Source organism: Pan paniscus, chromosome 1 (assembly GCF_029289425.2).
Source record: "Pan paniscus chromosome 1, NHGRI_mPanPan1-v2.0_pri, whole genome shotgun sequence".
Classification (NCBI taxonomy): Eukaryota; Metazoa; Chordata; class Mammalia; order Primates; family Hominidae; genus Pan; species Pan paniscus.
Genome location: NC_073249.2, coordinates 122,903,683 through 123,047,861, shown reverse-complemented (window position 1 = coordinate 123,047,861; position 144,179 = coordinate 122,903,683). Strand labels below are relative to the sequence as shown.

The 144,179-nt window shown below is 35.2% G+C and overlaps 2 pseudogenes; one reads left to right on the top strand and one right to left on the bottom strand.

Annotated features, from left to right (window-relative positions):
• Nucleotides 1-34,747: 34,747 nt before the first annotated feature.
• Nucleotides 34,748-138,725, top strand: LOC100981237 (THAP domain-containing protein 3-like; annotated as a pseudogene).
• Nucleotides 102,946-104,749, bottom strand: LOC100982239 (ferritin light chain-like; annotated as a pseudogene).
• Nucleotides 138,726-144,179: the final 5,454 nt, after the last annotated feature.

Here is a 144,179-nt window from a genome sequence, read left to right as displayed (position 1 = left end):
TTTGACACATCAGATTTTTACAGAACAAGTTATTTTCTGGATATAAGATATTTGAGGGACAGGTCATTGACTTTTTCAGGTCAAATGGACTGAGATTTTAAATTAGCCATTCTTGGGGTTATTTATGAGAGCTATTCTGGGACAGAGACAATTTACTGTAATTCTGGCCACCTCCTGGTTTTGCAATGAAGTATTTTTTTTTCACCTGTTTGTTGGACTTTTCATCACACTGGGGTTTGGGCACAGTCAAACTTGTAGGCACATTTGAAAAATAAGTAAAGTTTTTGTAAGTTGATTCTACTCTTCCTTTAATGTCATTGTTCTTCCATTCCACCAGGCTCCCCTTCTCTCCTTTCTCCTACTGTATGTCCAATACTCAAGAGATTTGTGATTTCTTCATTCAGAATGCTTGGACTCTCTATCCTTTTCAGTACATATATTTCTGTCTTCAGATTTCTTTCCTTCTCATCCATTTCTGAGTCCTTCTTCTTAGAACTCAATATTTTCCTTTCTTATATAGAATTATAATGTAATTAGTATGTCTTTGGAATACATAGCATAGTAATACTTTGGAGCCGGATGTCTGGATTTCATTTCTGAGTTAGTTTGCTAGAGCTGTAATAACAAAGTATTACAAACCAGAAGATTTAAAGAACAGAAGTATATTGTCTTACTGTTCTTTGTGCTAGAAGTCTGAAACCAAAGTGTTGGTAGGATGGGTTACTTCTGAGAGCTGTGATGGAGCATCTGTTTCATGCCTTGCTCCTAGCCTTTTGTGATTTCCTGGCAATCTTTGGTATCTAGGTATTAATTTGAAATTCTCATTGAAATACTATGACACCTATAATAGTATTATTTTAATTTTACCAGATGCAGAAACATTGTCTCAGGGTAGTTAATGTAAGGGATAGGGATTGTTATGAGTTGAATTGTTTTCCTTGACTTCTACTGTAACACCTCATCTCTGCCTTCATCTTCACATTCTCCCTGTGTGTGTGTCTGTATCCAAATTTCCCTTTTTATAAGGGTAGCAGTCACGTAGGATTAGGGGCCTATTCTATTCCAGTATGATCTCATCTTAACTAATTAACTCTGCAAGGGTCTGATTTACAAATAAGTTCACATTATAAGGCACAGGAGGTTAGGACTTCATCATATAAATTGGAGTATAGGAAACACAAAAATAACTCATCAACAGCTCTTACATTAGCCTCCGTGAGCCAAAGGTTATGTTTCTGTTAAAATTAGAATAGTACTATTACTTACCTCGTAGTATTTTTATAAGGATTGAGGGAATTAATACCTAGATAGCACTTAGAATGATAGAGAACATATAATAAGCACTGCTAATAATGAATACATGTGATATTTCTGATACGAATACATTTTAATGAAGATATTCAAAGAAAATGTTTATAACTCAAATCAGTCAGATTTGAGAGCTTTATTTATTGTCTAGATAGGGGGTTTGATTCCTTATTTTTAGATGCCAAGTGAAAAGACTTTTAGAAGAGAATTATAACATTCACTGCTAGGTACTGCTTATAGCTCTACTATATCATGGTCACCTAGTATTAAAAACTCATACTGATTGGTGCCTAATCACCAGAAAAGTTTTTGGTAGTGTGTTTCAGTATCTCTCAGCTATCTGGCCACATATTTCAGAAGAATCATGTGACTTACATTCTTTATAGTTTGAGGAAATTGCTATTGTAGTTTGCTTTATGTGCAGTATTTTTAGATTTAACATATCTTAAATGTACATTTTCATACATTACTCTGATGTGGGAAAAAAGGAAATAATACCAGAAAATTCTCCCAGACTGCTTAAGCTAAAAAATAAACATATTCAATACTGTTAAGATGTAAATGAACAACATATTGCATTCTGATACAGCTGCACAAATGTTTGTACTTCTATAATTTTTATAACAATAAAGCTTTGAGGTTATTTTCATACATGGATTTTCTAAAATCTCATTAACACCTTTGCTACCTGCTTACATTTTGTGTTTTATGTTGTGATATTGACAAAATGATAAAGTTCTTGCTGTAATTTGGTTTGCACATTATTTTTAAGTGTGCTGCAAACTCATATGAATATGGAGATTGTAAGGAACATTTTAGGCAATTAAAAAATGAGCAAGAACCCAAGATTCCAAAGTGATGGAAAGAACTTAAATGATATAATAAAAAGTTCAGACCTTCGGAAGAATTTTCTATTTACTAGTTTAACAACTTAGACTTTTTAACTCTTTGGTTTGGTTTTCATCAACTTTATTGAGATGTAATTGCTATATAGTAAACTACACATAAACTTTATTATTTGACAAATTTTGATTTATGTATATATTTGTCAATTGCCGTGTTTAATATTACAAATCTATTACCCTAAAAGTTTCTTTGTTACCTTTTATCATCACTCTCTTGGTATATCTTTGCCTTACCCACTGTCCTCAGGAAATCACTGCTCTGCTTTCTACTAGTGTAGTTTAGTTTCCATTTTTAAAAATAATATATAAATGAAATCATACACTATGCACATGCACTTTTTTGTCTTTTAAGTCATGCAGCATAATTTTGTGACATCTATCCATGTTGCTGTTGATATCAATAGTTTATTCAGTCTTATTGCTGAGCAATATTGCATTGTTTGGCTATATCACAGCTTGTTCACAGTTATAATGAGTAAATTATTGGGCAGTTGGATCCTTTCCAGCTTTTGGCTACTACAAATGTAAGTGCTATGAACATTAATGCATAAGCCTTTGTATGGACATAAATTTTTAGTTTCTTTGGGCAAATATGTAGGAGTGAGATGGCTGGATCATATGGTAAGTATGAGTTTCACTTTGTAAGAAACTGAAAAATGTTTCCAAAGTGATTTTACCATTTTGTATTCCATCAGTGGATTTGAGAGTTTCTGTCATAAATAATCTCAAGGATATACACCTTGCCAAACAGTTTAACTTGATCTGTAGGCAAAGGAAGTGATGTGAGATAAATCAATTTAAAGAGTGTTAGATAATTCTAGTTTTTTAAAAAATACAACATATTCTCATTTTATATGATAGTCTATGGAAAATCAGATTCCACTTCTTTTTCTATTCTTTGAGGGTCAAGGTTTATAGAAAGTGTTGACATATCAATAAGAAGAAGGTGTCGACCTACTAGATTGCGAAAAACAAAAGTGCAGTGATGATGTTACCTGCTTTGTCTAAAATTTTCATTTTTGAATTGACATATATCACTTCTGCTATTTACACTTGTCAAAACAAGTTATCTGGGCAAATTTTTTAAAAGCTGTGGAAATTATACATAAAGCAAACATAAGAAGACTCTGAAAAGTGGCAGAAAGAAAGAAATGAGAATGGCTGAGAATCTCAGGACATGAAGAATGACATGGTGGTGAGTTCCCTGGTTTTATTTTTGCAACTTATATACTGGATGAGGTGTCAGAGAAGATAGCAACCCAGAAGTGCCAATAAGTGCATACTGAAAATAAAAAATAAAATAAAAAATAAAAACTCATCAAAATGCTGCCATTTCCAGCTTTTTTTTAGTAGAGACGGGGTTTCACCATGTTAGCCAGGATGGTCTCGATCTCCTGACCCTGTGATCTGCCCGCTTAGCCTCCCAAAGTGTTGGAATTACAGGCGTGAGCCACTGCACCTGGCTTTTTTTTTCTAAATATGCTAACATTCATGAATTTCAGAAATTTTACCTGGATATCTCTGTGGGCCAGTTTTCCAGCCTACTACCACATTTATGGGCAATATTGATTCATCAATTTTATTTTTGTACTGCTTTTGTCAGATTTTATTGTTAGAGTAATATTAGCTTTATAAGATAATTTGGGAATGATTTAGATCACTTTGGGTATATATATTCCAAGTAATGGGATTTCTGGGTCAAATGTTAGCTCTAAGGTTTTCGGGAAATTTTCCCACTGCTTTCCACAATGGCTGAACTAATTTTCATTCCCAACTGCAGGGTTTAAGCTTCTCTTTTCTCTGCAGGCTCACCAGCATCTGTTAATTTTTACTTTTTAATAATAGCTCTTCTGACTGTTGTGAGATGATATCTCATTGTGGTTTTTATTTGCATTTCTCCAGTGATTAGTGTTGTTGAACACTTTTTCATATGCTTATTGGCTATGTGTATGTCTTCTTTGGAAAGTGCATTTTTATGTCTTTTGCCCATTTTTTTAATAGGGTTGTTTGGTTTTTGCTTGTAATTCTTTTTTTAAGTTCCTTATAGATTCTAGATATTAGACCTTTGTCGGATGCATAGTTTGCAAATATTTTCTTTCGTTTTGTGGGGTATCTATTTACTCTATTCATAGTTTCTGTTGCTGTGCAGAAGCTCTTTAGTTTAATTAGGTCCCATGTGTCAATTTTTGTTTTTGTCATGATTGATTTTGGCATCCTCATCAAGAAATCTTTGTCAGGACCTATGTCCAGAATGTTATTTTCTTGGTTTTTGTCTATGGTTTTTATTGTTTTAGATTTTATTTGAGTCATTAATCTATCTCAAGCTGATTTTTGTATATTGTGTAAGAAAGAGTTCCAGCTTTAATCTTCTGCATATAGCTAGCCAGTTGTTATCCCAGAATCACTTATTGAATAGAAAGTTCTTTCCTCATTGCTTGTTTTTGTCTACTTTACTGAAGATCAGAAGATGGTTGTAGGCATGCAGCTTATTTCTTACTTTCTATTCTGTTCTATTTGTTGATGTGTCTGTTTTTGTGCAAGTGCCATGCCATTTTGATTATTGTAACCTTGTAGTATATGTTTTTAAATCTACAGTCATTGGGGATATTGGCCTGTAGTTTTCTTCTGGGAAGCAGACATGATTTGCAGAAGAGTAATTGACCAGTGAGGGCCATCAACTCCATTCTTATCTATGTGTACCCTGGGAATGCCCATGGCTGCATGAAGTGCACCCACCTCCTCCCCAAGTGGGTGCAGCCCTAAGTTTGCCCTTCTTAAGATATAGGCATGATCTGTATGGAGATCTCCCTGGACTATTGTCCCGAGCTGTGTCAGAGACAGACATGGTTCCCTTCCCAGGACTGGAGCTTTTTCTCAGCGACATCTTGTAGGCACAGATGTGAAGACTGGTATCTGTAGTATAGTTTGAAGTTGAGTAACACAATGAGTTACTCAACATGAAATTGAGTAACAGCTTTTTTTTTTTTTTTTGCTTGGAATTGCTTTGGTTATTTGGTATATTTTTCATTTCATATGAATTTAAGAATGATTTTTTTTTCTAGTTCTCTGAAGAATGTCATTGGTAGTCTGATAGGAATAGCATTGAATCTGTAAATTTCTCTGGGCAGTCTGGCCATTTTTACAGTACTGATTCTTCCTCTCCATGGACATGGAATGTTTTTCCATTTGTTTTTCTCATCTTTGACTTTTTTGAGTAGTGTTTTCTCAACTCACTGTACTTTTCATTGTAGAGATATTTCAGCTGTCTGGTTAGTTGCATTTGGGAGTATTTTACTTTATTTTTTGTGGCTATTGTGAATGGGATTGTGCTCTTGAGTGGGCTCTCAGCTTGGATGCTGTTGGTATTTAGAAGTGCTACTAATTTTTCTACATTGATTTTGTATCCCTAAGCACTGATGACATTGTTTATCAGCTCAATGAGCTTTTTGGCAAAGCTTTTAAGTTTTCCAGGTTTAAAATCATATTGTCTGCAAAGAGAGAGAGTTTGACTTTCTGTCTTTCTATCTTGGTGCCTTTTATTTCTTTTGTTTTCCTGATTATTCTGGCTAGAACTTGCAGTGCTATGTTAAATAGTAGTGGTGAGAGTAGGTGTCCCTGTCTTTTACTGGTCCTGAAGGGCAATGCTTCCAGCTTTTGCCCATTTGGTATGGTACTGGCTTTGGTTTTGTCACAGACAGCTCTTCTTTTCAGATGTGTTTCTTCATCACCTAGTGTGTTGAGAGTTTTTAACATGAAGGGATGTTAGATTTTATCAAAAGCCTTTTCTGCATCTGTTGACATGATCGTATGTATTTTGTTTTTAGTTCTATTTTTGTGATGAATCACATTTATTGATTTGCATATGTTGAATTAACTTGCATTCCAAGAATAAAGCCTACTTGATTCTGGTGGATTAGCTTTTTGATGTGCTGCTGGATTCAGTTTGCTGGTGTTGTGTTTTCTACATCTGTGTTTATCAGGTGTATTGGCCTGTAGTTTTTTTTTTAATTGTGTCTTTGCCAGATTTTTATATCAGGGTGATGCTAGCTGAGTTAGGGAGGAGTCCCTCCTCCTTGAGTTTTTGGAATAGTTTCAGTAGAATTGGTTTCAGCTCTTTGACTGTTTGTCTGTCTGGTAGAACTCTGCTTCGAATTCATCTGGTCCAGAGTTTTTTTTGTTTGATAGGATTTTATTGCTGATCCAATTTTGAACTCAGTATTTGTCTCTTCAGGGTTTCAAGTTCTTCCTGTTTCAATCTTGGTAGGTTGTGTGTTTCCAAGAATTTATCTATTTCTTCTAGGTTTTCTAGTTTGTGTGCAGAGAGGTGTTCAAAATAGTCTCTGAGGGTCTTTTGTTTTTATGTGGGATCAGCCATAACATCACTTTTGTTTTTGTTGATTGTGATTATTTGTATCTTCTCTCATTTTGTTTCTTTAGCTAGCAGTCTATAAATCTTTTCTATCAGGTGAAATTCACTTCTGATATTTCACGTAGGTTCTTTTCTGTATTCCTTAAGTGTCAGCTGGTCTGAGAAATAAAGGGACAGAGTACAAAAGAGAGAAATTTTAAAGCTGGGTGTCCGGGGGAGACATCACATGTCGGCAGGTTCCATGATGCCCTTTGAGCTGTGAAACCAGCAAGTTTTTATTAGTGATTTTCAAAAGGGGAGGGTGTGTACGAATAGGGTGTGGGTCACAGAGATCACAGGCTTCACGAGATAATAAGATATCACAAGGCAAATGGAGGCAGGTTAAGATCACAGGACCATGGGACCGGGGCGAAATTAAAATTGCTAATGAAATTTCGGGCACACATTGTCATCGATAACATCTTATCAGGAGACAGGATTTGAGAGCAGACAACCAGTCTGACCAAAATTTATTAGGCAGGAATTTCCTCATCCTAACAAGCCTGGGAGCACTACAGGAGACTGGGGCTTATTTCATCCCTCAGTTATGACCGTAAAAGATAGCCATCCCCAAAGCGGCCATTTCAGAGGCCTCCCCTCAGGGACGCATTCTCCTTCTCAGGGATGTTCCTTGCTGAGAAAAAGAATTCAGTGATATTTCTCCCATTTGCTTTTGAAAGAAGAGAAATATGGCTCTGTTCCGCCTGGTTCACCAGCAGTCAGAGTTTAAGGTTATCTCCTTTGTTCCCTGAACATTGCTGTTATCCTGTTCTTTTTTCATGGTGCCCAGATTTCATATTGTTCAAACACACATGCTCTACAATTTGCTCAGTTAATGCAATCATCACAGGGTCCTGAGGTGACATACATCCTCCTCAGCTTACGAAGATGGCAGGATTAAGAGATTAAAGTAAAGACAGATATAAGAAATCACAATGATATTAATTGGGGAAGTGTCCATGAAATCTTCACAATTTATGTTCAGAGATTGCAGTAAAGACAGGCGTTAAGAAATTATAAAAGTATTAATTTGAGGAACTAATAAATGTCCATGAAATCTTCACAATTTATGTTCTTCTGCCATGGCTTCAGCTGGTCCCTCCATTTGGGGTCCCTGACTTCCCGCAATACTTTTCTAGCTTTTCCAAAAACCATGTTTGGTTCTTTTGATTCCTTTTTAAAATTTTTTAGTCTGTACCTTATGCAATTAATTTTAATTATTTCTTTTCTTCAGCAAGCTTTGGGGTTAGTTTTTTTTCTTTTTTCCCTACTTCCTTTAAGTGTAATATTAGATTGTTAATTTAAGATTTTTCTAACTTCTTAATGTAGGTGTTTAGTTCTATAAACTTTCCTCTTAACACTGCTTTTGCTGCATCTCAGAGATTTTTGGTTTGTATCTTTGTTTTCATTTATTTCAATTTTTTTTGTGATTTCTGCGTTAATTTCATTGTTTAACCAAAAGTCATTCAGGAACAACTTGTTTAATTTCCATATAATTATGTGGTTTTTAGACATCTTCTTGGTATTGATTTCTATTTTTATTTTCATTTCACTGTGGTCTGAGAGTGTGGTTGGTATGATTTCTATTTTTCAAAATTTATCGATACTTCCTTGTGGCCAAGCATGTAGTCAATCTTAGAGTATGTTTCATGTGTGAATGAGAAGAATATAAACTCTGGTTACTGGGTGAAATATTTTGTAGATATCTATTAGAACAAATTAGTCAATTGTGAGATTTCCATCTAGAATTTTTGTGTTAGTTTTCAGCCTCAATGATCTGTCTGTCACTGTCAGCTGGATGTCATAGTCTCCCACTATTGTTGTGTGGATAAGTTTTTTTGTCGGTCTAGAAGTACTTGTTTTATGAATCTGGTTGGTCCAATGTTGAATCTGTATATATTTAGCATAGTTAAGTCTTCTTGTGCAATTGAACCCTTTATCATTATGTAATGCCCTTCTTTGTCTTTTTTAACTGTTATCAGTTTTAAAGTTGGTTTTATCTGATATAAGAATAGAGACCCATGTTCTTTTCTGCTCTCCATTTGTGTGATACATCATTCTCTACCACATTACATTGAGCCTATGAGCGTCATTATGTGTGGGATAGGTATGCTGAAGACAGCAGATGGATGGATCTTGTTTTTTTGTTTGTTTTGTTTTGTTTTTATCAAATTCACTTCTCTGTTCCCTATATGTGGAGTGGTCAGACAATTTACATTCAAGATTAATATTGATATGTGAAATTTTTGATCCTATCTTGAAGTTGTTAGCCTGTTGCTTTACAGTTTCTATTGTGTAGCTGCTTTATTGAATCTGTGGGCTACGTACATAAGTGTGTTTTTGTGGTAGCAGGTATCATTCTATTATTTCCATGTTTAGAACTCCCTTAAGGATCTCTTGTAAGACTGGTCTAGTGGTAATGAATTCTGTTAATGATTGCTTGTCTGCAAACTATTTTGTTTCTTTTTAGCTTATGAAGCTTAGTTTGGCAGAATATATATTTCTTGTTGGAATTTTTTTTTTTTTTTTGGATAATGCAAACATAGGCCCCCAATCTCTTCTGGCTTATAAGATTTCTGCTGAGAAATCTGTTGTTAGCCTGATGGGGTTCCCCTTGTTTATAATCTCACCTTTTTCTCTAGCTGCCTTTAAGATGTTTTTAGTGTTGACCCTGTACAGTGATGTTCATTGTGTATAGTATCTTGCAGGTGCATTCTGGATTTCTTATATCTGGATGTTTACTTCTTTGGCAAAATTAGGGATTTTTTTTGAATTATTCTCTCAGATATGTTTTACAGGTTATTTACTTTGTCTCCTACCTCAAGGATGCCAATAATTCATAGCTTTGGTAACTTGACATAATCCGATATTTCTCAAACACTTTGTTCATTTTTAAAAATTCATTTTTCTTTATTTTTGTCTGCATGTATTAGTTTGAAAGACCAGTCTTCATGCTATAAAAGTGTTTCTTCTGCTTGGTCTAATCTACTGATAAAGCTTTCAATTGTATTTTGAAGTTTCTTAAGTGAATTTTTCAATTACAAAAGTCCTAATTGATTTCCTTATAAGATGTTTATTTCTTCCTTCATTTTCTGCATTGCTTTAGAAGTTTCTTTGTGTTTATTTTCAATTGTGTCTAGGGTCTCATTGAGCTTTCTTACAATCCATGCTTTGAATTCTTTATCTGTCATTTCTGAGTTTTCATTTTGGTTAGAGACCATTACTGGAGAGCTAGTATGACCCTTTGGTGGTGTCAAAACATCGAGATTTTTCATGGTGCCAGAACTCTTGCCCTGGTTCCCTCTTATCTGGAAACACTTCAAATTTTTGTATTTATTTTCATGTGGATAGAATTTTTTTCTTTCCTTCCACCTAAGTCATACTTAGAGGATATGACTGTAGAGTTGGGTAGGGTTCTTTGGCTTTGATTCCAGAGCATTGTGGACTTTGGTCAGCATGTTTTATACTGAGCTGTGAGGTTCAACTTAAAAGTCAGTAGATGTTGCTTATGGGTAAGAACTGACTGCCACCAAGGCAGATGGGTATATACTTAATTCTTACTTACTGAAAGAAGCTTTCTGTTGCCTTGGGCAATGGGCTGAACCATGGAACTCACAGTAGTCTGAGTTCAGGAGTTGGGGATGAAGATGAACAGGGCTGGTCCAGGCAGACCCACGTACACGTTCCCCAATGGCAAGCACAAGCACCAGTGCCAAGGGGGGTCCAGTGGGCAGCCAACAAGCACCCATAGGTATATATTGTCATGGAGCTGTGAAATCTCAGCCCAAGATTCTCTGCATTGGGTTGGGGGGTGGCCTAAACTACTCATGGGGAGTGGGTATTCCTGATGCCTGGAGATCTGCCTAGGTGTGAAGTGTAGAAGACCCTGCTGAACCACAATCTCTTCATGAGATCGGTGGGGCAGCTTAGGCTTCTGATCCAGAAGAGTGGGTGCTCTAAATCCCTGGAGGTATGCCAGGATGAGAAGCTGAGAGGACCCTGCTTTACCATGGTCTCTACACAGGAAGTGCAGCCTGTTGATCCAGGAGAACAAGTGTTTCAAATACCTGGGGATCTGCCTGAGCATAGAGCATAGAGGGTCCTGTTGCATCATGATCTTTCCACAGGAAGGTAGGGCAGCTTAGGCTCCTGAACCAGATGAACAGGAACACAATTCTTAACAAAATATTACCAAATGCAATTCAGTAAATGTTTAAAAATTTATATCATGATCAAATAGATTTTATACCAAGAATGAAAAACTATTTAAATATTCAAAAACCAATCAGGGTAAACCAATTCACAGGCTAAAAAAAGAAAAAAAAATACATAAAAAGATAAATTGATGTAGAAAAAGCATGTGATAAAATTTAAAACCTACTTATGATAAATATTCCCAGAGAACTAGGAATAGATTGGCTCTTACTTAACTTGATAAGCAACATTTTCAAAAATCCTACAGCTAACATTATATTTGATGTGGAAAGCCCAAATGATTTTGTTTTATGTTCAGGAATAAGGCAAGGAAGTCCGTTCTCATCACTTTTTTTCAATATAGTGCTGTAAATTTCAGCCAATGTAATAAGCAAAAACTAAAATAAAATGAAAAACAACAGAGGTTTCTGTGGCCTTCTGCAAAGTCAGAGTGGGGATACCTTGCCAACATAAAAGTTGCTTCTCATACCTAAACTTTTTCTCTCAATCAACCTCTCTCTCTCTCTCTCACACACACACACACACACACACACGAGGATATGAAATGTTTTACTACTTGTGTAGTTGACGTGCCTGGGAAGAACAGCACAGTCCTTCAAGCAGGTCCAAAATTGGCTTCAGAGAACAAAGAAAGGGGACTTTCTGGCATATTATTGTGGTTAGGAGTTGGGGCCAACATGAGTTTTCTTTCATTAGCAGGGGCCCATGTTGTCTAAACCTTCCACAGGATCCAAAAGAAAAAACACTTAAGTTTTCTTATGTACTTATTCATATATGGGGCACAAAAGAAAATGGAAGAGGTGAGGCTTCATAGTTTTCAGCAGTCAGGCCAGGTGCATGGCTCATGCCTGTAATCCCAGCACTTTGGGACGCCGAGGCAGGTGGATCACGAGGTCAGGAGATTGAGACCATCCTGGCCAACATGGTCAAACCCCGTCTCTACTAAAAATACAAAAAAAAATTAGCTGGGTGTGGTGAAGATTTGTATGCTGAAACCTATAAAACAGAAAAAAAATCAAATATATAAATAGAGAATCATTATCATGTTCACTGTTTGAAAGACCATCATAGTAAATATATAAATTATTTGCATAGTGATATACAGATTTAACTCAATTTCTATTAAAATTTAGGTCTCATTTTTTGTAGGTATGTAAAAGATTATTCTAAAATATATGTGGACAAGGAAAGACACTATAATAAATAACACTAATTTGGAAAAGAAGAATAAAGTGGGCAGAATCAGTCTATCAGATTGTATTATATAGATGCAGATATCAAGATTGTGATATTGAAGGTGGATTGGCACACAGATTGATAAAACAAAATAAAAAAAAACCCACACAAAGTAGACACATTCAAATATCCTCAAATTACTTTTTACAAGTATTCAAAATAATTCAATAGAAAAGAGATAGCCTTATATAGAGGAATGATGTTGGAGCAATTGTGTATATATAGGCCAAAAAATACACAAAGACACAAAACAAAACAAATCCTTGATGTAATCATCACATCTTCTAAAAATATTAGCTCCAGATGGATTAAAGAGTTAAATATATAATATGAAACTTTTAGAAAAGTGAATAGAAAGAAATAGTCATGACCTTGGGTAGGCAAAAATTTCTTAGACATGACAGCAAAAACACAGTACATAAAAGAAAAATTTATAAATTGGGCTTAATCCAAACCAAAAAACGGTTTTCTCTGTGACTCCCTTAAGAGGATGAAAATACAAATTACTGAGTGGGAGAAAATATTTACAAATCACATACAAAACAAGAGTAGTACCTAGAATACATGAAGAATGTTCAAAACTCAACAGTGAGTAAACAAATAATTTGATTAGAAAATTGACAAAAAACATGAAGAAACATTTCACCTATTTTACCAGAGAGAATGTACAAATGGCAGATAAGCAAATAAGAAGAAACATTTCACACATTTTACCAGAGAGAATGTACAAATGGCAAATAAGCAGATTAAAAAGTTTCAACATCATTATCCATTAGGAAAACTCGAATTAAAACTACAATGGGAAATCATTATATATCTACCAGAATGAAAAAAAAATGAAATGTATTTACAACACCAAATGTTTATGAGAATGCAGAGAAACTGGGTCACGCATTGCTGGTGGAATGTAAAATGGTACAGTCCCTATGAAAAACAGTTGGGCAGATTCTTAAACAAACAGGCAAACCAGAGAAACAAAAACAAAAACAAAAAAACTAAATATCCAGTCACTACGCCAGTCATCAATTATTCTCCCAGGTATTTACCCCAGAGAAAGATAAACTTATGTTTACACAAAAAGTAGTACCCAAATGTTTTATTTGTATGGAAAAAACTAGAAACAATTTGGTGTCATTCAACAGGTGAATGTTTAAGCAAATTGTGGCCTATCCCTAATATTGAATGCTGCTTATCAATAAAAAAGAACAATATGTTTGATATCATTTAGATATTTGTCCCCATAAAAATCTCAAGTTGATCATGATACTTATTCACTATCATGAGAACTGCATGGAAAAACCTTGCCCCAATGATTTAATTACCTTCCATGGGGTCCCTCCCAGGACATGTGATGATTATGAGAGCTACAATTCAAGATGAGATTTTGGGTGGGGACACACAGTCAAACAATATCACTTAACTTCAATCACATAAAAAATCTTGGCTTTTTTAACAGCTTAATTCCCACCTCTTTTATTTTTAATGTCACACATTACACATTTATACATTTATTTGTCCAGACACACACACTAAATAGTGTGTAATGCATTAGTCTCCTGAGTTATGTAAAAAAAAAAAATGTGGAGTTTCAAACCAAAATTATAATACCAGCTATTAAACTAATAATTTTTAATGTAATTGTCTCTTAAATCATGTAGAAAACAAATATTACAGCTTGTCTTAGTCAGTTCTCACCCTGCTAACACATACAAGAGAATTGATAATTTATAAGAAAAGGAGGTTTAATTGGCTCACAGTTCCATATGTCTGGGGAGGCTTCATAATCATGGCAGAAGATGAAGGAAGACCAAAAGGATGTCTTACATGGTGGCCAGCAAAGAGAGAATAAGAGTCAAGCAAAAGGGAAAACCCCTTATATAACCATCAGATCTCATGAGACTTATTCACCACCATGAGAATAGTATGGGGGAAACTCCACCAGTGACTCAATTATCTCTCAACAGGTCCCTCCCACAACACATGAGAATTATGAGAGCTACAATTCGACATGAGATTTGGGTGGGGACACAGCTAAAACATATCATTCCACCCCTGTCCCCCCAAATATCATGTCCTCACATTTCAAAACCAATCATGCCTTCCCAACAGTCCCCAAAGTCTTAACTCATTTCAGCATTAACTCAAAAGTCCCCAGTCCAAAGTCTTATCTGAGACAAGGCAAGTCCTTTTCACCTATGAACCTCTAAAATTAAAAGCAAGTTAGTTACTTCCTAGATACAATGGGGGTGCAGGCATTCTGTAAACATACCCATTGCAAATGGGAAAAATTAGCCAAAACGAAGGGGCTACAGGTCCCATGCAAGTCTGAAATCTAATAGGGCAGCCATTAAATCCCACATTTTCCTTCCACACTGCCCTAAAGGAGGTTCTCCATGAGGGCCCCGTTGCTGAAGCTAACTTCTGCTTGGACAACCAGGCATTTCCATACATCCTCTGAAATCTAGGCAGAGGTTCCCAAACCTCAATTCTTGACTTCTGAGCACCTGCAGGCTCAACACCAGGTGGAAACTGCCAAGCCTTGGTGCTTGAACCCTCTGAATCCATGGCCTGAACTGTATCTTTGTCCCTTTTTGGCACAGCTGGAGCGGCTGGGACACAAGGCTGCACAGAGCAGGCAGGCCCTGGGCCTGGCTCACAAAACCATTTTTCCCTCCTAGGCCTATGATGGGAGGCTTCGCTACAAAGGTCTCTGACATGCCTTGAAGACATTTTCCCCATTGTCTTGGTGATTAACACTTGGCTAAGTGACTTATGCAAATTTTTGCAGCTGGCTTGAATTTCTCCTCAGAATATATATATATATATATTTTATTGCAGCATCAGGCTGAAAATTTTCCAAATCTTTATTCTCTGCTTCCTCTTGAATGCTTTGCTGCTAAGAAATTTCTTCCCCTAGATACCCTAAATCATCTATCTCAAGTTCAAAGTTTCACGTATCTCTAGGGCAGGGGCAAAATTCTGCCAGTCTCTTTTCTAAAGCACAGCAAGAGTGACTTTTACTCCAGTTCCCAAAAAGTTTCTCATGTCCATCTGAGACCATGTCAGCCTGGACTTTATTGTCCATATCACTATCAGCATTTTAGTCAAAGCTATTTAACAAGTCTCTAGGAAATTCCAAACTTTCCCACATTTTCCTATCTTCTTCTGAGCCCTCCAAACTGTTTCAACCTCTACCTGTTACCTAGTTCCAATGTCACTTCCACATTTTTTGGGTATCTCTAGAGTAGCATCATTCTCTCACTACCAATTTATCGTATTAGTCCATTCTCATGCTGCTAATAAAGGCATACTCAAACTGAGTAATTTATAAAAGAAAGAGGTTTAATGGACTCACAGTTCCACATGGCTGGGGAGGCCTCACAATCATGGTGGAAGATGAAGGGAAAGCAAAGGGACATTTTACATGGCAGCCAGCAAAAAGAGAATGAGAGCCAAGTGAAAGGGGAAACCTTTTATATAACCATCAGATCTCGTGAGACTTATTCACTACCACAAGAACAGTATGGGGAAACTGCCCCCGTGCAATGCAAGATGAGATTTGCATGGGGACACAGACAAATCACATCACTTAACTTTAATAACATACAAAATATAGGCTTTTCTAACAGCTTGATTCCCACCTCTTTTAGTTTTAGTGTCACAAAATTACATTTTTATAAATTTATTTGTCCAAACACATACACTAATAAGTGTTTTAATATATTAGTCTTTTGGGTTATATAAAAAAACAAAATGTGGAGTTACAAACCAAAATCATAATACTAGATATTAGACTAATAATTTTTAATGTAATTATCTCTTAAATAATGTAGAAAACAAAAATTGAAACTATACGTTATTGTTAGAATAATAATAGATTTTATCATTGGTCATGTACTTAGCCTTGCTGAGATCTTTATTGGTTTTTACATCTTTGATTTACTGTCTAGTATCCTCCATTTTAACCTACATGACTCTCTTTACCATTTATTATAGGTGAGATCTAATGGTATCAAAGTGCCTCAACTTTTATTTATCTAGGAATGTCTTCCTTTGTCCCTCACTTTTTAAGGACAGTTTTGCCAGGAGAGATTTTTTTCTATCATTTGATCTTTTTTTTTTTTCTGCCTATTCTGGGTTGACAGTGGTTTTTTTGTTTTTGTTTTCGTTTTTGCAGTTTGAATATATCAGCCCACTGCCTCAGACTACAAAAGTTTCTGATGAGAAATTTGCTAATAATTTTAATTGAAAATCTCTTGTGCATGACAAGTTACTTTTCTCTTTCTACTTTTAAGAGTCTGTCTTTGGCTTTTGATGATTTTATTACAATGTGTCTTTTCGCAGGTCTCTCAGTTCAGTAAAACTTGAAGTTTATTAAACCCCTTGAATGTTTATATTCATGTCATTCATCAAATATGGACATTTTTCAGATATTACTACTTCAAACTGGCTTTATTCCCTCTTTTTCCTCTCATTTATTTCTCTGACAAATGCTCATTTGTTCCACTCCATCGGGTACCTTAGGTTCTGTTCACTTTTCTGTTCCTAAGACTCAATGATTTCCATTGTCCTCTCTTGAAGTTTACTGATGCTTTCTTATGCCTGTGGTGACTATGGAAATCAGATTCTTCCCCTTCCCCAGGGTTTTCCATTTTTCAATTTTGTTCTTTGCATGTTTTCCATTGTTGTAGATAACTTCTGTGCCGAGTATCAGCCTCAAATGTAAACTTAAGGTTTTCTCAAGTCATTTCTGAGCCTGTACATTTGTCTGGGATGTGTGGTGACTTTCTAATTTCCACCTATATGCAGTTTAGTCTTTTGAATGGTTTAGTCTTCCATGTCTGATTTCCAAAAGATAAAATGGAGAAAAGAGAAGGGAGTGAAGTTAAAGGCTCTTTATTTCCTCCGGAAGCCACTACAGCCAGTGAAAGAGTGGCTTGCAACAATGGAGAAAAGTGCAACAATAATGTCAGCTACTTCTTTTTCTATGATTAGAAATAGCAGTCAGCAATCAGAGCACAGATACTTGATTTTTGGAAGGCAGGATCCTTTTTGTCCACCTGGCTCCTGGAGACTGTGAGGAAGCTGCTCCAGGGATATGTGCATGGTGCTAAGGAGTCAGGGATGGGTAGCTGCTACTGTGCTAAGTTATGAAATGGATCAACATTAAACATAATTTATACTTCAAGCCTTCCTGTGGAAGTTTCAAGCCTACAACAGACTCCAGAATTTAAAAACACTTACATCAAATTTCTGGTGCAATTGTTACCTAAGTAGGGAACAGATTTCTGGTGCTTCTTACTTTGCCATCTTTCCAGACCCTCTCTCCTGTGCCAGACTGTTGCTTTTTTAGGAAATAGACAATGAGCCATCTAGGAGAAGATATATGTCTGGCAGAGAGCCAAGTCAAAATCTCATGGACACAGAGAATCGAAACTTTATTGATTCCCTTTCCTTGTAATATATATATATATATATATATATATATATATAAAATTATCATTTTAATGTCATTGAAGAGAAGTGAGCCCCTGAGAGCCCTGAGAGCACTAATAAGTATGTAGATTTATAATGAATTTCATGAATTCTGGTGGAAGTATGGAACACTGCTTCTTCATAATTTCTTTTTTTTGATTCAACATGAATACTATAGTGACAGTCCCCAAAACGGTGAACTAGGCCCTTATGACAAGGCTAAATCAGTAAGAGAAATACCCACAATGCATTGTGAATAAGGACACTAAAAATAATAATGTTTACTGAAGAGGGGAAATAGGGTAATCACGTGATAAAAATCTACAGAATGAGATTATTATAGTCCAAAGTACTAAACATCTAATCATGCTTGCATTTCATCCCTTGGGGGGTGTGTGTGTGTGAGAGAGAGAGAGCGAGAGAGAGAGAGAGATGATACACTTTTACTCTCTATAATTTCTGTCCATACATCTTCCTTGCTCCCTAATATGGAATTCCTATATATCCTTCCAAACTTGACTCAACTATCAGTTTTTCTATTAAGCCTGTCAAGATCTACCTGATCCCCATATCTGACTGACCACCTCCAGGATTCATCATTATCTCTCTCGTCTTCATCTAGAACTTTTATACATAATCTAGCTGGATTTATGAACAGGCTGACTTTCAGTATTGACAAATTGCATATCTGCTTGTCCTCCTTAAAACATAATGGATATATTACTTCAGTGCAGATGTATAATTTATCTTTGAATTCTTAGCACTTCACAGATACATTCAATAACTCATTTGTCAGTCGTATTTCATTTTATATTTGCTGATTTTCATTTGTCACTTATAATTAATCTGACGTTTACTGAATTTCTACTAGGAAGCAAGCTGAGTGCTACGTATTTATTGTTAAAAATAAAATCAAGTTATTTTCTGGCACACAGTGGTGAGAACAGTGATACAGAAAACTGAAATAATTTAAAGTACAGTGTGAGTGGCAATATAGATGTAAGAGTGTACAAGGTAAAGTAAGGAAAGACACATAATTTAAGCTGATTTATTTTTGTCAAGAGCCCCCATATACTTTTTGGCTTGTGTATTTTGATATTTGGTATAAGAATACTCATTGTCATGGAGTAAGGGCCAGATTGTTAACAGTCAAGGAATTCTCTGGTTTCTTTATGTGAGCATTGTAGAATTTCTACAAAAACTAAAAAATGCACATACTAGAAAGTAAATTTTGGAATTTTTGTTCAGCAATTTATTTCCTCACTCTCTGCTACCCTTGTAAAATACCTGCATATTTCCCTTGTGAGCTCTACTGATCACTTTAAGAAGTGCTTAATTCGGGGTTCAGGATAAAGATGGCTGAATAGGAACAGCTCGAGTCTGCAGCTCCCAGTGAGATCGACACAGAAGGCGAGTGATTTCTGCATTTCCAACTGAGGTACCCGGTTCATCTCATTGGTTGCACAGTGGGTGCAACATGGAAGAAGAGCAGGAGCAGGGTGGGGCGTTACTTCACTGGGGAAGTGCAAGGGGTCGGGGAATTTTCTCCCCTACCCAAGGGAAACTGTGAGGGACTGAGCCTGAGGAACCGGGCACTCCGGCCCAGATACTGCTCTTGTTCCATGGTCTTTGCAACTCACAGACCAGGAGAGTCCCTCTGGTGCCTACCCAACCAGGGCCCTGGGTTTCAAGCACAAAACTCGGTGGCCATTTGGGTAGACACTGAACTAGCTGCAGTAGTTTTTGTTGTTGTCATTTTCTATACCCCAGTGGTGCCTGGAACGCCAAAGAGACAGAACCATTCGCTCCCCTAAAAAAGGGTGCTGAAGCCAGGGAGACAAGTGGTCTGGCTCAGCAGGTCTCCCCCAACAGAGCCCAGCAAGCTAAGATCCACTGGCTTGAAATTTTTGCTGCCAGCACAGCAGCAGTGTGAGATCGACCTGGGACACTTGAGCTTGGTGGGGGGAGGGGCGTCCACCATTGCTGAGGCTTTAGTAGGTGGTTTTACACTCACAGTGTAAACAAAGCCACCAGGAAGTTCAAACTGGGTGGAGCCCTCTGCAGCTCAGCAAGGCTACTGTGGCCAGACTGCCAGATCTCTTCTCTTTAGGGAGGGCATCTCTGAAAAAAAGGCAGCAGCCCCAGTCACCAACTTACAGATAAAACCCCCATCTACCTGGGGGAAGGGGTGGCTGTGGGCGCAGCTTCAGCAGGCTTAAACGTCCCTGCTTGGTGGCTCTGAAGAGAGCAGTGGACCTCCCAGCACAGCGTTTAAGCTCTGCTAAGGGTCAGACTGCCTACTCAAGTGGGTTCTTGACCCCCATGTATCCTGACTGGGCGACACCTCCCAGCAGGGGCCAACAGACACTTCATACAGGAGAGCTCTGGCTGGCATCTGGCAGGGGCCCCTCTGGGATGAAGCTTCTAGAGGAAAGAACAGGCAGCAATCTTAGCTGTTCTGCAGTCTCTGCTAGTGATACCGAGGCAAGCAGGGTAGGGAGAGGACCTCCAGCAAACACCAGCTGACCTGCAGCAGAGGGGCCTGACTGTTAGAAAGGAAACTAACAAACAGAAAGTAATAGCATGTCCACTCAAATACCCCATCCAAAGGTCACCAACATCAAAGACCAAAGGTAGATAAATCCACAGAGCTGGGGAGAAATCAGCACAAAAAGGCTGAAAATTCCAAAAACTAGAATGCCTCCTCTCCTCCAAAGGATCACAACTCCTTGTCAGCAAGGGAACAAAACTGGACAGAGAATGAGTTTGACGAATTGACAGAAGTAGGCTTCAGAGGTGGGTAATAACAAACTCCTCCAAGCTAAAGAAGCGTGTTCTAACCCAATGAAAGGAAGCTAAGAACCTTGAAAAAAGGTTAGATGAATTGCTAACTAGAATAACCAGTTTAGAGAAGAACAAAAATGACCTGATAGAGCTGAAAAACACAGCATGAGAACTTTGTTAAGCATACACAAGTATCAATAGCCGAATCGATCAAGCAGGAGAGAAATGATATCAGTGACTGAAGATCAACTTAATGAAATAAAGCGAGAAGACAAGATTAGAGAAAAATAATAAAAAGGAACAAACAAAGCCTCCAAGAAATATGGGACTATGTGAAAAGACCAAATCTACGTTTGATTGGTGTACCTAAAAGTAATGGGGAGAATGGAACCAAGTTGGAAAATACTCTTCAAGATATTATCCAGGAAAACTTCCCCAATCTAGCAAGACAGGCCAACATTCAAATACAGGAAATACAGAGAACACCCCAAAGATACTCTTCAAGAAGAGCAACTCCAAGACACATACTTGCAAGTAAAGTTCTCCAGTAAAAAAGACCTCCCTATAAAAGTAGTTTAAGTTGCTCAGGTTTTAAATAAAAAAAGATCTATGCATTGAAGTTGATTCCAAACAGTCTGGCTTACAACTATTTTTGCTTGCATTTAGTTGTGAAATGGTGAATTACATAAGGCCAGAAGTGAAATGCAGATGTTTCTTTGCCAGCTTGAACCATAAAATAAAAAATTTAAAAGGAGTTTAGTGACCTGGTGAGAAATAGAAGGACTTTGTGCATTAAAAATTGTGTTTAGATTAATTCAATGATAAATATTCAATGGAAGTTTATCACCTATAAAACTAATTCCTCAAAATGAGTTTTTGCTCTGATAATTAGTACATACTATGTGGTTACTGCTATTAGAAAGACAACACAAAAATAATATTCAGGTCACCAGCAGCTGGTCTGATAAAGGCCATATGTAAGATTCATTCGCTGCCTGAAAAGCACTCTTCTCTTATTTCTCAACTGTATTGAAAATCCGTTTTGCCTGGTCATTGACTGATGTTTTAGATGAGTGGTTCTCAACTTTGGCTACACATTGGAATTGCCAAGACGATTTTTAAAATGTTAGGTCTCACTTCTGCAGACTCTTATTTAATCAATCTGGGATAAGACCTGAGGATGAGAATGTTTTAATATTGCTCATGTGATATTTATATCCCATAATCAATAAACTAGATGTTAGCATCCTGAGGCTACCCTTTCAACACAACCTTAGAAACATAGAGTGTTCACATTTTATCTGCCTGTCTTAGCAACTTTAATTTTGAGCACATAGGGAATTTTTCCCCCTAATATCAATTTTTTTTCTGGGAAAAAAATATAGATCACTCTACAATTAAGAGAATAAGTATATTCATAGGCCTAGGGAGTACTAACTCTATTTTCTATATGTCTGAGATGGAATAGAACATTGTGAAATATTCCTTGGATACAGAATAGCATTGTTTCTCAAAGTGTGATCCAAGTACTGCCTGCATTAATCATTGCTTATGAATAAATAAAGGAACAAATAAATAAATCAAATTCCTCAAAATTTCTCCAGAATTACGGAAACAGGAATTTCAAATGTGGAACCTAGAAATATGTATTTTTAAGAAGCTCCCCAGGTGATTCTAGTGTATGTACTAAAGTTGAAATAGATGGGTATAAGGACTCCACCTTAGCTAAGCATTCAAATTGTTCTCTTCTAAATTGAATTTTTAATATTTTGTTATATGAATAAAAGAAAAGCATGAATATGAATCTGAGAAGGAAGAAAATACTGGAGAAAATGGCTAAATTAGTTTAGTATTATACATTGGTTTCCTCTGAGAACATCCAGTGTAAAACACTTGGAAAAAATAAAGTCAGGGCCTTCTTTATCTCCATTAATATGGATTTTTTGGGACAATTTAAAAATGTACCCAGAGATTGTTGTTGGAACTCTTGACATTTTTATGAGGTAAGTTTGTTCCTAAAGATTTCTATGTGTAGATAATTTTTATATATGGAACCATTTTCTTTTATCCAATGTCTTATAAACTAACTTCAAAATATCAGAAAGTTAAAAAATATTTAAAAGTGGAGGTAACTTCAGAGACAGTATAGCTAAAGTGAGAGAGGAAAATGACACATACAAAATAAACTCCAAATTAGATCCTTTCAATTTTTTTTCTACATTGGTAATTTATTCTTCTCCTCTCCTAGCCCTTAAAAATCAACCTCCAAATTATTTTTAATATAATTTTTAAATAGTTTGTTTCAGACAATTCTGGTCAAAGTCACCATTTCTCTCACTCAGACTACTTAAGGTCTTCAATTTGCCATAGACTCTCCCCCTGATTCATTCTGCAGATGGTAGACCAGTTATATTTTCTAAAATACAAATGCCATTACTTATTCTTTGGCTCAAATTATTTCAATGGTTTTCTGTGATCCTAAAGGTAAACCTCAAATCCTTCATGTACGTATTACAAGCACTCTATAATATGACACCTGCCCTCATGTTCATTGTTAAAGATGTGGTTTTCAGTGTGGACCTATAGAAAAATATTAAAATTTGTGTAGGGTAATATTCTTTATCACAAAAGCTGTGGAAAAGTGGGCACTATTACCATGTTTGGATAATAACTGGAATGCTTGGCATCCTTCATGACATAGAAAGTGTCACATAATGAAAAGTTCCTAATAGTTCTTGTATTTCTCACTAGATATCTTGTAGATTAAAAAAAAACTGTTTAAATTATATGAGCTTAGGATATAAATCAGTTTTGCACATGAAAACGAATTATTCTTGGCATGCTATTAAGATTTGACAATTTTTCCAGGTAGGGAACTGTGGTATAAATCGGTAGAATCATGCTCTTTCCTAAGGTAAAGATAAACAAGTATACTAAGCATTGTTTACCATTTTGGAAAGTGACAGCTATTGCAAGAAACCATAGAAACTCATGAAGTTAATTGTCATTCAGCTTAGGGCACTAATCTCATCTGGGATCTGGCATACTGGGTAGGAAGATTGATTTTTATGATTAACTCCAACACCTGGGCACAGTTTGGGGAAAAATTTAGGCTGAAATTCAGGGAGCATGTATGCACTTACCAATAATTTAGTCCAAGTAAAATATATACTAGATGTATGACAATGTCCAGATGCCCAAGATATTGACCGGTAATCCACTTACTACCCTGGAATTAAAATTCTCTGTGATAAAAACTCAACTCTAGGGTTCAGAAGCATCAGGTAATATTAACATTATACAAAATTACCAGGCTGGGTATGGTGGCTCACTCCTGTAATTCTAGCACTTTGAGAGGCTGAGGTGGGTGGATCACCTGAGGTCAGGCGTTGGAGACCAGCCTGGCCAAGATGGCAAAACCCTGTCTCTACTAAAAATACAAAAATTAGCTGGGCAGGGTGATGTGTGACTGTAATCTCAGCTACTTGGGAGGCTGAGGTAGGAGAATCGCTTGAACCCTGGAGGTGGAGGTTGCAGTGAGCCGTGATCATGTCACTTCACCCCAGCCTGGATGACAGAGTGACACTCTGTCTCAAAAAATAAATAAATAAATAAATAAATAAATAAATAATCAGAGTCAGCTTCATGAAGAAATTGACTTGAGCTGGCACTAGATTTTCTAGGATTTGGTTCGGCAGAGTAGATGCAAAAACAAAGATATAAAGGAGGAAGGAAGAAATTAAAAAAAAAAATAACAATAACAACAAAAACACAACCTGGAAAGTAAGTATCGAGTAAAGTTTAGATTCCTTTTTGTAATTTGGAATCATGAAAACATATTCCCAGCCAGGAAAGTGGAAACAACTAAAGAAATATTTTAAATATAATCATTTATTTCAAGGCTTAATCATTTGAAACTTTACAATTGATTGAAAATGGAGGTCAGAGTAGAGGGAAGATATATCTTTACCTGTAGAATGCTAATATATTTTATTGAATACGTGAAGAATTGCACATATTTTGAGTTGCATTTAAAGAGGAGGATAATGTAATGTTCCTTTACTTAAATATGCTGCAAATGCAGACATTTACCTTCAAATGTATTTATATTAATTTACTGAGAGTAAACATGTTCATCTCTTTTGGGTGCGGTTGGGGTTATGGGATATGGAGTTAAATAGTGCCAAGAAGTTCAGTAAAGGTAGAACAGATCCTGGTTATAGCATTCCTGAGCCATGTTTGCCTGTTTTTCTGAGTAGGGGAACTTCATACAAGAGTATGTCTGTCCTTTCATAGTGCTTCTCAGAGCCATTTAGGACTCTGTATTGCAGATGCAAATCTATTTTTCTAGACCTCTGAGAGCAGCTTCTACAGTTTAAATTTCCTTAATGCTCCTCTAAATTATGGAGCTTGTTGGAAATAAAGTTTATTGATAAGTTCTACTTCCTCTTAATTTCTACGCTGAGAGTCAGCTCTGCATTGCGTTTACAGCATAAAAATTGTACTAAAATTTGAATTAAATAAAAGTTAACAGTTATGCTTTACTTGTGTTTTTTAATTGGTTGTAAATCATTGGTGGTAATCTTCTAAGTTCCTATCAAGTTTACAGATTTAGGCAACATTATGAGTTCAAATTATAATAGTGGATTCCTATCATCTCTTTATGTCAGTCCTAGTGAAACAAATTACACTAATTATATTTCTCAATGAAAGTTTTATGTGGTATTTTATTCTTTCTTGAGTTATACAATTAAGATGTGTTTTTTCCCTTTCCAAGTCATAATATCACTTTATTTTGTCCACGAGTTGGTCTGCCAGCCTTATACTCTTTATGCTTTCCTCTTCCCTCTCAGCTTCCACTATGTCCTCATTATGCTGTGTAATAAAACATAGTGAAAAATAACACAGGTTTTTCCCAATCCCAAATAACACATAGATTGATTACTAGCTATATGGTCTTTATAAAATATTTTAGTACCTAAGTGTTCTCATCCATAAAATGAGAGTGAAAACATGATTGATTTTGTCCATATATTATAATGATTCACAGAGGTAATGCATTTATGAAGCTTAACATGTTACCTAATAAGTAAGACAGACACAAGAGATATTGTTGTTGTTTTTGTTATTGTTGTTAATGATGATGTTATGTATTTCACGTAATTTCAATAAATTAATTTAGTCTTAAATTTTTCAACTGAAAATTTTTTCACAAATCATAATCACATGCATTTACATATACTCTAATATTCAAATAAACACAACTTTTAGCCTGTGCCTTCTTCTTAATATTTTTTTCTGGTATCATGACAAAGTATCTTGTATTAAATAGACATGTTTTGCTATGTTTGTTTTTATGTAAAACACACAGACAAGTGGCCAGCTAGCCTTTACAAGGGCTTACAGAATTACAACAGTGAGAATATTTACTCACCAGTGCATCTAATGATTTACACCTGTAATATTGTTGCATGTTAAAATATCAGGCTGTGGCTGTACGACAAGAATAGATCATTTATGTCAGAAATTCTTACCTTTTAGATTTTAAGAAGTCATTTCAAAGGAAAAATAAGCATAATGAATCCCTACCTGATAATAATTTTACTTTTAGCACTTCTTAATATAAAAAGTCATTTCAAAAGGTACTGTAAATTTATTAATTATTTTAATATAATTCATTATAATCTCATGACACAGCAGTGTTTAAACAGTTGTGGTAAGAATATGTTTGGCTATACATGTATTCAGGCTTAAGGAATATTTCACCAGCCAAATCTTGCAATGGTTATAGACTCCCAATAGTTATAGACTACTGACTTTGCGACCAGGAATATTCTGTCTAAACCATCAGTAGATGCCCTTTACTAACTTACAGTATCATAGTCTTTTTCAAAAACTTAACTCCCCTCTAACCATGGGTTATTCAAGCAGAAACAAACAAACAAAAATAAATAAATTTAAAAAGTAAGTAATAAGGAACATAAAATTTTGCCTCATTTTCAAGTAACTGCTTTAGGAAACAGAAAAAAACTTTTATCATTTTGTATTTTAAAAAAATTCTGTCCCAACAGAATGCTTAAACTTTTACTCTTTAAACCAATAGGAGCCAGTAAGAAGAGTCAATGATTTGCATTAAAAGACATGAATAAATATAAATATGTGCTCTATTTATGCAAAAGGAAGAGGGGAAGGCTTTTTACTAGCCCATATTTATTTATGTAATTACTTAAGACAGGGTCTTGCTCTGTCACTCAGGTTGGAGTGCAGTTACACAATCATGGCTCATTGCAACCTCAAACTCTGGGGCTCAAGCAGTCCTCCTGTGTCACCTCCCGAGTAGCTGGAACTAAAGGCATATGCCACCATGACAATAAACAAAATAATTCTATAAATACTCTTAGGCCAAGTGTAAGACTCTCTCATCATAATGAAATTATTTATATTTGAATATGACTCATAAATGTTTCACATAGCACACTTCTTGACTGAGGCTATTTATCCAGTTACACAAGTAAGAGTTAAATTATAATTATATTTATTATATAATTATATCATATATATTATATATATTTATATATATATAATTATATATATTATTATAATTAAATTATAATTTAAGTCTTTCTAATAGATATTTGATACACAACAAATTTTTCATATGTTATCTTTTAAACTATACATAGACTATATTCAGTCCACTTTTAACTCTACATAGAACAATTGCTGGGCATAAATTAAACCTCCATAGATTTCAAAATATCAAAATCCTAGAGATTGAGCACAGAAATAAATCGTATTTTGATGGCATGAATAAATAAATAAATCAAAATTTAATAACATAACAAATACAGTCATTCATATTTGTTCATTAAGTGTCATCCAGGTATTGATATGCATCCTCAGATACCAAACTAGGTGGATGCTCAATTCCCTGATATAAAATGCTGTAGTATTTCCATAAAACTATGCACATTCTCCCATTTACTTTAAATTATTTCTAGATTACTTATAACAGCAAATACAACGTAAATGCTATGTAAAGAGTTGTTACACTATATTATTTCTATTTATATTTTTATTGTTGCATTGGCATTGGTTATTATTTATTTTAAATTTTTAAATATTTAATTTTTGTGGGCACACCTAGGTGTATGTATTTATAGGGTACATGAGATATTCTGGCACAGGCATGCAATGCATAAGAATCACATCATGGAAAATGGGGTATCTACCTCCTAAAGCATTTATCCCTCGTGTTACAAACAATCCAATTATACTCTTTTTGTTATTTTAAAATGTCCAATTGAATTATTATTGACTATACCCATCTTGTTGTGCTATCAAATACTTGGTCTTATTCATCATTTCTAACTATATTTTCCGTACCCATTAACCATCTCCAACTTCCTTCCCACCCACTAACTACCCTTCTCAGCCTCTGGTAACCATCCTTCTACTCTATGTCAAGAGTTCAATTGTTTTGATTTTTAGATCCCACAAATAAGTGAGAACATGCAATGTTTGTCTTTCTGTGCCTTGCTTATTTTACTTAACATAATGACCTCCAGTTCCATCCATGTTGTTACAAATGACAGCATCTCATTATTTTTTATGGCTGAGTAGTACTACTTTGTGTGTATGTACCACATTTTCTTAATCCATTCATTTGTGGATGGACACATAGACTGCTTCCAAATCTTGGCTATTTTGAACAGTGCTGCAAAAACATATGCATGCAGATATCTCTTAGATACTGATTTCCTTTTTTAGGGATATATACCCTGCAGTGGGATTGCTGGACCATATGGTAGCTCTATTTTTAGTTTTTTGAGGAACCTCCAATCTTTTCTCAATAGTGGTTGTACCAGTTTACATTCCCACCAACAGTGTATGAGAGTTTCCTTTTCTCCACATCCTTACCAGCCTTTGTTACTGCCTACTGTTGGATAAAAGCTATTTTAGCTGGGGTGAGATGATATCTCACTGTAGTTTTGACTTACATCTCTCTTGGATGATCAATGATGTTGAGGACCTTTTCATATGTATGTTTGCCATTTGTATGTCTTCTTTTGAGAAATGTCTATTTAAATATTTTGCCCATTTTTAAAAATAAGATTATTAGATTTTTTTCTAAAAATATGTTTGAGCTACTTATATATTCTGGCTTTTAATCCCTTGTCAGATGGGCAGTTTGCAACTATTTTCTCCGATTCTATAGGTTATATCTTCACTTTGTTGATTGTTTCCTTTGCTGTGCAGCTTTTTACTTAATGTGATCCCATTTGCCCATTTTTGCTTTGGTTGCCTAGGATTGTCGGGCACTCAAGAAATTTTTGCTCAGACCAATGTCCTGGAGAGTTTCTCCAATGTTTTCTCATAATAGTTTCATAGTTTGAGGACATAGATTTAAGTCTTTAATCCATTACTATTTTATTTTTGTGTATGCTGAGAGATAGGGATGTGGTTTAATTCTTCAGCATATAGATATCCAGTTTTCCCAGCACCATTTATTGAGGTGACTATCTTTTCTCCAGTGCATGTTCTTGGCAACTTTGTCAAAAATGAGTTCAGTCACTTTTCGTTGGATTTGTTTCAGAGTTTCTTATTCTGTTCCATTGGCCTATGTGTCTGTTTTTATGCCAGTACTATGCTGTTTTGGCTACAGTAGCTCTGTACTATAATTTGAAGTCAGGTAATGTGATTCCCCCAGGTTTGTGCTTTTTGATCATGATAGTTTTGACTATTCTGAGTCTTTTGAAATTTCATATAAATTTCAAATTTTTTCTATTTCTATGAAGAATGTCATTGGTATTTTCATAGGGATTGCATTTAAGCTGGAGATTTCTTTGGGTTGTATGGATATTTTAACAATATTGATTCTTCTAATCCATTAATGTGGAAGACATTTCCATTTCTCGTGTGTATGCTTTTCAATTTCTTTCATCAGTGTTTTATAGTTTTTATTGTAGAGATTTTTCACTTCTTTGATTAATTCCTAGGTATTTAATTTTATTTGTGGCTATTGTAAATGGGATCACTTTGATTTCTTTTTTCAGACTGTTCACTGTCAGCATATGAAAACGCTACTGATTTTTGTGTGTTAATTTTGTATCCTGCAACTTTACTGAATTTGTTTATCAGTTCTATTGGTTTTATTTGTAGTGTTTTTAGATTTTTTCAAATATAAGGTTATATAATCTCAAAACAATGATCATTTTCTGCCTTTAGTTAGATGGCCTTTATTTCTCTTGCCTGATTGCTCTAGCTAGGACTTCCAGTACTATGTTAAATAACAGTGTGAAAGTGAGCATTCTTGTCATATTCCAGACCTAACTGGAAAGGCTTTCAGGTTTTCCCAATTTAGTGTAATAGCTGTGTGTGTCCTATATGGGTTTTATCATGTTAAGGTATGTTTCTTCTGTACTCAGTTTTCTGAGGGTTTTTATCATGAAAATAATGTCAAATTTTATCAAATCATTTTTCGGCATCAATTGAAATAATCATATGACTTTTGTCCTTCATTCTGTTGATATGATGTATTACACTGATTTATTTGCATATGTTGAGCCATTCTTGCATCCCAGAGATAAATCCTGCTTGGTCATGATGAATGATCTTTTTAATGCACTGTTGAACTTGGTTTGCTAGTATTTTGTTGAGGATATTTGCATCAATATTGATCAGAGTTAACTGGCCTGTAGTTTCCTTATTTTGATGTTTCTTTGTATGATTTTAATATCAGGGTAATACTGGCCTCATAGAATGAATTTGGAAGCATTCCTTTCTCTTCTATTGTTTTTGAATAGTTTGAGTAGGATTGGTATTAGTTATTCCTAAGTGTTTGGTAGAATTCAGCAGTAAAGCCGTCAGGTCTTGGGCTTCTTTTTTTTTTAACTGGGAGACATTATTATGGCTTTGATCTTGTTACTTGTTATTGATCTGTACAGGTTTTGGATTTCTTCCTAGTTCTGTTTTGGTAGGTTGTATGTGTCTTGGAATTTGTCCATTTCTTCTAGATTTTTCAATTTATTGGTTCATAGTACCAACTAATGATCCTTTGAATGTCTGCAGTATCCATTGTAGTGTCTCTTTTTTATCTCTGATATCATTTATTTGAGTCTTGCCCAAGACCCTTCCCTTTAGGGTGGCAAGTTCTCCCAGGCCTTGGGCATGTTCACAGATGCTGTCTGGGAGCCAGGGATTAGAGTTAGCAGTTTACCTAATGTTCTATCTTAGCAGTTTACCTAATGCTTTATTCTACTGTGGCTAAGCTGGCACTCACACCTTAATACAAAATCCTTCCTGCTCTTCCCCCAACTCTTCCCACAGCAGAAGAGCCTCTCCCTGTGGCTACCACCACCACCAGAACACAGAGATGCTACCAAGGCACCAACAATGCTCACTTAAAGCCCAAGCATTCCTCAGTCAAATTGTGGTGAATACTGCCAGGCCTGAGACTCACCCTTTAGGACAGTGGGCTTCTTCTGTCCCAGAGCAAGTTCAAAGTGCTTTCCAAGAGTGCAGGCCTGGACTCAGGAACCCAAAGAGCTTGCTTGTTGCTCTAATCTTCTGTGGCCAAGTTGGTACCTGAGGTACAAGGAAAAGCTCCTTTGCTTTTCCCTGTGTTTTGCTCAAACAGAAGGAGTCTTTCACCATAGCCACCACAGCTTGTAATGTGCTGTATCTCCCCTATAGATGGAAAGTCTCAGGACTCAATGTCCATGGCATACTACCTGAGTATTGCTGCTGGTTATTCAGAGCCCAAGAGTTCTTTAGTCAGCAGGTGATGAATCCTGCCACAACTGGGTTCTTCCCTTCAAGGCAGAGGGTTCTATTTGGCCTAGAGTGTGTCTAGAAATGTCACAGAAGAGGTAGGGCCTGGAATGGGGGCCTCAAAACTTTGCCCAATGTGCTGTCTTATTATGGGTGAGCTGGTATCCACAATGCAAGACAAAGTCCCCTTACTCTCCACTATCCTCTCCTGAAGCAGAAGGAAAGAGTTACTTTTGTTGCTGCCAGTTTTACTACCTGGGATTGGGGAAGGGATGGTACAAACACTCCCTTAGCTGGACTAGCTGGTGTCTCCCTAGGTAACATGTCACCATAGTCCACTGGCTCTAAGCCCAGCCTAGCACTAAAAGTTGCCTAGGATTACAGACCATGTTTCCGAGACTGTCTTTCAAGTTTACCTAGGACCCCAGAACCCTTCAGCCTGCAGTGGTGAGGCTTGTCAAAAACTCAAGTTCCAAATGTTGGGATGGTTGATTTTCCTCTGGTTAGGGCTGGACCCAATGCTCCCTCCATGGGTGGGCACTGGCTATTCCCAGTATGGCAGTATGGCTTCATTCTCCAATATGGCAGGGCAGTAATGAGTTCAATATAAAGTCCCCCAGTCACTGCACTCTCTCTTCCCAAAGTGCACAGATTCTATCTCCTTTCCGTGCTGCATGGTCACTGATGGGGGATGGGGTGAGGGATGGCATCTGCAATTCAGGACTCTCTCTTCTGTCCTCCTTGATGCCTCTTTCAGCAACATGCAGTTAAAACCAAGTACTATCATTGCTCAGCTGTTTTTTCTGTTGTTTGTTTCTTGTGATGGTGTTTTTTTTTTTTTTATGTGTTTAGATAGTTATTAAAATTTGGTGTTCCAGATGGGGCAGGTAGTAGGTGGGAGTAGAGGATGGGGACAAATGGTGCAGGCTTCTATTCTTCTTACTCTGTCCCTCACATTGGTATTATTTATTTCTTTAATATTTAGGAATATTTTTCATCTGCAGTTTAATCCGTGGATTCAACCTGTAGGTGGAACCTGTAGATATGGAGGGTTGAGTGTATTAACACAGTATAATTTTAAAGTCTCCAAATACTTTTTCCTTGCTAAGGTATTTGGCATTTGAGTAAAATTTTTTGAACCCTCCATATAAGCCCAGCCATAAGGTGAAAATAATAAATGACTTTAGTAAGTCAATGGCATGTTGAGTAGAAAAATTGCCCAACCAATTTCTGACTCATAAAATAATGAAACATAATAAAATCAGTGTTTTAAGCCATTCAGACAATCTCCTGTGTTTGCTGAAGCTGCTAGAACTGTCATCCAGAAAATACAATTGTATTCTTAGACTAAATCCCAAGTTCAACCATGATTTTCAAGGTGTTTCAGCACAGGAGAAATTTTAGAACTCATCCACTCCAGCTCCTGCTCATGCCAAGGGATTTTTATGGGAATTTTGAAAATAAGATACTGGAAGGCCAAAGTATACATGCAGTTTCAGAAGTCTGGGGATGAGAGAATAAAGACAGAGACAAGAACAGTATGTAATCTTGGGCTAATGATCAATTAGGCCTGAGTCTTAGTAAGTAGAAAGTCACTGGGATTGAGAAATTTTCCAGGATCCTCGACATTTCCACTGGACACCTGAAAAACTCCTACTCATGTTTCACTTGCTGAGTGTACATGCTCTGGAAAGGAGGGGAAAAGTACGTGAATTTCAGCAGAGGCTTAGATGCAGAGGAAAACTGGTCTATCTGAAGAGTCTCAGTGAGGAAGTCACACATGTGAAGACTTCACCAACAAAGAAAGATACTAGATGTGGGTGTCTCAGTGGACTCTAAAGAGTTAGATGCTGACACTTTGAAAGCAGTAAAAATGGTATATATTTAAAAGATAATTATGGTGATGATTAAGGACTATAAGCCCCATTATCACTACTACCATCACTACCATAGCTCCATGGAGGTTTTTTAACCCTTCAGATCTTAAATAAAACACCAAAACTCAATGAAGAAAACAAAAACAAACTGACTACAACTGAAAAAAAATTAGATTGGTTGACTTTCCCCTAACATGAATTATGTTACATTTCAACCTCCAGTTTAAATAAGGACTATAGATAGAATTTGTTTATTTTTAAAAAATGAAGTACATAAATTTTTAGAGGTTTCCTTTATTGTTGGAATTTTAGTAAGTGTATCACTATTAGTAGGTTTTAACACAAGATTTAATAAACATGTTCTTTTTAAAGCCTTATTTGACCACAGTTCAACTGTTAACTATTTCAGAGTCAAATATAAAAGGCCTATTTTAGAATTAGCCAGCTCTCTAAGGATGTGGTTGATTTTCATAATTTTAAATGTTATAATAAAACATATTTGTCATCTGTTTCTTGAGATATGAATATAAACTATTCTTTTACATTCGCTTATTTTCATGCAAAAAGGCTCTTCTTAATCATCTTTCCCCAAGTCCTGCTGTCACAGAGATGGAAAATGACATAAAACATTTTTAGTCTCCACAGGTCACTTAAAATTATCAGATGACCTAGAGGTAAATCAGTGTTGTATCACTAAACCCAAGGAGTCACTAATTTTTGTTTTAACATAATGAAATAATATAATGTACTTTCCTTGCTTAGAGTACAATAAAATTCACTTATCTGACATATTGGGAAATGTCTCATTTATATTTTTACTTTCTTTGTTTTATGAGTACACAATTGAGTTCCAGAAGACAATAAATGGCCGAAAATAATTGTTTTCAAACTATTCATAATGATCCTTTAAGAAGTCAGAATAATGTACAAGAAAAAGATTAACCCCAGACTGCATAATGCAGCAGGCCACTGTCTTTCTGTTTGCCTTTACCCTCTATGTACTTCCTCTCTCATCCTTGTCTACCAGTTTTATAATTTTTTTTATTTTTATATTTATTTATTTATTTATTTATTTAGATGGAGTCTTGCTCTGTTGCCCAGGCTGGAGTGCAATGGGGCAATCTCAGCTCATTGCAACCTCCATCTCCCAGGTTCAAGTGATTCTTCTGCCTCAGCCTCCCGAGTAGTTGGGATTACAAGCGCCCACCACAATACCTGGCTAATTTTTGTATTTTTTAGTAAGGATAGGGTTTCACCATGTTGGTCAGGCTGGTCTCGACCTCCTGACCTCAGGTGATCCACCCACTTTGGCCTCCCAAAGTGTTAGGATTACAGGTGTGAGCCACTGCGCCCAGCCCCAGTTTTCTAGATTTTAAAAGTACTTCCAGACTTTCCACTATAGCAGATCCTGAGGAATATGCCAAGGTTTTGATCTTCCCCTTTCTCGATTTATATAACTTAGTATGTCTTCAGGATCTGCTCGGAAACAGATCGCTTTTCCTAAGATCCCAATGGGTAAGAAAATGCTGCCTTTCTTTGCTGAGATAATGTTTGCAATTCAAGTGTTACCTTAAAGGAATGAATTTTACAGGGACCTGTGGCAAAATACTGCAGGACAAACTTTATAAATACAGACCTGCTTTTTCATTTTGTTTCCATTTTCAATTAAAGGATCAAAAAGTAGTATGTGGAATACTAGCAAATAATAGTAAAAGAATATATAGCTTGTACTTTTACCATGACATTATTTATTGCAGACTTTTTCTTTCCCAGTGAATTTATGTACCAAATATCCTCAAACCTAGATTTATTGCTTCTTTAAACATTTAGAGAACAACTTTGAATACTTATGTCAAACTATATACTTTTACAAAACGATCCCACAAGTTGTACATATATTATGAATTAGACTAAGTAAAATGTCACAAGATTGAGAAGTTCTATTTTAAATATAAGTGTTAGTGTCTTAAAATAGTATTTGTTAGTATTTACCAGTTGTTTGAGAAAGGCAGGCCTTCATAAATTAATTTACTCATGTCTTACTTTTTTTACAGGCTTTATTTTTTAGCTACCTAGCCTTAGAAAGATAATGCTGTATTTAAAGAAAAAAAAAAACACTATCTGTGATAAACCTATATATTTATATCAAAAAACTATTTTCTGTGGCTTAGAAGATAACAAAATAAATACATCCGGCCCCGCTGCCGCCATCTTTGTTACGGGCAGCTAGGCCTGGCTGGAGATGCCGAAGTCGTGCGCGGCCTGGCAGTGCTGCAACCGCTACAGCAGCCGCAGGAAGCAGCTCTCCTTCCACCGCAGGTGAGGGAGAACACACACACTGCCAGTGAGAGAGGAAATGCCAGCTCTTTTCAGAAAGAAAAGGTCCTCCCTGAGGCGGGGGCCGGAGAGGACAGCCTTGGGAGAAACATGGACACTGCGCTTGAAGAGCTTCAGTTGCCCCCAGATGCCAAAGGCCCCGTAAAACAGATCTCGCCACGGAGGCCGCAAGCAGCAGAGACTGTTGGCCGGCCGGCCGGCCCTGCAGGCTTGAGAAGGCCCCCCGACAAGCAGCCATCTGATCATAGCTATGCCCTTTTGGACTTAGATTCCCTGAAGAAAAAAACTCTTCCTCACTCTGAAGGAAAATGAAAAGCTCCAGAAGCGCTTGCAGGCCCAGAGGCTGGTGAAGTGAAGGATGTCCAGCTGCCTCCGTGCCTGCAAAGGGCACCGGGCACTCCAGGCCAGACTTGGGCCAGAGCAGCAGAGCTGAGCCCCACAGGCTCCGGACGCAGAGGCGGCAGTGGCACCAGGGCCGGCAGGGCTTTGGAGCTCTGGCTGTGGACATTTTTGTCTGCTGTGGACACTGAGAAAGTTGGCCGTGAGGCCTGCCGGGCGGGGGATTGAAACAGTAACCAAGCTCCCTGGCGAGAGCCCCGACGCCGTCTGAGGGACGTTTAGAGGCATGGCACTAGGAGTGAGCATGACAAGCTTATCCTCCCATAGTAACAGAAGTCCAGGCTGAGGCTGATTCTGAACTCTGTCCTTTCAGCACGCGCAGAGCGAAGGTCGTTGGAAGCCCCAGTATGGGAGATACTCCTCAGGGAGGAAGCCATGTGAGGGGGCCGGCTCTGTGGCAGGTGAGTGGGTCCCCTCCTCCATCAGCCTGGACAGCCCCTCGGGGTTCTAAAGAGTGACTCCTGTCCTGGCCTGGTGTGAGTGGGCAGTGTAATAAAGTGCCTTTCTATTTAAAAAAAAAAAATACATTGGGGATATATAGAAATGCGGATACAACACCCTCCTATCAAAAGTGAAACACAAATTTTAAAAACCCACAAAAATCTACATTAAGCTCAGTAACTAAAGGTTACCAGAAAAACAGAAAAAAAAATTAACTCTTTAGATAAAATGTTACTAGTTTTAACATTTAAACTTTATCTCAAACTTAACATGTCTAAAAAGAAATTTTATTTACCTCTTGCACACCCACCCACATCTGTTCCTTCTTGCCTTGCCCATCTTGGAAAATGACATTAGGTTTTCCATTGTTATTTAAACTTAAATCCTATAAACCATTTTTGAAAATGTTCAGTTATACTGTATATTCAATTTCTCAGCAAGTCGTTTGTTTCATCTTCAAAATATTTCCCGAAACTGTGTTTTCTCATTACCATGATTGATTCTGCCCTTTTCCAAATGACCGTCATCTTTCCTAAACCAGGTAATGTCTTCTTAATGACACAGTTTCAACTCCTTTCCACCTACTGACACTTTTCCACTCAGCAGCCGGACTGATCATTCATAATTGTACATCAGATTACACCACTCCTCCACTCAGATCTCCTAAGCCTTCTTATCTACTCACACAAAAGGCAAATTTTTCCACACCAAGGAAGCTCTGCATGACCCAACACATGCCTGCCCTTCCAGCCTTGTCTCTCATATGGTTCTAGGTTATTCACTTCATTTGCCACACCTATTTCTGACTTAACTTTTGATAAGCTAAGATTGTTCTGATTTCAGATTTTGCACTTTATTTCTTCTTTGCCAGGAATGTTCATTCCCCATAAAGCTCATTTTCTTACTGTATTCAGAGTTCTATTCAACTATCCTCTGTGGATCATCCCATGAAAAATTCTCTAGCCTTTGCTCTGCTTTGTTTTCTATAAACAATTTATTGTCCTATTATCATATTTTTCTATATTTGTTTAGTTGATTATTATTTGCTCCCTTGGCAAGGACATAAACTGAGATATTTGGCTAGTGGGTCCTTCTTTGTTTCCTCAGAAACAAGGAATTACACATAGTAGGTGCTCATTAAACATTTGTTAAGTAAGTACACTAACAAACAATTGCAGTAGACATTCCCACTCTAATGCAACAGAAAGTTTCCAGGCCTACAGACTTTAATTTCAGTACTTCATAGAAAAGTTAATTTGGATGAGAGTAAATATTTTATTATATTTTAATCTAAATGTTTTATCTTTAATTTCAGGTGTAGAGAAAACATACTAGTATTTATTTCAAAAAATGTATTTTGTATCATCACTTCAATACAAATAATGGTCAGTAAGAGTGATTCATTTTGTTAGAGGAGAGGATAGATAACATGACTCTAGAGATGACAATGCTGGGTATAATATTTATAAATTAGGTTCATTATCTGATAAATATAAAATCTTAGGATATAAATTTGAAAAATTCTGCAGTATATGGAGGAACTTTAATATCAGCAGGCAAAGAAAAGTCAACTTCTTGTTAGTATTTGGGGGAGATACATGTCAGTGTTCCTTAATAACCAAAGTATGAAATTTAACTCCAAATGATGTAAAGTTTAAAAACACAACCAACACCACAGATCGATTTTCTCAGTAGGGGATCATTTTGCCCACCAGGGAATCTTCAACAGTGTCTGGAGACATTTTAGGTTGTTGCAACTTGGAGAAGCGTGCCACTTGGCATTTAAAGGGGAGAGGCCAGGGGTATTAGTCCATTTTCACACTCCCATAAAGAAATACACAACACTGGGTAATTTATAAAGGAAAGAGGTTTAATCGACTCACAGTTTTGCATGGATAGGGAGGCCTCAAGAAACTTACAATCACGGTGGAAGGCGAAGGAGAAGCAAATGCATCCTTCTTCATAAAGCACCAGGAAAGACTGGAGAGCAGGGAAAACCACAACTTATAAAATCATCAGATCTTGTGAGAACTTCCTCAGGATCACAAGAACAGGATGGAGGAAACCATCCCCATGATCCAAACACTTTCCACCAGGTCCCTCCGTCAATATGTGGGAATTACAGTTCAAGATGAGATTTGGGTGGGGATGCAGAGCCAAACCATATCATTCTACCTCTGGCCTCTCCCAAATTTCATGCCATTTTCACATTTCAAAACCAAGCATGCCTTCCCAACAGTCCACCAAAGTCTTAACTCATTCCAGCCTTAACCCAAAAGTCCAAGTCCAAAGTCTCATCTGAGACAAGGCAGGTCCCTTACGCCTATGGGCCTGTAAAATCAAAAACAAGTTATTTACTTCCAAGAATCAATGGGGGTACAGGCATTGAGTAAATATTCTCATTCCAAATGGGGTAAATTGGCCAAAACAAAGGGGCTTTGCTCAGGGATAAGTTATAGTACTCTTGGCCATGAGTTCAATGTTAATGAATCAACAATATATATTAAATAATGTTTCATTAAACAGAAATACACATAAAATCAAGTTTATTGATCATTTGATGAAAATTTTACAAACGAGGCTTGAAGAAACCTAACCATGTATTTTCCCTAAGGCTAATGATTCAGCATTTTCTACTTCAGTGCTCATGGGGACATTATAGTAGACCATAACTTAACTAACGTAGTGACTTGGTAGACCATAATTACCAAGCATAACAAGAATCAACTGTATATGCTTTATTTGTATTATTTTCCACGTAATACACTTTTAAATATTATTTTGTCTTGCTTTAATGTTCAAATCAGATTGTAATAGCATAAAATATGTAATAAAAATAGGCTGGGCACGTTGGCTCAGGCCTGTGATCCCAGCACTTTGGGAGGCCGAGGAGGGCAGATCACAAGGTCAAGAGATCAAGACCATCCTGGCCAACATGGTGAAACTCCATCTCTACTAAAAGTACAAAAATTAGCTGGGCGTGGTGGCATGTGCCTAGTCCCAGGTACTCAGGATGCTGAGGCAGGAGAGGATCACTTGAGGCCAGTGGGCGGAGGTTACAGTGAGTCAAGATTGCATCACTTCAGCCTGGCAACAGAGCAAGACTGTGTCTCAAAAACAAACAACCAAAGGGAAAAAAAAAAAAAAAAAAAAATATATATATATATATATATATATATGTATACACACACACACACACACACACACACGGCCATTTGTTTTCTTTACTCAGTCTTTTATAAAAACTATGATAAGTAGGATTAACCATATGTATTAATCAAGACTTTTCTGTGAAACCTCGTCTCTATTAAAAATACAAAAAATTAGCCGGGCATGGCAGCGGGCACCTGTAATCCCACCTACTTGGGAGGCTAAGGTGGGAGAATGGTGTGAACCCGGGAGGCAGAGCTTGCAGCGAGCCAAGATCACACCACTGCACTCCAGCCTGGGCGACAGAGCAAGACTCTGTCTCAAAAAAAAAAAAAAAATCAAGTATATATATACATATATCTATATAAAGAGTTCCATTGTCCAAGGGCTGGAGAAGATGGATGTCTTAGCACAAGAAAGAAGATAAAACTCATGCTTTCTCTTCTTTGTTCTTCTGTCAAGGCCCCCAGTGGGCTGGATGATGCTTGCTCATATTTGTAAGTGTGAATCTTCTTTACTCAGTCTATGATTTAAAAGATCATCTCTTCCGGAAACACTCTCCTAGAAACACCCAGAAATAACATGTTACAAGGTATCTGAGTGTCCCTTAACCTAGTCAAGTTGACACATAAAATTAACTATTATGGCCAGGCGTGATGGCTCACGCCTGTAATCCCAGCACTTTTCGAGGCCAAGGCAGGCGGATCACGAGGTCAGCAGATGGAGACCATCCTGGCCAACACTGTGAAATCTCGTCTCTACTAAAAATACAAAAATTAGCTGGGCGTGGTGGCACGTGCCTGTAATCCCAGCTACTCAGGAGGCTGAGGCAGGAGAACAGCTTGAACCACTGAGTCAGAGGTTGTAGTGAGCCGAGATCACACCACTGCACTCCAGCCTGGTGACACAGTGAGACTCTGTCTCAAAAAAAAAGAAAAAAAAAATTAACTATTACACCATATATAATATTACTTACATGCAGTCATCTAGAAGACGTAAAATGGGGAATGCTTAAAATTATATTGTCTTAAATTACTTGATTAAAGGAACATTTCCCCCCATAAATGGTACTTATATCATCATGTGATATTTTGTAATCATTTTAAGTAATGTACAATTCATAGACTAACAAAATGGAACATATCTGTTATAGAATTTTAAAAGAATTTTCTAAAAGTTCTAGTCTAATTTTGACTTTGACAACAAATAACAAGTTTTAAACTAATTTCCATTTTTACTTGTTAAATGTGCTTTTAGCTTCTGAGCTGGCATTAATAAAATAGAAAACATAAATATGTATATAATGTAAAATTTATATATAAATAAGTACATGTATAAATTAAAGATTCAAGAAAGAGGTTTAAAAACATAAAAAATAAAATTTGAAATATGTTTCATTTGCCATATGGGTCACTCCATTTTATTTAGGCTTAAATAACCTGAGTTCTAAACTACCAAAATGGTTGATATTATTTTGATAACTGAGTATATTACTGAAATTTCTAAATAAATGAAAATGTTCAGGCCTTTTTTTGATAAACAAATTTCAAACAAAATTGATTTCTGAATTAATATTAAGCAAATAAGGCTGATTGGTGATACTTGATAAATACAGTGTTTTACTTGTTCCTATTTGTCATGAGCCATATGTTGCCATCAGGTAAAAATGCAAAAAATAAAAATAGTAATAAAAGGTAGGCTTTTTATCACGGAGAAAAGAGATTCTAGAATATTAGCTCCCTATCACAGTGAGTTGCACAAAATAGGCACTCAATAAATATATGCTGGATGAATTGATGCATGCATGAATAAATGAATTTTCTTGAAATATAAATTATTTTGACCATAATTTACACCACTTTGATATAACGATAAAGGATGAGCATCTTAAGATAATCTGGCAATTTTAAGAAATTTCAAATTTGTAAATGTGGTGTGGATATCTACTATTTGTATGTTTATCTGTTTTCTTACAGGTGTGTTAATAAATGTGTATTCCAACTCTTCTATTTCTAAAATTTCTTTCCATGTCTTTTAAGGAACCCTACCAAAAAGAACAAATGAAATCTATACAATTCTTTCTCATATTGACTTGTTTCCCAGCTCACACTTTTTCACCTGTTTCACACATAAAAGCAATATTTGCCTATGAATCTTTGGATGGTTTGGTTATTTCTAAGCCAGTTAAGTTCTCACAGTTAAAAAAATTGTATAATATATTTCTCTTCTTGAAATTTGGATTGGATCCAGCTCAGACCTTGGAATATGGAATTACAACAAAACAAATCTCACCATCTGGAGGTTTTCTAGTCATAATTTCTTTACCTTTATTGTCACTGCTGTCTTTACAAATTCATAAGTACATGAGGATAAACAAACACTATTCTCAGATGAATTAGTCTGTATAATAGACATTTATGGGAAGTAAATTGCCAAGAAAACATTTACAGTGAACATGAGTTTGATGATAAGTTGTACCTTTAAAATAGAAATCAAAAATGTCAGGGCATCTAATTTTTATATTACAGACTTGGGAAGAGACATTTCTCATTTGAATAATTAAGTGTGTTGTCAATTGCAGAGCAACTAAAAACTTACCAGTTACAATTGACAACACTGTTGGAAAGATCAACCCTAGAGAAAGTCTTGCTTTTTTTCCTTAGTTGCTAAAAAGCTTCTCTAGTAGCTAAAAACTGACTTACTCTACAAATAATACCTCATAAAGACAAATCTATACAAAAGCTTTGTATGATCATGTTCAGATACTGCAAACTTTCAGGCTAATGAAAAAGTCAAATGTAAGCTCTGTGAAGCTCAAAATCAGTGACATTTTGAAACACAAATGTTGACAATTATTCAAGGATTTGTAAATATGAGACAAAAGTTTACATTTGGAATTTTCTAATTGACTCAACATTATTTTCCTGATAATTGTTTTGGTTAAAAACTGAGGAAGGATAGAGTTGACAGGCAAATCTACTTCAAGAAGAAGAATCATTCTGAGGTTTAACTAGGGGCTTACTGAAACTGTTTAAATTATATAGAAGACAATATATTTCTCATTCCCTCTGTTTCTCTCAGTATTAATCAGGAGTCATGGTGATTTTTCAGTTGTTCTGTACTTGTATTTTGTTAAAACAAGCAATCTGTGAAGATGCTAAAGGAAATTTAGGACTTTTCAAACTGAGATAGCAAAAAAAGAAGGCATAATATGGCATTTATGTACTCCCATAGGATTGATACTTTGCCTTTTAAGCAGTAAGAAACATGTTAGATTCTCCTCTGTCAATTTCTGACAAAGCCTAATTGTACATTCACCATTTAAAAATAATTGTGGATCACTAATAAGTTCTTGACACTGTGCAAGATGCTGATAAAACAGAAAAGAATAAGAAAGGATCCACATTTTCATAGGGATCATAATCTCATATAGATTCCAAGTTAGTAAATCATATTTGCATGATGATGTGATAGATACAGTAATAAATATAATGCAAGTAGAATCAACACAATGAAGAAAATCTGATCAATCCCACTTGAGAATGAGTTGTTGGGAACACAGAAAGTTTCACACAAAAAGAAGGTGACATTTGAGCTGAATTTTGAAGAACCAAAAAGATTTTGCAAGATGTAATAGAAAGAGACAGGAATTTTAGAATGAAGAAATGCAAGCAGTACCTATTATACTACAGGGGCTTATAATTGAATTGAATATATTGAGGACACAGAGTAAAATACAGTAAAAGCTTATTGGTGGTAGGGGAAGGAAATGACTGATAAGTGGAACCCACAATAATAAAAATGTAAGTTAAAAAAAGCTAAGGTTTCCTTTGACTGTAATGTTTCTATAGGGGCAATAATATGAAGCCTAATTTGAAATACATTATCCCCTAATTTTAAGTGTGAAGACTGTAGAAGCATTTTCACCACCTTTACCAGGAGCCTATTAAATATTAAACAAACAAAAATATAATCACATAACGTACAACACTTTACTGCTGATTTCTGTGTGACTTCTTAGTAAAGAATTTTCTTTATGCACTGGTGTTAATAGTCTGATCACGTATTTTAAGAACAGAGAATTGCATTTCTAATATGTCATTGAAAGCAATTGTGAGGTAGTTTCAGACTGTTATCTTCTGAAATATTATAGGATTTCTTTGCATTAACCTGTGCACAATTGAGCTAATACATTTTGTTACCTAGAATTTCATAGATCAAATGCACATGGTATTTTATATTATCTCCCAGATTTACTAATATAATAAATGACTAGTTTGTCTTCAATCATAACACATATATATAACAAATTTTGCGGGTACACAATGTACTGTCTCCAAGTATAATACTGAGGTCAACTTCCAGGTTTAACAAGTTAGTTTATGCTCTTTCTCCAACCTCTAAACTCTTCTCTGTATGTCCAGTTTTGGGTTTGTGGGGACGGGTGCCAGTCTTAAAGGTACGATGATGATGGTAAACTAAAAAAGCAGGTGTTTTAACCCTCATAGCAGGTTGTTTGTTGCTATTGCATGCTCAAAAGATGGAGATCTAAGATCACTATTGAAATATAATTGTCTAAAGAGCGCCTCCATTTTGTTGTTTACCTTAAACTATGAATGTCCTGCTCTTGTTTTTCTAAAAATATGAATGGAAATTTGCATTTATGAATGAAGGATTGTTAATGTTGATAATCTAGCAGATGATCCTTTGCTACTTTGTTGTTTTATTATTTCTTCGGAAGGCCTACTCACGTATAAAAGAAGGACTGAGAACTCTTCACGTGTCTGCAGAGCACAACACAGGGAGGGTTTCATCTTAGGCTGAGAGCAGAACTGCTGACCTTAGCCATGACTCAGACAGACCAATAAGGAAAGTTTTGAGGGTTGTCAACATTCATACTTGAAGCAGCAGATTTTTCCCAGGAAGATATTTTAATTTGTTAAATGTATCTGATAGAAGATAATCCATTGCACTATAGGAGCTTATCATTGAGTTGAAAGCATCGAAGGACACAGTGAAATGTAGTAAAAACATATCATGGGAGGGGAAAGGAATAGCTGGCAAGTGGAACACAGTAAGTAGCAAGTAGGCAAGATAATCTGTACATGGACTTTATGTTTTTGAAGCACTGCTTTAAATGCTGTCTCAGAAATACGGCATAATGGGTGCTGTCTGTGGGCTCCCAAACTCCCTTCCACAGGATCAGTGCACCTTTCCCTGTCTGTTGGCTCATAATCCCCCCTCTGCCAGAGCATTACCCTCACCTGAAATGAAACTGTCTCTTTGAGGAGTTTGTATAGTAACCACAGCCCAGTAACAGACTGACTCGGGGATGTACACAGCCTGTTTCCCACTCCTCTTGCCTCAAGGTGGAACCCTAACTCTCATTCTGAGAGCACTTCTTCAATATATCACTTTTAAAACAATGACCATCTATGGCTCTGCTTTGGGATCCTGAATTGAGATGGTGCCAAAAGTGATCCTCAGAAGCAGATTTTCAAGATGGGGTTCTAAAAGTAGATCACTTGCTGTCAGGATGACAATGAAGACCTCAATAAAATAGATGAAATATCAATAGCACCTGGAATGCTGTAGCAGTGTGATTAACTAGAACAGGCTGCTTATGGAAGGGGATTCTGTAGGTCAGGCAATGTCTGTAAAGTTTCAGAGGTGTGATATAAATAATAATTATAAGGACTGTGGAATTAGATGTTTGTTGCTAAGTGCCATTGATGTATTGAAGAGAATAAATTAGAGACACATCTATGATCATCCTTGTGGGAGGGGCAGAAAGCCTCCTTAGAGTTTCTATAAGAGATTCCTGTTGCCCATAGCCAGAGGACAAACAGTGCTGAAGACCAAAGACAATACCTAATTGTAAGAATGGAAGATCTGTAAAGAAGGTTGAATTTTAAGGTAAGCAAGCGTCTGAGGCCAAAAACAGAGCCTTAATAAGGAAGGGGAGGGATCCTGAGACTTCAGATTGACAAAACTAGGTAGATGCATTTAAAAACCTGGAATTATCGGATCTAATTCTTAGCCTTAATATGCAGCCTATGCTACCTCCCTGCTATAAAGAGGCCTCATATGAAGCAGGTACCTCACAAAACAATGCTTACCCTCCTTGGGATCTGCCCTTCACCCAACATAATCATTCATAGAGAAATAATGTTTAAATTTTTCAAGCAATTTTGTTTCTAAATTAGATTTTGGGGCAAAAGTTATTTGAGTAAACAGAATTAATGTTTAAAATGCAAGAATCACTATGGGAAAGCTGATCTTTGTTTATTATACTTAGCATGAACCATGTTAAGCATGCCAGTATTAAGGAAAACCTTACTGTGAAAGTGCTTGGACTTCTGAGTGAGGAGATGGACTATATGCTAGAGGAACTGTAAGATCTGGCTAATATGTATCAGTAGGTAAAAGGAAAATATGACCAGGAATGTATTCTGAGAGTGCTGGATCAAAGGAGACAGACCATCAGCTGAAAAAAATGGGTTTTCTGTTATGGAAGCATCCTCTCATGACAGGATTTAATACCCTGGCAAGGAGCTTGGAAAGGAGTGCTAATATACCATTTATCTGGCTCTTTTAATCTTGGAAAACCAAATAGCCCATACTAACTAAAGTAGAAATGCCAGAAATCTGTGACAGATTGGTGTAAAGAATAAAAAAGCTCCAAGAATTGGGTATACTATACTATATTATACTGTGCTTTACTATACTATACTGTACTTTACTGTACTGTACTGTACTGTACTATACTATACTACACTACACTATACTATACTGGGTCCACCATGAAAAAAAAACCCTGGAAATCCACAGATGATTATTTCTCAAGATGAAAAGAAATATGTTTGCAAGGAGGGCACCAGAATCTCTAAGATGAACAGTGGTTGTCCTCTCTAAGACAGGGTCGATTGGAGGAGATGTCATAACACGCCCATGAACCCATGTATTAATAGAATGTCAGGATCCAATAATAGCAAATGGTGATAAGGTCAGAATGGTAGTCAAGACAACCTGGCTCACTGTGATCTGTGGAGATACTAGTAGAACATGATAGTTCCAATTCAAGATAGATAGGCAGCCAACAAAAGTATACATACACACACAGTGAATAAGCAGAATGCTGAAATCAGGGAAGAGTCAACATCCTGCTTTCTTGACCTGAACTAATGCTCAGAAATAGAACTTACTGACTGAAAGAGACATGGGATCTCCAAGGGGAAAGACCTTGCAACAGAGAGTAGATGACAGTTTATGCTGTTGGTGCTCTTTCCAGATCCCTTTCATTGGGCCTTTCTCCAGGTGTTGGGAATGGTGATTGCTAAGGGTACGCTGCTGTCCCTTGTACAGAGCACTGGCTTTGGAAGAAAGAGAGCTGCCTTGCTCAGGAGATTATGAACCCCTGATCCTGGGGCTGTCAGGGTTACTGATTGCCTGATTTAGGGTACAAAGGACTGGCCCTCTTGTGCTAAGGTGGAGCCAACCTTGTGATGCAAATGATGCTCCAGAATTGAGCTAGTCTCCAGCTGAGTCCACAGCCTTGCTTAGCTTTCTTTCCTTCCCCTATCCTGTTTTTCTCTTCCCCTTCTCCCAGAAGTTTACTGTCTCCGAATTACTTTCACAAGTTATTTCACAAAACTCACTATTTCAACTTCTGCTTCTAGAGGACTCACTTTGAACCATGTTCAAAGTGAAAACCCTATATGCATCTAGGAGGCAGGAGAGGACTGATGGAAGATTTTTGCATCCTAAGTCCTCCTCTCAGTGCTTGGCATAAAGTTGAGGAAGAGTAAAAACAGTCCTGGATCTTCAGGTTGCTAGAGTGACAAGAAATTAGAGCTTCTTTGCTCCATTGTTTGTAAAACTGAGAAAATATTATGGGGTATATGACATAGTACATCCATGTATTATTAAAGTATTCATTATAGGGCCTGGCTCAGAATAAGTATTTAACACATGGAAGCTATTTTTACTGTTTATTTTTTAATAGCTGCTAGGTATTTTCTCTTCATGAGACACATAAGATTTAATCTTACTGAATTATTGTTTAGTAATTATTATTGCTAACATTAAATGAATGCATATCTATATAATAGGTACTGTCTTAGAGCATTTTTTGTACATCCCTGTGATCTTTTCAGTTACTCTGTGAGATTAGTATTATTCATATTTGTATTTTGCACATGAGGAAACTGAGGAATGAATGGATACATGGCTTGCCCAATTTCTCAGAACTGGTAAAGAGTGGAGATGGAAAGATAATCCCAAATTCTGATTCCAGAATTCACACTCAATGACCACACTATGCTGCCTCATTGCCATTAATCCTAAAGACAACACAAACAACATTTAATAAGTAACTAATTTCAATACTTGCTATAACAGCATTTCAAGAGAAAATATAAAGATTTTGCCTGCCTTAATACCATCATTGTTCTTTCAACACTTTTTTTGCGAGTATTTAATCATTCGGATAGACTATATTTGGAAAAAAACTCCCAGTAGATACCTTTCATTTTTACTCTTTGGTTCCTATTGTAATGCAGAAGTGGTTTGGATAGAAAATGTGTGACTATTCTGTTTTATCAGAGGTAATTTGAAAACAGCTTGGTGCAAAATCTGCTTATAAAAGAAGTCCTACTTTTTTCTCTATAGAATTTGAACCTTTACACACTGATTCTTATTGTGAAGATTAGCTTTTAAGAATTATTGTATATTTTGATTTGTAGGGAATTCTTTAAATAATACAGAAAATAAATGCCTTCTTTGAGTTGTGTCTTTTTAAAAATTTATTTTGATTTTAGAAGCCTCAAAACCTATAGTTTAAATGATGTAATTCAGAATACATTTGTGGTCAATTTCATATAATCAACATATTTTCCTAGTTCTAAGTAAAGTATATTATTGGAGGCATAAGTGTAATAATAGCTTACTATATGTAACTTCTATTATGCTAAGCAGCTAACCTCCACAGCAATGCTGGGAAGAATTACTATGACCCCCCGCTCTACAAATAATGAAGCCAGGAGCCCGAAGGTGTGAAACCAGCCACATTCACACAGCTGCTTAAGGGGCAGAACTGAAACTGGAACACAGGAACTGTAGCTATCAAAGCCCATTTTTATTTTAATCAATATGTTATACCATTTCCCTGGAGAAGAAAGTCAGAATCACTTGATTTTTGGAAAATGCAAGACATGCAGTAGACATATGGAGAAGTAGTGAGTAGGAGAAAAAATAAATCTGTTCTCTGATAATTATGCTGATTGACAGGACTAAAAGTTCAGATAAACGCTTGTGATGATTGGGCAAGCTTCTTTCCCTTGATTTGTTTTAGAATATAACTTTGAATGTGCAAACATCCAGTCATTTCAATTAATAAAAATCAGCCAAATTGTTTTCATTATTATTATATAGTTTTTAAAGAAGGGACAAGGGCAGTATGAAAAGAATATTGTGTGGGAGTCAGACAGACATAGATTTGAACTACAGTTTTGTACCTTAGGATAATTCTTAATCTACTGCTTTATTTTCCTTTCCTATAAAATGAGGATAGTATTGCCTATGATCTATGGTTGTGGAGGAGATGAAAGATTATGCACCTGGTATATGATAACCATTGTTAACATCATTATTAGCCATATTTTTATATAGTCTTTATGACAACAAAATTACAGGGGTTTGGTATTTTTTTTCTTATGCTAATAACATTATGCCATATAGCAATCAATCTTTATGATCTTAAAGGTAAGTTGATTAAAGGATCTAATTAAAATAGTCTTCATGTTACTTTAGTACCTGGAAGGGTATACTTAGTATCATAGGGCTGTTGTACAAAGGACCACAACCTAGGTAACCTAAAACAACAGAAATTTATTCTCTCACAGTTCCGAAGGATGGAAGACTGAAATTAAGGTGTTGACAGGACCATGCTACCTCTAAGCCTCTATCGGAGGCTCCTTTCTTGGCTTTCCTAGTTTCTGACAGTTCCAGGCATTCTTTGGCATGTAAATACATCATTTTAATTGCTGTCTCCAATGGTCATGTGGCTGTCTTCCCCGTGCTATGTCTAAATTTCCCTCTTCTTATAAGGACACCAGTTATACTGGATTGGACTCCCACCTTACTCCAGTATGGCCTCATCTTAACTGATCACATCTGCACCTACCTTATTTCTAAATGAGATCACATTCACAGATAATAGGGTCGGGGGGTGTCTTCAACATATCTTTTTGAAGAACACCATTTGGTATTATAAAAGTACTTAAGTAAGTCATTTTTAAAAATTCTTGTCAAAGTAATGATTCTATTTCAATGAATCTGGTATTTTTCCTAGTAACAGCAGTCTTGGAATCAAACCAACATGGAATCAATCCTTCCATTTTCATTTCTGCCTCATCACCAGACTCCTCCGGGTGTTATTGTGGCTGCAGGCTTCCCCCAGACCACATAGTCTTCTGATTACTACCTTGCATCACACCTTCCATGGACAATTCCTTCATTTGGCATGGACAAGAATATTTTTGCCCTAATTATTCACTTGTTTCTGAGAATTAGAAACAGTTGTGATATTGTGACATATTCCAGTGTCTAGAAAAAAGATTACTTATGAAGAGATATTTATTCGTCTTCAAAATGATAATTTATAGATGCTCAAATGATCCAAAAATTGACCAGTTTTCTGAAACATACAAAATGCTCCAACATACTGATATTAATTAGGTTTGGAATATATTATGCATCTGCATGCATACTGTAGGGTATAATATTGTTAAATATAGAGCTCAGAAATTTTGTTATGAAGCAGTGTCTGTGTCCATAAAGTTTCCTGCTATCCTTGTTTGATATCATTTTCTTATTTACTGTTTGTACATGGTGTGACGTAACTGCATATCTATTTATAGCTCCTATAAATTTGCCATATTGTTATAACTTTAGTACAGACTACTAAGCAGTGGCTCAGATAATTTTTATACTAAAAATAATTTCAAAACTAATTCTGGAGTAACTGAAGATTATTTCTTATGAAAATAAACCAGAGAAAACTTTTTTTTGGCTTATGTTCAAATTATATTTTTGTCCCGTCAAGCATTTTTAGTGCCAAAGTGCCAAGTGGACCATTTTTTTTTTTTAAATAAATTCATCCAACAGATATTTAGTGGCACCATGGCAAGCATTTTGGAGTTAAATAGATGCATACATGGGGGGCCTGGCCTCAGGGGATAAGATTCTAGGAGAGGGAGAATATGATGAGCCAAACTACAAACAGCTATCCACCACAAGACAGGGTGAAACCAGTGTTATATAGAGATACGATGTGCTAGAAAGGATTGTCTGACTTTGCAGATGAATGAAATTTCTAGAGAGGTGAACACTAGGAGGTGGCAACAGCTTGGACCCAAGTATTCATTGAATTCATCAAATAGCTATGAAATGGATTTTATGGGCAATCATCTTTGTTTAGTGCTGAGGTAAACACAGAGATTAATTGGAAGAACTTACTCTTAATAAGTATACAGTTTATACAAATATGGAATTCAGCTGAAATAATTATAATTGAAGAAAGAATCTTTTGGAGACTAGATTCATATCTAGTTTGGCCAAAAAGATTTAATTCACCAAATGCTAAGTGCAATTTCCCATTTCATTTGCCTATTGTATTGTAGCCTAGATTTGATATCATATAATTAAAGTTAGATGGTTTCAGTTTATCATACAACTCTAGAATAATATATATTACCCAAAAATAGACTGTTTGCTTTATCTTTATTTACAGTTCAATTTGTCTTCTTAAATGTATTTCACTGTGGCAGATTTCCTTGATTTCTATGTTCTTTATTTTTCTCTCATTTTCCAATAATATCTAAGCCATCATACTCCAATACCACTGTACAGAGTTAATTTATTTCTGTAAAAACTTTGCTGACAAATCTGTATTATTTGGCATTTCTCACTGTAATTATTTATGGTGATTCCTTGTGGGATATATATTTAGTCACATATGCTAAAATATTTTCCAAAATGTAAAATTATGATTCACAAATAATAAAATAAACATGTATTGAATATTTTTATTTAACTCATCAATTAATGAGAGGCCAGTAAATGTTAACAGTAGTTCAAAGGAGACTCCAAAGAACAGACATAATATAGGCCATAGAAATACAAAAATGAATTTGCTAATAGGTGCAAAACTAGTCAATATCCACAAAGTGGAAATTGATTTTAATCTCAATGGGTGAAATATTTTCTCTATGGACAAGAGTTATTTGTTTTACCGTTAGTTTTTTATAACTTACAAAATTTTAAGACTGCATCCAAGAGAAAGCTCGGACCTTTATAGAATTAGATATCCTTACAAGGATCTGCTAGAAAATTCTTGCATTTCCATTGACATTAATCTTTTTGACCAGTTCAAATGTTTTAGAGGTTTTCACAAGGACCCATTTGTCTTTAATACCTTTTGAGTTAGCCAATTAAAAACTCCATTTATCCCCTTTCCTAATCATGTAATTAGGATTCTACCTAAAGTGGGTGTAGTATAGCAAAAAAGAGCCTTTGAGGTGGGACAAAAATTTGGGTTGGAGTCCCAGCTCTGTCATTAAATGGTTATGTAAAATTGGGCAAGTCTTACTTTCTTTGAGCTGTATTCTTTTTTGGCTGTAAAGTCAGGATGATAATATGTAGCTTAAGAATGCAAGATTAAAAACGGAAAATGATTTGTAAATTATAAAGTGGTATCTAAAAGTGAATTGCTGTTTTTATGATATTTACTGCCAGGTTTTCTCCACAGATGTACATTGCCTCAATTTTTGTCCACTACTCTACCATTAACTAGATTGCTGTGAGAATGATACCTTTCTGGAAAGAAATACAAATAGCAAATACTTCTGCATTTAACCTTATTTTTAAAACATAATAATCAGAGAATAACTATTTGCTGTCTTGGAAGTTTATCCAGCCTAAAAACCTGCATTAAATCTTTAGATATTTCTTTCTTTGTAGAAGAGTTCATGCAACAAGCTATACTTTTAAAGAAGTCTAGTTATCTAGCTGAATGTGTGCACTAAATAAGGAGCACTGGCATAAGAATTTCATTCTGATCTACTTTTGGAAATATTTCAGTGACGAGACTTGTTTTTATATTATTTTTCTTTCTGTCAAGTTTAATAAAGCTCTGCACAGCTCTACTTTATTTAAAGAAGGAAATATATTTATAATCTATTGTATATATGCTAATTTCTATAAGATGCACTGTTTCAATACTGTATTTTTTTATTTCTTGGACAGGTACTAATGTGAGAGATGTAGAATTGATAATATTTTACAATTTTTAATTAAAAATGTAAAGGCTCCTGGAGCAGAAGACCCATGTCGTATCTAGATGAAATAGTTTTGCAGGCTTTCACCTACATTAATCTTTTCAGTATAGTGATGAGTTGGAAAAGAAGATTTGATGTGAGAATCATTCAAAAGCAAATAAAATAGGAAAAAGCTGATGAATAGCAAACAGTAAGTCACTGTTTGATTAGTTTGAAAGCTTCCTTTTTGTCATAATATTTTAATGTTATGAATTGCATTATGTTCTTTTATTATTCTCCTTTCTCTCCTGCATACCACATCTATGCTATGTTTTTCATTATTGAAAAAAAAAAGGGTAAGAAAGACCCAGGAAGTGGAAATTTTTTAATTTGACTGATGAGGGAAAGGCATCTTAAATATTATTCAGCGAAATAGTAACAGAGAAGTGGTAAGAAAGAAGTTAGTGAGAAACTAAGTCAATCACTGCTCTTTCTTCAGTGGATCCTAAGTGCTTGTACTACAGAAATAAGGCCCAAATTTCCCCCACATTAGCTTCGCTCTCCTGGACAACTGCCTCAACTGTGTTATATTAGTAAAGTGGAGGAGGGCAAAAAAAAAAAAAAAAAAAAGATTGTGATAACATGTAACACAAATTTTCATTTTTGCCTCAGATTTTTAGCAGATGCTTCAAAAGTCAATTTAGTAATTGCAAAACATCCTTATATACTTCAGTGAAATGCCAGATGACCTATGAATGATATTCAAATACATTTTGAAGGCAGTTTTACAAGCTGAGACTCATCACTCACCACCTGTAATAAAGATGATGGCATGGAATATATTGGAGGTTTGATGAGGCTGTTGAGAATCTGTTTAGAAAGAATAGTCAGTGTGCAGTGTGCTTTTATGTTCCTTTGGGAAAGGAAATCTGGTTGGAGTGGGAAAATCAGGGAAGTTTTGGCATAAGCTACACTCAGAAAATTTCAACATCCCATGCCACACACACAAATTACATGTGAGCTAAAACACAACATTGGGAGTTAATTTGTTATTTCATTGTTATGTCTAGGTTTTTTGCTAAAAGGTAATTAAGTAAATTCTTCTTCAGGCTTCTGTTTCTAACAGCCACATAAGACAATACTTTTTTATCATACAAAAATCCATACATAAATTATTATGAGTATTCAAAGACTTATTTGAAATGTCTAGAAAATGATAGGGATTCAATAAATATTTATTGAATTTGTAAATTGATGTCAGATTTTAGATAGAACTGGAAAACTTATAGCAGGGGATTCAGGAGCATCTCACTAAGGAACTTGTCCTAAGGAAGGAAGAGCCAGGGATGATGGTGTTAACCTTATAATAAAATACAAAACCTCAGGCAAGAATCTTGAGAGTGTTGACTGCTTTCAGAGTCCATACTAGCTATCCTGGATCTATATCTGGGTCCCGGGAATAAAGGGGACTGAAAGAAAAGTCTTATTTAGCTCTAAAATGCATTGCGGGGGTGAGGGGTCCTCTAAAAGAGTACAGTACCAAAGAGAAACCTACTCTCCCTGACCGCATCCTTTTCTCTCTTGATCTAGGGTGACATAGACCTATATGAAGCTTTGGCAGTTCAAAGGGTCAGAGAGACCCCTCAAAGAAAGATACTGACCTTGTTGAACAGCTGGACTGACAGGCCCAAGTGAATGAACACCCATGCCCCTGGAAACTGCATCAGAGGAGAAAACAGAGAAACTTCCTTTGAGCCTGACTGGGTATTCAGTGACCATCAGATCATTTCATTTGGTAAGTGTAATGTTGAGTATAAGCATGGCTTGAAGAATTACTGGGGAGTTGGCAGCAGGCTGAAGTCAGCAGATTTTTGAAGGAACTGGCATAATATGCATACCTTGTTTAAAGTAGAGTTATACCCTACAGAAGGGTGAGAAATGAAGGAATGCTATTAACAGAGAATAAGCTCATTTATTTAAGGTTAGATTGAATTTTCCAAATCTCTTGAAGAAGTAGGGAGATCAGTGCAGCTGAGTTGACTATATGAGGATTTATTTTAACAGCATGGTAGTGAATAAATTAGTCATTTGTAAGTGCCATCCTTCTATAATATTAGCGTGGTCAGAATCTATTCTGTTGCAATTTCTAGTTCCACAAAAAAAGATTTATATGGCAATGAAACCCTGAAAACACAGCCTGTCTGTATCTGATATGCTACTAGGTAGTTTAAAAAAAAAAAAAAAGGAAGAAAGAGCTAAAACAAAACAAGCACCTATGGCTCAATGCCCAATCATTTTATTTCCTTGGATAAAGCTGTTGGATATGAACACCTGCATGTTTTCCAACATGATCTCATTTTATAATGAGCCTTTGGTGAGTATATTGTGGTTCCAGGTGTCATTGTCTTTTCATTCTTTGGCATCCAGAAATGTAGCATTTGCATGACAAATGATTGCATTGGTTTTGGCAGTAAAGGGCCATTCTGCTGTGGGAAGATATGCAGAAAGGAACCTGCAGTGAGGCTAGTTTAAGGTAACTCTTATTTGGTTGGCTAGCTTCTTTTGGACTTCGCTGTTCTATCTGTGAGGTAAAGTCCCTGGATGTGTCAGTTCACATTGCAGCTGTGGCAATAAATGGTAAGCAAAGTAGTTGCTGCTACTCTTTGAGTTAATCTGCTTTTTTGTTAGTCATCTAGCAGATGCTTCTGCTATATAAATGGAACAGACTCTCTATTTGTGAAAAATGTAAAGTGGATAAGTGATGACACATCTTAACATTCCTCCAGTTCATTTCAAGTATTTATGAAAATTGAAATATTACTCCCCATAAAACTGATTAAGTTTTACAAATATGTAATCCACCCCTAATACTTGTTTTTTTTTTCCCAAAAGTCTGAACTGTAAGTTGAGGAATAAAATATGTAGTTAAGATAAATGGTATTTATAAATCAGGTAGACAAGCAGACTCTTCTCCATCTCCTACTTCTGAACTATTACTTTGCTTTGTAAACCAAAAAGTATCTGAGACAAGTCTCAATCAATTGGTTAAGGACATGCCTGCAAAACATCCTCAGGAGGTTCTGACAACATGTGCCCAAGGTGGTCAAGTTACAGTTTGGTTTCATACATTTGAGGGAGACATAAGACACCAATCAATACATGTAAGATGTACTTTGGTTTGATATGGGAATGCAGGACAACTTGAAGCCAGGAGTTGGTGGGGGTAGGTGGAGTCAACGATTTTTCTGATTGGCAATTGGTTGAAAGAGTTTATTTAAAGGAATGGAATCAATAGAAGTGAGTGTCTGGGTTATGATAAGAGGTGGTAGAGACTAAGGTTCTCATTACGCAGATGAAGCCCTCATGTAGCAGGCTTCAGAGAGAATAGATTGTGTTTCTTATCAGACTTAGAATCTGTTCTATCAGGTTTAAGATCTCTGTTTTAACATTAATACTGATCAGCTGTGTCTGAATTTCAATGAGAGGAAGGTATAATGAGTCCTGTCTGACCACCTATTCCCATCATGGCCTGCACTAGTGTTTCAAGTTTACTTTAGAATGCTCTTGGCCAAAAGGAGGGGTCCATTAAGTTGGTTGGTAAACTTAGAATTTTATTTTTGTTTCACAGCTTCAAAATAGTCACATGGAACAAAAATTGTGTGGAAAAGATATATTTAAAAACCTTCTTTTGGTCTTTCATTAGGTGTCTAGGAAGGTACGTGTGACTAGATGAACAAGAAAAAGGCAAAGCAAAATAGATTGAGACATGGGTGAGAGTTGGAATAAAGAAACTTTAAAAGCCACATTTAAAATCACAGGAAAATAAAAAATACTCAAGCTGAAATCCTGGTTAGATGATACTGTTTAATACTCATACAGTTGTTGACAAAAAGAGTCAAACTCTGTAAAACATTTGAGGAGATATATTCTGAGCCAAATATGTGTAACCAATGGCCTATTACACAGCCCCAGGAGATCATAAGAACATGTGCCCAAGGTGGCCAGTCTACAGCTTGGTTTTACACATTTTAGGGAGACATAAGACTTCAATCAATACATGTAAGATGTATATTGGTTCCATCTGGAAAGGCAGGACAGCTCGAAGCAGGGACTTCCAGGTCATAGGCATTTCAAAGATTTTCTAATTGGCAATTGGTTAAAAGAGTTATCATCTAAATACTTATTATCAGACAAAAATAATCTGTTATATCAGCCTGAAGGTCTTTGTGTTGATGTTAATGCTGGTCAGTTGTGCCCAAATTTCAAAAGGATAGTGGGTATAATGAGGCATGTCTGACTCCCCCTTCCCATTATGGCTTGAACTAGTTTTCCAGGTTAATAACTTTGGAATGTCCTTGGACCACAGGAGGGGTCCATTCACATGGGTGAGGGGCTTAGACTTTTATTTTTGGTTTACGTACTCATGAAATAAATCTTACTAAATTCTCACGAAGTGCAAGCATGATGTTAGATGCTGGAAGTAAATTTCCTGTCCTCTAGGAGTGTACAAACTTGTTGAGGAGAGAGAAGTTTAAAACATATGATATAGCTGCCAACTCTAATTTTTTTATTATCTAAAGAGAGATTCTAAAATGCTCACAAAGCAGGTTAAGTGCCTTTGAGAATTTATTTATGTACGAACTTAGGTAAAGTCTCACAGATTTATATTTCCAACTTCTTTTTTAAAGTTTCAAGTATTCAACTGTATACTCAATACTTCCACTTTCATGTTTCAAGGGCACATACTATTTAACATGTTTAAAAACTAACTCATTATCTTCTAACAAAAAAATAGCTCCTGTTTCAATGTTTTCTATCTTATTAACTGATCCTACTATAAATCCTGTTACAAGAAAACACAAGTCCTGTGTTCCTTTGAATCTTTCTTCCTCACCCATATATCCAATTTACACGAATTCTTGTCTCATTTAACTGCTAAGTATCTTAAATCTGAGCATATCTCCTTCCCAAGTGCTGCCACTCTATTCAAAGCTAAAATTTCTACGATTTGGATTCTGCATTGGCCTAGCAACTTTGGCTCTGCCTCATTCTTTCTCTATCCTGCTGGCAGAATAACTTTTTCAAAATGCAGTTTATATGTTATCTCTCTAAAGAAAAAGCTTTCCCATGTCTGCTATGCTCTTAGGATAAAGGTCAAATTCCTTAATAAAGCAGATAGGTTCTTTTAGGAACATGTGACAGAAAAGGTAGCCCAAACTAGCTTAAGCTACAAGAGGATGTATTAGTTCACACAATACAAATCTAGGAAAGTGGCTCATTTCAGGCACAACTTGAAGCAACTCTTCCCCTTTCTCCTTCATCCAGTAGAGCCGAGATGAGCCTGAGTCTCCCACTAACCCTCATTCAACGTTAATAAGAAATAATTACTTGTTGTTTTAAACCACAAATATTTTTAGTACCCCTCTTCCAGTTTAACCTAGAGAAACCTGAATATAGAATTTGGTATCCAAGCAATAGGGTGCTGCTAAAACAAAACATCAATGTATGTGGCATTTGCTACAGACTGGAGGAAGGCAGTGAGGACACTAAAATAGTATGCTGGAAAAAGAGAGACCACGGGATGCTGTAGTGAAATACTTGGTAAAATGATCACTTACAAGGGAGAAGATGTACTTAATAAACTTTGAGGTTTAGAGGTAAAGTTTTGGAGCAAAATGTTGGCAGTTTGAGTTGGCCGTTACTTGTTCTACTTGAAAAGGTAAATCAAGTAAGAAATAAGCTCAGGAAAAAAATGGTTAGTTTTGAAGTAGGGAAAGAAGGGAACATATTTAGAGATTTTTCAGGGCTGATAAATACATTTATCCTTCATCTCCAGTTGGTAAAATATTCTCAAATCAAGGTTAAAGCTAAAGATAAAATCCAAATCAAGGTGTGCCCACAGACACATAACCTGGAGACAAAGACTAAATAAAAAGCACAAGTTTCAAAACTTTTCTTAAGTCTGATTGTATTAAGTAACCCTGAAAAATAATTTCCTTTGGACAAAGTTTCTTACAGATGGAAGTGCACCTTTGTGGTTTTGTGGAAGCTTGATGTATTAGTCAGCTCAGGCTGCCATAACAAATTACCGAACTGGGTGGTTTAAAAAGAGATTATTTCTCACAGTTTTGGAAGCTGGAAGTCCAAGATTAGGTGCCATCAGAGCCAGGTTCTGGTGAGGTTCTTGCTTGCATGCAGATGACCACCTTCTCATTGTTTCCTCACATAACAAAGAGAGTGACCTTAAGAGAAGAGGGTTTCTTTTCTTAAAAATACTGATCTCATCATGAGAGCCCTACCCTCATGGCCTCATCTAAACCTAATCAGCTTCAGAAGCCACAACTCCAAATACCATCACATTGGAGTTTCAACATAGAAGTGTTTGGGAATGGGGCACAATTTAGTCTATAGCATCCGATAAACAGAAATAATTTATAATTATGTCTAAAAAGAGTGTGAGAAAGCCCCTGTCTCAGAAAGAATTGCAGATGTGGGCATTGGCACATAAAGCTGACTGGAATCAAAGAAATAAATGCTAGCAAAATTTTTGAGCATTGCATTGTCAAAAGTGCTGTGTATCTTGATGAAAATGACTAAATATTTTTGACATAAAATGTCCCTTAGTCTCTCAGCCCTCTATGGGTAGAAAAAGACTGAGAAATTTATTCAGTAATAAGGTAGGTACATCCTCAATGCCTTTTGAAGCTATGACCAAAGAGAATATCCTCAAAGAAAAAGCCAAGTTCCCTGGAGAACAAAGAATAGAATAGTCAATTCTAGGGAACAGAACTGGAGCTTGATCAGGAAGCATTACCTATACAAGGTTAGGGGCAATCTCCTATTTGTCCAGTGTGATTTCAGAATTTCACAAAAACTGGTGATTACTGTAAATATTTATTTTCCTTGCTTCTATATGAATATTCATTGTAATTATCTTGTCCCTGTTCCCTCACTGTACTTTGGATATATAGGGGATCAGATAGCTTTTCTTTTTAATTAGAAGTTCTTTGATTCAAGAAAAACCGTAACAGCATCTAACTTGGATTAAAAGTCTTGTTTTTTAAGCCTTTTCAAAGTTTTAGATGAGGCATTAAGTGGCTTGGGATGGAATAAGTATATATTTTGCCTGAAGTATGGAAGTTAATGTTATGTTAGATTGTATTATTAGTTTAAAATTATACATTTCCTCTTCATACTTGTCATGCTTCCTGGTACCACTGAATTTGGGATTGGCCATGTGGCATACATTTGCCAATTCAATATGAACACTTGGGACTTTTGACAAATCTGATCTGAAGGTTTAATTGTAACTGAAATGGCTTTACTGGGGTCCTCTTGCTCTAGCACTCCCTCATCAGCACTTTTCTGAGATAGAAGCACCTGCTTCAGCCTAGATTCTGGATTGGGAATGTATATAAAGCCAAGTCTAGGTCAACCAAAGCAAAGCCCAACACAACCACATTCACCTGAAATCCTTATGTAACATATATGACAAATAAATCATTTTAAATACTGAGATTTATAAAAATTATTTAAATGTATAGCCCAGGAAATTCAGATTGCAGAGATTTTTAATTTTAATGAGATAATAAAATGGTTATAATATAACGTTGAGTGATAATAGCAGTGTTGGAAGTGTTGTCTATAGAATAATCCTGATTATATAGAAGAAAATTTTTAGAGCTGTATGTGTTCATTATATGAGAAAAAAATAGTGCAGCATCAACAATTGTTATTTTTGGACAGCAGACTGAAGAGAGATTTAGGGCTTTGTATTCAGAAGATCTAGATTCAATTTGCTGTTCAGCCACTCACTAGCCATGTGATTTTGAGGGGAGCAGTTCAACTTCTCTGCTTCAGATTCTTCATTTTTAACAGTATCTTTGTGTGCCTTGGTGGGTTATTGTGAGATTAGGGAAGACATGAGTATATAGGTATTTATATGTGTAAATGAATTAGTAAAATATGTCAGAGTAATCTCTAGATAAATTCTAGTTATTATGATTATTTCAATATTATTATACAATTTTTCTGTATTTCCAATTTTTTTTCCAATGGCAATGTTACTTTTTTTAGTCAAACAAAAAAATCAAAATCAATAAGGTAGAAAACTTAAATTGCCAAGTTCTAATATAAAAAATAGCACTTTAAATGGCTTACTGATGAGAGGTAATGGTACCTAGTCAAAAGACATAGTGGGGAGACAGCAGACAGCTACAAAGCAGAAGCATGCTGGAGCCATTCTGATTAACGGCGCACGGTTGTCAGAGAAGCTGGCTGATTATTCACCATGTATTGTAAGGAATATGTTGAAAGTGACCCAGAAATGAGAAAAAGGACAGAGGAGTCATTGGAAAAGATAGTTCGCTCTGGAAACTTTAGAACGTTCTTTGCACCCAGTGGGATGTAGTTTGATGAAGTCCTGGCTTATGTGCCAGGAAAAACACCTAATGAAGGCTTGATGCTTGCAGAGAGAAAACAGGCTGATATCTCAGCTTTCACACCTCTTTAATGGGAAATAACCAGTAGACGGTGACTTTTCAGCAGAGTTAGAGGATCTCTTAACTATTGGTACTTACAAGGTCTCCCGTAAAATCAAAAGGATTTTCTGACGTCAAAGCTGTTGTAAAGTTGCTGTGTCAGCAGTGAATTAAAAAAAAAAAAAAGAAAAAAAGAAAAAAAGGCCATTATCCTTAGCAAACAGCGCACGAACAGAAAACCAAAAACCGCATGTTCTCACTTATGAGTAGGAGCTAAATGATGAGAACACATGGACACACAGAGGGGAACAACAGGTACTGGGGTCTATTGGACGTTTGAAAGTGGGAGGAGGGAGAAGATTAGGAAAAATAACTAATGGGTACTAGGCTTAATACCTGGGTGATGAGATGGTCTGTACAACAAACTCCCATAACACACCTTTACCTATGTAACAAACCTGCATGTGTACCACTGTACTTAAAATAAAAGTTAAAAAAAAAAAAAAACCAAAAGCCCAGGCTGTTTCTGCAAGAACTGGAAGCATAAATATTAATTATAAGTATGTTCAGAACCAATATATACTATGGGTAACACAACAACCTAAGTCTACTCCTAAATTACTCCATGACTTTGTAATAATGGTTAGCATCTTGAGATATCAAAATATTCATTTATATAAAATTGATTGTTTGTTATATGATCTTTTAGATCCTTTTTCTTCCTAATCTTTTTGTATGCTTTAATTTCTTTACATTTTGATACAGAAGCATATTTCATTTAACGTTAATGTATAATAATAAGTAATTGATGCTTAAAAATAGACACTTTCAAAATTGAAGTATAACATCACACAGTTTACAGGTCACATGTAGACAGCTCAATGAATTTCCACAAGTGCACACCCATGTAACCATTACTCAGATCAAGAAATAGAACATTACTAGCCACCCAGATGTTCCTCTCATAGGGTAGTAACTCATCCTTTGAATTACCACCTTTTCCCAGGGTAATCACTAACCTGACCTACAACAGAAATTATTTTTGCCTGTTCTTGAACTTTATAGAAATGGAATCATATAGCATTTTTTTTGTTTTCCATGTGACTTTCTTCACTCAACATTATAGCTATCAAATTTTAACAGGAATGTTTAAAACAACAAATAGGTAATATTTTAATTGATAAGGCACAGATGGATAATTAATGCCTAACTGCATTGTTAAATACACAATCCAAAAAAAGCACTACCTTGTGGTAGCTATTTTCTCATATTTTATTTTCCTCCTAATGTGGCAGCCTCAGGGCGGTGCTTCAGTGAGCAAGGGGAGCATCTCATAGCCTTTTCTTACTTAGCCTTGGGGATTAGGCAGTGTCACATCAGTCACATTCTATAGTTACAAGGAAGTAATAAAGTTACCAGATTCAAGGGAAAGGAATTAGACTCCACCCTTGAAGGGAGTCTCAAGTTTCTAGAGCAGAAGCTGGCAAACTCTCTGCAAAAGATCAAAGAGTGCGTGTTTTAGACTTTGCAGGCCACATACAATCCCTTTCACATATTATTTTTCAATAGAATACAAAAATCTTAGTTGTGGGTAGTAAAAAAAGAAAGCAAACAGGCAATTCAAATCTAGGTGGATTTAGTCTGTAGGCTGTAGTTTGTTGGTTCTAGAATAATATATGAGATGAAAGACATTGTAGCCATCATTAGAAAACAATATGCCACAAAATGAACATGAAAGAAACCTCTAGGCATGTGACAAGATGACCACTGTGGCTGGATAGGAGAGTGTGTAAAATAGAGTGAAAAAGCAACAAAATGTAAAGTAAATAGATCATGAATACTTAATTTTTATTTTATTCTATACCTCATTGTCAGTTCTTATATTAAACAGCTAAATTTTGCAGGCTGTGTGACACATTGCAAATATCTAGGTAATATTCAGCCTGACATAGACTCTTTTTTTTTTTTTTGAGACAGAGTCTCATGATGTCGCCCAGGCTGGAGTGCAGTGGCACGATCTCCGGTCACTGCAAGCTCCGCCTACTGGGTTCACGCCATTCGCCTGCCCCAGCCTCCTGAATAGCTGGGACTACAGGCGCCTGCCACCACGCCTGGAATTTTTTTTTTTTTTTTTTTTTTTGTATTTTTAGTGGAGACGGGGTTTCGCCTTGTTAGCCAGGATGGTCTCGATCTCCTGACCTTGTGATCCGCCCGTCTCGGCCTCCCAAAGTTCTGGGATTACAGGTGTGAGCAACCGTGCCCGGCCCAATCTGACATAGACTTGATTTCATATTCTGCTAAACAGACGTACACATGATAATACAAGATGATCTGTGACGTGGGAAATGTTTGTGCAAAGTACTCTCAGAGAATAGTACATAGAAGGAAAATTTAAGTTGTTTTGTGGGAAGACTTCAAAGAAGAGGGGATATTTAAACTGGTCTTTAAAAGATGAATACAAGTTGTTAAGCATAGAAAGGGAGAAAAGCAGAAGAATAAGCACAATAAAATATTCAGGAAAATACACAATGTATTTGGTAAAATGTGAGTAGATTGGGATTTCAAACGTTTAGGATCAGTGATGTGGGGATGTTAAAACCAGAGTAGATAAGAATTATTTTGAACAGTGTCTTCAATAACATACTAAAAAGTCTGAGGCTTTTGGCCAAGAGTTCTCAGACCCTCTATCTTGAATTCTTAATATTTTTCAGTGGTGCCCCAGGAGGTAGGGCATAGGAGGATTCAGTGGGCACAACTCTGAGCCCTCCACCCTCTAACAAGCTCATCTATTCTTAGGCCAGAGAAACTCTTTCTTTATCTGGAGACATCATTGCAGAGCAAATTATATAGAGGCATTGTTAAAAATGATTTTAAAATAAATTGATAATAATTGTTATATGCAATGGGTAGCCACCAGGTGTTTGAAAGCTGGAGAATGCTATGCTGAGTTACACCTTTTATATTGTGATTTTGTGGAGAATATGTCATTTGAAAGAGTACACATGTGAAGCAGGGAGACAAGTTAGGAAGTAGGCAATTTGGAAAGTCTCAATTAAAGGTAGTTGTAGTGCAGATTTTAATAAATATATTCAGGAAGTATTTTTAAAGTAATCAAGGACTAATTGGATATGAATTAAAGGGAAAAAGTGGAGTCAAATATTATTTTTTAGATGAATGCAAAATTATCTTTGATGCAAATAAAATTTAAAAAGGAGATTTGTAATTTGAGGAATGTAATCAAATGTATTAAGAATATATTATGTTGGGGGTGTTATTAGAATAATGATACTTAATAAGCAGTTGAGAATACATATTGGAGCATGAAATAAATTAGAAAATCTTCAACAGACAGAACATAGCTAAAAAATTAGGAGCAGATAAGATACTATCGCAATGTGATATATGCAACAAAAAAGAAAAGTAAATGAGACTGAACTCTAGGGAGTCAGTCACTTAAGGGCTAGAGAAAGAGTAAAAAGAACAATTGAGAAATATAGAAGATGAATCAGGAGAGAACACTCGGATAATCTAAATAAAACAGAACCTTGAGAAACAAATAGTCAACAGAACCAAAGTCATTAGAAATGAAATAACGTAGAACAATAATACAAAAGAAGCCACCACATGGGAAGGTGAGCAACTGATGAGGGAGTTTTGCAAAAGTTTCTGTAGATGGCTGAAAGAGAAGTTTATTAGGTAGGCACAATGCCTTAATATTTTATTCATCTCACATGTAATATTACTTCCTGGATTGATTTAAACTCATTTACAATTAGAAATGGAAAAATTAGCTCTGTTTGGAGTACTCAAAGTAAAAATCAGTATCATAGAGAAATTATTAAAATTTTAAATTTCAATTTAAAAAATATATTTAAAATAAAGGTACATTAAAATAAATTCTTAAAAATGTTCAAGTTTTAAATGTAAACTAATTTTTTTAGAAAAATAGGTCCTGAATGAAATATTGAAATAGCATACTACATATTTAGGATAATTTAAATGGAATAATAAACACAGACATTCTGATAAAACTACTAGATTATAAGAAAAGAAAAATATTTTGGAGGCCTCTAAGAAAAGTCCCTTGCAAGTGAGGGAAATTAGATTATTATTAGACTTTTCGATAACAATAATCTTATGCCGGAAGACAATGGAATAGCACATTCAGTACTCTAGGAGAGAAAAATGTAAGCCAACAGTTTTATATTCAGCCAACTTACTTTTCAAATACAAAGATGTGTACACTGTGATAAATATACAAGGACTCAGGCAAGGGTATTCCCACAGTCATTTCCTTGGGAAATATTTTTATAAGCACTTTCTGAAAAATCTATTAAAGAATAAGATTAGATAGCCAAATGCCAGAATAGACATCAACATAAATACTGGTGATAAACATAAAAATACATTTTCTTTCAGAACCAATACCAAATAATGATTACAAAAAAGAGAGGAGTGGTCATAATAATGGTTAAAAAAGAAAATATGACATGGCTATATACTGTAATAAGGTAAAAAGAATATAACCATCAAAAATAAGAAGAAAGTGTGGGGGGATCATATGCAAAGTAGAATAAATGTTTTAATTCCTTATGATTTTAATTAACAGGAAATTTTTAACAACATAATATGGCATGGGAAAGGAAGGAGAGGGGAAAGAATTGGTGAATAGCTAATTTCCTTATTGTTCATAATAGGGTATCAATAGATAATGAGAAATAAAAAGAGACAAACTTTGGCTTCATATAATTATGTATATGAAAGTAAATTTTTGAATAAAAATAAAAATCTTCCTAAATATAAAAATAAAGTAAATAAATAAACTACATAATGAAAGATTATATAAAATGATTAACACAGAAGAGAGGACAATTTTATCAATTATATCTGTAAGTACAAGTGAACTTAACACTCCTGGTAAATAAAACGATTTTCATTTTGCCTAATGAGCAGAATATTAAGTAACAAATTGGCAAAGGGATTCAAAAGAAACTAGTCAAATAAAACATGCTATATCCACTAATGAGACAGGGCAAAAGCATGGTGAAAGTGCCCTATAATTAGATGCAGATTATTTCTAGTTCATCTGAAGTAATCACCATCCTGAATCTTAAGTCTAGTCACTCCTTTCCTTCTTTATACCATAGTTTTATTGCACATATTTGTATTACTATGGAGTATATTTTAAAATTATAATTATATTAATTTATATAAAAATTATACTTCGTGTATTCTTTTGGACTTTTTTTTTAACTTCTGTTAATGTTAACATTTATTCATATAATGTGCCTTTCACAGGAATCACATACTCATGTGGTTTTGGTCCATTTGCTTTGACTGCTTTATAATAGTTGTGAGTGTGTGTGTTTGTAAATTTATTCTTCCCCTCTACATGGTTATCTATTCCTATTTGGGTTTACTCTAGGTTTTTACTACTGCAAATAGTATTGCTATGGAAGGATATTCCTGTATTTATATGAGGTACAAATACAATTTTATCTGTTTCAGTTAATTATTTTTTTCTGATTCATCAATGATTTGATCTGTCAATTCTGGCTTATTCTAAGTTGCATATATGCATAGATTGGTTTGTGGGTGCTGTATTTTATTTCTTTAGTCTATATCTTTCAGTATATCACTGTCTTAATTACTGTAGTGTATAAGTGTTCTGAATATTCCCGACATTTTATGCTTTCAAGAAATTTTGGAGTCACTCTATTAAGTTTCCTAAAAGTCTACATTGAGATTTTGATCAGAATTGCATTTTATATGTGTTTATCAATCTAGATATTTATATGTGTTTATCATTCTCCTCTGTCACTTTCATTTTCACTCCTCACTACTTCCTTCTTTATTCTCAAAGTTTATCCTTTAGAAGTTCCTTCTTTAAAGGTCTGTCATGGTTCAATCCTTTCAGGTTTCATTTGTCTTACAATTGTTTTATTTCTTCATTATTCTGAAGGAAAAACTCAGCTCTACATCAATTCTGTGATATGGTATGGTGATATTTTCTCTTATCACCTTAAGAAATAATTTTGTATCTATATTTTTGTTGACATCGCATTAAAATTTTTGCATTGTATAATATATTTTCCTCATGTCTGCTTTTAACTTTTTTTTCTTGGATATTGTGCTCTTTCAGTATGGTGTTTTTATGTGTGAATCGCTTTTCTTTATCTTGCATGGGGTTTCCTGAATCTGAGGCTTTATGTCTTTCGTTGATTCTGGAAAATTCTCAGACATTCCTCCTCCAATATAATCTTCTTAACATTCTGTTTCCTTTCCCATAATGCTATTAATTAATTTTTGGATCTTCTCATTCTATACTTTGTGTTTTTAGGCAATTATTTTCTATATTTAATTTTTCTCTATGCTAAATTCCAATTAATTATTTAGTTTTCTTTTTTGGTTTAATAGCTCTCTTCTGTTTTGTCCTAACTTCTGTTTTCACTTTTTAAATTTATCTCTGTTTTTTCTTCCTCATCTTTTATTTTATTTATTGTAGTATCACATTTATTTCCCATGTGTTTCATTCCAATTGTTAATTCTTTAATCACTTTACTTATTTCATTTTTCAGTTTACTATGGTATGAATGTTTGGCTCTTCCCAAATTTATGTTAAAATTTAATTGCTATTGTAACAATATTAAGAGATGGCATCTTTAAAAGAATAATTTGTTCACGAGTGCTCCACCCTCATGAGTGGGATCGGTGTCATTATAAAATGGCACATTTAGCCCCATCTTGCTCTCTCTCTTTGCCTTTTCACCATGTGATGCATCTCATCACGTGATGACACAGTAAGAAGGCCCTAGCCAGATTCCAGCACCTTGATATTGTACTTCCCAGCTTCCAGAACTGTGAGCCAATAAATCTCTGTTCACTATAAATTATCCAGTCTGTGGGATTCTGTTATAGCACCACAAAATGGACTAAGACATCGTCTATATCTGATAATACATTGTCTTAATATCGAGGCATCTAATTCTGTGGCTGCTATTGTTGTTTATTTCCTTGCTGCCTGGATTGAAGAATGAATCCTTTCAGAAGATATTTGGATTTGCTTCTGTCAGGCACCCAATTAACAGCTATATGGCAAAACCTCTTTTCATGTAAATTTCTAAGTAAATTTTTAGGAGATAATATTCAGCCTGAGCTGATAAAGTATTCATGGCACTCCTATGTGATTTGGGCAGAATTTTTTTTTTCTGTATTACCCTTTCGCTAAAGATTTTATCGTTAGAGCATTCAATCTTCTCATTTTTAAAATGGTGGTAGAGAAGGAGGCTTGTACTTTAGTTTCAACTCCCTAAAAGGGAGTTTTCCACTAAAAGACTCTCACTAAAACTGTTATGTTACTTGAAGACTGGCAAATGCACCCATGGTGGTTAATTATCTGTACTACTTTTTCACTTTGGTTTTTAAAGTTCGGTTTGTTTATAAACCCGTGAGATCTTCCTTTGCCCTTATCTTTTATGTGTTCATCTATGAATTACAAAGAATATTCACCACATATAACACTATATATTTTTGAGTGTTTTGTCATATATGACATTTTAAAAGATATCTAGACTTCTATGCTAACAAAAATAGAAGTTTCCATCCAATATTACATCCACATCAGAATTAATTCCATATTCTCCAAAACAAAAAAATTACATAGTTTATTGCTACTGAGGAAAACCACTATCCAAAAATAAGTTGTATTATTTTGTCTTTTGTATTTCCCCATCCTGCTTCTTTTTCTCCCATCTGCAACACCTAGAGTTAGTTTAGGAATCTAGCAATTGTAAAATAAGTAAATAAATAAAACCTGTGGGAGTTCAATCATGCTATAGGTAATTTCAGTTCTTTTCTGCGTAAAATAACATTTTATTTGAAGGAGCTGAAATAAACAAAATGACTTTAACTTATAGCTAATAATTCTAGTTCTGAATGAATCTGAACTGTAGGCCAGCAAAAATGCTTATTTTAATGTTAAAATTTTAATACATGTAATTAATAGATATTATTCTATGAACATTGTTATGATGTTACGTAGAAACTTTGTTTTGTCTTTGATTTGGTCAATTTATTTTTTAACAATACACAGAGAGCCCAGAGCAGTGGCACACTCCTGTAATCCGAGGATTTTGGGAGGCTGAGGTGGGCAGATTGCTTGAGGTCAGGAGTTTGCGACCAGCTGGCCAACATGGTGAAACTATCTCTACTAAAAATGCCCAGATTAGTCGGGCATGGTGGTGCACACCTGGAATCCCAGCTAGTCGGGAGGCTGAGGTAGGAGAATCACTTGAACCTGGGAGGCAGAAGTTGCAGTGAGCTGAGATCACGCTATTGCACTCCAGCCTGGGTGACAGAGCGAGGCTCTTGTCTCAAAACAACAACAACAACAACAACAACAACAACAACAAAAACAAAAAAAACCCAAAAAACACATACACAGAGAAAATGATTTAGCCTATCTTTTAATATTCATCTTTTCATTTACCTGTCTTTTTTATTATTACAAATTATTAAAAGAAATGCATAAGCACCTGAAAAATTAAATTTATAAACTGTTTATTAGTTCATAATTAATTCATCTTTGAAGCTATGTCAAGATTATTCCCTATGGTCTTTCAGTAAGAAAAATAAACAAGAAAATCATAAGATCGTTCAGTGTGTAAGCCATTGACATTAAGAACAGTCTTGTTGGAATCAAGGAGGCAAGTGTTTGATTCAGATTAGTTTATAGGAGAAGAGGATCTAAGAATTTGGAAAGAACACACATAGGCAAAATTCAGAGGAACAGAATACATTTTCCATTTATAATAACCCCTGCCCACACAAATGCATAGCCTCTCTGATTATCAATATTCCCTACTAGGGTGGTTCATTTGTTACAATGATGAACCCACATTGACACATCTTTGTCATTCAGAGTTCATAGTTTACATTAAGGTTCACTCTTGGTGTACATTCTGAGTTTGAACAAATGGGTAATTACATGAATTCACCATTACGTTATCATACAGTTTTTTTCATCCTAAGAATCCTGTGTTCTGCTTATTTATTCCTCTCTCTGCCTCTGAACTCCTGGCAACTATGGCTTTTTTTTACTGTCTCCATAGTTTTGGCTTTTCTAGAATATCATATAGTTGGAATCATACAGTATGTAGCCTTTCAGACAGGCTTCTTTCACTTAGTAATATGCATTTAAATTTCCTCGTGTCTTGTCATAGATTGATAGATCATTTCTTTTTATCACTGAATAACATTCCATAGTCTGGATGTATCACAGTTTATTTATCCATTCCCTTACTGAAGAATACTGATAGGGTTTGGCTGTATCCCCACCCAAAATCTCATCTTGAATTGGAATCCTCAAATCCCCATGTGTCAAGGAGGGGACCAGGTGGAGGTCATGGGGGTGGTTTCTGCCATGCTTTGTTGTGATAGTGAGTTAGTGTCACTCAAGATCTGTTGGTTTTATAAGTGTCTGGCATTTCCCATGCTCGCTCTCACTCCATCCTGTCACCCTGTGAAGAAGAAGGTGCTTGCTTCTCCTTTACCTTTCCACATGATTGTAACTGATATGGTTTGGCTGTGTCCTCACCCAAATCTCATATTGAATTCCCGCGTGTTGTGGGAGGGACCCGGTGAGAGGTAATTTAATCATGGAGGCAGGTCTTTCCTGTGCTCTCATGATTTTGAATAAGTCTCATGAAATCTGATGGTTTTAAAAAGAGGAGTTCCCCTGCACAAGCTCTTTTCCCCTGCCGCCATCCACATAAGATGTGATTTGTTCCTCCTTGCCTTCAACCATGATGGTGAGGCCTCCCCAGCGATGTGGAACTGAAAGTCCAGTAAACCTCTGTCTTTTGTAAATTGCCCAGTCTTGGGTATGTCAGCGTGAAAACGGACTAATACAGTAGGTTTCCTGAGGCCTCTCCAGCAATGCAGAACTGAGAGTCAATTAAATCTCTTTTCTTTATAAATTACCCAGTCTCAGGTATTTCTTCATAGCTGTGTAAGAATGGACTAATACAGACACCTCCGTTGTTTCCAAGTTTTGACAATTATGAATAAGGGTGCTATAAACATACATACAGGTTTTTATGTGGACATAAATTTTCAGCTCCTTTGGGCAATCACCAAAGGGTGCAATAGATGAATCATATAGTAAGAGTATGTTTAGTTTGGTAAGAAACTGTCATTCTTCCAAAGTAGCTGCATCATTTTGCATTTCCATAAGGAATAAATGAGAATTCCTGTTGCATTTTGTTGTTGAAACAACACTAGCATTTGATATTGTCAGTATTTTGGATTTTAGCTATTGTAATAGGTGTGTAGTGATACCTCATTGTTTTAATTCACAATTATCTGTCATATGATGGTGAGCATCTTTTCATATGTTTATTTGCCATCTCTACAACTTTTTTGGTAAGATATCTGTTCAGATACATTGCCTGTGTTTTCAGCTGGGATATCTATTTTCTTATTGCTGAGTTTTAAAAGTTCTTTGTATATTTTTGTTACCAGTACTTTATAAGGCATGTTTTGCAAATATTTTATTTAATCTGTGGACTCTCTTTTCATTATCTTGGTGAAATATCATTCTTTTGCAGAACATACATTTTTAATTTTAACAAAGTACAGATTACTAATTATTCCTTTTATGAATGACAACTTTGTGGTAATTAAAGAGTTATTGACAAAATCAGGGTCATTGACTTTCTCCTATATTATCTTTTAGTTTTATAATTTCACATTTTACATATAAGTCTGTTTCATTGTGAGTTAATGTCTGAGAAGGGTTTAAAAACTGTTAAAATTGTTTTTTTGAATTGGATGTCTAGATGTTCCAGCAATATTTGTTGAAAAGACAATATTTTCTCCATTTTATTGCCTTTACTTTTTTTTTTTGTCAAAGGTCAGTTGACTACTTTTATGTGGGTCTACTTCTGGTCTCTCTATGCTGTTCCATTAATCTATTCATCTGTTGTTTTGCCAACACCATCACTGTTGATTACTACAGTTTTATAGTAGGTTTTGAAGTTGGATGGTATCATTTCTTCAACTTTGTTTTCTCCGTCAATATTGTTTTGGCTATTCTCGGTTTTGCTTTTCAATATAAACTTTAGAATGAATTTGTTGATATTGACAAAATATCTTTTGGATTTTGTTTGAGATTGTATTAAATCTATAGACAAATTTATGAAAACTGACACCTATAAGTTTTCAGGAATAAAATTGAGTTTTCCTATCAATGAACATGAAAGAGCTCCCCATTTTTTTAGACATTCCTTGATTTCTTTGATTAGACATTTGTAGTTTTCCTGATGTAGATCTCTTAAATATTTTGTTAGATTTCTAGCTAAGTATTTCATGTTGGAGTGAGGATGCTAATGTAAATAATATTGTATTTTTAATATCAAATTTCAAATGTTCATTGGTGGTATATATGAAGGTAAATGACATACTTACATGTTAAACTTGCCTGCATACTTCCTATAATCCTTTATTAGTTCCAGTAGCCTTTTTGTTGATTTGGGAGGATTTTCTACATAGACATTCATGTCATGTCAAACAAAGGCAATATTATTCCTACTAGTTCTGTATAATTTTATTTCCTTTCATTTCTTAGTGCATTAGTTAGGGCTTCCAATATTATGTTGAATAGAAATGGTGAAAGGGGTTATGCTTGGCCTGTTCTTGATTTTGGTTGAAAGCATTTAGTTTCTCACCATTTAATATAATGTTAACTATAGTTTATTTGTAATGTTCTTAATCAAGTCAAGAAAGTTTCCCTCTATTGCTAGTTTTCTGAGAGTTTTTATTAAGAATGGGTGTTGGGTTTTATTGAATGCTTTTTCTCCATTTTGTTTGATATAACCATATATCTTTTTTTTTAAGTCTGTTGGTGTGATGGAATACAATAATTAGTTTTCAAATGTTGAACCAGTCTTGCATGCCTGGCATATATCCTTTTTGGGCATGATATATAATTCTTTTAATGCATTTTTATATTTAATTTGTTAATATTTTATTGAGGATTTTCTTGCACCTGTGTTCATGAATAATATCGGTCTTTTTGTAAAATTTTTGTCTGATTTTGGTATTGGGTTATGCTGACCTCAAAGAGTGAATTAGAAGTATTCCCCCTGCTTCCATCTTCTAGAAATTATTGTAAAGAATCGGTACAAAATTTCTTCTTCTTTTTTTTTTAATGGAGTTTTGCTCTTGTTATTTCCACCTTCTGGGTTCAAGTGATTCTGCTGCCTCAGCCTCTGGAGTAGCTGGGATTACAGGTGCCCACCACCACTCCCAGCTAATTTTTGTATTTTTAATAGAAATGGGGTTTTGCCATGTTGGCGAGGCTGCTCTCAAACTCCTGACCTCAGGTGGTCCGCCTGCCTCGTCCTCCCAAAGTGCTGGGATTAGAGGTGTGAACCACCACGCTAGGCCCTTCTTCATTAAATTTTTGATAGAATTTACCAACGATCCCATCTGGGCTCTTTTTCATTTATTTCTCACCTGTCTTCTAGTAGTGTCACATACCCATAGTACAGTTCTCAAAGCCAGGAGATTAACATTGATGCAATACCATTAACTAAATGGTAAACTTTATTTGCCCTTCAATGTACTTCTCTCCTCTAGAATCCTATCCACAATCCAATATTTAACTTAAGTGTATTTTTCTTTATAGTCACCTGTAGTTTACAACAGCTCCTTGGGCTTTCCTTATCTTTCAGTATCTCGATAGTTTGAAGAATGCTAATAAGTTTTTTTTTTCCAAATTTCTCAATTTGGATTTGTCTTATGTTTTCACATGATTAAACTGTGGTAATGCTTTTTCTGAACAGAATACCACAGATATAATGCTGTGTCAAACTTAGTGCATTATATCATAATGTTCATGATGATAATATATTACTAATAGTGTTGTTATTATTGACACTTAGTTAAGGTGTCTTCTGTGAGCTTCCTCTATTGTAACACTACTATCACTTTTTAGTTGATAGATATTTTGGAGGACATACTTTGAGATGATGAAATCTAATTTCTCCTCAAATTTTCACCAGCTACCATTTGCATTCATCAATGGATCTTGTCTTCAAAAATCGTTACTGTGGTATTTGCTTAATGATGATTTCTATTTTCCTCTTTCTTTCCTCATTTATTATTTGAGACTGTATTATAAAGAAAAGCTATTTCATCTCTCTTAGTTGACTACTTATTTATGTCAGTATCGACTTATGAATATTTCTCTTATTCTATGGGCTAAAACCCAGCATTTTAATTATGTATTTCGATGCTCAAATATTCCAGCTTTGACCATTAAGAGCACCTTCAGTTTGGCCCCTGTGTTGTTTGACAAGCCCTCATCCTTCTTTGAGCACATTTTACTTTCTGGAACCAGGATATTCATATTTTCTCTGCTCCACTCCTGCAATTAATCACCTCTCCAAAAAGCCCACAGTTAATTTATTGGCAAATGATTTTTAGAAACCAAAATTCAGGTGGTAGGTATGTTTTTAAAGCTATTTTGAATTTTAAAATTGGTATCATATTTTTAAGAGAAGGAATCATCCTCAGCGAAAGAGGATAAATCCCTCTGAGGGGTATACCAGAACTAAAACACAGGAAGATTCGGATTATACTTACACATTAAGATGTGTGTTCATTGAGTGCGATTATCTGCATTACTTTATTTATTTATTTATTTATTATTGTTTTTATTTTTTTATTTCAATAGTTTTAGAGTACAAGTGGTTTTCAGTTACCTGGATGAATTCTATAGCGATAAAGTCTGCAATTTTAGTGCACCTGTCATTCGTGTGGGATGTACATTGTACCAAATATGTAGCTTTTTATCCCTCTTCTCCCTTCCTCCCTTCCCCCTTTTGAGTCTCCAATGTCCATTATACCACTCTGTCTGCCTTCGTGTACCCATGGCTTAGCTCCCACTTGTAAGTGGGAACATACAGTATTTGGTTTTCCATTTCTGAGTTACTTCACTTGGCATAATAGCCTCTAGTTTCTCCAAGGTTCTGCGAAAGACATTATTTTGTTATTTCTATTTTGGTATTATCGTAAATGAGAACATTTTTAGTTTCTGGATTAGCATATGTGGATGAACTTTGTCTAAAGTAAAGCTTGCATGATACAAGTACACTATTGTAAAGAATCACAGATCAGAGAAAGCTTTTCTCATCCTGGGAGAATCAGGACAGGTGATTCTTGTTTATTGACATTTTTGCAATTGAGAAAAACCAAGTGAGACAAATAAATGAACAAATACATTGAGCAAATAAAAAGAGAGTGGCTTTTATTTAAAAGTCCATGTATCCATGGGTAGTATGGGCCTCAGGGACAAATGGAACTAGGAGTATGAATACTCCCAGAAGTTTTTCTGTATCTAACATCATGGCTTTCTGTGTTGTTGAATGCAGTTCTCAAATTGCTTCATTTTGGGAACGTAACTTCTGGTAGGCCCCATACCTTACATAGCATAGCTTAATCATCAAATAGGGCCTGAATATCTTTATTCAGTGAAGTCGACAAAATTATGAAGATGGACTGCTTGACATGGTTGGACTACATGTCTACCCTTTGACAAATCCACAGTGATCAGGAAATGTTATTCTATAATTAGCATCCCTCACTAGAGTTGGTTAAAGTTCCACAAAAGACAGAAGTTGGTCTTAGAGAGGGAAAACTCAGTGTAAAAACTAAAGATAGTCTAACCTTAGGTAGTAATATGCCCTCTCTCACCACTCGTATTCAACATAGTGTTGGAAGTTCTGGCCATGGCAATCAGGCAGGAGAAAGAAATAAAGGGTATTCAATTAGGAAAAGAGGAAGTCAAATTGTCCCTGTTTGCAGGTGACATGATTGTATATCTAGAAAACCCCATTGTCTCAGCCCAAAATCTCCTTAAGCTGATAAGCAACTTCAGCAAAGTCTCAGGATACAAAATCAATGTGCAAAAATCACAAGCATTCTTATACAACAATAACAGACAGAGAGCCAAATCATGAGTGAACTCCCATTCACAATTGCTTGAAAGAGAAGAAAATACCTAGGAATCCAACTCACAAGGGATGTGAAGGACCTCTTCAAGGAGAACTACAAACCACTGCTTAATGAAATAAAAGAGGATACAAACAAGTGGAGGAACATTCCATGCTCATGGGTAGGAAGAATCGGTATCGTGAAAACGGCCATATTGCCCAAGGTAATTTACAGATTCAATGCCATCCCCATCAAGCTACCAATGACTTTATCCACAGAATTGGAAAAAACTACTCTAAAGTTCGTATGGAAACAAAAAAAGAGCCCACATTGCCAAGCCAATCCTAAGCCAAAAGAACAAAGTGGAGGCATCACGCTACCTGACTTCAAACTATACTACAAGGCTACAGTAACCAAAACAGCATGGTACTGGTACCAAAACAGAGATATAAACCAATGGAACAGAATAGAGCCCTCAGAAATAATGCCACATATCTACAACTATCTGTTCTTTGACAAACCCGACAAAAACAAGCAATGGGGAAAGGATTCCCTATTTCATAAATGGTGCTGGGAAAACTGCCTAGCCATATGTAGAAAGCTGAAACTGGATCCCTTCCTCATACCTTATACTAAAATTAATTCAAGATGGATTAAAGATTTAAATGTTAGACCTAAAACCATAAAAACCCTAGAAGAAAACCTAGGCAATACCATTCAGGACATAGGCATGGGCAAGGACTTCATGTCTAAAACACCAAAAGCAATGGCAACAAAAGCCAAAATTGACAAATGGGATCTAATTAACTAAAGAGCTTCTGCACAGCAAAACAAACTACCATCAGAGTGAACAGGCAACCTACAGAATGGGAGAAAATTTTTGCAATCTACTCATCTGACAAAGGGCTAATATCCAGAATCTACAATGAACTCAAACAAATTTACAAGAAAAAAACAAACAACCCTATCACCAAGTGGGTGAAGGATATGAACAGACACTTCTCAAAAGAAGACATTTATGCAGCCAAAACACACATGAAAAAATGCTCATCATCACTGGCCATCAGAGAAATGGAAATCAAAACCACAATGAGATACCATCTCACACCTGTTAGAATGGTGATCATCAAAAAGTCAGGAAACAACAGGTGCTAGAGAGGATGTGGAGAAGTAGGAACACTTTTACACAGTTGGTGGGAGTGTAAACTAGTTCAACCATTTTGGAAGGCAGTGTAGTGATTCCTCAGGGATCTAGAACTAGAAATACCATTTGACCCAGCCATCCCATTACTGGGTATATACCCAAAGGATTATAAAACATGCTTCTATAAAGACACATGCACACGTATGTTTATTGCGGCACTATTCACAATAGCAAAGACTTGGAACCAACCCAAATGTCCAACAATGATAGACTGGATTAAGAAAATGTGACACATATACACCATGGAATACTATGCAGCCATAAAAAATGATGAGTTCATGTCCTTTGTAGGGACATGGATGAAGCTGGAAACCATCATTCTCAGCAAACTATCGCAAGGACAAAACACCAAACACCGCATGTTCTCACTCATAGGTGGGACATGAACAATGAGAACACATGGACACAGGAAGGGGAACATCACACACCGGGGCCTGTTGTGTGGTGGGGGGAGGGGGGAAGGATAGCATTAGGAAATATACCTAATATTAAATGACGAGTTAATGGGTGCAGCACACCAACATGGCACATGTATATATATGTAACAAATCTGCACATTGTGCATATGTACCCTAAAACTTAAAGTCTAATAAAAAAAAGAGAAGAATCCATTATTTTATGCTTAGAAAAGTGTTTGTGTGTGTGTCTGTGTGTGTGTGTGGTGTTGGGAAATATTCTGTGCAAATAAAGTTGGAACCTGAAAGTCAAGTGGACACAAGAGAGCATCAACATGAGAGGAAACTGTAGGGGAACATAAATGGTAAACAGTATGTTAGGTCATGTGTGTATACCATGAATATGAAGTATTTCACAGGTAATGGGATCATAAAGGGTCTTATATTAAGCTCTCAGAACTTTACCTGGAAACTTTATCCTGGAGTTGTCAAGAGGCAGTTATATATTTATGTTTTGTTTAACTAGGACGGAGACATTATTTTGCATTTTGCAAAGCCATCACTTTGGTGGTGGTTATTGGATGGGTTAGAGGCACAAAGTCCGGCTTAGGTGAGGAATGATGTGAGAGTTTCATCTAGGGGTAATGAACAAGGAAAAATAAAGTAAAATCAACAAATCTTTCTAACTGATGTGATTTGAGAGAAAATGGTGAGTAAAATAGGACATCTGATTTTGATTTGGCCAAATGAATAAGTGATTACATTATTCACAAATAGTGGGACCATCCATTGGTTTACCTAGGACAGTCCAAATTCATATGTACTGCCCCAGTATATATGTTTATGTGCATTGACCTTTTTCACTCTTATGTGTGTCTTGTTCTGGTCATTAAATTATTTATAGAGACCAAAAGCACAGAAGGTGAAATGGATTTTAGAGAGAAAATACTAAATTATTTTAGGATATATTGAGTTTAAAGTATTTATGCAACAATCAATTACAAATAACTATACTAATCTGATTAAATATTTCAAAATTCTGTAATTCATTTGCCTATGTTGACTAGATTAGTTGATTAGCATTCTGAATGAGGAATTTGGTCTTGAAGTGAAATTGTTTGATTTGCTTTATTCCTTCACTACTGACCGCATCCTTAACCCTAACCAACTCTCTTGTAAATATACACACTCACAAGGGGTCTTGGGTTAAAATACATGATCAGCACCATTCTATTACAATTCTTGGAGTGAAATCTAACAAAGTCCTAATAGTGGTGGTCAATGGTTGCTTTTGTATGTGAACATAAATTTTATGTACAGTGAGCATTTTTTCTAAACCAAAACTTTAGATATTTGGTTCAATAAAAAAATGTTCTGTGATGTTTCTCTCTACAAAAGGCAGAAAATGAATTAGATTATAGCTATTAAAATACTCCAGTTTATGGAATTTCAATGATTTTTATAAATCAACAGTCAAAATATTTGAAAAATATATTTTTCTAAAAAGTGCTGGAAGTATAGTCACCATAAGATTTGAGGATAATTTAAGAAGTATTCTTTTCTAATTATATTAATTAATTAATACCTGTGATGTAAATGATACTCAAACTCTCACTTCAATTTTCCTTTTTCACATTTCACACTGAATATCTTCCACAAAATGTAAAATGTAGCACATTAATTTTTAAAAAAGATATCTTTTTTCATGAATTGAAATAAAAATATTTTCTTTAGTCAAATTTCCTCTTATTTTATGTATATATATTCCTTAGGGGCACAATAACACATTAAATCAGAATAGCATGAAAAAATATTATTCCTTTTTCACATCCATTGTTCAACTTTGGGATATACGTATTAGCAGCAACTATTTACTTCTCAATTTTATAAATGCTTCTGCTATTTTCCAACACAATAGTTGCCCAAAAGTAGAACTTTGATGCAGTTTGATAAACCATGAAATAATTTTAAAAACACAAATACTTAAACATCATTTCTAATTTTTGTAATGTCCCAAATCACTCTCTTTAAAATCTGAGTGATTATTCCAATAAAAAAAAGACACTCTGTAAAATGATATTTAGTGTTCATCGACACCTCTAAATTATTGTTAATCAAATAGTGAACAGACATGGGATAAAGTGAGTTTTAGTGGTGTATTACGAAAATAATAGCTTAAGCATTTTTAGTTTTATAAAGAATAATAGTGAGGTTTTACATTATCATTGATGGTGGAGAGCTTACATATGGGAGTGTAAGGTTAAAACATTTTCCAGTTCAAGAATCCATGAAGAGAGAATATAATAATTTATTTTCTTAAAGGAATGAATTTACAAACTGATTCCATTGAGGATCTAATAACAAAACTGGTAGGTAGATGGTGGATTGTTATATAAAGCTAAACACATGTATTTAAAAAAAAATCAGAGTGGGAGAACGAGAGAGAAGGTGTAAGAAGGCAGAGTGAGTTGATCCAAAGAAAGAGGTGTAGTGAACATTGTGAGAAAAGCCATGACAATAAGGACAGGAAGAACTCAAAGACCCAGTGGGACAGATTTGGGTCTGGAGAAGAGTGGGAAAAACACAGAAATTGTTGCTAAAGTGAGATTCCACAAAGTAAAGTAGGGGAAGAACCTGAGAATAAGTGGTCACATTTTTAATGTGGGCATTATTCTAGCTAGGATGATGAAATAAAATACCTGAAGCCAAATATAGTCCTCCAAAGGGTTATATGGTTTGAAACTACACTTTCTTTAGCAACTGTTAGTTTAGTCTCTGTTTAGATGACTATTACAAGAAAGACACATGCGTAGCACATGCGGAGCTGTTCCTACTCCCTATTCTATGGCAAACATAAATAATACATTAGGACCCTTTTCCACCTAAAGCCTGAACATGGTCTCACAACTCTCCTCGTTACAGTGCTTCAGAAAGCACTTGCCAACTAAAGTTGGCACATGACCAAAAATCTAGTTTCCTTGTCTATGTTTAATCTGTAACGTTGTACTAATCAGAGTGACATAAAATCATCAAATAATATGAGTAGAAAAGACATCAAATGACATTGGGTTCAATTTTCAATCACAGTAGGTGAATCTTTGCATTATAATCTTCCTAAATTTTGACCTACAACGTGATTGAAAATAGAACCACTGGGAGAGCTTTTTAAAAGCAAGGCAAATTGTTAGGTTTAACATTTGGACATTTTGTTGCTCAACCCACTTCCTAAGATGAGGATTATGGGCTGAATTGTCCTCCCCCACACACAAAAAAAGTCATATATTAAAACCCTAACCCACATTACCTTAGAATGTGACTGTATTTAGAGATAGGGCTTTAAAGAGGTAAGGATGTTAAAACAGGCTCATTAGGGTCAACCTTAATTCAATATGACTGGTGTTCTAATAAGAAAAGATAAGGACAGAGGCAAGAGATAACACAAACCACGAACAGGAAAACCAGCATCTTCTGGTTTGTTTTAAAATACGAAGGATAACCTGACACCCAGTGCAACACAGAGACATATTTTAGACACACATAAACACAATTTTTAGATTCTACCTATCTTATAACAGCAATCCACATCACTCGGATAGTAACATTTTGGCTTTTGAGTCATCTATTATGCTTGCTTTCTTGCTAAAGATGTGCTCAGCTTTCAAAACTCAGATCAGCTATTACCTTGTTTTGAAGCATTTTCCAACTCTCCTTGTAACGACTACATATTTCTGTGTAAAGCTCTGTATGTATTGTTTCACATTTGATATCCTTTTGTCTTTATTTGTTTGCATGACTGCGTTTTTTTTTTTTTTTACTAGACCATAAGCTTCTTGAGTACAAGAACTTACTCATCTTTATATCTTCAGTATTTACCACTGTTTTTGGCAAATAAGTATTCAGTAAATGTGAATTGAATTAAAGAATAAACCTATTTGAAATATGTTATCTAAATCTAATAGTTTTATGAATGTTTTTTGCAGGGTTCAGACAACTGAAGAAGGTGTGTGCTTGCAACCTAAAAATTTGTTAATTTCACCTAAATGTTAATAGGTGAAGCTGAACTATTAGAAGTTATACTATATAGTATAATACATATGGACCGTATCTCATTATCTTTGTGCCTCAGTGCCTACCACAGAAGGAGTAGGCAATTCATACTTTTTAAATAAGTAGATAAATGATAAATAAAAGATGATTAATGTGTTCATTTATTGCCAACAAAATAAAACATCTGAAGCATTGACTTAGATAATATAAAGTATTACTTTTTTTGAAAGTACTGAGAGTATTAAATATAAAATATTATGTATCTCATCGAGTTTTTAAAGTAAAGTCTCTGATGGGATGTAATAAAATAGTTTCCATAAACTATTTTACACTTAGTACATGAAGTGAAAGAAAAATAATGCACCTATGCAGATACTAATTGTGTCTTCCTGGAGTAGCTAGAGTTTTGGGCCAAGATTGAGAGAAACAGCAGTGTCACAATTAAATGCATACAAAAGCAATTTAATGAAGATATATTTCATATTTCTGAGCACTGATGTTAATCTTTCACATTGGTCCTAAGTTTTAAAATATACAATTTAGAACAAAATATATAATTTAGAACAAAATATATGAATAAGTGAATTATAATATTTTTATAGTTATATAATATATTATCAGCTTAGGGGAACAGAAAATACATTATTAACCCAGTTTTATAAGTTACATTAATTTTTATTATTTAGTTTATTTTAGATTTTTTATTCTAAAATAAATTCAGAGTTATAAAAAGTTGCAAAAATTTCATAGGATTCTTATATATCTGACATCCAGTTTCCCAAAATATTAATATCTCTCATAAAATGATTACTGCTACAATGCTATTAAATAATCTACAGGCTTTTTTGAAAATCATTAATTGTTCCAGGATCCAATCCAAGATCACATATTGCATTTAGTTTTCATGCCTGTCTAGCCTCCTTTAAACTGAGACAGTTATTTAAATTGAAGGCATTTCTATCTGTGATGAAAGAGTGAAAAAAAAAATTGTCCCTGAAAAGACATGTGATATTATCATAATTTTCAGAGCATTAATTCTCTTCATGTATTAGGATCTGAAAACTTGTGAAATTGTGGTTAATTGCTTTCCCCCCCTAAAAATAACTTTTTCAGATAGATTATATCCAAAGTAACTAAATCATTTCAAGGACTTGAGTTTGGCCACTAGATGACAATATAACCCTTTTCTATTTGGCAGGATTTTTTTTTTTTTTTTTTTTTTAGTTTTGTTCAGATTTCCAGTTTAAGAATCACTACCAGTGGTGTCTTAACCAAAGGTTTTACAATATTCTGATACTATTTGGAGATATGTGAAAATCTTAGCAATGGCATCTTATGCTAGAAGATTGAACATTGTACAAATCACATTGTCTTATAATTATCTGTTTACCTGTCTCTTCCACTATACTGTGAGGTACTTACAGTACCTAGTATCCTGATTTATTCCTATGTTCATAGTAAGAGCATACCATGCTACAACCAATATATGTTTTCAGTATGTATGTGTGTGTATATATAAACATATATATATACACATATGTTATATATATACTCTTTAATCCTCTGTTTTTTGGGAGAACTAAGAATTATTTTTAAATTTGCTTTTTAAAGACTGATTTGGGGTCAGTTTCACTGGAAAACAACACTTAGTAATTATGCAGTATTAATTAGCATTACAAAACTTTTTTGTTTGACTCACCGTATCCTTCTTAGTTATCTTTCAGTCAAAAGTGACAATATAATCCAGGTTTAGACCAATTAATTGGAACTAGAAGTATGCTGTGGACTTCTTGCAGACTTTTGCTGTTTTCCTATAGATGCTGTCTTTTTTCCTTTCCTTTATCTTCCACTGAAACAAATACATTATTACTCATTTATAATGGGTTGTGCAATAGGCATCTTAGGATCATGAGAGGCTCTCTCAAGGGACAGCGGAAGACAATAGCAAAGTTTTAGGTCCACATTCAATGAGCTGCCGAAGAAACAACAGCAGTTGCCTACATCTAGAATATATGTATATGAGAAAAATTAGCCCTATATATTTGTGCCACTGTATCTTCACTCTATGTTACTTAAAGCTTGATTCATTTCTAATGATGGATACAAATTTCATGTGTAATTTGGAAGGAGGAGCTGTTACTCTTTTAACCGGACTTCAAATTCTACAAGGGCAGGCATCATGTCTATCTTTGCTTTGTATTAACTTTCTAGTGACTAATACAGGGCCTCATACAAATTAGAAGGCTAATAAATATTTGCTAAATAAATGTATAAATGATTGAGTTATGAAGTCTGTAGGCATAGCTTATTTTAAATTGAAATATTCTTTTTGAAATGGTCATCCTTACTCAGAAAAAACAAACAAAAAGGTAATGAATTTTTCAGAAATCAAAAGAAATTTCAAAAATTAATCAGAAATGATACCTGCTTTTTAATTATTTCTGCACATGAACTTTACTTTAGGCTTGCCGAGTTTCTACAACCTATTTCTTGATTAATTGTTTGCCCTTTATTCTGACTGAATGATCTTCAGCAAATATAGTGAATATCCCTCATCATCTCTAAGCTAATAATAACATATATCTGACTTTATGGCTTAATATAATGCTATTATAAAAGTCCAAATCATCTAAGGTTATTAAATATTCAGCTGCTTAAAAATTGGTCAGATTTTGTTATATTCATTACAGAAATGCTTGGCACCTGAGGAATTATTAGGTTAGGCTGGTATGGGAAGATTTGAGATAGATCTTGCTCTGTTTTGTATTAGGGTCATGGAAGCAGCAGAAAATAAAACTAGAAGGAACATTTATCATTAATTAATTTGTTCTCTTATTCTTTTAATATGCATTTTATTTTATGAAATGCATACTGTTTTATTGTCCATAAGTTAATTGAAAAATCGGTGTCATTAAAAACTTTGTGCCACGTCTGGTGGCTCATGCCTGTAATCTCAGCACTTTGGGAGGCAGAGGTAGGAGGATCCCTTGAGGCTAGGAGTTTGAGACCAGCCCGGGAAACATAGCTAGACCTCACCTCTACAAAAAGTAAAAAATTAGATAGGCATGGTGGCATATGCCTGTAATTCCAGTTACTCAGGAGTCTAAGGCGAGAGGATTGCCTGAACCCAGGAGTTTGAGGCTGCAGCGAGCTATGATCGCACCACTGCACTCCAGTCTGAGTGACACAGCGAGTCCCTGTGTCATATTAAAAAAAAAATTAAAGTAAAGAAAAAACTTTGAAGTTAAGCAAGGGAGGCAGATGAATAAGCCATGGTAATTTTGGGAGATGGCAATACAAAGTTCACATTGAGCTAAGAATTTTTTTATTTATTTATTTTTTCTGGGCAGCAGCAACTAAGAGCCTAAGGAAGACCTGACGGTGGAACTGTAGAACAACTTCAATGTTGTTCTGGTTGTTAGTTAATGCTAGTAAAGCCAAACTATGAGAGGATATGGGGAGGCTAGAAATTGAGCCTAACAGGTGAACCAAGAAGCAAGAAGTTGTGTAAAAATACAGAAAGTATAGGCCAATTGGAGGTTACGAAGCAATTTATGTGAATTGTTGGTAGACAGAAATAGCTCACATTGGAATTGCTGGATGGGGCTTTTTATCCTACTACCTCTGATCTTTAAGGAATATTGAGAACCATCTAGTTGCATTTAGAGTGAATGTAACAGCTTCTGTTTCTCCTCTTAGATAAAAGAATCTCATAAAAATAAATCATAATAAACATCATTCCTAGAATCTGTGGTCCTCTGTCACTTAAATACAATGATTTATTTTTCTAAATTACTAAACTTTTTTTCTAAGAAATTTTAGTTTACAAATAAAGGAAGCAGAAAGTACACTGTTCCTATATATCCCTTCATTTCCCAAGTCCACAGTTTCTCCTATTATTAACATTTTGCATTAGTGTGGTACATTTATTATAATATATGAACCAATATCAATACATTATTATTAACTGACATCTTTTTTACACTGAGGCTCACTCTTTGTGTTGTACATTCTATAGGTTTTGACATATGTAATGACAGATACCCACCATTATCATATCAGACATAATAGTTTCTCTACCCTGAAAATCCCCCAGGCTCTGCCTCTTCATCTCTTGTTCCCTCTCTAAGCCCCTGGCAATCATGAATCTTTTTTCTCTCTACATAGTTTTGCCTTTTCCAGAATGTCATATAGTTGGAATCATACAGTATTAGCTTTCTCAGATTGGCTTCTTTCACTTAGCAATGTTCATTTAAGTTACCTCCATGTCTTTTCATAGCTTGATAGCTCATTTCTCTTTAGAACTGAGTAACATTACATTGAATGAATGTATTGAAGTTTGCTCATCCATTTACTCATTGAAAGAATATCTTGGTTGCCTTCAAATTTTGACAATGATAAATGAAGTTGCTATAAATATTTGGGCGCAGGTTTTGTGTGTGGACATACATATTCAACTCATTTCAGTAAACATCAAGGAGTGTGATCACTGGATCATATGGTAAGAGTATGCCTAGCTTTTGTAAGAAACTGCCAAACTGTCTTCCAAAGTGATTGTACCATTTCGAAGTACCACCAGCAATAAATAAGGGTTCCTGTTGTTCCAAATCCTTGTCAGCATTGATGTTGTCAGTGTTTTGGATTTTAGCCATTATAACAGGTGTATAACGATACATCATTGTTTTAATTGATATTTCCCTGCTGCAATATGATGTTGAATATCTCTTCATATGCTTATTTTCCATCTGTGCATTTTCTTGGGTAAGATGTCTTTTTAGATACTCTACCCATTTTTTAACTGGGTTGTTTTTCTTTATGGTTGAGTTTTAAAAGTTTTTTGTATATTTTGAATACCAGCACTTTATCAGGTATGTGTTTTGCAAATATTTTCTCCCAGTCTGTGGCTTGTCTTTTTAGTCCTTTCACAAATATTTATTTTTCAAGATAATGAAGTTGAAGATATACAATACAACGTTAAGCTGTATTCATAATTAGTAGAGATTTTCCATAGCAGCAAAATATTATGTGATCATAATTATTTTAGATGACTAAGAAAATTTAATAAATGATATAATATTAAATAAATCTCAAATATTCCTGGGAAAATTATCATCTATTATTTGAAATTTCTGAAAAATATGTGTTTAGTGGTAGTGTTGGCTATCTGTGCTGTTAATTAATGGAGTTGAAAGAAATGAGATGCTTTCAGGTTTTATTAGATATAATGTTTCTATAAATAGCAAATGTTTTACAGCAATGAACTCTTCCATGTTGTTAAATATATACAAAGGATACAGAGGCTTCCAAGTTTTTCACAGTAAGCATTATGCATAAGCTTAGGTATCATAAACTACGTATTGATAAGCAGCCTGTGTTTATCAAAAATATATTTGATAATGTAAAAAAAGTAATTCAACTTAATTTGTACTAACTAGTCAAATTATGTTAATTTTGATCAAGTAAGTGAGAATACTACTATATTGGGATTCCCAATTGCAAGCAAACTAATTCAGGCTAATTTAAGTAAAACAAACAAACTTATCTTGATGTATTTATGGCTCTTGTGACAGAGGCGAATAACTTTTGAAAAGAGGTACTTTTCTTATATCAAATAGGATTGTTGCTGAGGAATTGTTGCAACCTATGGACTACAAGTATATTTCCCTTCACCTGTGAGTTCATGTGTGTTTGGTATCTGGGTCTCACCAAGGAGAATGCACAGGAGACAGGATTTTTTTTTTTTTTTTAAAGTAGAGTAACTTTTGCATACCGTCTTTTCTTTTGCTCTATCCACAAATGTTGAAGAAGTCCTAGAGGTTTAGAATGAAAACAGCCTGAGTCATCCACTACCAAAACACCCTCTAAGGTTGTTAAATTGATAAGAAAGGAACTTCCATGCTTTAGGCTACTGAAATTGTGTTGATTTATTACAACAACTGCCATAGTTACCTTAACTGGTAAATTCACAGATTTGTTGGAATCCTGACCAAACTGGAAAAGTGGCAGTAACCATGGAAAAGTCAAAGACAAAATGACAGCCAAATCACACCAGTAAATAAGTGGAGTGAAGACACGTCTATTTTCACAGCTGAACACTGGAAATTGCAAATTTGATTGCCACTGGCATTGGATGCTGGAACTGCTTCTGTTTTTACTGACACTAGCATACCGGGATACTTCGAAGTTGCTGTAGTCTCTGCAATATTGAGTGTTGGAAGGTGCTAGAAAATGAGTGTCTGTCTTTTTTTGTCTTTTATACTGGAAGGCAATCACCTAGACCTATGCTGGAGAGTCATCCTACAAGGTCATTCAAATGTACAATAAACTGGCATGTGTATTAGTTACTTATTATAGTACAATAAGTTAATCACAAATATGAATGACTAAAACAAAAAATGTTTAGTATCTTGCAGTTTCTCTGGTCAGGAATGTATTGACAGCTTAACTGAGTGGTTCTAGCTCAAGGTCTTTCATGAAGGACCTGGTAGGGGCTGCAGGCATCTGCTGTCTTGACAGGAGCTGGGGAATTTGCTTACACGGTGACCCACTCACATGGCCATTGGAAGGAGGCACCAATTTCCTGCCACATGGGCCTCTTCGTAGGACTACATTTGTGTTATCATGATGTAGCAGCTGGCTTCTCCAGCGTGAGTAACGTAAGGGGGAGGAAGACAGGCAGAAGCCACGATTTTTGTTGATAACTTAGCCTCATAAACTACATGTCATCACTTCTGTCATATTTATTGATCACATAAAGCAACAATGATATAAAGAAGAAGAGTAGAGTTTATTTCATCACTTACATTTCAATTTTGGCTACTCAATTTTAATCATAGAGTCTACAATAGGGGTTTATTTTATTAATCCAAGTAGTACCAAATATTACTCTGAGTTTGCTTAATTAATATCCCTATGAATTCCTGGGGTTTCAGTCCACTTTGGGAAGAGGCTAGTTTGTTTTCATATCTTAAAAATGAGTAATATCAGCATTGTTGGTAATTCTATACCTTCATATTCCCAAAGTAGTATCAAGCAAGTACATGGTAAGAATGAGCATGAGAAGTTGATGCTGTTCAGTTATCTGGATAGCAGGCTAAGCATTATTGATAGAAAAATCTGCAGCTATACTCAGAAAACTCAGAACTTCATGGCAACTTTTTTTTTTAATTAAAATACAGTTCTTAAGGTTTCAAAGTTTTATTTCTGTTTTTGTCAAAAAAAACTGTTCTTTCAGAGACCAATAGTTAGAGGAAGAAACAAATTCTATGGACCTCTGGTACAATTTCCCAATCTGTGAGCTACCAGACCTGAGTGTTTTGGTAAGAGGTCCACAAAATCAAATATAGCATTCCATTGTCTGCAGACCAGTTAATGACTGGATAGTATTTTAATATATGTCATATGTACAAATACAAAAATATCCTCCAAAATGGGAAGATTGGGAACACAAATTAGAGCCATCAAAAATGCACATTTTTCCAATTCCAGGTGACTGATTAATTTGTAAATGGATTCAACCATACTCTTTGGGTTTCAATTTTGTACAAAGCAATGCACACAAATACATATGTATCAACCAACAATTAGGATGTACACTTTGTGTCTTAAATATCCTGTCATTGATATTTGAGTGGAGTTTTATTGGGATCTAATTGTATCTACTTTCTGCAGGAGACAAATTAGTTCATACCTTATCTTGACTTACAGAGGAATTACTTTTTCAACAGTTTGGAGAGGTGTACAATTTACCATACCTTCTGACCTGTATTATCTTAGTTTTACGGTGAATAATAGCAACAAGATATTTTGATCGGAAAAATCCTGGTATTTACTACTGAAGTAGTGGTGAAATAAAATGACAAACATTCCTTATCTGATAAAAATATATGCAAACCAGCTTTTGTCTTAACCAGTAGAATAATAAGAAATAGATTAGTTCCCTTCTCCATTTTCTGTAGCCTTATATTTGTTTACCTACGCATGATGAAAAGCAGATTACTTTCTGATTACACTGAAGGGTTATTCATGTTATTTGGGGTATTATATTTTTAGGATTATGTATTATTACATTTTATTGTAAAAACATATGCTGTAGTCTTATGGAATAATAAAGTAATGACTATGTCATAAAGAAATAATGTAAACATAGACTTAATTTCTTGGCAATACTTTATAACAAGTATTTCTTATGGCTTACAGGAAAATTAGTAGTTTCTGCACTTAATTTATTGTTTAACTCATTATAATTTCAATTTATTTCCTAGCATCCCACTACCTAAATGGCTTTTAATAAAGTTGCTTATTATCTCAAGAGTCTCTTTTTTTCTCTGATTTTATTTTAGTTTTTACTGTTCAGAAAATCTGTCTGGCATTTTACACTTTACTACACAACTCATCCTTCTCAAGACTCTCTCCTTACCTGGCTTTCGGGCTTATGCCCCTCAGTCAAATTCTTTCTTCCGAAGAGGCAAGAATTGAGGTTGCTGCAGATCCATATGGATTCGTGGCCGGTAACAGAAATTTTTTCTGGTAGATTCTGGGAATATCTCTCTCTTTACACACACACCCACATAGTGCCTTTATCTCTCCAAATATCACTTGTTGCTGCTTCTTTATTAGATATGTTGAAACTTCTTGCTCCATTTTCTGTGTGTCTTAGTTTTTCTTTAGTATCCTTGATTATTTAAACTTTCTGTGCTACATTCTTAAAGATTTTCTCCGTTATATCTTGTAATCAATTAATTTTTCTTCAGCTATATCCAATTGTTAAATTCGCTTTTAGTTATAACTATTTATGTTGACATTTTTACTGATTTTTATTCCCCAGAGTTCCTATAGAAATTTGCTTTGTGTTTAGCTTCATAACTGTCCTTTCTTGTTTAAGAAATTCTTATTTTTACATACATTATTTCATCACTTTATACAATATCTATAAATACAGTTGCTTTATAGTTATTTTGGATTACTCTAATATTTTTTCCTTTTCTTTTGGCATTTTGTTCAGTATGTTGATTGTCTTTCTTGGAAGTATATGTTCTTTTAAATTTGGTATTTTATGTTGAAGAGCTAAACTCCTGACCAAGTTCCTCCCTTTATGGTAACTTACTGTTTGCTTAAATCCTGGTCCCTCAGAATGGATAGGTCTTTAGTTCAAAGTCTTCCTTGTGGCTATAGGTGCTGAATCTTTAGGTTCTGATCCCACGTGTTCACAGCTGCAAATTGGGAAGCACACTGAAGCTCTTTTTTTTAATAAATGAGCTTTTTTTTTTAAATAAATGGATAACACAGTTCCAGCTTTAGACTTAATGAGTGGATCCTGATTGTAATTTTCTGCCAAATGCAAGACGCTTGTCTTCTCAGGTGGCCTTCGAACTCATGCCATTTGTCTCACATCAAATCACAAAATTCAGTACCTTCTCACCATCATGAGTTTAATTTGTATTTTTAATCAAGATATTTCTTTCTTATTTTCAAATATAGCTACATATTGTTAACCAACAGTACTGAAGTGCACTTGTGTACAACTGTAGTTTGTATACAATGAAATGTACTCATTTTAAAGGCACGCTTCATTGAGTGTTGACCAATGTATGCACAATCAAGGTATATAATAAAGGTATATAATAGCTCCATTACCACATCAAGTTTCTTTATGTTCATTTTCTTATTCTGTATATAATTTTAGAAACAATTTTAAACTTATAGAAAAATTGTAGCACAAATGACCTTTTTCCTAAACCATTTGAAAATAAGTTGTCAACCCGATGCTCCATCGCCCTGAATATAATTTGGATAATTCTTAAAAACAAACTTGTCTTCTTATATAACCGCAATTATGACTATCAAAATAAAGAAATTGACAGTCATACATTACTACATATAATCTTCAGACCTCATTCAAATTTTTCTATATTTTTTTAGTAATGTACCTTATGGCAAAATAATATTGTTCAAAATAATGTATTATATTTAGTTGACAGGTCTTTATAAGTCTCTTCCAGCCAGAACATTTCTGCAGTTTTACTTTCACTTCTATGACTGAAATTTAAAGATAACAGATCCATTATTTTGCAGAATGCCCTCAATTGTTTTTTGACTGATATTTTTTCATAACTAGATTTAGATTATGTTTCATTGGCAAGAGTATTAGACAAATAATATGTGTTCTTCTCATGGCTTTCTCCCAGTTGTGTACAGGTTCAGGTTACCTTTCTTATTACTGTGTTGTTTACTTTGATTCTTTCATTACAAGTCATGTCTTAACAGCTTTCTCTCCTGTGAAGGGATTCTTTTGCCCTTTTTAATTATTGAATAATTTGTGTAGAGGTGCAGTACTTTGGAATAACTCAATATAATATTCAACTTTCAATATATTAATATATTTATATATTATTTCAGTGTGGATGCATGCATTATCATTTTATTTAATGGATAACAACTTATTGTTAATTTTTATTTTGATACTGATATTTTCTTAGAGTTGGCCAGTGAGAGAGAGTTCCTTCAAGCTGGCTTCTATGTCCTCTGGACATGTTCCTATTCTTCCTTAAGCACTTCCTTGCTATCTGGCACAATAAATGTTCCAGGCTCATCTTCTAATTTCCCTGCTCCACCTGCAGATTTAGCCATTTCTCCAAGGACCCTTGGTTTCTTTTAGTGGATAATGATATTTATAATTCAGCATGTGGATACTAGGTGCGCTCATTACTATTGGGGTTTTATTGTGCCCAGATTCTCTCAGCGAATAGACATATACCATATATATCTATATATATACATATATAGATGTATATACACACACCAAACACACACATATATACATATCTGTGTATATATGTGTGTGTTTATACATGTATATGTATGTGTATAGCCCACCCCAGGCTTTGCCCTCATGTTGGTGCCATACTTACTCCACTCAGATTCTGATAGCCCACATTAGGCTGCCCATTTACATGAACAGCCTCTTTGCAGCACTTGTGCTGGACGCCTCACCCATGCCAGGCCCACAACCTGTGACGGTGCCTTCTCACTCTGCTCCAGCATGACTCTCAGTGTCAGATGCTCTTCCACACTTTCAAATGTTAGTCTTCATTTTGGTTATATTGCTCCTTCCTTCCTTTCCTTTTTCTTTTCATCCTCCTGTAGGATATTGTGTGATGAATTATTCATTGTTTATCTATATTTGTTTTCTTTCTTTACACTGGCTTCTGCTTTCTAACCTAAACTATCTGCCTACACACTGCCTACTTTTCCTCATGCCACAACTTCATCATTTTCCTTCCTTTCACTTTTAGACATTTTAAGAAGTCTATGTTCTTTCTCTTCCCATTCTCAGCCAATCACTATCATCTTGCTTTGAGTCTCATTATTCTAGTAAAAATGATCTCTTTAATTGTAACAGTGACTTCACAAGTTAAAACAGCCTCCTGTTTCAGTTTTTAAGTTGCAATTTTTGGTATTCTCACATTATTTTTGAACAATGTCTAAAATGCAAAAAGATTCACTGAAAGAATTACTACTGCTCCTAAAATTCTAAGAAATTCAGGCCTACTGATAGAACAACTCAACAAAATTAAAGAAAAAATATTCTTAATAGTATAACAATTAAAATATCAGAACTTTCAAATAAATTAATTTATCTCTGTGCTTAATATTTTTCAAAATTTAAATGACATTATAAATGGAATGAAATTAAAATTACTCTATATCATATATTGTATGTTAGTAAGATCCCAGTAATACTTATTTCCAAACTACCCAACATTTAAGATATTATGTTACAATAGATTTTTAACTTTAACTTGTACACACACACATATATGTAAATATATATGTATATATATGTGTATATGTATATGTGGGTGTGTGTGTCTATGTGTGTGTATGTGTGTGTGTGTGTGTATATATATATATATATATATATATATGTATGTATGTATTTAGAGACAAAGCCTTGCTCTGTTGCCCAGGCTGGAGTGCATGCAGTAGTGCAAAGATGGCTCACTGCAGCCTGACCTCCTGGACTCAGGTGATCCTCCTGCCTCAACCTTCTGAGTGGCAGGGACTACAGAGGTGTGCCATCATGCCCAGCTAATTTTTAAAATTTTTTATAGAGATGGGGTCTTGTTGTGTTGCCCAGGCTAGTCTTGAACTCCTAGTGTCAAATGATTCTCTTACTTTGGCCTCCTAAAGTGTTGGGATTACAGGTGTAAGCCATAGCACCAAGCTTTAAGTTTTGACAGCAATAAAATTCATTTTTATACTAAAATATAGATGAATAAATAGGTAACTTCTGTTTATAATAAGGTAAACCTCTTGTGTGATTTGAAAAGCTTTGAGAAAAAAGTCAATCATGGAATGGTTCGAGAAAAATATTTAAAAAGATGCAATATATATATAAACTTACATAAATTTGAGTGCCAAAACAAATCATCTTACCTTTATAAATTGATGGAAATGACATTATTTGGATGGGCTTTAAAGCACTTGAATTTATAAATATTTGGTGAGAATGCCTAATCACATTTATGTTTCCCTTGTTTAAAAGAATGATCACATGCTGGCAAAGGCTAAATATGGTCTGGTTACCTGATTTAGCATACAAATATTTGCCTGGGAGCAAGCCGTGTAACCATGCTTCATTATAACTGGTAATTGGGTAGCTGGCAAAGGATAGATAACTATGTGAGAAAAGGAAACACAAAAAGGAGTTCAGGCTGTTTATCCCAATCCCAAGATGCACATTCACAGGAAAATTGTGTACTTTATAACTACACTGGTAAGTTAAGGATTAATTTATTTTAACAAATATTTATTGAGCACCTACTATGTCACTGGGCTAGTTGCTAGAACAACAAAATTGAATAAAAGGCACAGTTGCCCTAAAGAATGGATCTTATAGTTTAGTGACTTTAGTGTTGAAAACTGATACACAAGCAGCACATTTCATTATAAGCTTTTAAGTGCTATGATAAGGATATGTTCAAGATGTTTTTCCACTGATTAAGAAGTCCCTGAGACAATGCCAGTCCTGAGGCTAAGATACTTTAATACACAAATCACTTTGTGTGATGATGTTTTTCTTTTGTCATCAGAAACTCCTGTAGAATGATTTAAGCTCTATGCCTTGTATATAAAGCTGCTCCTACAACTTGCTTATAAACTTGATTCTGAAAGTACGTATATGTAGTATGCGTCAAATGTAAATACACAATAAGGATTTAGTTATAGTTATTTGTTTTAAAATGTCTTTTCATCTTTTAAATGTTGCAGCAGATCAATTATGAAAGCACTGCTCAGTATTGATATGGCAGGTTACATGGCCTGTGTTTGTTTGACTGCTCCCAGTAAATCACATTCTTACTCAGTTGGCAGTCTGAGAAGGGGAAGCCCAAGGATATCTCTGGTATTTTGACAAGTAGACTTTGCAATACACAGGAGGAACTGCTATTCCTCTGCTGGTGAAGAGAGGACAGCACAGCTCCTTCTTAAATATGTATTTGTCTGGAGTATGAAAACCAAAGTCTTTTTTCTCTTCCTTGACTAGCCATCTTTCCCTTTCCTAACAAGTTCTCTGGAAGATTGAGAGACAATCTTCTGCAAGCAATTTTTATTTGCATTTGTCGTAATTCATATAGTTAAAAGATATGCATTCTTTCAAATTCATATATTTATTGAATTGTGTGTCTTTTGCTCACTTTTATCTTTTGGAGCTTTAATATTTTTCTGTTTGTACAAAATGTAACACTTTTATAACTTGATTGGAGTAGATTTTATATGTCATATTATGTGAGTACTCAATGATTTTTTAGTGAATTTATCAAGTTGTGCAAAATACTGGAAGTCAGTTTCAGAACATTTTCAGCACCCCATTAAGATCATTAATGTCCACTAACTGTTAATCTTCACCTTGCCATCTGTCCCCCATCTCGTCACCATAGAAAACCATTAATCTACTCTGTGTCTATAGATTTGTCTTTTCAGAATATTTTCTATAAATTAGAATCATGAAATATGTGGTGTTTTTTATCTGGCTTCTTGTACTTAGCATGTATCAGTAGTTCATTCTTTTTACCACTGAATAGTAATACATTGTAATGGTATTCCATTGATATGTATATCAATTCACCAGTTGATGGGCATTTAAGTTGTTTTCAATTTTTGGCTTAAGAAAAATGCTACTAAGAACATTCACATGCAAGTCTTTTTGTGGTTATGTAAGATTTAACATTTTTTGACATCATATTGTTGTCATCAGTTTAATATCATTTGAAATCAAAATCAAGTATGTTTTTTCTATTTATATGATTATTGTGAAGATAAAATGCAATATATGAAATTGAATTACTCTTTCTTTATCCACTTTTAAAGCTCTCCCTTGAGATTAATTATAAGTTAAAATGTAAAAACTTGTTTTTGATTGTTTATATTTTTCTTACTTATAATTTTCATTATTGTACTCTTACTCTGTCTTCTAGGAAATTTTCTATGTTGTCTTTTCTATAAATGTTTCTACTTTTTATACCAAAAATCTTGTCCCTTACTGTCTTATATATCTCACTAATTTAATAACAAGTCAATTTTGTTTTCCTAATAATTTTGCTTTATTTTACATATTTTAATTTTGTTAGATCCAGATCCTTTTAATAATTCTACTTTCAGTTCATCCTGCCCTCTCTTTATGGCTCTCAGTTTCTTTTATTTTCCATCTTATTCATCTTTGAAAGTAAATATTGTCTCAGGTTTTAATCTTTTTAAAATTATTTATGCTTTCTGATTTAACACCCTAGCCCATCACTTACTCAGCTACTCAATACCTAAGTTTTCTTGTACATAAAATTAAAAAAAAAAATGTACCAAATTGGTTCATAGTCAAGAATAATGACAAATCAGTTTCCTAGTAGATGGATAGATAAATAGAATAAAACCTGGTACCCAAGAAATACACAAAGAAATATAATCTAACTAAATGTTGAGGGAGTCATCCTGAGCTTAAAATAACAAATAGTAAAAGAATGATTTAACATCACCCAGAATTTTAGATCTTACTAAAAAGGAAATTAATTATTTGAATACCTGAAGTATATCTGGGCTACATTAGGCTTCATAAATGTTTTAAGTTATTTAATCTGATTTAATAGTAACATGATTTACCTGAATGCAGTTCTTTCTCTCTTACCAACAGAAGTGAGGTTCAGGGCCAGGCGCGGTGGCTCACGCCTGTAATCCCAGCACTTTGGGAGGCCGAGGTGGGCGGATCACGAGGTCAGGAGATTGAGACCATCCTGGCTAACACAGTGAAACCCCATCTCTACTAAAAATACAAAAAAATTAGCCGGGCTTGGTGGCGGGCGCCTGTAGTCCCAGCTACTCGGGAGGCTGAGGCAGGAGAATGGCGTGTACCCAGGAGGCGGAGCTTGCAGTGAGCGGAGATCGTGCCACTGGACTCCAGCCTGGGTGACAGAGTGAGACTCCGTCTCAAAAAAAAAAAAAAAAAAAAAAAGTGAAGTTCAGAAAGATTAGGATTGTAGAGAATTCTGGTTCTTTTGGCTTTGCTTCTGTAACACTATGCACTTCTTTTGGCAGTTTTTATATTGGGCTGTGTAGTTGATTGTACAAGCCCTTAGATAGCATATATAAGTAAGAGCTGACTGTGGCCAATGGCTGGGTATATACTTGATCCTTGTTTACTAGCTGAAGCTCTCTGTTACCTCAGATAATGGGCTGATTCATGGAATGCACTGTGCTCTGGGCTCGCTGCTTAGTTGTGGTGTTGGAGGACAGGGGAGCCAGGAAGGGCAGGTCTGACCGAAGGTCCTCCATGGCAGGCACAAACACCAGTGCCAAGGGAGAATCCAGTGGGTGGTCACCAAACACCTAGAGCTTCCTCGGTTCTAAATTATCTGCTCAGGGATGGAGGGGAGCCTAAGCTCCTAATCTAGGAGAGTGGGTGCTCCAGATGCCTCGAGATCTGCTGGGGTGTGGAGCAGAGAGGGTTCCCTTGCTCAAAGATCTCCACACAGGACAGGTTGGGTGACTCAGGCTGTTGCACCAGGCAAGTAGGTGCTCCCAAAGCCTGGAGATTTGCCTGGACCTAGAGCAGAGAGAGTCCCACAATGACAGCAAAAAATTGACAAGCGGAGCCAAATTAAACAAGAGCTTCTGCATAGCAAAAAAAAAAAAAAAAAAAAAAAATCTATCAACATAGTAATAGACAACCTATGGAATAAGATAAATATTAACAAGCTATACATCTGAAACAGGTCTAATATTCAGAATCTATAAGGAAATTAATCACACAAGCAAAAAACAAATAACCCCATTAAATATCCCCACAAATAACCCATTTAAAAAATGGGCAAGAGGCATGAACAGACACTTCTCAATAGAAGATATACAAGTGAGAAGCAAACATGAGAAAATGCTCATCATCACTAACCATCAGACAAATACCAGTTAAAACCACAGTGAGATATTATCTCATGCCAGTCCAAATGGCCATTATTAAAAAGTCATAAAACAACAGAAGCTGAAGCTGGAAAGGCTGCTGAGAAAATGGAATGCTTATATACTTTTGGGAATGTAAATTAATTCAGCTACTGTGGAAAGCAGTTTGGAGATTTATCAAAGAACTTAGAACCACCATTCGACCCAGAAATCCCATTACTGGGTATATATACAAAAGAAAACAAATTGTTCTACCAAAAAGACACATTTACTTGCATGTTCATCTTAGTGCTATTCACAATAGCAAAGACGTAAAATCAACCAAGATGCCCATCTACAGTAGAGTAAATAAAGAAAATGTGGTACATATACACAAAAGGATAGTGCACAGTCAAACAAAAGAATCAAATAATGTCCTTTGCAGCAACATAGACATAGCTGGAGGCCATTATCCTTAGTAGATTAATGGAGGAACAGAAAACCAAATACCATATGTTCTCACTTATAATTGGGAGCTAAACACTGGGTACTAATGGACATAAAGGTGGCAGCAATAGACACTAGGGACTACTAGAGGAGAGAGGTGGGAAGGGGGTAAAGGGGTGAAAAAACTCCTGAGCACTATGCTTAGTACTTGGGTGATGGGGTCATTTAGACTCAAAACCTCTGCATCAGGAAATATATACCTAGGTAACAATACAGGACATGTACTCCCTGAATCTAAAATAAAAATTGAATAAAAAATAAAGATTAAGAAATTTTCTGAAACTCACACAGCTATGAGAATTTATGTGTAGAACTGAATTATAACAAATTTGTTATAAATAAAAAATATGTTCTTTTTACTATACTACTTGCGCAGTGATTATAATAAGTGTTGTTAAAACTTTAATCAGCTCACATAATCTTGGGTTTTAATTTACTATTTCTTAAATTGTCTCTGGGAGAAAATAGATATTGTGAACTCCATTATGCCCTAAAAATTTGTAGAGCTATCTACATGTCCTTGCCATATGCTATTTCATGGATGCCATCCCAAAGCCTTTCTACTGCAAGCTCCACTGACTCATTCATTGCCTGAGAACTTTCTCTGTCTCAAAGGTCCTTACACAATTTAAAATTCCAAGGAATTAACTTCTTTGGGAGCATCCTTCAACTACTGAAGTTCTTGTGCTTCAGTGTGAAAACAGTGAAGGGTGCTCTTTAAAATCTCTCGAGATCCCTGGGTGCTTGAGCCCTAGATAAACACAGTAATAAATTATTCATAAGCACTAATTAACATTCCACTTTATTGGCATTTTATCCTTCTTTGTTGCACTTTTCCTCTGCTCCATCGGTGCTTCCTGGGATCAGATCCTCTCCCAAAAAGCTATGTATATTCACGTCCATGTCTCAACATCAGCTTCTGAGGGAATGCAACTTAAAACAAAGGGATCCATTGTGAAAATATAAATTGTTTCAAAATTTATACAATTTATATCAATTCCTGGATGATGTATGAAGGATTATTAAGGTAATTTAATTATCTTTGATATTTAATATTTTATATTTGTATTGAATTAAGAATTGATTTGTGAGAAGAAAAATGACAATATTTCCTTGTCGTTTTTGATTTCATTTTCTTTTAATTGGACCATATGCAGCCATATAAAACTAATTATTCTTTCAATTATTCAAGCATTTAATTTCTAGTAACCAAATATGTAAATAATTAGGTATAGTTTTCAGTATACTGAATATTTCACATTAATCTAAATATCTGTTATAATAAATACCTAGTCTATTAATACTCATTCCCTTTGATAAATATCATTAGAAAAAATTTGCTGTAGAACATTATATTTGAATATATTTATTTAACAGTGATGTTAGCATTATTATTATAATTTTATTGCCAGTTATTAAAATATGTCCATGTGTTTATACTAAGCATATGTTTTTCTATTATGAATATCTTTCCTTTTCTTATAGAAATGATAAAGAATCCCTTGGATATCAGATCTCATACATTTAAATATGTAAAGATTACAATTTGATTCCAGGAGTTGGAGTTAAACATTTGTCTAATTGTGTTTTTACATATTTTTGGAGAAAATCACTCTGATCATCCTGAGATTGTTAGAAATATAGAAATTATAAGTAGATACCAGACATAAAAACTGAATAAACTAGAACTGCACGCTGTACTGTTTGTTCTTAGAAGTGTTTCATTTCTGCTGCTGTGGTTATCTTTTTCAGAGGTTGCTCAAATTCCATGAGGACTTCTTTTGGATAGCTTACCACAAAGATTACATTCTCTTTGGAGTTCAGATACCATACATCAAAACACTGGAGCTTTTGCAAGTTTTCTCTCAACAGGGGAAATATATCCCCTGCAAACTAAAGGCAAAGTCAAAAGAGCAGTAAACAACTTTCTAACTTTCTTCTCTTGGCTTCCTTCATTAAAAAATATAACTACACTATGCTCTCCTTATAGTATGCTTCATTATTCACACTAAATCAATGACAAGAATGTTGTTAAGTATGTAATTACAATAGGCACATTCTTATATTTGCTTGCTTCTTCTTGGTTTATGGCTTGCTTAAATATAAGCAAGAAATAATCTTGTTTTTGAAACAAATATTTTCTAAGTTTAATTATTGCATGTTTCAAAGTAGACAAATATCAGCCTTTCTGGAATAATATAATGGAAGGATATAAACAAAAGCAAATCACATGTTTACTTTAGCTAATTGTTCTGTATCCTCTTATGTTATATTTTACCTTCTCTTGAAAATAGGGAACATTCAAGTTCTAGAATTGATTTATAACCATGAATGATTATAACAAGTGACTGTCCTCCCCTTGAGTTTTATTGCACATACCCAGTTTGAAAGACTTACAGTGATGTTTCCCAGTATAACTGTATTTTATCAAGTTCTTTGATTTCCAGTTATGATCTTGGTTTTTATCTAATTTTTAATTTTGTTATATAAATTTATAACTCATATTTCCATAATAAGCATGCCTGCTTATTTCCCAATGTCCTTTATCCTGTTAATTGCTTTTAATCTTAAATTCCACCTTGTCTTATATTAATACCACTATACTTGCTTGTCATTTGTTTCCATACACCTGTTATCTCTTTGTTCATCTTTTAATTTTAACCTTTAATTCTTACCATGTTTAGGGTGTCTTTATTGTAAAGATCCTTTAGAATTTTTTTAACCTTAAACTGATTTCTGTGTTTTAATTGAAGAATTTAATCCACTAACATTATATGTAATTAATGATATACTAAATTTTTATTTTACTTCATATTTATTACTTATTTTATCGTTTTCTTTTTATCACTTCATTCATGTTTGCTTCTGTGTTCAAAGTCTTCTTCATTACTCTTTCTTTTCCTTGGTAGATGGAAATACTGTACATTTCCATTTATTAACACTTATACTCACTTTTCCTGATGTCATAATCAAGCACTATGCCCCAAATGTTTTCCCATGACAGATGCTCAAATTCCCCCAAACACAAATAAGATGGAGCTTTCCAGTATTCTAATTTCCAGTACTCTCATTCCCCATTCTCTTTCTTCATTTTGAAGATACCATAGTAATTTATTTCTTCCCTTCCTTTCTTCGCTTTCTCACTCTCATTGTTTTGCTTTTGTGAAGATAGTCTAGCACTAATTCCTCTTAACGATAGATCCCTTCTATTTTAAAAGTTCTTCTTTAGCTTTTCTACTTGTCATTTCTATGCATTTCTTTAGCTTTTCTACTTCTCATTTCTATGCAGTCTATATTTGTCCATAAGCATATCTCACAAGGTTTATTGCTCACTTCTTTCCTCTAGTTATTTCCTCATCTTAAAATCCACATTATTTTTCATTTGATGTTTGCTTAGAATCTTTTTTCAGATGTTTGTTTCAAGTTTGGAGTATGATGACAATATATACTCTAGGAATTCTTTCATGGCTTCAAATATTTTTCTTTTTCTCTGGCAGATAAATAATATATTTGGGTTGAAATATTTCCCTGCCAGTAATATATCAATACTGTTCAACTGTTTTCTAGCTTCCAGTGCTGCAAAAGGAGATGCACTTTGCCAGTCTGAATATATATGTATGTATATATATATACATATATATATATTTCCTAGGTAAAAATTTTGTTTTCTCTCTAGAAGCTCATGATATTTCCTTTCAACCTAACACATGTTATTATGATTTTCATTATTGTGTATCTAGCCTAGAACTTAGGTCGATTTTTGATCTACAAACTGACGTATCTTTGATCAATTTTTATTTCTATTATTTGTTTAACTATTGCCTCGCCATTTTTTATTATTATTATTATTATTATACTTTAAGTTTTAGGGTACATGTGTACAATGTGCAGGTTTGTTACGTATGTATACATGTGCCATGTTGGTGTGCTGCACCCATTAACTCGTCATTTAGCATTAGGTATATCTCCTAATGCTATCCCTCCCGCCTCCCCCTACCCCACAACAGGCCTCACTGTGTGATGTTCCCCTTCCTGTGTCCATGTGTTCTCATTGCTCAATTCCCACCTATGAGTGAGAACATGTGGTGTTTGGTTTTTTGTCCTTGTGATAGTTTGCTGAGAATGATGGTTTCCAGCTTCATCCATGTCCCTACAAAGGACATGAACTCATCATTTTTTATGGCTGCATAGTATTCCATGGTGTATATGTGCCACATTTTCTTAATCCAGAAAATGTGGCACATATACGCCATTTTTACTAGCACATTTTTTTTTCATTTGTGCTACTTCTGAAACTTTTATAGTTCATGTTTTAGCACTCCTGAATCTATACTCTAGTCCAGTCTCTTGATTTTTGTATTATGATTTCTCTATTTTTGCACTGTGTTTTTCTTTTCTTTTCTGCTTCAAAAAACTTTATTTCCACTTGTTCCACGAATTGGGAGAATGCTCCAGGGTAGTTCAAAAAGCTGCCTAGTGGCTGCAGGGAGGCTTAGGCAGAAGCCCTGTTGCTCTACGAGGGGCCCTTCAGAAGTCGCTGGGGGCAGTAGGCTCCTAGTCGTGCTTGAGAGTGAGCCTTTCGAAGACATATTCACCCGGCCTAGCCTCTGGGCTAGCCAGCCTATGGAGATTGGTCAGGTGGTCACTCATCTTCTTGAGGAGTTTCTCTTCCTCATCTAGGAAGTGACTCTCCAGGGAGCAAGAGAGATGGGATTATGTGTGAGTAGAACTGAGGGTATGAAGATCCGAAAGGGCCTGATTTAGTTTTTTCTCCAGGCTATGGTGGCTTCCGTCGCGTCCAGGGTTTTATCCGTACTCATCTTGAGCCGGCATCTGGATGTCATGGAAGAGAGCGCAGCTGCCATGTTGGCTTTGCATTTTCAGGAAACGCTCTGTGCCCTGGCGCTTCTCCTCAGCCAATTCGCCAAAGTGACCCATGCCTTCCAGAGACACATTATCACAGTGGGAATAGAAGCCCAGACAGAGGCAGATGTGGGAGGCCCGCAGGTGCAAATTGACCAGGCGGTTGATGGTAGCCTCACCCTCCGTGGAATAATTTTGATGAATCTGGGAGCTCATGGTTGGTTGGCAAGAAGGAGCTAACCACAAAAACGGTGTTGGCTGGTCCCAGAAGCAGAAGATGGCCAAGAAGATGGTCCCGGAGATTGCAAGTGGAGAGGAGATCCCAAGGTGGTCAGAGGCTGGAAGAAAGAGAGTCCCTGGATCAGTTCCGTCCAAACACTGTTGAAGCAAGACACAGATCTCTGGGCCCTCTGAATGGGCTGCCAATGTATTTCTTTCTTTTTTGAGACAGAGTCTCGCTCTGTCACCCAGGCTGGAGTGCAGTGACTTCCGCATCCCGGGTTCAAGCAATTCTTTCTCAGCCTCCCGAGTAGCTGGGATTACTGGCACATGCCACCAGGCCCAGCTAATTTTGTATTTTTAATAGAGACGGGGTTTCACCATGTTTGCCAGGCTGGTCTCAAACTCCTGACCTCAGGTAATCCACCCGCCTCAGCCTCCCGAAGTGCTGGGATTACAAAGGCTTGAGTCACTGCGCCCGGTCGATATTTCTTACCCTGGATCTTGTGGGTCACTAGTCTGTTTCACCAGTGACTATCCTCTCCTTAAGTTTATCTCTTAAGACTTTATGTGAAAAAAAAAAATCATAGGTTTCTCAATCACCAAATATCTTATATGTGGGTGTGTATGTGTGATGTACTTCAATATCTTTAAACTCTTCTGGTAGCCACATTCTTTAGCACTTCTGCTTCTCTGAATGTGTTTTATTATTGTCCTGCCAACTCTTTTTTGATTTGGCTGCTGAATACCTTTGAAGAGCTATTACTTTTGTTATTGTTTTCACTTGTTTGTCTGAAGTCTAGTTGTTGGAGGTTAAAACAAGCAAACAAAACAATCCCATAAATGGATTTATGTTGTATAATATAAATAGTCTGTCAGTCATATGATAAAGCACTTGGGGAAAACCTTCAAATTCTTCAGCCTCCTGAACTTACCAAGCCTCCAGAGCAGGAAAGGTCTGGCCACTTATTCTGCTTCCTCTTGACATTTTGGGGGACAATGACAGCAAGCCCACTTATGAGGAACCTGATATCACCCTTTTCTTGGTGAATCCCCTAATCTCTGCCAAGATTTTCCACAATTCCAATATGCCCTATCCCTTACTCCTTGGTATTGACACTGCTCTCTGTGTTCTCAATACTTGGCCAGTCTCTGGGGAAGAAAGTTCAGTGCCACTTCTCCCTTTCACTGTATGTTGAAACCCCAACAGAGTTCCTGGCCTCGTTTGAAAAATGTCTACCTAAAAGATCCAGAAGTTGGTCCCGTGTGTCTTCAAAACTAACAGTTTAAAGCTTTAGTATTTTTGCCTCGATGCACGTATAATCAGAATAATTTTTATTAACTGGATTCTACTGATAAAGTGATTTTCCACATGTGGTTTTAATGATCATATAGTTTCATATCCTTAGAAAAGAAATTTTAAAGCCACTAATAAAAGATGAATGGATATGGAAAAAAGGGTCTGTTAATGGGTGAATGGATAAAGAAAATATGGTATATATACACAATAGAATCTTGTTCAGCCTTTTAAAAAAGGGAAACCTTGGCCAGGCACAGTGGCTCACACCTGAAATCTCACCACTTTGGGAGGCTGAGGCAGACAGATCTCTTGAGCCCAGGACTTCAAGATCAACCTGGGTAAGGTGGTGAAACCCTGTCTCTACAAAACAGTACAAAAACTAGCCAGGCATGAAGGTATGGACCTGTAGTCCCAGCTACTGGGGATTGGGGGTTGGGGCTCAAGTGGGAAGTTTGCTTAAGCAAAGGAGGTCGAGGCTGCAGTGAGCTGAGATCATGTCATTGCACTCCAGACTGGGAAACAGAGAGACAGAAACCCTGTCAAAAAAAAAAAAAAAAAAAAAAAAAGGGAAATCTTTCTGCCATTTGCAAGCAACAACATTAATGAACCTGGAGAACATTATACAAAGTGAAATAAGACAGACGCAGAGTGACAAATGTTGCATTGAACTTCTTGTATGTAGAATCTAAAAATTCAAACTCATCAAAGCAGAGAGAATGGTGGGTCATGGTGGGGGCAATATTGGTCAGAAGGTACAAACTCACAGTTATAAGATGAGTAAGTTCTACTGTATCGTTTAATTGTAATTTGATAATAGAGCATATTTTAAGAGTTCTCACTGGCTGGGCATGGTGGCTCACACCTGTAATCCCAGCACTTTGGGAGGCTGAGACAGGCAGATCACTTGAGGTCAGGAGTTCAAGACCAGCCTGGCCAACATGGTGAAACCCCATCTCTACTAAAAATACAAAAAATTAGCTGGGCCTGGTGATGCACACCTTTAGTCCCAGCTACTCAGGGGCCGAGGCAGGAGAATCACTTGAACCTGGGAGGCAGAGTTTGCAGTGACCCAAGATGGCACCACTGAACTCCAGCCTGGGCAACAGAGTGAGATTCCGGTAAAAAAAAAAAAAAAAAAAGAAAAAAAAAATTCTCATCATAGGCATAAATACACAAAAAAATGTAACTATGGATATGTTCATTTATACAATGGTGGTAATCATTATGCGATGTAAACATATATCATCATGTTGTAGACCTTGAATATATATAATCTTTGTCAGTCAATTTTTTAATTAATAATAAGAAAAAAAATAAGATGGATGCAAAGTACCCATGGTCAGGGCTGTTACTGCAAGTTGCACTCTCCCTCATAACATGTTCTAATAAGTATTGTAATAAAAGGTTTCAGAAGAACTCCTTAGTAGTTGGTATAAAGTTAAATATATCTACCCAAAAGAAGACGATGTGGCAATGGTAAATAAGAGGTCTTATCAGCACATTATTTGAATTATGAGATAGATCTGATGTAAATAAAGAGTTACAAGTGCCCTCTTGTCTTACATAGATGAAAGCAACTTACATTACTTTAAATGCCAACCTGCTCCTGGAGACACATGCTTCCTGAAAACGAGATTACTTAATGAAGTACTTGGCTACTCCATTCATGACAAGTGCATTTGAAAATGTTGTAAAATAGCCGTAGATTACAGACCTAATCACACACATGGCTATTAATGCAATGAGACATGACAGAGCATGAAATGTGCAATATTCATTCACATTGGGAGCTAAGTACTATCAGTGCATCCATGTGTGAATTAATACAGTATAACACACTCGTAGCCATGGAATGTCACACAGTGATGATGATTGGGCTTGTAAAATGCCTTAATCAAATATTATTTGAAAAGAACAAGTATATGCTGTCACATTGATGACAAGGTTTAAAAGCGTTGAGCTAAATACATTATGCTTCACTATAGTCAATAGTCCATTAATCCCATCAATTGTGTAATTATTTTGAATTGCTTTATTTGAACTATATTTCACTTCTGAAGTCTTATATGAATAGTAGGACATTGGAAAAGTAAATTAAAGTCAGCAGCATATCTTTATAACTTCATATCCAGAAATGTAAGCACAGTAAAAATATGAATGCGATTATATTCACTTTTATGTATTTAGGGACACAGACGTACTCTACTGGTAATTTTGCCTGTCTGTCCCTCTTATATTTGTCCCTTCTTTTTCTTTAATAGCTACATCCCCACAATCTGTGTATAAGTGTTTCAGTCATTTCCATATGTAAAATTTACCTTCTTAGATCCTGCATGCCTCTCCTTCTGTTCACAGGAAATATTCTCACAGTTTCCATTAACTGTTACCACTTCTATACGTTTACTCCATTATCAACTGACAAAAATCAGCTGCTTTCCTACCAGCCCTATTCCCATCTCAAACCCCAGTCTTAAGCTATAATTAGTCAATAATTCTCAATTAATTATTACAAAGACCATTTTCAATTCCATGAGTCTTGCTTGATCTTTCTTGTGTTTGACAATTTCTATCACTCCCTTCCTGATTTTCATTACATTACATTTAATAGGTTCCCTTCAATATCTTTGGTGATTTCCTCTCAGCATTCTTCTCTTCCTCTTCATATTCTGAAACTATTCTTATTTCCTAAGATTGTATTCTTGTCCTTTTTATTATTTTTAGATCTTACTCTGCACTCACCTGAGAAATTTTTTCACACTCTGAGTTTCCAGTGCTCATAATTCAAGTGTCACCACTAGCTTACACTTTTCTGAGCTGTAATCCCATATATATCTACTGCCTACAATATTCCTCCACTTATAGAATCCTCAAAGTCAACATGGCCCAAATAATCTTCCCATTTATCATCCTGCTTGTTTTCCAATAATCCCTATTTTGTGAATGGTTTCATCATTAGCTCATTTATCTAAACATGATATGTAAAAGTTGTTCTGGCTTCCCATTTTCTCTACCTTCTGAATTATACATGTGTCTCTATTGATTACTTACTAAACAATGGGAATATTATTAGTGGATTTATGCTTGTACTCATCAATACATGATTTTTTATTAGCTCAGGATGTCATAAATTGGTCCTTCATATTCTCAGAAGTATCTTTGCAGTAGTTTTTCTTTCAGTATTTTAATGTATTTTTAAGATTTTGTGAGACTCAGTATATTAAATTAATGTATTGCTCTATTTAAGGACTTTCATATTGCTTTCTTCTATAGTATAGATATATGCTTTGTGTTTAAAACATAAACGAGACAGAGGTGGAGCAAAATGGCAGAATATAAGGATTCACCAATTGTTCCCACAACAAAGGCACTAATTTAACAACTATCTATATAGGAAAAAAAAAAAAAACACCTTTCTAAGAACTAAAATCAGATGAACACTCACTGATGGTACTTCGTTTTAACTACATATCACCAAAAGATGCACTGAAGAGGTAGAAAAGACAGTCTTGAATGGCGGGCGATCAAAAGAGTCTCAATACTGTAATCCAGATAATTATCCTGAGTCTTCCCCAAGACCTTTAAGGTTCTACCTACAAGTCTGCAAGGATCACAGCGTTACTGGGCTTGGTGTGCCCTATAAAGTAGATACAGTTTAGGTCACAACACCCAAGTCCTTTCAAATATCTGGAAAGCCTTCCTAAGAAGGAAGGCTACAAATAAGCCCAGACAGTGAAGGCTACAATAAGTAGATAACTCTTCAATGCCCAGAAACTGAAGAACATGTGTTACTATCAATGCTATACATGAAAACATGACCTCACCAAATGAGATAAATAAGGCTCCAGGGACCAATCCTGGAGAAATAGACATATATGACCATTCAGACAGAGAATTCAAAATAGCAGTCTTCAGGAAATTCAAAGAAATTCAAGATAACACAGAGGAATTCAGAATTCTCTCAGATAAATTTAACAAAGAGATAGAAATAATTAATAAGAATCAATAAATTCTGCAACTGAACAATGCAACTGGCATACTGAAGAATGTACCAGAGTCCTTTGATAGCAGAATTGATCAAGCAAAAATAAGAATTAGTAAGCTTGAAGACAGGCTATTTGAAAATACAGTCAGAGTAGACAAAATTTTTAAAAAATGACAAATAATGAAGCACACCTATGGGATCTAGAAGATTACCTCAAAAGGGCAAATCTAAGAGTTATTGGCCTTAAAGAAGATATAGATAAAGAGATAGGAGAAAAAAGTTTATTCAAAGGGATGTAACAGAGAACTTCCCAAACCTAGAAAAAGATATCAATAAAATAAGAAGACTATAGAACACCAAAAAGATTTAATTCTAAGAAGATTATCTCAAGGTATTTAATAATCCAACTCCTAATGGTCAAAGATAAAGAAAAGATCCTAAAAGCAGCAAGAGAAAAGAAAGAAATAACATACAATGGAGCTCTAATATGCCTGACAGCTGACTTTTCAGTGGAAACCTTACAGGCCTGGAGAGAGTTGCATGACATATTTCAAGTGTTGAAAGAAAGAAAAAAAATAACCTAGAATAGTATATCCAGCAAAAATATCCTTCAAATGTGAAGAAGAAATAAAAACTTTCCCAGACAAACAAAAGCTGAGGGATTTCATCAACACCAGACTTGTCATACAAGAAATGCTGAAGTAAACACTTCAATCAGAAAGAAAAGGATATTGATGAGAGATAAGTAGTCACTTCAAAGTGCAAAACTCACTGGTAACAGTAAGTAGAGAAACACAGAATGTTCTAAAACTGTGACTGTGGTGTGTAAACTACTTTTATCCTAAGTAGAAAGACTAAGTGATTATTATTCGAAATAATAACTACAACAACTTTTCAAGACATAGAACAATAAGGTAAGTACAATAAGATATAAATAAGTTAAAAAGAAGGGGTACAAAGTTAAGGCATATAATTTTATTAGTTTCATTTTTTTATTTTTTTATTGTTGTTTACACAGTGTTAAGTTGCTATCAGGTTAAAATAATGGGTTGTAAGATAGTATTTGCAAACCTCATGATAAGTTCAAACCAAAAAACACACCACAGATACACAAAAAATTGGAAAAGCAGGAAACTAAATCATATTACCAGAGAAAATTACCTGAACTAAAAGAAGACAAACAAAAGAAAGAAAGAAAGAAGAAAGAAAAAGAAGGAGAAAGAAAGAAAGAACCACAAAACTAGCAGAAAACAAATAACAAAATAGAAAGAGTACATCCTTACTCGTTAATAATAACACTGATTATCAATGGATTAAACTCTCCAATCAAAAGACAGAGTAGCTAAATGGATTAATTTAAAAAGAGACCCATTGATATGCTGCCTATAAGAAAGACACCTCACCTACAAAGATACAAACATAGACTGAAAATAAAGAGATGGAAAGAGATATTCCATGCCAACAGAAACCAAAAAAAATAGGCCTGTCTACACTTATATCAGACAAATAGATTACAAGAAAAAACTATAAGAAGAAAGCAAAAAGGTCACTATAGGTTTGGTTTTTTCCAAATATAAGATCATATCATCTGCAAACAAGGGAAATGTGACTTTTTAAATTCCAGTTTGGATGCCCTTTATTTATGTATCTTGTCTGATTACTCTAGCTAGGACTTCCAGTAATATGTTAAATAACAGTGGTACAAACGGGCATCCTTTTTGTGTTTCAGACCTCAGAAGAAAGGCTTTCAGTTTGTCCCCATTTAGTCTGATACTAGTTGAGTGTCTGCCATATATAGCTTTTATTATGTGAAGTATGTCCTTCTATCTATCCCAGTGAAAAAGGGGTTAATTCAACAACAAGATACAGCAATGTTGGAGCACCCAGACATATAAAGGAAACATTATTAGAGCTAAAGAGAGAGAGAGGCCCCAATACAATAATAGTTGGAGGCTGTTTCTTCCAGACAGAAAATCAACAAAGAAATGTTTGTCTTAATCTACACTATAGACCAAACGGATCTAGTAGATATTAATAGAACATGTCATCCAATGGCTGCAGAAATTCAAAGGATTATTAGTGGCTACTCTGAGCAACTATATGCCAATAAATTGGAAAACCTAGAAGAAATGGGCAAGTTCCTAGACACATACAATCTACTAATATTAAAGCAGGAAGAAATCCAAAACCTGAACAGACCAATAACAAGTAATGAGATTGAAGCCATAATAAAATGTCTCACAGAAAAATATATTTCTGGACCTGATGGCTTCACTGCTGAATTCTACCAAACATTTAAAAAAGAATAACAATTCTATTTAAACTATTCCAAAAAAAAAAAAAAAAAAGAGAGAGAGACGGAGAGAATACGTCCAAATTCCTTCGTGTAGCTAGTATTACCCTGAAACCAAAGCCAGAGAAAGACATCAGAAAAAGAAAACTACAGGCCAGTATCTCTGATGACTACTGATACAAAAATCCTCAACAAACTGAATTCAACAGTATGTTAAAAAGATCATTCATCATGGCCAAATGGATTTATCCCTGTGATGCAAGGATGATTCACCAAATGCAAATCATTCAAAGTGATACATCATATCAATAGAATGAAGGATAAAAACCATATGATTATTTCAATTGATGCTGAACAAGCATTTGAGAAAATTCAACATCACTTTATGATAAAAATCATCAAAAAACTTGGGATAGAAGGACGTACTTCAACATAATAAAAGCTATATATGACAGACCCTCAGCTAGTATCAGACTGAATGGGGACAAACTGAAAACCTTTCCTCTGAGTTCTGAAACACAACAAGGATGCTCACTCGTACCACTGTTATTCATCATATTACTGGAAGTCCTAGCTAGAGTAATCAGACAAGATAAATAAATAAAGGACATCCAAATTGTAATGGAAGAAGTCAAATTTCCTTTGTTTGCAGATGATATGATCTTATATTTGGAAAAACCTAAAGTCTTCACACCTCAAATTATGAAAACTATTACAAGAAATCATTGGGGAAAATCTCCAAGACATTGGTCTGGACAAAAATGTATTGAGTAATATCCCACAAGCACAGGTAACCAAAGCAAAAATGGACAAATAGGATCACATCAAGTTAAAAGCTTCTATGCAGCAAAGGAAACAATTAACAAAGTGAAGAGACAACCAGCAGAATGGGAGAAAATATTTTCAGACTACCCATCTGACAAGGGCTTAATAACCAGAATATATAAGGAACTCAACTTGATAGGAAAAAATCTAATAATCCAATCCAAAAAATGGGCAAAAGATTTGAATAGACATTTCTATAAAGAAGACATACAAATGGCAAACAGGTATATGAAAATGTGCTCAATATCATTGATTATCAGAGAAGTACAAATCAAAAATTCAATGAGATATCATCTCATCCCATTTAAAATGGCTTTATCCAAAAGACAGGCAGTAACAAATGCTGACAAGGATATGCAGAACAGGGAACTCTCACATGCTGTTGGTGGGAATGCAAATTAGTACAATCGCTATGAAGAACAGTTTGGAGGTTCCTCAAAAAACTAGAAATAGAGCTATCATATAATTCAGCAATCCTACTGCTGGGTACATACCCCCCAAAAAAGGAAATCAGAAAATTGAAGAGATTTCTGCACTCCCATGTTTGTTGCAGCACTATTCATATTAGTCAAGATTTGGAAGCAGCCTAAGTGTCTATCAACAGATGAATGGATAAACAAAATGTGGCATGGAGTACTATTCAACCTTATAAAAGAATGAGATCCAGTCATTTGCAATAACATGGATGGAACCAGAGGTCATTATGTTAAGTGAAATAAGTCAGGCACAGCAAGACAAACATCACATGTTCTCACTTATTTGTGAGATCTAAAAATCAAAACAATTGAAATCATGGACATAGAGTGTCAAAGGATGATTACAAGAGGCTGGGAATGATAGTGGGAGGCTGTGGGGGGAGGAGGGAATAGCCAATGGGTGCTAAAAATTAGAAAGAATGAATAATATCTAGTATTTGATTACATAACAGGGTGACTATAGTCAATAATAAATTAATTATACATTTTTAAATAACTAAAATAGTTTAATTGGATTATTTTGAACATAGAGGATAAATGCTTGAGGTGTTGAATACCCCATTCTCCATGATGTAATTATTTCACATTGCATGACTGTATCAAACATCTCATATACCCTACACACACACACACACATACACATATATATATACACATATATACACACACACACATATATATATATATATATATACACACATACTATGTACCCATGAAAATTCTAAAAAATAAAATTCTCTGGTTAAATAAATAACATAAAACACAATCAGAAGGTTTGGGTTACGTCAGCTTTGCTGAGTTTATTGTCATTATGGCAAGTTGTATTGAGGAAGAAAATCACCAAAAATATAAAATGGAAAGAAATGTCAATTATAAAAGATTAATTTTCAAACTAAAAGTAATGCAATTATAAGATGGAACTATAATTTATAATTAGTGTTCCTAAAAATTAATGAATCTTCCCAAAAATTAGCATGAGTCAAATGTAAACACAAAGATAGGCTCTCATTTATTGTTTTTTCATAACAATAGAACTTAAAATAATACTATTTTTCTAATGTTATATAACAAATTACTAAAACTTAGCAGTTTAAAAGAATACCCAGTTATTATCACACTTTTTTGTTGGTCAGAAGTGCAAGTGGGCTTACCTGGGTTCTCTTTTCTAAGTGCTATAAGACTGAAATCAAAGTGTCCACTAGGGTGGGCCGTTATCTGGAGGCCTGAGTTCGAAGCTTATATACTTCTAAGCTTATACGTGTCATTGGCAGAAGTCATTTTCTTGTGGTATAGAACTGAGGACTCATTCTGTGGTTAGCTGTCAGCCAGGCTACACCATACGTCTGAAAGGCACCTCCCTTTCATCTCACATGGCCTCTTCAATCTTCAAAGTAGCAGTGGCTCATTGAGTCCTTCTCATGCTTTGATTCTCTCTGACTTCTTCTTCTGGTACCAGACTGAGAAACTCTTCTATTAAGGGGATTCAAGTTTCACTTCCATTTAGTGCCACTAACTGTAAATTTTTATTAACAGGTGCCTCACATTGGCTGAGGCTATTAACAAATGTCTGCTTTTGATAGCGTGGGCCCCTGAGAACATCTCCTGGGCTGCAAAGAGCGACTCAATCTTCTGGACCTGTAAAATTACATCTTAGCTTCTGGACATTTACATCCAATGTGAAAGGCAGGGTGGTCTTTATACCTCCTTGGGAATTTGCCAGGCTGTATGCCAGATGTAAATAGGCAGAGCATCAGAAAATTGTCTCATAGTTCTGGGACAGCTAAACAGGGCTGGATAAGAGGGAGAACTGTGAGAGGCAGCTATGTTGGCCCTCACCCTCACATGAGATCGTTCAGAGTGTGTGGGCAAAATGGGGAAGTCTACAGGGTAGTGAAGGCAGCTACTGAAAATGGAACAATTAGGGAGTAAAACTACTGAGCAAGGAAATGTTTTTTTTTTTTAATTTAAGAAGTGTAATATTATCTGCGTTTTCTGCAATGTGGGAAGAGTTTGAATCTCTGAACCAGTTTGTGGCACTCTTCTAATCAAAAAGTAAGCAGAGTAAGATCTTTGTTATTACCACTGTGGGAATAAAAATAAGAGGCTCTGCATGAGGGACATAGACAATGAATCTGTAGAATCAATCACATATGGAGAAAAGCCAAGTCTGGATAAAAAGAAATGGGCAGTACATGTTATAGTGGATATAGAGTGAGTGAGTCTCTCTGAAAATGCAAGTAACAAACAGTCTGACTCTATTTTGAGCAAGCAGTTAAGTGGAACTAAGAATTTTCAGTTAAATATAGAAACCAGAATTACTGATATATTTCTTTCCACTTTCCTACTATGGAATATTATTAAGCTGAAAAAAAGACATTCAAAATATCTTGACAATATAAAATAAAAGATTAAGATTTAATAAATATATTCTTCAAGTTCATCTAGCTAGAAGTATTTAAAAATTATTAAGCTGAATAAAGAGATCTAGAATCTTAACAATATAAAATAAAAAATTAAGATTTAGTAGGTAGAGATATTCTTCAAGTTTATCTAGCTAAAATTTTCCAAAAATTCATAGGAGAAAGAAATTGAAGATAGAGCACAAGAATTTTGGTTTTAATCTGTAGTTTTTGTGAGATTTTTGTGTTTAATGAAGTTAACCATAAAATGACAATAGCATGAGTTGGTCATTCTCAGTTTGACTAAAGCACCCATGTATGTCCCAACATAAAACAAAGCTAATTGAGAAAGTCAAAGCCATCCTGGAATGATCCTTATGCATTTATGTCTGATCCATGATCTGGTGTTGAAGGAAGCACTTAAGATCGCTGCAATGTGTGTCCCCTCCTGGTCAGCTAATTTCAGGGGAGACTATTGGGGTAAGTAATAATTTGCTTCATATTTTTGTTTATTTCATTCACCAACAAAGGATATAAACCTCCTATGTCCACACCAGGGTTCAGTAAGAAGAAAGAACCCATACCAGTTATTTGAACAATGAAATTTTAATATGAACAATTATTAACTAGGTACAAAATTCATAATGAGACAACTGAAATATAAGAAGAGAAAAGAAAAGTAGCTACCGTAGGAACAGTTATCAATCTTAGAGATGTGGGAACAAAGAGAAGGGATTCAAATTACTCTTGGTAATTTAAATCAATTTCCTCATTGTTAAAATGAGGCTGTTTGACTAAATTATGCCTAATATTCTATGGCTATTATTCTCTACAATCTGTGCTCTAAAATCCTGTGACTTCATAAATCATGCTCAATTAACCCCTGTGTGATTTTTTAAAAAGGTGAGAGTAGTGTTTATATTTCACTTCTTCTGAAGGGCTGGCATATTAGTAGAATGTCACCTGAACCCCCAAATTATAATGACCCAACCAATATTTAAGGTCATTTTTTGCTCACTTAACAGCCATGAAAATATGTCCCTGGTCATTGAGGGATTCACCTCTACTTACTGACTGAGGGACACAAGTCTTCCCAGCAATGGCTCCCCTATTCCCCCAGTCATTATGCTCATCTGCACCAAGCTGAGAGGGGAAAGCACATGTAGAATGTATACACTGGAGGTTTTGATGGTTATATGCGAAAGAGCTATTTATAATTTCTACTCACATTCTACTGGATAAAACTCAATCACTGTCAAGCCTAACAGAAACAAAGGAAGAAAAATTTAGCAGAGCTATGCTCCCAATAGAAAAGAAACATGTTTGGTAATCAGTTAACCGTCTCTGCTACTGCTAGTTTTATGTAAACATTTTAGAGTGTAAAATTTCTGAGATAAACAGCTTAATTAGCCCTATTGTGTGTGCATGTTTTTCCAAAAGCATATCCAAATTATGATCTTATTTATTGAATTGATTGTTATCCATTTTACTTTAACAATTTTATTTAGATGTCTATATTTTATTTTAAAATGTAGTACTATACATTAATTTTTCTTTTATTTGTGTTCCAAAGTAAAGTGATTTTTGTGCAAGTTACCACATTATATAGAAATACTCTGCTTGTGCATTTATTTGTCTCTCCCACTGAAATTTAAGCCATCATGGGCAGGGACTGTATCTTTTTTATCTTTTGCTTCCTTATCATCAAAAGCACACAATAAAACCACCTAACCTATTAAAAAATGAGCATCTAGAATGAAGTAAATGTTTTAATTTTCTCAGTTCTACATTTTATTAAGCAGGTTCAAAATTGTTTACGATGTAAAGGTATATATATATTTTTAATGAACAGCACGATGTTAGGAAGTCTCAGAAACAGCCATGGAAGACAGAAAGAGGTGTGAGTGCACTTGTAAGCAATTTGTTCTTTTCCAGACAAAGTCACACCCAGGACCAGAATTAATATAATATTTCCTCTAGGTCTTATACACTACCCTTTATGTGAGGAAGTTTTGACTCTCAGGAGTCACAAATGGCTTCACTAAAACTTTTAAACTTCATCAACAAAGGTGAAGAATCAACATAGGCAGCATGTCTGTTCCACCCCAAATCAAGAATAATCCAGCCCACAGTTTCTAAGATCTTGCCTTTTCCTGGATTAAGTTAGGGCCAAAAAGGGATCTGGAGTTCCACTCTCAGTGAAGGTGGATTTATCAGCTTCCAGAAATAAGCAGCCAGGAGGCTGTGACCTTTAAAGTGTTAAAAGGAGGTATACACTCTGGATCTCTCCTGACTGTAAAAGAGGGCACCAGGGGTGATATTTTGCATATCTTTTTCCAGCTTAGTATTGTTCTCTACTAGGGAAGTGAAATAAATCTATCTGTGCATTCCGGTTTTTATACTTAACAGAAATTCTTAGCTCCACTTGCTCACTGCAGTTATTACAGGTTGAGGTGGCAAGGGTAGAGTGAGTTTTGTCCAAGAGCTTGGCAACTTTGGGCAGGAAACTATTTTTGTCTCAATTTCTTCATTTGTAAGATGAGAGGTAAGGAAGAAATGATTTCTAAGTTACCTTTCAGTTCTAACTTCTAGTAATTTTATTAGGTTGGCTTTTGCTCTGGAGAGAGAAGACCTAGATTTGACTCTGCGTGATCATGGGTGAGTAATTTAATCTCTCCAAAGTTTAATGTACTCATTAACAAAATGCAGATAATAATACCATTCCTTATAGGTTAGCACACATCTTCACCTGCAAAAATAGCTGAATAAAATGTAGTTATCATTAAAATATGTTACTGGCTATCAATCTCTTAAACTTCCCACAGAGTAATACCTTTTCAAATACCTCATTTATTCAAATCTGAAAATCAATAGAATTGTTATGAGAGTTTATAAAGTACACGCATTGTTATTAATTGTATATTGTTAACCGTTTAAGAGGTCTGACTTAGGAATTATAAATTTAGTCTCATCAATTTCTACTCATCCTGTGTATATGTTACATATAATGGAGGGGGTTGCAATTATTCAATTTAATAGTTTTACTCAAAATAATTAAATAATTTTTTCTTCAATTAAACCAGAGAGAAGAAGTGATGGGAGGTAGAAATGAATTATAGTCATTCATTCACACAGATAAATGCGAAGGTAATAAAACATGTAGTCTTGGACATAGCAAGAGACACTGAAAATAGATGGAATATTCAAATGGGCCTTATAGAATAAGTAGCACTTTCATAGCTATAAATTTTGAAAATACCATAATGGGTTGGGTTGGAGGAAGGTAGGAATGGGAAGAGAATGCCATGACCACAAAAAAGAGTAGAATTAAAGTGCAGGACACACTGATGGAAACCTGAAAGTAATTTTGACTCTGGAAATGTAAGTGTTAAACTTCAGTGAAAGAAATGAAATAAACATTAAATGCAATAAATGCTAAATGAAATCAAGCATGCTCATAAAAAATAAGTGGAATTTTAGGGAAAGTTTTGTAGGGAAAGTAAAAATGAGATTGATAAACCAGTGCACATATGAATGGGCAGGAAAGAAAACATTTATATCAATATTATTTCTTACTTAAAATTAAATATATGTTTAGGAAAGCTTTATCCCCCAAACACTAAACTCCTAACTTTTTGTTTTTCTATTGTTACATTTCAATAAATATTAAACAAACAGACAATTAAAAAGAAATATTCTGTGCGAATTGAGCTGTTTTTGATACCCAAATGTATCTGATTTCGTTGAAGTTACCAGGCACTCTGAAGTTAGATTTCACAGGAAGTTTAGATTCTCCTTTCTTTCTTGAACTCAGTGAAATTCTCCAGCAGTGTAAATCCCTTTGAAGTCAGGTTGATATGCCAATGTTGAATCAAATTTTGTGAACTTCAAAGCTTGCTCTCTTCTAGAGGATATCCTGGTGAGGCTAGATATTGCAAAAAGAAATAAGAATACTACCTGAACATTTTAACTAACCTGGTTTGTAAAATAATACGTAAGCCTTCTTATTTCGTGACTATTCATCTTTTTGATATATTTACAATATTTAGTGCTTTATTATTACTATAATATTTCAAAATTTTGGTTCATACATATTTTATGCAATAGAAGTCTGATGAACTTACCTTACATGGAAATTTTATTTTATTTTCTTATAAAAAGGAGTTTTGAAAAGAATATAGAATTGTGAACCGCAGAAGCTTCATGAAGGTGTCAGCTATGAGTCGTGGGGTAAATGTATTCAAAAAAGGAATTAACAAATGAACATCCCAAGTTTTTACAAGAAGGAAATAACATGATGTATGTCTAAGTGCTTAGCATTCATTTAGAGTTAATTTAAAGCATCTGATTGAATTTTCTTCCTTCTAATCTCCATGAAACACTGAAAATTATCAGAATGATGACTTTTTAAATTAAGATATTTTTATTAATTATTCCAGAGTAAGGAACATATGGGGAATAACATGTATAACTCCTCACTTCCTCTCATATCCCACATACAAACCACAAGGAAATTGTGGGTTGCATGGGAATTAGATGCCATTATATTAGAATGTTATTGTAGAGTCTTCTCCAAACAGTTCGAAAAGTATTACAAAAAATACATAAATTCTTACAATGCCATATATAGGCATGAATTTAATTAAATTACCACATCCATTCTTTATCAAATTGGTACTGAGAGTCAACTATGTACTAGGCACTATTTCCATCAAGAATAAATGAAACACTCCTGTGCTCATGAAGTTCATGTTCAGAGTTTAGAGAGAGGCAACTAAAAAAAAGAATGAATAAGTAAATTATCTAATAGTGGGAAGTAATACAGAAAAAAAGAAAATGCAGAGCAGGGTTAGGTGAATCAGCAGTGGAAGGCATCCCTTGCATGTGGGTTTAATTTCAGATAAATTGTGAGGGAAGGCCTCGGTGAACCTGTAACACATGAACCAAGACTTGAAGGTGCGAGAGTGAGTGCTGTGCATGAGCAGGGAAAACGTTTGAAGCCAAGGCAGTGGCAGTGTGGAAGCCCGAGAACAGGAGTGTCCATCAAGCGGTTAAGGAGCACAGTTTCCTGCAAGCAAAGTAAGCAAGGAGAGAATAGAAGGACATGGGGGAAGGAGGGTGATTGTGGAAGGCAAATAAGCCTATTTTTTAAAACTTTTAATTACATTCTAAATGGATTAGCAAGAGCCATGGGTGGAATTTGTGAAGTAAACCAAATTGTTTTGGTTCGTATTTTAAAAGGCACACTCTGGCTACTGTGTTGAGAATAAACAAGACAAGGATGGAAGTGGGGAGAGGAGCGAGAAGGCTGTTGCAGTGATGAGAGGGAGAGAAGGCCGTGGCTCCCAAGAGAGTGCCAGCAGATTGGGTGGTGGGCAAGGGGTCAGGCTCAGATTTCATTCTGAAAGTAGAACCAGTAAGATTTCCTTGTGGGTTTTATGTCTGTTATGAGAGAAAGTGAGGTGTCACAGATGACCCATGATTTTTTTTTTCCTGTGAGTGACAGAAAGAATGATCTGCTATAAACATGGGAAAAGCCATAGGAGGAACAGTTTCTTTCTTTCTTTGAAGAGAGTGGGTGGAATGAGAAACTCAGTTTTGATAAAACAATCTACCCAAGTCAAATACCCTTTTCCTTATTGAATAAAAGCATAACATAAAAGACAGATGTATTTGTACTAATTTAGGTAGGAAGTCACCACAGTTTTCATAATTCATTTTGGCCTATGTTGCAGCATTGCATTTCTGGTATCAACAGACTATTAATAAACCAACAATGAAAAGCTTAGGGAGACCAACATCTTTAGACATACTTAGAACAAAGTATAGATAGCTCATATTGAATGAAATTCTGCCACATGAATTTAAGAGAAAAGGATCATTTTTTCAATATTAATCTTGATATTTAGCTTTTCATTAAATGGATAGGTTTTAAGGGAGGCATTAAATGTATTGGAAAAGGTGAATTGCTTGCCACAAAAATAAAATTTTAAGGAGGTTATTTTAATATAATAAAAAGTGTGTTTTGGAAGGTATTGTATCAAATGAGTGAAACAGAATATCAAAAAATAATTTGTAACTTTTAAAGTCAATTAATACTTAAACCAGAGTCTTTCAGATTATCAAAGAAATTTTTGGCCATAGTGGGTAAAGTACTGGTTAAAAACTTTTATTTTTTTGGAGCTAGAAAGACTTTGGTTAAAACTCAAATATTTAATATACTTAGCTACTCTTAGTTTCTTTCTTCTCTTCTCAACGAATGGGATAATAATAATCACCTTATAGGATTTGGTATATGATGACTATGAAAATAATTTCAATAATATTGCTTATAATTATGTGTAAGATATACACATATATATTCATATATATATACACACACACATATATATTAAAAACTTATCACAGTACTTAAGATCCAGAATGTGAACACAGCCAACATTCAGTTTTCTTATGAAATTAAATCCAAATTTTCTTTTGGAGGATGAATCATTTTACTTCATACGATCTGTTGAGATTATAGTTGACTACAGTTAGGAATTATATCAGTTAAGACTGGCTAAAATGCTATAAAAAACATGAAAATATCATTAGCTCCCATTCAGTAAAAGTGCATCTATTAATTACATATAAATCAAGGGTAAGTATTGCAAGATGGTGGGAATTTTGCCTCCATAGTGATTTGGAGATCCACACTTTTTTCTCATTTTCTGACTGTATCAACCTCTAGGGCTTGTTGAATATCTATATTTAGCAAACTGAAGGATTAATAGAACATGGAGGAATTATGTCTACTTCCAAACAGATGAGCTTTCTGAGTATAGTTCAATACTTGTCATATTGTCACACCTGACAGGTGACAACGTGCTAGCAGCTTTTGCTCGCTCTCAGCTCCTCCGTGTCCACTCTGGCTGTGCTTGAGGAGCGCTTCAGCCCACCCCTGCACCGTGGGATCCCCTGTCTGGGCTGGCCGAGGCCGGAGCCGGCTCCGTCTGCTTGCAGGGAGGTGTGGAGGGAGAGACCAGGGCGGGAACCTGGGCTCCGCACGTGGAACTGGCCGGCCAGTGCAAGTTCAGGGTGGGCACAGGCTTGGCGGGCCCTGCACTTGGAGCAGCCAGCCAGTGCCGCCAGCCCCAGGCAGTGAGTGGCTTAGCACCTGGGCCAGCAGCTGCGGAGGGGGCACTGGGTCCCCCAGCACTGCTGGCCCACCCATGCAGCACTCGAATTCTCGGCCGGGCCTCACCCACCTCCCCGTGGGGCAGGGCTCGGGACCTGCAGCCCGCCATGCCAGAGCCCTCCCACCCCGTGGTGGGCTCCCGCACAGCCCGAGCCTCCTGGATGAGCACCACCCCCTGCTCCACAGCACCAGGTCCCATCCACTGCCTGAGGAGTGCAGGTGTGTGTGGCGTGGGGACTGGTGGGCAGCTCTACCCTGCCACCCTGGTGTGGGATCCACTAGGGGAAGCCAGCTGGGCTTCTGAGTTGGGTGGGGACTTGAAAAACTTTTATGTCTAGCTGGAGGATTGTATATGCACCAGTCAGCACTGTGTCTAGATCAAGGATTGTATATGCACCAATCAGCCCTCTGTATCTAGCTAATCTGGTGGGGACTTGGAGAACCTTTAAGTCTAGCTAGAGGATTGTAAATACACCAATCAACACTCTGTCTAGCTCAGGGATTATAAACGCACCAATCAGCACCCTGTCAAAACAGACCAATCAGCTCTCTGTAAAATGGACCAATCAGCTCTCTGTAAAATGGACCAATCAGCTCTCTGTAAAATGGACCAATCAGCTCTCTGTAAAATGAGCCAATCAGCAGAATGTGGGCAGGGTCAGATAAGGGAATAAAAGCAGGCTGCCTGAGCCAGCAGCAGCAACCTGCTCCGGTCCCCTTCCACGCTGTGGAAAGTTTGTTCTTTCACTCTTTGCAATAAATCTTGTTGCTGCTCACTCTTTGGGTCTGCACTGCCTTTATGAGCTGTAACATTCACTGTGAAGGTTTGCAGCTTCACTCCTGAAGCCAGCGAGACCACAAACCCATCAGAAGGGTTGAACAACTCCAGATGTGCCGCCTTAGAGAACTGTAATACTCACTGTGAATGTCTGCGCTTCACTCCTGAAGTGAGAGAGACCACGAACCCACCAGAAGGAAGAAATTCTTGACACATCTGAACATCTGAAGGAACAAACTCCAGACACATAGTCTTTAAGAACTGTAACAGTCACCATGAAGATCTGTGGCTTCATTCTTGAAGTCAGTAAGACCAAGAACCCACCAATTCTGTACACGTGATACCAAAGAGAATCTGAAAAATAGAGGTCAAATAATTAGTTGTGCTAGCTAAAGACATTGAGCATCTACTAGGTCAGATATCAGCACTTGACCCAGTGTTGATTAAGTGAATACTAATTTATTTTTAATTTTATGTTTATTGGAGTTACTTTCTTAGTGGTTAATCTTGGGATTACAGCTTGCATCTCAAATTAGCCACATCTATCTGAGATTTCTACCAACTTAAATGTAGTGATACATATACAATTTGTTTCACTATACGGTCATTTTTATTCACTGTGTATTATTCTGTATTCATGCTGCTGATAAAGACATACAAGACTGGGGAATTTACAAAAGAAAGGTTTAATGGCTTCACAGTTCCATGTGGCTGAGGAGGCCTCACGATCATGGCAGAAGGTGAAAGACATGTCTCACATGGTGGCAGACAAGAAAAGAGAGTGAGAGCCAAGAGAAAGGGGTTTCCTCTTATAAAACTATCAGATCTTGTGAGACATATGGACTACCATGAGAGCAGTATGGGAGAAAAGGCTCCCATTAATTCAATTATCTTCCACTGGGTTCCTCCCACAACATGAGGGAATTATGGGAAGTTACAATCCAAGATGAGATTTGGGTGGGGACACAGCCAAACTATATCACACTATTTTACTTTTCATGGTTTCAGTTAGCTGTGGTCAACCACAGACTGAAAGCATTAAATGAAAAATACCATAAACAAAAAATTTATAAATTTTAAAATGTGTCATTCTGAGTAGTGCGATGAAACCTCATGCCATTCTACTGCATCCTGCCCAAGACATGAATCATCTGTTGGTTCAGCATATCCATGCTGTATATGCTACCTGCCCTTTTGTCACTTAGTAGCCATCTCATTTATCAGATTTGCTTTCATGATATTACAGTGCTTGTGCAAAAGTAACCCTTATTTTACTTAATAATGGCCCAAAACACAATAGTATTGGTGATGACAATCTGAATATGCCAAAATGAAGCTATAAAATACTTTCTTTACATTAAAAGATAAAGGATCAAAACTTAATAAGAAAAGAAAAAAATCATATACTTTGGCTGCTAAGATCTAGGGTAAGAGCAAAACTTTCATCCTTCAAATTGTGAAGAAGGAAAAGGAAATTTATACTAGTTTTGCTGTCATACCTCAAACTTTATTATTATGCATAGGAAAAACATTGTGTATATAGGTATCGTTACTATGTGCTGGTTTCAGGCATTCATTGGGGAATCTTGGAATATATCCCATGCAGAAAAGGGGGTACTATTTTAGTTTTCTTCACTACCCCTCTTTGTGCTATTATTGTCAAATGTATTATATCTGTATATCTTACAAACACCACAATGCAGTGTTATAATCATTGCCATATATAAAGTTAGGTCACTGAAGAAAGGACAAAAATACGTTTATAGTGTTTTTGATGAAACTTATTTATCACTCTTGATAGTCTTCCAGTGGAGTAGAGTTAATAACTCAATGTCACTTTCTTACTCCACTGTAATCATCTTTCCCTCACTACTTTGGGCTGTTTTTGTCAAATATGTTATATGTTTATATGCTATAGTACCAGTATTTCAATTTTTTAGATATTATTTGTAGTATTTTAAATCAATTAAGAAAAGAAAAGAAATATGTAAGTGTCTTTTATAATTACTGGGTTGTTATCTTTACTGGCACTTTTTTATGTCAATTAGAATTACTGTCTGATATTACTTTATTTTAGCATGGATAAATTTCTTTAGTATTTCTTATAAGGTACATCTGCTAGCAACAAATCCTTTCAGTCTTGGTTTTCAATGTTTTATTATGCCTTCATTTTAAATAGCTGTGCTGCATATAGGACTCTTGGTTGACAGCTCTTTTCTTTAAGCACCTCGAATAAGTCACCTCACTGCTTTCTGGACTCTACTGTTTCTTAGGAGAAATCAGCTGTTTATCTTATTTGTGTTTGCTGGTATATGGTAAGTTATTTTTCTCTTGCCGCTTTAAAAATTTTTTCTTTGTCATTAGCTTTCAACATTTTGACTATATGTATATATATATTTTAAAAGTTTACTAGGAATTTGTTAAGTTTCATGTACATGTAGATTAATGGTTTTCATTATATCTGGGAAGTTTTCAGGCATTATATCTTCGTGTATTGTATGCCCTTTTCTTTTTTTTCCTTTACATTCCACTGGGCATATGTTTGTGCACTTAATAGTATCCTACAGATCTCTGAGGCTTTGTTCGTTTTCCTGAATTTTTTTTCCCTGTTCTTCAGATTCCATACTCTCTAATAATCTATCTTCAAGTTTGCTGATTCATTCTTCTGCCAGCTCAAAGCTACTGCTAAATCCCTTTAGGTATTTTTTATTTTTCATTATGGTACTTTTCCACTTCAAAATATGTATTTTTTAAATATCTACCTCTTTATTTATAATCTATTTGATGTCATTCTCATCAATTTTCTTTAGTTTGTTGAACATATTTATAATAGTCCTGTTGAAGTCTTTGCTAATTCTAACATCTGGGTACCCTCAAAAACAGTTTATATTCCTTGCTTTTTAAAATCCTCTTTGAGTAAGGTACACATTACCTTATTTCTTTGACTTTCATAATTTTTTTGGTCAAAAATTGGACATTTTAGAGAGTATAAGTTAGCAACCATTCCACCACTACCCACCAGGGGTTGATGTTGGTGTTTAGTGTTATTTGCTTAATGACTTGGCTAAATTAATTAATGAAATCTATTTCCCTTGTAATGTGAAGTCTCAGATGACATATTTTCCCCCCTTCACTTTTAAATTTTAAGCTTGCTTGTCTAGCAGTCACCCCTGGGTTTACATATTTTACTGTTCATCTAGTGGCTAGTCAAAAGTTATCCTTATGTGTTACTTCTTGTTACAGCTATATTCATGGAACTATTAGCCTTCTACTCTTAATTCTCTATTCTTCTATTATTAATTGCTCACTACTAGAACTATACTTTTTGAGAAAACCTTAAGGCATGTGATTTCCATCCTCTTTTCCAAATGAAGTCACCCCCTTCAACAGATTAACACACCTACCTGTCTTTGTTTTGCCTCTCACCTAGGCAGAACCTCTGTTGTATCCCACTGGAGGAAGGGGTGGCAGCCTGTTTCTCTGGAATTACATCTCTGTCCTATAACCAGAAGCTGAGGAGAAATGAGGAGGAAAAGCCCTGAATTTTCACCTCTCTCATCATAGAACAGTCAGAGGCATGTGAACCAGAACAACTCTATCTTGACTAGGAGCTGGGTAAAATGAGGTTGAAACCTACTGGGCTACATTCCCAGACAGGGCATTCTAAGTCACACAATGAGATAGGAGGTCAGCACAAAATACAGGTCATAAAAACCTTGCTGATAAAACTGGTTGCAGTGAAGGAGCCGGCCAAAACCCACCAAAACCAAAATGGCCACAAGAGTGACCTCTGGTTGTCCTCACTGCTACACTCCCACCAGCACCATGACAGTTTACAATTGCATAGCAACATCAGGAAGTTACCCTATATGGTCTAAAAAGAAGAGGCATAGATAGTCCACCCCTTGTTTAGCATATCATCAAGAAATAACCATAAAAATGGGCAACTAGCAGCCCCGAGGGAGTCTATGGAGTAGCCATTCTTTTATTTCTTTACTTTCTTAATAAACTTGCTTTCACTTTGCACTGCACACTAGCCCTGAATTCTTTCTTGTGCGAGATCCAAGAGCCCTCTCTTGGGGTCTGGATCAGGACCCCTTTCTTATAACAGAACCACTGCCAGACAAGTAGGAGCTGGAGAGTATGGGCAATTGAGATCCCAGTGTTCTTGAGAACACCCTGCCTGGGTAAAGATTCTTCCCTGTGAATGGAAGCAAGGTGGGAGAAGAGAATTAGTTTCCTTAAACACACCAATCCAGAATAGAGCTTCCAGAACATGTAGCTAGGATGGGGGTAAAAATGAGAAAATGCAGCAGTGTGTCCCTCCTAGGCAGCATCATCACACAACTGTGAACTGAAAGGAAAGATAGCCTCCGTCGTCTTGGATGCACACCTTTGGAGTAAAGTTTTTGAAACATGTAACTGGAGGGTGGTGGGTGGTAATATCAGATTCTTATTCAAATGCCTTAGACTCCCATTGTTCTTGTGAATATTCAGAATATATTCTTGAGTGAGTGCTTCTTAGTTTGCTTTGTGCACTTAGGTCAATTTCCAGAGAATTCAAATTGTTCTGTTTTACAAATTTCAATAGTTACATGAGTGTTTTCCAGAAGAGTGGATTTACCAAACTCTTCACACTGCCATTCCAGGCTGAATTTTTTCTTCATTAAATTTGAATATTGAACAGCAAGACAAGGACTCTATATTAACATTTGAAAAAACATTCTTCCTACTGGTGATGTCATGATCTGACTGTTCCATCTACCCAGCTTCCAAAGCCACTTCATTATGATCCCTTGCCAGGTATGATTCTCCAGCCATCAGTTAGATTTGTCCATTCATTTATTTGTTCAATAAATACTTATTGGGTTCCTATTATGCCTTAGACACAGTTGTGGAAACACAGGGTAAAGCACAAAGACATAAAAATCCTTGGCCAGGCGCGGTGGCTCATGCCTGTAATCCCAGCACTTTGGGAGCCTGAGGCAGGCGGATCACGAGGTCAGGAGTTCAAAACCATCCTGGCTAACATGGTGAAACCCCGTCTCTACTAAAAATACAAAAAAAAAAAAAAAAAAAAAATTAGCAAAGCATGGTGTAGTGATGGATGCTTTATTAAATAAATCAAATTATGTGAATCTTAGTGTCCTTTACAAAGTTTTTTGTTTTGTTGCTGAAATTAGACTGAGTCAGTCTCTGTGACTGACTTTAACTATGCCTGATATAGTAGCCATTCATGAAATTATGGTTTTTATTATTGTTATTCTACCATTTTAAGAAAGGATTAAGAATAGAAGGAATACATTAAAATGAGAATCTGTATTTTGTATTTTTTGATTCCATTTAAACATAGAGATGTCTATATTCATTATTTTTGCCAGTTAATATTAATTGCAGATATATCAAAATCTTTTTAATGCCACAATTAAGTATCTCAGGAAATATAACAATTTAGTAATTTTTTTCAAATTTTTGTCTCAAATATTACCTTCTAAGTGATATTCTCCATTAAATCACTATTTAATCTTTACCTCTCCAACCACTAATCTGTGTTCATGTTTTGTTTTGCTTTGTTTTAGTGTTTCCAACCACTAATATGTGTTCATGTTTTGTTTTGCTTTGTTTTTAAACCTTTACATATTATCCATTTTGTCACATTATTACCTTCTGACATACTAAATATTCCATTTATCAGTATCACTGTATGTATGCCAGAGGCTGGGAGTGGAGTGGGGAGGGAGGGAATGAGAGGTTGTTGATCAAAGAGTACAGAATTTCTGATAGACAGGAGGCATAAGTGTTGAGATATGTTGCACAGCAGGGTGACTATAGTCAATAATAATGTATTGTACATTCCAAAATAACTAAGAGAGCATATTTGAAATGTCTCAACATAAAAATCATATGTAAGCAAAATGATGGCTATGTTAATCAGTTAGACTTAGTCCACATTTCATACATAGATCAAAACATTACCTTGTACCCCATAAACATATACAATTTATGATTTGTCATAATAATACTAATAAAAGAAATCATGACAGTAATAATAGTTCAATTTAACATATTTAATGAGAACGGAAGACATGCTTTTAATTTAATATTGCAATTAACTGTAAAGAAGACTGAATTTCTAATTAGTCTACTAGACCTAATATATTTAAGAGTATTAAAATATTACTGTAGGAAAAAATATCTTAATTCTTCTTCATTTTATAATATAATTTTATGTAAAATCTAGGTATCATGCCATCACACATGAGGTAAGCAAAGTTAATAATAATGTATGACCATCAGTTTCCATTGCTCTTCAGTCATCAGAAATGCTGTAATATGGTACAGTAGAAAACAACGAGGTATACCGGCTGGGCACAGTGGCTCACGCTTGTAATCCCAGCACTTTGGGAGGCCAAGGTGGGTGGATCACGAGGTCAGGTGTTCGAGACCAGCCTGACCAACACAGTGAAACCCTATCTCTACTAAAAATACAAAAATTAGCTGGGCATTTTGGTGTGCACCCATAGTCCCAGCTACTCAGGAGACTGAGGCAGGAGAATCGCTTGAACCCAGGAGGCAGAGGTTGCAGTGAATCGAGATCTGGCCACTGCACTCCAGCCTGGGTGACAGAGCTAGTCTCCATCTCTACAACAACAACAAAAAAGAATGAGATATATCACAAGAAACAGTAGTGAAAGCTGTGAATATACTGCTTAAATAATTTTGAGAAATCAGAAACTTATAAAGCCCATCTTAAATTCAGTTCTTTAAGGGCTTGGCCGCAATTCTTCAAAATGTTGTAAAAATAAAATACTCTCATATATGCTGAAAGCTTTCTAAGCCATAAATATCTGCACAAATGTTTAACTTCATTAGAAATAATTAGAATACAATATATGTGTAATATAATTAGATAATAAATATAATCTATACATATAATTACACAGAATAAAATTATATGTGTTATATAATTAGATAATAAATATAAATATATGTACAGTATTGCATAACATTATTTTATGTAAAATATGACTCATATTTGGCAAATTAAGATAGATATGAACTTATATAACCTTATGATTAAATACGTTTACTCAGCAATGTTGATCAGAAAAATAATAATTTTTATTGCAAAGTCAAAATTTATCTGGGTTACTTGGAAGAGATAAATTTCTAAAGTCAATGATTCAGAGATGTGTCTCCACAGGTCAAAAAGTCATTATGGAGCTGCAACCAACATACAAAGGGAAATACTGCAGAAATTTTCATTCTCATTGCCCCTAAGGAGGGTACTTAGAACAAGGGATGGAATGTAGCTGTATGAAGGGTAGAGCAAACTGTGTGTGCTATGGGAAATACATTTCTTCTTGAAGTTAATGATATTATCATGAGAAAAACACAGGGAAACAAAATAAAGTGCGGACCTCACTTGGGTTACTTTACCATATTCTATTTTCAAGGAAAATCTATAAAGACATATGGAAAGACAAAGAAGAGATTATTGAGATAAATAATAACGCCTGTGTCAGAGCTCTGAGTACCACAGATTTTTTTTCATTCTGCCACATAAGTGTAGAAAAATACATCCTACACCAGATTTGCCTATCTGATCCTATTTCTGACCTCACTAACTGTTATGGAAACTAAGGAAACCAGAATAGGAAAGGCGGATGCTCCCTTTCACTGTGCTTTGTAAATGCCTACAATCTCAGCAATAGTGACAACCTGCTGTTTGGACTCTTCTGCCCTCCACTGTTGTACCCTAAAAATTCCGGTTTCTCCAGCTGTAGTGTACAGTGGTAGACTACAGGAAATCTACATTTTAAATTTTGATCTCATTTTAAGCTTTGTGAAAGGAAAATAAATCTTGGGGCCCCAAAATCACTCAGCTAAAGGGAAAAGTCAAGCTGGGAACTGCTTGGGCAAACCTGCCTAATAATCTATTCAAAGTCATCCCTCTGCTTACTGAGATAAACACATATTTGATTGCCTCCTTTGGAAAGGCTAATCAGAAACTCAAAAGAATACAACCATTTGTCTCTTCTCTACCTATGACCTAGAAGTTCTCTCCCCATTTGGAATTTTCCTGCCTCTCTGGACCTAACCAATGTTCATCTTACATGTATTAATTGATGTCTCATGTCTCCCTAAAATGTATAAAACCAAGATGTGCTCTGACTACCTTGGGCACATGTCATCAGGACCTCCTGAGGCTGTGTCACTCGCATGCATCCTTAATTTTGGCAAAATAAACATCCTAAATTGACAGATATCTGTCTCAGATTTTTTGTTGGTCACAGTTTTTAGGGCCATGCAAAGGATAAAATAGATACCTTCATAACCATTTCCACTTCTCTGAGCACCAAAGGAATGTAAAATAAGGAGATATCAGATACTGGGATATAGAATACTAAAATTAAAATGATCGAAATTTTTTGTAGGTAGAACAGATAAATTACTTGTTTTTATTCCACAGAGAAAAAAATAAAATAACTTAAGGAAAACATTAATGAATGTTTGAGGTGTCTAACTTTAAAGCCCTTATAAAGTATTTCCATTAATTTCACTTTACTATGTCTTGGCTTCTGTGCTTAACAATATTGCTCAGAATGACTGCAGCTTACAGCACATACATTTAACAAATATAACTTTTTTTTTTTCAAACTTAGATGATGATATGGTTTGGCTGTTTCCCCACCCACATCTTATCTTGAATTGTCGTTTCCATAATCCCCACATGTCCTGGGAGGGGCCCTGTGGGAGGTAATTGAATCATGGGGGTGGTTGCCCTCATTCTGTTTGCATGACGGTGAATGGGTTCTCATGAGATCTGATGGTTTTATAAGGGGCTTTCTCCCTGCTTCACTCAGCACTTCTCCTTCCTGCCACCATGTGAAGAAGGAAATGTTTGCTTTCTCTCCTGCCATGATTGTAAGTTTCCCGAGGCCTCTCCAGCCCTGTAGAACTTTGAGTCAATTAAACCTCGTTTTTTAATAAATTATCCAGTCTTGGGCAGTTCTTTATAGCAGTATAAGAAGGGACTAATAATTAATGTAAAACTACATTTGATTAATTACCACCAAATATCCCAAAATTTATATTTGGAGAAAAAGAAATGCAAACGTAAAATAAAACAGCAATTGAGAACCATGTTGATCACTTATACATGATCAAGCAGTGTTTTATGTTTTTTTACTGATCTTTCTTTCCCCCTATAATAAAACGATTCTAGTTTCATGACACTGGGAGAAAACCTCAAACAAGTAAAAAATTTTTACTTTTTAAAAAAATTGCTGAATGTTATCAAAATAGAAGAAGAATACAATAAAAGTGACTCTTTAACTGTGGTGTAAATTTCCTACATTAAAAAAAGTCTTTTTCTTTTTGACCTGATATAGCTATTTTCAACTCTTAAATTTGATGGACATGCCCCATGTTTCAAACAGAGTCAGGCGTGCTGGGCATAGGAGAGTCTGGCAATTGAGATGTCTGTGACATTTTTGACTTCTCTATTCATTGATATCTCATCTGTGGCTCTTTGTGGCAGCTATGAAGAGGACATTATTCTTTGAAAAGTCTTATTTTCTGATGTGAACATAGTCTCCAGAGCCACCTGTTCATATTACAATTTCAAGATATAATAAAAAAGTATGTTATCCAGATAAAAATATTTCCCTGAAGAATTCAAGAGTTCCTTTGTCTAATGTCTGGTATTTTAAAATCTTTCTTTGTCAAAACATAAGTATTTCTTCTTTTTTCCTGTTGAAATGAAAATTCTAAAACAAATTACCCTTGTATTCCACTAAAAGTTATTCATAATTTAAGGCAAACACAGGGTCTAAATTCTATTTCTCATGTTTTATGCTTGGTTTACTTGTTTTTGAGTTCAGTTTTAGGAATTAATATTCATGCCTGTAATCCCAACACTTTGGGAGGCTGAGGCAGGCAGATCACGAGGTCAGGAGTTTGAGATCAGCCTGAGCAACATGGTGAAAACCCATCTCTATTGAAAATATAAAAATTAGCCAGGCATGGTGGCACGCACCTGTAATCCTAGCTACTCAAGAGGCTGAGGAAGGAGAATCGCTTGAACCTGGGAGGTGGTGGTGGCAGTGAACCGAGATGGCACCACTGCACTACAGTCTGGGCAACAGCGGGAGACTCCATCTCAGAAAAAAAAAAAGAAAAGAAAAGAAAGAAAGAATGCTGAAATTTTTAATTTATTGGCACCAAAACAAAATCTCTACAAGAATTATTTTTTCTACTAAATGAATCATGAATGAGACAACAAACAAAAGTTATATTTAACGCATTAGGATCATATTGTGAATTTCAATTATTAGTGTCTGGAATTGGGAGTCAGATGACTACATGTTCTGATTTTGATATGTCACCAAATGGAGTAATCATCCATGTATTCCTTACATAATAAATATTTAATTAATAGCAAGATATCTAACATTATGCTAGATATCATGTACCAGTAGTGAGGAAAAAACAAAGAAACCAAAAACAGCCCTGTTTTGTTGGGGGCCTATTTTGAAATGGAAAGTTTGGAAGAATGAAGCAGGAACATTCTGGTTGATTTTACTGAATGAAAAGTTAGATAAATTACAAAGAAGTGGGGGTATATTCCATATTGAGAAAACAGTATGTGAAAAGTTCCTATGGATTTTTCTGAGGAAAGTTTAAAATGAAGGTGAAAATGGAAAGCTCTTCTGCCTTAGGCAATAAAAGTCTGAGACTATCCATGTAAGTTTTACTTTCAGTCTTTGAAGATTTGATCTCAAGATTCTTTAGTATTTTAAGCAATTGCACCATCAACTGAATAACATGATTGTTATATTGTAATATAATAAGTCCATATTTTTTCTCTATCCCTGGTAAAATGCTTGTAATTTCTTGGTTATCATGGTGCTAGAGGCATCTTTTGTTCAAATATTTGGTCTTTGACTCCAGGTTCTGACACAGGCTGTAAATCTCTTGAAATTTCCTGGGTGATAGGCATGTCTTTTGTTCTAATGACTTTTGTTGGGTTTCAGGATGGGGCTGGTCACCAGAAAGACCAAACCATAATTAGAGGCTTAGAACTTTCTTTCATCCTCACTCCTCGACCTGTGGGAGCGGGAGTGGGGTTGGAGATTGAGTTAGTAATTAATCATGACTACATGATGAAGCCCCCATAAAAAGAAAATGCCTGAACTACAGGCTTCAGAGAGTTTCTTGGTTGCCAAACAGATGGAGGTGCTAGAAGAATGGCACACCTGAAGAGGTCATGGAAAATCCACACCTATTCCCATTTACGTTAGCCTATGTATTTCTTCTTGTGGATATTCATCTATATCCTTTGTCATGTCCTTTATTAATATAATAAACTAGTAAATCTAAGTATTTTCCTGAGATCTGTGAGTTGCGTAGCAGGTTCATCAAACCCGAGGAAAGGGTCATAGCAATGCTGTTTTATAACTTGTTAGGTAGGTTTAGGAAGATGAACAACCTAGGGCTTGCAATTGACACCTGAATTTGGGGCTGGGTCTTATTGGATTAAGACCTTAACCTGTGGGATCTGATGCTATCTCCAGGTAGAGAGTGTCAGAATGGAGTTAAATTGTAAGACATTCAGTTTGTGTCCACTGAAGAATTGTTTTGTGTATGGGGAAAACCCTCTAAACTATCTGGTGTCAGAAGTGTTCTGTGTTGAGTGGTGTGAAAGAACCCAAACAGGTTGTTTTTTTCCTGTCTAATACAATGATCCTAGACTTACATATGTTCTTTCTTAATGAAGCCACCTTTCTGTCCAGTGAAATGGTAAATGATATAGTGCCATATCATACATCTTCAATGTAGATAACATCCCGTTGCACACTAATTAAATGTATAATCTTCCTGATATACTCTCGAGTTCTATTTATTTACTTAAAGTATTGGAATAAGTGAAAATGAAGGAAGGTGGGACATTTAATGTTTTTTTTTAGGACAACCACATTACGGTATTCATACTTCTATCAGATATAGAGCCATTTTTAAGTTGAATTCTGTAGAAAAACATTCTATGTGACAAACAATTTTTTAAATAATTATTCTAACTATAGCATGCAAGTAACAACAGTTCTACAGAGACTGACTGCCACTATCAGAACACTCAGATTAAAATAATGAGGAAAAATGTTTTCTATAAAGGTCAGTCCAGGAAAGGAAAAATAAAGTATGCTGTCTTTAAAATACGGATTTTGGCACTTCCCCTGTAGAGAATTCTTTCCCTTGAATCTGGGTAGCTTGTGACTGTTTCGACCATAGAGTATGGTAGGAGTGATGCTATGTGACTTCCAAGGCAAGGTCACCAAATATCATACTGCCTTATTCAATAGCACGTTCACTCTTGGAGCCCTGAGTTACTTGTAAGAATTCCAGTTACCTCAAGTTTGCCATGCTGTGAAGATGCACAAGCCAAATGGAAACCAACAATCCTATCTTTACCCTGTGTCTCACGTGTGTAAAGAAACCTTTAGATGATTCCACCATCTAGCTCTTTAAGTCATTCCAACATTCAAGTTTTTCAGATGTAGAATGGAATAAATCATACCCACTGTACCTTCTTGGAGTCTGACTCACAGAATCCCAGATCATAATACAATGATTGTTGTTTCATGACACCAATTTGGGTTGTGGGTGGTTATTACACATTGATAGATAACTGGAACATTATTACAGTGATGTTTCAGTAAAGCCCAATACATATTTCTAATGAGTGCAGTGAATACAATTTGCCAAATTGAATTGTAGCCCCAGCTTACTATTTTTGGCTGTGCAAATTGTGCTAATATTACACCATATTTAATTTAGTTTCCTCACCTATGAAATGAAAACTGTGAACCAGATCACCTTTGGATTATTACCATAATGGACTCTTATTTTTATGTGTCTTAATGTATTTTTTCATATCAACTGTATACATTCAGGAATGTTTTATCTGTACCTTTCATGAGACCTTATAGTTTGCGTTTTTTTTAATACATTAATAGTCTTTTGTATGATTAGCTGACTCTACAACTTGATTATACTTTCTTAGAATTTATATGTTAATAAATTCAGAAGGCTTTGTGCATAAGAGGCAGTCAGAGATAATAAATTGACTACTCTATTAATGTATTAGGCACCAATAAAAAACACAAAGGAGGTATAAAATTTAAATCCTATTTTTCAGAAACTTGTGCTCAAATTGAAAGGACCTGATTGTAAATGGAGAACAATTCAATATAAAATTAAATACTGCATGGTATAATAATAAATAATTTAGTAGAGAAATGCCAACATATTTTGATGATTTCAGTAAGTGTAGTGTATACTTACAGAAAACTGATTCTGTGTGTGTTTTGCTATTTTTCCAATTAGTTCTCACATTTTCATTCTTTACTAAGAAAATTCATGTATGATTTACTTTTCATTCATTAGCTAAATAGAATGGAAATAAGAAAGAAAAGTAATTCTTGAAGCTTCATCTTGGGAAATGTGTAAGTTGTTCTAGGATTTTGGAGTGGCTACCATATGTAAGCTAGAAGAGACAAGTTGCCATGAGGACATGAAATCAGAGAGCTGCTGGCAAAGACAAGCACTTCATGCTTTACTCAAGTTCAGGTGCCTTCAGCAGTCTAAGTTAATGATTATTAACTGTTCTATTTTGCTTTCTGCTAAACTACTAGAATCTGCTCTCCAATTTTTTTTTAGTAAATGATACGTATGTGTTGTATGTTGTTATGAGCCACTATAATATAGCACAAATACAGAAAACAATATGCTGTACTAAAATAGCCAAATAAAGCAATAAAGTTTCTTAACGTTTACCTGGGAAAATCCATTGAAAATCAACATTAATTTAGCCTTGACAGTTTATGGTATTGTTATTATTATTTCTGAGATTTATTTTTACAAATAAAATGGATGTTGCTCTCTTTATATTTATGTATACACAAACATGTATAAACTTACTTATGAGTATTACTTGAGACCTCATAATGTAACTCAATTTGTTCTCTGTCTTTGGAAAAAAGAATTAATGTCGTAATTTTTAAAAGTTGTTTTGTAATAATCTATAGGGAATTTTTCATAATACTATTGAGTATATGACAATTATTATTTGTTTTAAGATATACTTAACATTCACTTTTCTCATCATAGGTGAAACCTCAAGATACAAAACAGCATCTAGCAATACAATAAATATCTGCATTTTGATCTATTTTGAGATAAATAACTTTAGAGAATGTCAGCCTCCAGGATTGTTGTCAATGGCAGAGAGTTAAAACAATAAAGTATCAGAATTTCCATAGAATATTATAAATCAGGCATATTTTCTTCTTTTATGATCAATGTTCCTTAATAAAAAGAGAAAAAATTATAAGTGCTACATATCAGTAAATATGTGTTTAGGTTTTGGAAAACAAAAAATAGACTTGATTTATATTTTTAACATAAATATTAAAAACACAAAAATTATTTGAACCAAAATGACGTATTTATCCAACATGTATTATTCTCTTTTAGAGAAGAATGATAATAGAAAAAAGCACAAATAGGGGAAAGATAAGGATAATTAGAGAGAGAAAAGTGAAGAATATCATATTGAGTAATCAAAGGCATAAATACCTGAGAATCAATGAAAAGAAAAATGAAGCCAAAATTTTCTGCCATGAGGTCATTCCTCCCCATAGTCTACCTGAAAATGTTGATCATAATAGCAGTAAGTTGATTCATTCCTTCATATGTCTACTATTTTTGAATACTTATTAATGCCAATATTCCTCTATAAATGGGGAATATAATAGTGAATATTTTATCATTTTGAGAACTTGAAAAAATTAAATTAGTAAAAGAATATGAAGCATTATTTCATTCAGAGATTGGAAAACTTTTTCTGTAAACATTCAGTTAGTAAATATTTTAGGCTTTGAGAGCCATATAGTCTGTATTGCAATGATTCAGTTTTGCCGGTATATGAAGCAGCTGTAGACACAGTGAATAAACTGGTGTGTCTATTTTTTTATCAAACTTTTTAATTACAAAAACGGGCGATGGGTGAGATTTAGCTCATGCTGTACTTTGTTGCCCAAATTTAGTACCATTACTAAGCATGTTATGAACAATGAATTAAATTAGCTTAAGTCTCAGCTTTATAACTTGGATTCTAATGTCTTTCTTTCACTTACTACCTTTCCCCTAAGCCTCATAAGTCAAATCCTCAATTAGCAGATTTCAACCAAGTGAACAAGAACTTGAGTTTTTGTCTCACGATCCCTCTTTTCAACTTTGCCGTTATACAAAGGTCTGAAACCAAAAGTAAGACACTTATCTTGTATTTTTTTTCAATTTCCCAGTTGTTTAAAATATTATTCTGTTTGCTGTCTCCAATAGATATACGGTCTAGCTTGCTTCCTATGTTTTGCCTTAGATCAGTTATGTCTCTGGCCTACCAAATTTCCCATTTCTCCTAAAATATATCTCCTCATCTATTATCACTCAGAAAACAACTTCTTTCCCAAAAGTGCTGATGAATTCTACCAGAAATCTGCTTAATGTCTGCTTATTCAGTGGGATTCTTTCTGTCTCTTTCCTAGATGCATAAACATATTAATTGCAACCTTAATTTCTCGAGAGGGACAAGGAGACAGGGCAGCCAACAATCAGATTTGATTTTGTAATCTGAGTAAGAGTTCACATGACTGGATGGAAGAAGCACAAAAGTGAGAGTGAGAGGAAATCAATTATAATCCTTACTGTGTCAAGTCATGTGACTCTGAACTGGTAACTTAGTACATGTGCAGCTCAGTTTCCTCATCTATAAAATAAAGAGGTTGATATAAATGCTAATTAAGAACTCTTTCTGCTCCAAAATAAGTAAGTCATAATTTTAGGTTGGTTTGGGTTGTGCCATTTGTGGTCTTGCTTCCAATTAAAGGATTTTACTTGAGAAAATTATTGCAGTGTCCATATTTTAACTGGAATAAAAATTCTTTGCCTTTATTCATTTATTTATTTATTCAGAAATTACATACCAGAGGCATACTTTATATTAGACATTTCTGGATATTGCTCATTAAAAAGGGTAGTTTGTCAGTAATATAATAAAATAACCTAAATACATTTTAATATGCCTGTAATCTCTGGAGATATGCTGATAAAATGTATATGAAAAGACAAGGGGAACAATTTTATAGAAACTGATGTTAGGATACATTGAATAACTTTAAAGGAGGACTGGGAAATAGTTATTATAATAACTTTCTAAAGTGAGATTCAGTGTCATTTCAAAAGATAAATTAACATTTCAGTAAAAAGTACTAACTAATGGCCACTATAAAATATAATATTGGGAGACCTGAATATTTGAGATGCAAATAAAATATTGTTCTCAAAATATCTAAATTCTACAAGACAGTTTGTCTTTTATCCATGTATTCATTCATTTATCCATCCGCCTAATAATTATTAAGTTTTGACAGAGATACTAAGAAGATAAAGCACTACCTCATTTAAAAATAAAAATAATTCTACAAGAACATAATATGTACCATACATTTTTGTTTTTGATGGCTTTACACCAAAAGTTGCAGCCTCAATGAATGAGCATTTTCTATCACGAGTCTGAATTATTTTAAAACTTTGAAATGTAAGAATACTACTTTATTTGTTTACATTCACTTACTCAATATTATTTGCAAAATACAATCTTATTTATTTATTTTAAAAAGTCTGAAAATATACCCAATGCAATAGCAAAGAAATTTAAATGATTAAAGCTACGTCGACTATCTAGGTTACTAAAAAATTGTAACTAGTTGTTTTGCTTTTGCTGTTTTTAGCCACGGAAATCTCATTTCCTTTAAATATAAAAAACATAATGTTGCACATATATTCCCCTACAGGCTTACCTTTTTATAAACATGTTTTATTCAATAAAATACTTTGTAGTCCTAAAACTTTCTTTATTTTACTGGATTTTAAATCTGTAAAAGCAAATCTTTTCAATTCCATGAAATCTCATTTAATTGCTTGCTGTGATTCTGCCCTAGTAGCAAGCTGAACCACCACTGCTCTGAAAGTGTAATAGAGCCATTTGCTCTAGTTGTAAGTTATAACTCTATGTCAGATAAACCACAAGTGATTAATTCTTAAGTTATACAAGAGAGGTTTTATTTTGTTTTTGTGATTGAATTTCACAATTGGCTATTGAGAATATCATTATAAAATACCATTGATAACCTTTCTTAATATAATATAGTGGTAAATTTATATTTCTCTCCTCAGGGACCTGAAATTTGAAATGTGTTGAGAAATCTTTGCAATTATCCCTTAACAAAGGGTGCATTATCTGAGAGGAAAAAAGCCAATGGTTTTCAGATTGCCATATGACTGTGAAAACGTACTTTGGAAAAAGAATGAATGTATTTATTATGTAGAAAATGTCCACTTGCTTTTAAATCCACCAGAGTTTACCTCATATGTTAGTCAAAGTAGTGTGCATATTTCAGCTGACTTAATCTTTTATGGAAATGGATAGCTATTGTCAGACATCTTCAGTGTATAAGCCCCATGTCCTCTTTCTTATCTGCAGACCTGTAACTCCTGAGGCATTGTGATCGTAACACTTGCTTCTTTCTTTATAATTTCCCTATTCTTAAAATAAAATAATAATAAAATTCATTTGCAATATCATACCATATAAAATTTTCACCCAGGAGCTGGGCGCGGTGGCTCACGCCTGTAATGCCAACACTTTGGGAGGCTGAGGCTGGCAGTTCATCTGAGGTCAGGAGTTTGAGACCAGCCTGGCTAACATGATGAAACCCTGTTTCTACTAAAAATACAAAAAATTATCTGGGCATGGTGGCACGCACCTATAATCCCAGCTACTCAGGTGGTTGAGGCAGAGGAATAGCTTGAACCTAGGAGGCAGAGGTTGCAGTTAGCCGAGATCCAGCTGTTGCACTACAGCTTGGTCAATAAGAGCAAAACTCCATCTTAAAAAAAAATTCACTCAGTAAGACTAAAGTTGATAAAACACATGGTGATGATGAAGTTTTGTGCTACTACAAATTGTTTAATAGACTATGGATATGGTTTGGCTGTGTCTCAACCCAAATCTCATTTTGAATAGTAGCTCCCGTAATTCTCACATGTTGTGGGAGGGACCCAGTGGGAAATAATTGAATCATAGAGCCAGTTTCCCCTATACTGTTTTCATGGTAGTGAATAAGTCTCATGAGAACTGATGGTTCTATAAGGGGTTTCCCCTGTCACTGGCTTTCATTCTCTCTTGCCTGCCACCATGTAAGATGTGCCTTTCACCTTCTGCCATGATTATGAGGCCTCCCCAGCCACGTGGAACTATGAGTCCATTAAACCTCTTTTTGTTTATAAATTACCCAGTCTTTGATAAGTCTATATTAGCAACATGAGAACAAACTAATACAGCTATGAAACTGAGGTTAGTCTCAGTCCTGATTTGTATTGTACAGATTTTTTAACTCATATGATTTCAAAAGTTTAAAGCCAATAAACTTGACCTTATCTTCAATGTCAAAAAGTATACAAGCAGTGCATATTTATATTTACAGCTGGCAGTATAGAAGGTAGAATCACTACAACTCATTTCCATCTCTTGCTTAAAGAATATTCTATTATCCAATATAGATGATACATCCAATAAAAGTGAACATAAAGACAATCTCTCAGATTTGTGTGTGTGGGTGTTGGATAAGATAAGACATAGAGACAAAAACTAGTGCAATTAGTTCATAGAACACTGAAGACCTCTTGGACATATAAGAAGTCCTTTCCATTTCATTAAAGTTATTCACAATTGCACACTCACTATCCATTAGATATTGCAAAAGGCATGTGTTCATTCATCCAGACATTCTTTTATTTATTTTTAACTGATTAATTCAGACCAGACACTATTTGAAGTTCTCAAGATACAGTCCTGAACAAAGTGGAAAAATCCCTGCCCTCAAATTTCTTACAAAAAAAAGATGAAGTAGAAGGTGATCTGAGTGATGAACAGGGGCCAGATTTAAAAAGACCTATCGTGCTTACTTAAAAATATTAGTTTTTATGTAGCAGATGATGAATAATCATTGCAGGCTTTTTCATAAGAAGTAATATACATTTTCCTTTGAAAAATATATAATTTTATAACTAGCTGGAAGGTGATGAACAGTCATTTTAGTATTTTGAATAAGAGGTTAACATAATCACATATTTATTGCAAAATAATTTACTCCAATGTAGTTTAGAGATTAAATCAGGGGAAGGCAATAGTGGAAAATGTAAGGAGGAATTATATCTATGGCCTGTTAGAGAAATGGCAACAAACAAACCATAGTGGATTAGGGGGCTTGAGAGAAGTTAGTTGATTTGATTGATATTAAGGAAGTAGAAGCACGAGGGTTTAGTAATTGGTAGGATCTGTAAAGTGGTGAGGAGGTAGGCAAGGACAATATAACAGGGGATGGAGCCAGTCTGTGATATGACAACATTGTTATATGGATGTTAATCTCTCTCACATTGCAAACAAACAACGTGTCCAGCAGTTCATCAACCAGATACCACTTTTTTCTTCCCCTCTTTGCATCAAAACTTCTGAAAAGAATGGTCTATGCTTCGTCTCCAATTTTCTTTTCTCCCATCAAACTATCATGATACAACTCCACTGAAACTACTCTCATCAATGTCACTAATAATTTCCATGTTACTAAATTGAATTATCAAATTCCACTATTTATTTTACTTGGCCAATCAGCAGCATTTGACATAGTTGATTACTACCATTTCTTCATTTGGCTTCCAGAAATCCATTTTCTCTTGTTTTCTCTTATCACATTGATTATTCTTTCTCATTTCTTTTATTATTTTCTTCCACCTTCTAATATTGGTGTTGCTAAAGGCTCTGTTTTTGATCCTTTTCTCCTCTCAATTTATATTCACATTCCTAACTACTTCATCCAGGCTCATGGTTTTAAGTATAATTCACATGCTACTTACTTCTAATTAAAATTTCCAATCCAAACTTCTTTTCTGAATTTTAGACATATAGTCAACTGCTTCTTCCACATCTTCACCTGGATTTCTAATAACCATTGTGAATTCAATATATACCAAATGTAACTTCTGATCTGTTCTCTCCCCTACCATCCACTACCACTGCAATCTACTTCAATTATAGCCCATCCCATTTCAGTTGAAATTAATTAAACTTTTCAGTTTTCCACACCAAAGGTATAAAGCCATTCTTGAATCCTTTTGGCTCTCACACCTCGTATCCAAGTCATCAGATAATCCTTTCTACATTCAAGGTATTTCTAGAATTTTATTTTTTTTCACTCCCTCTACTGCTGCATATTTGGTAGAAAGATCATCATTTTTCATCTGCATTGTTGTAATGACATCCCAACTGGAATTCCTGCTTTTACTTTGCTCCTATAAAATTTGTTCTTACACAAAAGCAAAAGTAAACCTTAACAGCAAAATTCAGTCATAACTCCTCTGATCAAAACTCTTCAATATCTCGTTATTTCACTCAGAATAAAGTGAAAGATCTTACATAGCAAGTAAAGCTCTGCATATTTTGGTAACTCTAGCACCTTCCTGTCTTCATCAAAAATTCTTCCCCTCCCTAACTCAGCCCCAGCAATACTTGCATATTTTCTGTTCCTTGAAAATATGAACACAATCCCATCTTAGGGGCATTGCTGTGTTTAAATTACTTCCTCCTCCTAGAATTATCTTCCTGTCAGTCCTGCTTAGCTATCATTCTCACCTTGTTAATGGTTTTGCTCAATTTTTATCTTATCAGTGAAGCCTATCTGGACAACCATACAAGCAACCCATCTGAGAAGAAGCAGTTAGAGGAAAAGGAAAAAAAAAAAAAATCTGAGTGTGAGATGCCAGAAAACCATATCATTAAAAAAAATTAGTAAGGGATAGATGTGAAGCAAACACCAGGAGATCATGCAAGATAAGGACAAAATCGATCAGTTTGATTTAGTGGTAAAGAGCTTGTTTGTGATCTTGGCAAGTATAGTTGATTAGGATTGATACGTAAAAATGGTAGAGTATGCAGAATATCTGTTGTTATGCAATGGGATATCAATGCACGATTGATGTAAGACAATTTGAAAGACTGAGAAACTGAA